At 40.7% G+C, this 144,179-nt stretch overlaps 1 protein-coding gene and 1 long non-coding RNA gene across 4 annotated transcripts; one reads left to right on the top strand and one right to left on the bottom strand.

The window, feature by feature from the left end:
* Window positions 1–23,581: 23,581 nt before the first annotated feature.
* LOC103885335 lies at window positions 23,582–40,875 on the bottom strand. The gene is made up of 2 exons (XR_002522693.2): window positions 40,410–40,875; window positions 23,582–23,834 (listed from the first exon to the last, which is right to left on the bottom strand). It is a non-coding gene; the product is annotated as an uncharacterized LOC103885335 (long non-coding RNA).
* On the top strand, window positions 30,144–84,782 carry TRIM36 (tripartite motif containing 36). Of its 3 annotated transcripts, none has more exons than XM_003900005.5 (10): window positions 30,202–30,716; window positions 47,299–47,533; window positions 64,403–64,728; window positions 67,135–67,281; window positions 70,138–70,233; window positions 73,899–74,152; window positions 74,392–74,516; window positions 77,075–77,362; window positions 80,292–80,589; window positions 84,039–84,782. In XM_003900005.5, the coding sequence occupies exons 1-10, from the start codon at window positions 30,654–30,656 to the stop codon at window positions 84,391–84,393; spliced, it is 2,187 nt and encodes a 728-aa protein (XP_003900054.2). In that variant the 5' UTR covers window positions 30,202–30,653; the 3' UTR covers window positions 84,394–84,782. The 3 variants fall into 3 exon arrangements, with proteins under 3 accessions (XP_009207172.1, XP_003900054.2, XP_003900053.2); XM_003900004.4 differs by lacking the exon at window positions 30,202–30,716 and adding an exon at window positions 40,953–41,312 and having other exon boundaries at window positions 84,039–84,544; XM_009208908.3 differs by lacking the exons at window positions 47,299–47,533; window positions 64,403–64,728; window positions 67,135–67,281; ... (4 more) ...; window positions 80,292–80,589; window positions 84,039–84,782 and adding an exon at window positions 39,694–39,814 and having other exon boundaries at window positions 30,144–30,716.
* The last annotated feature ends 59,397 nt before the right edge of the window (window positions 84,783–144,179 follow it).

Here is a 144,179-nt window from a genome sequence, read left to right as displayed (position 1 = left end):
GTTCTCCCATTATTATTGTGTGGGAGTCTAAGTCTGTTTGTAGGTCTTTGAGGACTTGCTTTGTGAATCTGGGTGCTCCTGTATTGGGTACACATATATTTAGGATAGTTAGCTCTTCTTCTTGAATTGATCCCTTTACCATTATGTAATAGCCTTCTTTGACTCTTTTGATCTTTGTTGGTTTAGAGTCTGTTTTATCAGAGGCTAGGATTGCAAACACTGCTTTTTTTTTGTTTGTTTTCCATTTGCTTGCTAGACCTTCCTCCATCCCTTTATTTTGAGCCTATGTGTGTCTCTGCACATGAGATGGGTCTCCTGAATACAGCACAATGATGGATTTTGACTCTTTATCCAATTTGCCAGTCTGTGTCTTTTAATTGGAGCATTTAGCCTGTTTGCATTTAAAGTTAATATTTTTTTATGTGTGAGTTTGATCCTGTCATTATGATGCTAGTTTGTTATTTTGCCTGTTAACTGATGCAGTTTCTTCCTAGCATTGATGGTCTTTACATTTTGGCATGTTTTTGCAGTGGCTGGTACTGGTTGTTCCTTTCCATGTTTAGTGCTTCCTTCAGGAGCTCTTGTAAGGCAGGCCTGGTGGTGACAGAATCTCTCAGCATTTGCTTGTCTGTAAAGGATTTTATTTCTCCTCACTTATGAAGCTTAGTCTGGCTGGATATGAAATTCTGGGTTTAAAATTCTTTTCTTTAAGAATGTTGAATATTGGCCCCCACTCTTTTCTGGCTTGGAGAGTTTCTGCCGAGAGATCTGCTGTTAGTCTGATGGCTTCCCTTTGTGGGTAACCCGACCTTTCTCTCTGACTGCCCTTAACATTTTTTCCTTCATTTCAACGTTGGTGAATCTGACAATTATGTGTCTTGGAGTTGCTCTTCTCGAGGAATATCTTTGTGGTGTTCTCTGTATTTCCTGAATTTGAATGTTGACCTGCCTTGCTAGGTTGGGGAAGTTCTCCTGGATAATACCCTGCAGAGTGTTTTCCAACTTGGTTCCATTCTCCGTGTCACTTTCAGGTATACCAATCAGATGTAGATTTGGTCTTTTCACATGGTCCCATATTTCTTGGAGGCTTCGTTCGTTTCTTTTTGCTGTTTTTTCTCTAAACTTCTCTTCTCACTTCATTTTATTCATTTGGTCTTCAATTACTGATACCCTTTCTTCCACTTGATCGAATTGGCTACTGAAGCTCGTGCATGCGTCACGTAGTTCTCCTGCCATGGTTTTCAGCTCCATCAGGTCATTTAAGGTCTCCTCTATGCTGTTTATTCTAGTTAGCCATTCATCTAATCTTTTTTCAAGGTTTTTAACTTCTTTGCAATGGGTTCGAACATCCTCCTTTAGCTCAGAGAAGTTTGTTATTACCGATCGTGTGAAGCCTTCTTTTCTCAACTCGTCAAAGTCATTCTCAGTCCAGCTTTGTTCCGTTTCTGGCAAGGAGCTGTGTTCCTTTGGAGGAGAAGCAGCACTCTGATTTTTAGAATTTTCAGCTTTTCTGCTCTGTTTTCTCCCCCTCTTTGTGGTTTTATCTACCTTTGGTCTTTGATGATGGTGACATACAGATGGGGTTTTGGTGTGAATGTCCTTTCTGTTTGTTTGTTTTACTTCTAACAGGACCCTCAGCTGTAGGTCTGTTAGAGTTTTCTGGAGGTCCATTCTGGACCCTATTTGCCTGGGTATCACCAGTGGAGGCTGCAGAACAGCAAATATTGCAGAACGCAAATGTTGCTGTCTGATCGTTCCTCTGGAAGCTTCGTCTCAGAGGGGCACCCGGCCGTATGAGGTGTCAGTCGGCCCCTACTGGGAGGTGCTTCCCAGTTTGCCTACTCAGGGGTCAGGGACCAACTTAAGGAGGCAGTCTGTCCATTCTCAGATCTCAAACTCTGTGCTAGGAGAACCATTACTCTCTTCAAAGCTGTGAGACAGGGACGACAGGGACGTTTAAGTCTGCATGAGTTTCTGCTGCCTTTTGTTCAGCTATGTCCTGCTCCCAGAGGTGGAGTCTACAGAGGTAAGCAGACCTCCTTGAGCTGCAGTGGGCTCCACCCAGTTCGAGCTTCCCAGCCGCTTTCTTTACCTACTAAACCTCAGCAATGGTGAACGCCCCTCCCCCAGCCTCACTGCTGTCTTGCAGTTCCATATCAGACTGCTGTGCTAGCAATGAGCAAGCCTTCGTGAGCATGGGACCCTCCGAGCCAGGTGTGGGATATAATCTCCTGGTGTCCTATTTGCTAAGACTGTTGGAAAAGCACAGTATTAGGGTGGGAGTGACCCGATTTTCCCAGTGCCCTCTGTCACGGGCTCCCTTGGCTAGGAAAGGGTATTTCCTGATCCCTTGTGCTTCCCGGGTGAGGCGATGCCTCTCACTGCTTCGGCTTATGCTCCATGGGCTCCACCCACTGTCCTGCACCCACTGTCCAACAAGCCCCAGTGAGATGAACCCGGTATCTCAGTTGGAAATGCAGAAATCACCCGTCTTCTGTGTTGCTCACACTGGGAGCTGAAGGCTGCTTCCTGTTTGGCCATCTTGGAACCACCTCAATAATAATAATTTTAAAAGCAAACTCTTGTTTATTGGTATGTCTCTGGCAGTGTTCTAAGTTTACATAAATTAATAAATTTACCTGAGATTTCAAAACTTTTATTTTCATTACAATTAGTTTCCATTTATGATGACTCTCAATTCTTATAAATGGAGCAAAAAGATGGACAGAAATCAAAGTGATTGACACACAATCAAATGTGGAATGAGAACAGTAATATAGCTGTGACCTGTAAGGGGGTGTTGTGGTCAGGGCTTTCCAGAGAAACAAGAAAAATAGACATATTAAGACAGAAACAGATTTATGTTTCTGTTAAGAAATTTATGTTTATGTTAAGAAATTGACTTACACCATTATAACGGCTGAGAAGTCCAATGATCTTCACCTAGTAAGCTACAGACCCAGGAGAGCTGATCTAGGCACCCCATGGCCCAGTCATGTTGATGCATAAAGTTAACCATCACAAGGAGAAAGAGCTTTGAACCTGTCCTGAATTCTAATTCAGGTTCCATCACTAAGTAGCTATGTGATCTTGGCAAAGTTAGTTAACCATTCTAAACCTAGAAACCTGCCATCTGTCATCTGGTGTTGGGAGGTTTGTAAGATGGTATATACAAAGTGCCTAGCATTGCTAGGCCCATACTGGACAGTTATGGAAACCTGGCTCCTAATTAAATGTGCCTTCTCTAGCCACTCTAAAGCTTAATTCTGTATGACTGTCTTGAGTCCTTCAGGTATGGTGGTAGCTGAGAAGAAAGTATGAGAGGAAAACTACGGTAACCCTTTTGATGTGATCCAAATGGCAGAGTGCATTTTCAGTTCAAGTGAATTCCCACTGTATCTCCTAACTTCTTTTAAAACTAAGTAGCTATTCAAAGAATTTTCTCAAGAGATAAGAAAGTAGGTATTTATATTTAAAAATATTGTAAGGAGTTAATAGCACTTTGAGTTACTGATTTAATGGCACCTTATTTAATTAAGGAGTAGAGAAACCCATTGAGAGAGTCACAGATTAGAGCTTATAATTAAAGGATAGCTCCAGGCAAGAATTGCCTTTTTGCCCTTTTATCTCTGCCATACTCCTTGAAATTTATACTTAAACATTATGAAAATGTGTATACCTAGGAAAAAATGAAAGATCAATATCAAAGTTCTTAGTTTAAATAGAGAGACCAAATTCACTCAGGATCTCAGATGTGGTGTTCTTAGACCATGTGGAGACAAGAAAGAGAATAATCAAAATGTAAATAGTTTAGGCCAGAAGGGTAACCTACATCTGCTGACTAGTCATTACAAACAAAGCTATCATGGCCATAATGTAATTTAGTGACCTGAGTCTCTGCAATGAGGTTGTTGCCTGGAAACAATGGGGTTTCACAGCTGGGGGCGACCATAGAAGCTGAGATCTAGTAGTCCCCCCATCTAACAAATGAATTGAAATAACAAAGATCAAATTCAAAGTCACATGGAAACGGCAGAAATTGGGGACAGAAAAATATCCAGATGTCTGATGCCATATGCATTTCAATATTCAGAAAAAAAGCTCTAAAAAGTGGAAAGAGGCTGGGCGTGGTGGCTCGAGCTTATAATCCCAGCACTTTGGGAGGCCGAGGTAGGTGGATTTTAGGCTACAACAATCAATGGATACTGAAACCATCAGGAGAAAGGTTGATGGAGAACTTAAAAGTGGAAGGCTCAAGCTGCTACCACCTGAATGCACTGATCAATCCTAACATCTCTAAAAGTGACTCAAGATATTGCATGCCTCCTGCTATAATGCAATGTGAGGTACATCTATAAATATCCTTATCAAAAAAGTTGAGACTGAACCTAGTCAGTCTGATAGATCTAACATCTAAATCAGGGGTGTCCAATCTTTGGCTTGCCAGGGCAACATTGGAAGAACTGTCTTGGGCCACACATAAAATATACTGACACTAATGATAGCTTTCTTGGGTTTTGCACAGGGATGCCTCTCACACTTCTGTTAACTCGCTGGCCCCTGAAGGCATTTAAGTTAATGTAACAGCTAAATTTTTGAACTGATTATTTCTAAATATCAGCACAATGAAAGGTTAGTTTCATTAGAATCACCTAGTAAATTTATAAAACATACAGATTCCAAGGTCTCACCTCTGAAGCTTTTTATTCAGAAGGCTATGGTGGAGAAAAAATTATTTTTAAGCTCCACAGTTAATAGTGATAAGAAGCCAAGTTTAGGAATCACTATATTAAGAGAAGATGTTTTTATTGAAAACAATTATGAAGTGGGGTTGGTTCAATGTTAGTTATATTGAAAACGTTTGTTTGTTTGTTTGTTTGTTTGTTTTTTGAGACAGGGTCTTGCTCTGTTGCCCAGGCTGGAGTGCAGTGGTGCAGTCTCATCTCACTGCAACTTTGACCTCCCAGGGTCAAGCAATGCTCTTGCCTCAGCTTCTTAAGCTGGGACCACAGGCACATGCCACAACACTGGCTAAGTTTTTGTATTTTTTGTGGAGACAGAGTTTTGCCATGTTGCCCAGGCTGGTCTCAAACTCCTGGGCTCAAGCAATTCACCCACCTCAGCTTCCCAAAGTGCTTGGATTACAGGCATGAGCTACTATGCCTGGCCAAACATTTATATTTTATCTCTACCTTCCTTATAGATGAAACCTTAAAAAGTAATTTCTAAATGAGAGGATTATAGTATATACGTAGAAAAATGAATTTCAGGAAACACTGCTTTTAAGTCTTTTCAAACAACTTTGGATGTGAGGTAACATTGAATTCATCCTGCTCTTCGTTGCCTGTGTATCTTTGTTTTTTTTGTTGTTGCTGTTATTTGTTTTTGCTTTTTAAGTTTATTTTTATTTTATAGGTCCTGTGTGATTTATGCTTTAAAGAGATTCTCTTTTGATGTGTTTGCAGGATTCGTTTCAAGATTTAGAGCTCCTTTTAGCAGTTCTTTTAGTGGTGGCTTGGTAGTGGCGAATTCTCTTAGCATTTGTTTGTCTGAAAAAGACTATTTTTCCTTCACATATGATGTTTAGTTCAGTTTTGCTGGATACAAAATTCTTGGCTGATAATTGTTTTGCTTGAGGAGGCTGAAGATAGAGCCCCAATCCCTTTTAGCTTGTAGGGTTTCTGCTGAGAAATCTGCTGTTAATCTGATAGGTTTTCCTTTACAGGTTAGCTGATGCTTTTGTCTCACAGCTCTTAAGATTCTTTCCTTCATCTTAACTTCAGATAACTTGATGACAACGTGCGTAGGCAATGATCTTTTGCAATGAATTTCCCAGGTCTTCTTTGTGGTTCCTGTATTTGGACATCGAGGACTCTAGCAAGGCTGGGGAAGTTTTCCTCAATTATTCCCCCAAATATGTTTTCCCAACTTATAGATTTCTCTTCTTCAGGAACACCAATTATTCTTAGGTTTGGTCATTTAACATAATCCCAGACTTCTTAGAGGCCTTGTTCATATTTTCTTATTCTTTCTTCTTCGTCTGTGTTGATTGGGTTAATTCTAAGCTCTTTTCTTCGAGCTCTGAATTTCTTTCTTCTACTTGTTCAATTCTATTGCTGAGACGTTTTAGAGCATTTTGCATTTTTTTGTGTGTCCAACATTTCCTACAGTTTTTGTTATATTTTTCTTCATGCTAAGTATCTCCTTGAACATTTCTTCCTTCACTTCTTATATCATTTTTTGGATTTCCTTGCATTGGGCTTTGCCTTTCTTTTTTTATTATTATTATTATACTTTAAGTTCTAGGGTACATGTGCATAACGTGCAGGTTTGTTACATATGTGTACTTGTGCCATGTTGGTGTGCTGCACCCATCAACTCGTCAGCACCCATCAACTCGTCATTTACATCAGGTATAACTCCCAATGCAATCCCTCCCCGCTCCCCCGTCCCCGTGATAGGCCCCGGTGTGTGATGTTCCCCTTCCTGAGTCCAAGTGATCTCATTGTTCAGTTCCCACCTATGAGTGAGAACATGTGGTGTTTGGTTTTCTGTTCTTGCGATAGTTTGCTGAGAATGATGGTTTCCAGCTGCATCCATGTCCCTACAAAGGACACAAACTCATCCTTTTTTATGGCTGCATAGTATTCCATGGTGTATATGTGCCACATTTTCTTAATCCAGTCTGTCACTGATGGACATTTGGGTTGATTCCAAGTCTTTGCTATTGTGAATAGTGCCACTATAAACATACGTGTGCATGTGTCTTTATAGCAGCATGATTTATAATCCTTTGGGTATATACCCAGTAATGGGATGGCTGGGTCATATGGTACTTCTAGTTCTAGATCCTTGAGGAATCGCCATACTGTTTTCCATAATGGTGGAACTAGTTTATAGTCCCACCAACAGTGTAAAAGTGTTCCTATTTCTCCACATCCTCTCCAGCACCTGTTGTTTCCTGACTTTTTAATGATCGCCATTCTGACTGATGTGAGATGGTATCTCATTGTGGTTTTGATTTGCATTTCTCTGATGACCAGTGATGATGAGCATTTTTTCATGTGTCTGTTGGCTGTATGAATGTCCTCTTTTGAGAAATGTCTGTTCATATCCTTTGCCCACTTTTTGATGGGGTTGTTTGTTTTTTCTTGTAAATTTGTTTGAATTCTTTGTAGGTTCTGGATATTAGCCCTTTGTCTGATGAGTAGATTGCAAAAATTTTCTCCCATTCTGTAGGTTGCCTGTTCACTCTGATGGTAGTTTCTTTTGCTGTGCAGAAGCTCTTTAGTTTAATGAGATCCCATTTATCAATTTTGGCTTTTGTTGCTGTTGCTTTTGGTGTTTTAGACATGAAGTCCTTGCCCATGCCTATGTCCTGAATGGTATTACCTAGGTTTTCTTCTAGGGTTTTTATGGGATTAGGTCTAACATTTAAGTCTCTAATCCATCTTGAATTAATTTTCGTATAAGGAGTAAGGAAAGGATCTAGTTTCAGTTTTCAGTAGAAAAGGATTTTCTACTTATGGCTAGCCAATTTTCCCAGCACCATTTATTAAATAGGGAATCCTTTCCCCATTTCTTGTTTTTCTCAGGTTTATCAAAGATCAGATGGCTGTAGATGTGTGGTATTATTTCTGAGGACTCTGTTCTGTTCCATTGGTCTATATCTCTGTTTTAGTACCAGTACCATGCTGTTTTGGTTACTATAACCTTGTAGTATAGTTTGAAGTCAGGTAGCGTGATGCCTCCAGCTTTGTTCTTTTGACTTAGGATTGTCTTGGAGATGCGGGCTCTTTTTTGGTTCCATATGAACGTTAAAGCAGTTTTTTCCAATTCTGTGAAGAAACTCACTGGTAGCTTGATGGAGATGGCATTGAATCTATAAATTACCTTGGGCAGTGTGGCCATTTTCACGATATTGATTCTTCCTATCCATGAGCATGGTATGTTCTTCCATTTGTTTATGTCCTCTTTGATTTCACTGAGCAGTGGTTTGTAGTTCTCCTTGAAGAGGTCCTTTACATCCCTTGTAAGTTGGATTCCTAGGTATTTTATTCTCTTTGAAGCAATTGTGAATGGAAGTTCATTCATGATTTGGCTCTCTGTTTGTCTGTTACTGGTGTATAAGAATGCTTGTGATTTTTGCACATTAATTTTGTATCCTGAGACTTTGCTGAAGTTGCTTATCAGCTTAAGGAGATTTTGGGCTGAGTTCATGGGGTTTCCTAAATATACAATCATGTCATCTGCAAACAGGGACAATTTGACTTCTTCTTTTCCTAACTGAATACCCTTGATTTCTTTCTCTTGCCTGATTGCCCTAGCCAGAACTTCCAATACTATGTTGAATAGGAGTGGTGAGAGAGGGCATCCCTGTCTTGTGCCAGTTTTCAAAGGGAATTTTTCTAGTTTTTGCCCATTCAGTATGATATTGGCTGTTGGTTTGTCATAAATAGCTCTTATGATTTTGAGATACGTTCTATCAATACCGAATTTATTGAGAGTTTTTAGCATGAAGGGCTGTTGAATTTTGTCAGAGGCCTTTTCTCCATCTATTGAGATAATCATGTGGTTTTTGTCTTTGGTTCTGTTTATATGCTGGATTACGTTTATTGATTTGCGTATATTGAACCAGCCTTGCATCCCAGGGATGAAGACAACTTGATCATGGTGGATAAGCTTTTTGATGTGCTGCTGGATCCGGTTTGCCAGTATTTTATTGAGGATTTTTGTATCAGTGTTCATCAGGGATATTGGTCTAAAATTCTTTTTTTGTTGTGTCTCTGCCAGGCTTTGGTATCAGGATGATGTTGGCCTCATAAAATGAGTTAGGGAGGATTCCCTCTTTTTCTATTGATTGGAATAGTTTCAGAAGGGATGGTACCACCTCCTCCTTGTACCTCTGGTAGAATTCAGCTGTGAATCCATCTGGTCCTGGACTTTTTTTGGTTGGTAAGCTATTAATTATTGCCTCAATTTCAGAGCCTGCTATTGGTCTATTCAGGGATTCAGCTTCTTCCTGGTTTAGTCTTGGGAGAGTGTAAGTGTCCAGGAAATTATCCATTTCTTTTAGATTTTCTAGTTTATTTGCATAGAGGTGTTTATAGTGTTCTCTGATGGTAGTTTGTATTTCTGTGGGGTCGGTGGTGATATCCCCTTTATCATTTTTTATTACGTCTCTTTGATTCTTCTCTCTTTTCTTCTTTATTAGTCTTGCTAGTGGTTTATCAATTTTGTTGATCTTTTCAAAAAACCAACTCCTGGGTTCATTGATTTTTTGGAGGGTTTTTTATGTCTCTATCTCCTTCAGTTCTGCTCTGATCTTAGTTATTTCTTGCCTTCTGCTAGCTTTTGAATGTGTTTGCTCTTGCTTCTCTAGTTCTTTTAATTGTGATGTTAGAGTGTCAATTTTAGATCTTTCCAGCTTTCTCTTGTGGGCATTTAGTGCTATAAATTTCCCTCTAGACACTGCTTTAAATGTGTCCCAGAGATTCTGGTATGTTGTATCTTTGTTCTCATTGGTTTCAAAGAACAGCTTTATTTCTGCCTTCATTTCGTTGTGTACCCAGTAGTCATTCAGGAGCAGGTTATTCAGTTTCCATGTAGTTGAGTGGTTTTGATTGAGTTTCTTAGTCCTGAGTTCTAGTTTGATTGCACTGTGGTCTGAGAGACAGTTTGTTATAATTTCTGTTCTTGTACATTTGCTGAGGAGTGCTTTACTTCCAATTATGTGGTCAATTTTGGAATAAGTGTGATGTGGTGCTGAGAAGAATGTATATTCTGTTGATTTGGGGTGGAGAGTTCTGTAGATGTCTATTAGGTCTGCTTGCTGCAGAGATGAGTTCAATTCCTGGATATCCTTGTTTACTTTCTGTCTCGTTGATCTGTCTAATGTTGACAGTGGGGTGTTGAAGTCTCCCATTATTATTGTATGGGAGTCTAAGTCTCTTTGTAAGTCTCTAAGGACTTGCTTTATGAATCTGGGTGCTCCTGTATTGGGTGCATATATATTTAGGATAGTTAGCTCTTCCTGTTGAATTGATCCCTTTACCATTATGTAATGGCCTTCTTTGTCTCTTTTGATCTTTGATGGTTTAAAGTCTGTTTTATCAGAGACTGGTATTGCATCCCCTGCTTTTTTTTGTTCTCCATTTGCTTGGTAGATCTTCCTCCATCCCTTTATTTTGAGCCTATGTATGTTTCTGCATGTGAGATGGGTCTCCTGAATACAGCAGACTGATGGGTCTTGACTCTTTATCCAGTTTGCCAGTCTGTGCCTTTTAGTTGGAGCATTTCGTCCATTTACATTTAAGGATAATATTGTTATGTGTGACCTTGATCCTGCCATTATGATATTAACTGGTTATTTTGCTCGTTAGTTGATACAATTTCTTCCTAGCCTCGATGGTCTTTACATTTTGGCATGTTTTTGCAATGGCTGGTACCTGTTGTTCCTTTCCATGTTTAGTGCTTCCTTCAGGGTCTCTTGTAAGGCAGGCCTGGTGGTGACAAAATCTCTAAGCATTTGCTTATCTGTAAAGGATTTTATTTCTCCTTCACTGATGAAACTTAGTTTGGCTGGATATGAAATTCTGGGCTGAAAATTCTTTTCTTTAAGAATGTTGAATATTGGCCCCCACTCTCTTCTGGCTTGTAGAGTTTCTGCCGAGAGATCTGCTGTTAGTCTGATGGGCTTCCCTTTGTGGGTAACCCGACCTTTCTCTCTGGCTGCCCTTAAGATTTCTTCTTTCATTTCAAATTTGGTGAATCTGGCAATTATGTGTCTTGGAGTTGCTCTTCTCGAGGAGTATCTTTGTGGCGTTCTCTGTATTTCCTGGATTTGAATGTTGGCCTGCCCTACTAGGTTGGGGAAGTTCTCCTGGATGATATCCTGAAGAGTGTTTTCCAACTTGGTTCCATTTTCTCCCTCACTTTCAGGCACCCCAATCAGACGTAGATTTGGTCTTTTTACATAACCCCATACTTCTTGCAGGCTTTGTTCATTTCTTTTTCTTCTTTTTTCTTTAGATTTCTCTTCTCACTTCATTTCATTCATTTGATCCTCAATCGCTGATACTCTTTCTTCCAGTTGATCGAGTCTGTTACTGAAGCTTGTGCATTTGTCACGTATTTCTCGTGTCATGGTTTTCATCTCTGTCCATTCGTTTATGGCCTTCTCTGCATTAATTATTCTGGTTATCAATTCTTCCACTCTTTTTTCAAGATTTTTAGTTTCTTTGCACTGGGTACATAATTCCTCCTTTAGCTCTGAGAAGTCTGATGGACTGAAGCCTTCTTCTCTCATCTCGTCAAAGTCATTCTCCATCCAGCTTTGATCCGTTGCTGGCAATGAGCTGCGTTCCTTTGGAGGGGGAGATGCGCTCTTATTTTTTGAATTTCCAGCTTTTCTGCCCTGCTTTTTCTCCATCTTTGTGGTTTTATCTGCCTCTGGTCTTTGATGATGGTGACGTACTGATGGGGTTTTGGTGTGGGTGTCCTTCCTGTTTGTTAGTTTTCCTTCTAACAGTCAGGACCCTCAGCTGTAGGTCTGTTGGAGATTGCCTGAGGTCCACTCCAGACCCTGTTTGCCTGGGTGTCAGCAGCAGAGGCTGCAGAAGATAGAATACTGCTGAACAGCGAGTGTACCTGTCTGATTCTTGCTTTGGAAGCTTCCTCTCAGGGGTGTACTCCACCGTGTGAGGTGTGGGGTGTCGGTCTGCCCCTAGTGGAGGATGTCTCCCAGTTAGGCTACTCAGGGGTCAGGGACCCACTTGAGCAGGCAGTCTGTCCGTTCTCAGATCTCAACCTCCGTGTTGGGAGATCCACTGCTTTCTTCAAAGCTGTCAGACAGAGTCGCTTGCATTCTGCAGAGGTTTCTGCTGCTTTTTGTTGTTGTTGTTGTTGTTGTTGTTTAGCTGTGCCCTGTCCCCAGAGGTGGAGTCTACAGAGACAGGCAGGCCTCCTTGAACTGCTGTGAGCTCCACCCAGTTCGATCTTCCCAGGGCTTTGTTTACCTACTTAAGCCTCAGCAATGGCGGGCGCCCCTCCCCCAGCCTTGCTGCTGCTTTGCCGTTAGATCGCAGACTGCTGTGCTAGCAATGAGGAAGGCTCCATGGGCGTGGGACCCTCCTGGCCAGGTGTGGGATATAATCTCCTGGTGTGCCCCTTTGCTTAAAGCGCAGTATTGGGGTGGGAGTTACCTGATTTTCCAGGTGTTGTGTGTCTCAGTTCCCCTGGCTAGGAAAAGGGATTCCCTTCCCCCTTCTGCTTCCCAGGTGAGGTGATGACTCCCCCTGCTTCAGCTCTGGCTGGTCGGGCTGCAACAGCTGACCAGCCCCGATTGTCCGGCACTCCCCAGTGAGATGAACCCAATACCTCAGTTGATAATGCAGAAATCACCTGTCTTCTGTGTCGCTCGCGCTGGGAGCTGGAGACTGGAGCTGTTCCTATTCGGCCATCTTGCTCCGCCCCTGGGCTTTGCCTTTCTCTGATGACTCCCTGATTAGCTTGATAACTAACCTCCTGAATTCTTTTTCAGGTAAACCAGGTACATTTTTGGTTTGGATCCATTGCTGATGAGCTAGTGTGATTTTGGGGGGATATTAAAGAGTCATATTAGCAGAGATGTTTTGCCATATTACCAGAGTTGTTTTTCTGGTTCCTCCTTATTTGGGTAGGCTTTGTCAGAGGGAAAGTCTAGAACTGAAGGCTGTTGTTCAGATTCTTTTGTCCCATGAGGTATTCCCTTAATGTAGTACTCTTCCCCTTTTCCTGTGGATGTGGCTTCCTGTGAGCTGAGCTGCAGTGATTGTTATCTCTCTTCCAGGTCTAGCCATGCAGCAAGTCTACCCAGCTGCAGGCTGGTACTTGGGGTTGTCTTCACAGAGTCCTGCAATGTGAACTGTCAATAGATCTCTCAGCCATGGATGCCAGCACATTATTTGGATGTCTCCTGGGTCCTGCAGGAGCAGTCTATTTTCTTCAGAGGTTCTATGGGTCCTCTCTGGATTTCTGGTTTGTTCTTACAGTCATTCTGAGCTAAAATTCACTGTGAGAGCCTCTGCATGCTGCTCTGAGTCAGAACTGCAATCCAGTCCTACCCTCCCGTCTGCCATCTATTTTCACTGCAATTTATTGAGATGAAATTTTATGTAAGTCGTAGGAGATTGCAAACTGGGTTATGACTGTTGAATGTTTAATACTCATAGTATTTATGGAAGATAATAATGCTTCTTCTAGGCTTATAAATTTATAATAGCATAATGTAAGTTATCCATTAAATGTTGCTAGTCTATACAGCATGTATCTGGAATGTGCTTCCCTTCAGTATTCTATGATATTATAGTTGGGGGAGAGAGAAGGTGCAGAGAGGGGAATCAATGAAGATACTTGACTGCATTAAAAACAAAAGTTTTTCCCTCCAATTCTTTTCATTTTGTAATGCTGCATCTCATTTTATGTTTCACTGTTGTCTGAAGAGAGGGCAAAAATCATCAACTGAGGAAACAATTGAAAAAAATTCTTACGGGGAATTTTTTTATTTCAAAAATTGATTTCTTTACTAACCAACTGTAGGTAATTTAGCAACCTGGGCTTAAACTTCAGGAGACCTAAAGCCATTAATCTTTTCCCCTTAAACACAGTACAAAAAGAGTCTCAATACTAGATGACCCAGAGGAAAGGGATTATATTACCCAAACCTGCAAGTATTATCATACTTTTCAGTCATTGAGACAGTTCTTTTTTTTTTTGTATTTTTTAAGTTAAGCCATCGTATTAGAAAAAAAATTTAAAACAGAATGAAAGAAGTACTATTGCCTAGAAGATCTCGCAGAACTGACCCTTCTTCCATTCCCCACTTCTCTCCAGAGGCAACACCTGTGAGCAGTTTCTTTTCTAGAAATTGACCTGCAGGTACAATCTCATATGTGTGACTATGTTCCTACACACATACTTATATACAATGTTAACCTAAAGACCAACTGACTCCACAGAAATTCAAATGTCTTTCATTTGATACAGTCTGACATTTTTCTATTCCAAATATCTATTATAGGTTATTAGGAAAAGAGACCAAGTTAATAATCATTGTCATATTTTGAAAAAGGGCTAAGGAGTGACTTGGCAAAATGACTTATAATGTCATAAAAATAATTAAACAGTAATAGCTGAAAGGTCATAGAACAAGAGTTTTATGTTTTAATTCTGCTCCTCCTTTGTTGCCACAGCATGAGAGAATCTTTGGACTTTGAGCCTCGGCAGAGTTGGACTGCTACAGAAACCACCACAGTCTGGCATGAATTAAGTCCCACTGCAGAGGTGAACTGGAGCCAAGATTTCAACCTCCAAATGATTACTGCTGGGGGAAAAAGGCTCTGGGCCATGCTGACAATGAGTATCAGCTGCTCTGGGTAACTGGGACTGTTTGCACTCCTCTCCCCGCAGCCAAAAAAGCCAAATTGTGGTTCGTATAGTACTGACTGGATTATTTGTGTTACATTGCTTCCCCACTGTCTTCACATCATAGAACATGTAGAAAAAAATTACTGCATTTGTAGGGCACCCACAGTAAACCCAGGAGGCAACTTATGGGCAGAATTCACCTAGCTCTAGTTGAATCATGTCCCAGTTCCTCTCAAGGGCTGAAGGTATGTCTTAGTACATAGAATTCATTCCAGGTAATGGAATTTGTAATTTGTAAATATTTGCTACTTATCACACGGTCTGTAGACCAACTTTATTGTAGCAGCACATCATCTGGGGCATTTTAGAAAAGCTGACACTCAGGCCCCACGTGAGACCTATCTGTGCTGCCCAGGCTGGAGTGCAGTGGCTGTTTATAGGCATGATCATAGTGTAATAAAGCCTTGAACTCCTGGGCTCAAGCGCTCCTCCTGCCTCAGCCTCCTGAGTAGCTGGGACTACAGGTGCAAGCCACTGTGCCCAGCTAGCATCTATATTTTAACAAGTCCCCAAATGAGTCGTATGAACATTAAAATTTAAGAAGTGTTGGTGTACAGGGTAATGTCTACCTCCGTGGCATGCTTTAAAAGACCCTTGGAGATCTATGCCCTACCTACTCTTCCAGCCTCATCTTTGGTAACTGCCTCTCTCCAACCCAATGATAGTAAAGTATCTAACACCTGAAGGCACTGTACTCGCTACCCTACTGCCTTTGCACAGGTGGTTCTTAGCCTAGAATTAATTCTCTTTACCTGCCCTTTTGAACTCTTATTTATCATTCAACTCTCAATTTAAAAGTCAAGCTTCACCTGCCCCAGCAGATCTAGGCAGAAGGAGCGGCCAGCCCATTATAAAGCCTGCCTTCCTCTTACTTCCTAGTTCTGACTGTGTGCCTTTATTACAGTACTTACCACATTGTACCATAATTCTGTTTGTTCTCTATTTTCCCAAGCAGTCTGTGAGCTCTTGGTGTCAGTATCTTTGATTTACTCATTTTTTAATTTCTAGGAGGTAAACACAGTACATGGTAGATACGCAATTCATGCTTCTTGGAGAAATCAGATAATCTTGTTGGCCATTTCTGCTGGAAAATTACTTCCTCTTAAAAACAATAATGTATATAATATTTATAAGTCATTTCAAAATAATTCTGTTTGTACTCCTCTGATTTGTGGCCAGTTTCACAAAATGCAGAAGAGCATATAAATCCATTTCTTATCACTCAGACCAGATATAAAATCAAGGTCCATCTTTTCAAGATTTAATGTAATTTAATGGTCATTTATATAATAAAGTGATAGCAATGAGACACTAAACCATGTCAAAATAAGTTATGGAAGAAAACATCTTCTGATATAAACACTGTCTAATAAATCGTTGTTCAGTGCTTTTTACCCACCAAAAATGTAGATATTGGGCAGTTGTAGATATTGGTCAGTTACTGTCTTTTTTTTTTTTTTTTAAGATACTAAGAAGTTCTTCCTAATTCCTAGCTAGTCTATGTCCACTTTAAAGATCATGTTCTTGGCCAGGCATGGTGGCTCATGCCTGTAACCCAACACTTTGGGAGGCTGCAGCAGGCAGATCACCTGAGGTCAGGAGTTCAAGACTAGGCTGACCAACATGGAGAAACCCCGTCTCTACTAAAAATACAAAAAAATTAACTGGGCGTGGTGGCACATGCCTGTAATCCCAGCTACTCAGGAGTCTGAGGCAGGAGAATCACCTGATCCCAGGATGCAGAGGTTACGTTGAGCCGAGATCGCGCCATTGCACTCCAGCCTGGGCAATGAGAGCGAAACTCCGTATGAAGAAAAAAAAATCATGTTCTTGCATTGTATCCTTTTTATTTTTTTGGACACAGGTACAGGGTCTTGCTCTGTTGCCCCAAGTTGGAATGCAATGGCATGATCATAGCTCACTGTAACCTCAAACTCCTGGGCTCAAGTACCCCTCCTGGCTTAGCTTTCTCAGTCGTGGAGTATCCTTTTTCTTCCCCAAGCATTGTAAACTTACCCCCCAGACTCCACTTTTTAAATCCTTGTCTGGACACTAGGGCCTTTTCATTGTGTTAGGGAGACTCAGAAAAGGAAAATGTTATAAAAGACCAGTTTTCCCTGATGGCTAAACAATTAGTGGTGTAATTTACCAAAGAATTGCAGCCTGTGAGACACAAGGTGCTGAATAAAGCCAAGCAAATAGTTTCTTTACTCTTCTTAGCTTAGGAAAGTAGATATGAAGGGAAGGATGTTAACTGTCTCAGAATATGTTGTGGGCATTTGCCTTTGACAGATGGACCTCCTAGGATGAAGGAAGGGGAAGTGGTGCTGACAGCAAGCAGGAGAAGAGGACCCAACAGCTGGCTGCTCTTCATCCCTCAGAGAATGGCATGGAAAGAGAGCAAATAATTTCAAAATATCTGGAAAAACATTTAGACAGCACAGACAATTTATTTGGAACCTCCATATCAGGAAATTGCTTCTCTAATGCAGTGACTTACTACTGAAAAGAAAGAAAAAAGTCTCTTACGTTTGCAAAATGCACTTTGCACAGTGCCTCAAACTTAGACCTAGAGGTCTAATGAGAATGTGGCTCATTAAATTTCTCACAGGGAGGAAAGGGACCCAGGAAGTGTCCCCCAGATCGGGTTCACAGCCTAAGGAAAAAACGCCTATGCCTTACTATCAAAGGGTATAAGAAAATAGCATTAATCTCCATTGTCCTGATTAATCACTCCTAAAGGTATAAACAGGAAATTCAGGCCCGTTACCACCCTCCTAGGAGTGCCAGCATATTTTACAGTCCACAAAATCCTGCACAAATCTCCCTTCCCCGTTCACACCTCAGAGACACAAGAGTAAGCCAAGTTATTTGAACCATGATTTTGCTATTCATATATATCGAAGCGCTTTCATGTTCTCACAAAACTTGAGGCCCTGAAAGTAAGATTTATGCCCTGCCAGGAAAACTGGCTTTAATGTAGTCCCACTACTGCTATTGAGTAAACTCTTCAGAGGAGCCATCAAGTCTTAAGAAATCAGACATAGCAGAGCCCCTACAGAAGTAAAACACATTTCCCCCTAACCAGGATTCACCTGCACTTCAGGCTGAGACTTTTTTCCTAGGGCTCAATACCCACCTCCTGCCTGGTGAGGTATCTTTCCTCCCAAGCGCCCTCAACACCTTTTACACATCTGCCATGATATGTAACTTCTTTTTTTTTTTTTTTTTTTTTTTTTTTGAGACGGAGTCTTGCTCTGTCGCCCAGGCTGGAGTGCTGTGGCCGGATCTCAGCTCACTGCAAGCTCCGCCTCCCGGGTTCCCGCCATTCTCCTGCCTCAGCCTCCCGAGTAGCTGGGACTACAGGCGCCCGCCACCTCGCCCGGCTAGTTTTTTGTATTTTTTAGTAGAGACGGGGTTTCACCGTGTTAGCCAGGATGGTCTCGATCTCCTGACCTCGTGATCCGCCCGTCTCGGCCTCCCAAAGTGCTGGGATTACAGGCTTGAGCCACCGCGCCCGGCCGATATGTAACTTCTTGTACTGAAATTGTCTAATGATATATTTGTCTCTCCCCAATTACACCACACTGTCCTTGAGCAGGAAACAGAATCTTTTTCGGTTTTATTAGGTTGGTGCAAAAGTAATTGCGGTTGTGCACTGCAATTACTTTTGCACCAACATAATAGTTTCCCAGTGCTTACAATACATAGTAGGTGCTAATTAATATTTGTTGAATGGAATTGAATTCATCTGAGCCAGTTTCCTGCACAGCCTGGAATGGCACTGGGACAGGTGTCATACAAGGCTCCACACCCAGCTATGGTGCCATTCTGGTGACCTTTAGTAAGCCATTCCCTATGGCGGATATCATTACTGTACAACCCAGGAATCATAAAAGCTGCCACCTGGATCAGTAGAAACAATAAAAACATATATCCCTTTCTATAAAGTACCCTAAGCTCTTCAGAGGAGAGAAGGATGTGTTTGGTTCAAGGATTTTACAAAGAAGATGGTATATTAGCCAGCCCACTAGAATCTCACAAATAGGACAGGACTTTACTACATGGCATATACTTTTTTTAAAAAATAAACTTTTTAATTTAGAAAAGTTTTAGATTTACAGAAAAATTGCAAATATAGTACAGCGAGTTCCCAACTGTTCTGCACCAGTTTCCCTTTCATTGACATCTTACATTAGCATGGTTCATTTGCCACAATTAATGAGCCAATACTGATGCATTATGATTAACTATATTCAGATTTCCTTAGGTTTTACCTGGTGTCCTTTTTCTGTTCCAGGATCCCATCCAGGATACTATGTTACAAATAATTCTCATGTCTCTTCTTGGTGGTGACACTTTCACAGGTTTTCCTTGTTCTTGATGACTGTGACAGTTTTAAGGAGTGCTGGTCAGGTATTTTGTAGGATGCCCCTCAATTGGGATTTGTTTGAAGCTTTTCTTACATTAGACTACTTTATGGGCTTAAGGGAGGAAGATTACGGAAGTAAAAGTCCTGGAGAACTGGCCTTGGAGTCACGAGCCAGAGGCTCTCCTGGGCGTTTGATAGTGAGCTGAGATGAAGGAAGGACCAACCAAAAGCAACAAGCCTCTGGCATGGAAGACAGAACAACCTGGGTAGCTGATGCAGTGGAAGACATCACCTAAGGGATTTTATTATCTTTTGTGAGTAATGAAAGACTGGCATGTGGAATAACAAGATTGAAATATGACCACAATCAAAGGCACCTGAGCAAAGAAACACACCCAGGCCCTTCTGAGTGGTTGAGCCTTGAAAAGTAAAGGCAGATAGTGGACAGTTTTTAAATATGAGACAAGAGTAGTGGGTGGTGGCTAGGACCATGGAGTCACCTGGCTCTGCCACCTTCCCTCCTAATGACTTTGAGTAGGTCACTCCACCAATGACTTTGAGTAGGTCACTCCACCAATGACTTTGAGTAGGTCACTCCACCATTTGTGCCTCAGGGTGATTATCTCTAAAAGGCAAATACAACAGTACCTTGCAAAGTTCTGTGAGGATTAAGTAGGATAATATCAGTAAGCACTTAAAATGGTGCCTTGCCTATAATGAGTGCTTAAAAAATATTAGCTGTTATTATTAAATTAAGATGTGAGCAGAGCTCACTGAGGAGTCATCCTAAAGTTAAGACCCAAAGGCTCAGAGGCTTTTAAATAAATTAGCTGGGGGAAAAATAGATTTCTCAAAAAAATTCAGGAAATTTCCCTTTAAAAAACAAAAAGACTTAGTTACAACCCCCACACACCTGCTGGCAGGTGGAGCCAATCACAGCAGGAGAGGGCAGATGCCTGGAGTTTCTCAGGAGCATGGCTCAGACCTCCTCATGTCTTATCCCACACGATTTAAATTTAGAATCCTATTCAGAGGACAATTAACCAAAACTAAGTATACTGTACTGTCTAGGGTCATGAACTAGAACCAAGCCAACTTGGCCTTTATTGGAACAGTGAACTTGGGACTCCAGCTCTTGAACCAGCCAGCAAATGACCTGTTAACTCAAGCAAGTTTCGACTTGCACTCTCATCTCAGAGCTCTGGTAAGGATTAGAACAACTCAAGTATCCTTACAGAATGACTTGTAATCTGCAAAGTGCTTTTAATTGAGAAGTATGATGTGTTATGCGTTTCGTTATGCTCTTTACCCAGGTCTTTCATCTCTGAAGAAGATAATGGGAAACAAATGTGATTTCTCCTCTTCATACTCCTTTTCTCATTTATTCTGCGGGTGTTATATTATAGGTGGTACAAGTGAATAATAACAATAGAGGATTCACTGAGCCTTTAGTCTGTGTTGGCTACAATTCTAAGCTCTTTACATATATTAACTCATTTAATCCTTGTAGCAGGTCTCTGAGTCAATACTGTTATCGGGTCCATTTTTACAGATGAGTAAACTGAGGTATAGAGAAATGAGTTGCTAAAAGTCTCATAGCTATAACATGGTTATATTAGTTGTGACTAGGCTTGGTTGTATGAAAACTCAAATAACATGGTTTAATCAATTAATCAAGTTATAGTTTATGGAGTAAACTCTAGTAAACTGGAGTAAATGAAGATAGAAGGTAGGTGGTCAACAGTTGGAATGGAAGCTCCACCATCCTTAGATTCAGGCTCCTCCCTCTTTCCTCTCCAGCCATTTTAGTGAATGACTTCTATCCTCAGGTTCTCCTCAGTAGTCCAAGATGGTGGTTGGATGTCAGGTATCAGAACGGTATTTCAGTTAGAAGGAAAGGAAAGAGAGGGCAATATGGCTCTCCCAGAAGCTGGACATAAAAACTTCCATTGATACCTCATTGGTCAACCCTTTCTGCAAAGAAAGCTGCAAAACGGCTTTTCCTTTTTTTTTTTAAGTTGGGCACATTTCTCAAAGTTCTGTTACAAAGAAGGAGGAAGCATAAATATTGAACCCATGTACCATAAAATAGAGTTTCTTGGACTATAACTGTGGTGTTGGTTGGCAGGTGAAGACATAACTGTGTCACTGTATTTATTTCCCACTAGGAATAGTCATTTAGAAAATATAAATAAGGTGGTGCACATAATTTTAAAAATTAGAACCTTAGTAAAGCTTCCAGGTTTCCCTTAAGCACAATAGATTTATAATTTAGAAAATTCTTTAACTTCATAGTATTTAAATGGTTATTTGAGACTCTTGAATTTAAGAGTAAAGGAAAGGCAAAGTGGTGTTTGAGTAAAATTATTTTTCTCCTTATTTTTATTCTGAAATTTTAATTTGAAGCTTTTCTCCACACAAGGCATTATTCTCAGGTTTCTCTTTCAAAATATTCAGTACTAAAGCTTTCATTTGTCTTCTAAATAAAACAAGGGAAAACGACATTTGAATTAGATGGTTAGATAGTTTTTAGTTGGATTATAGTATACCAGATTGTGGCTAACACTTTTGACCTCAGTTTCTCCCATTGTAAAGTAAGTATATTTATTCATTTGTTCATTTATTCGTTGAGTAAACACTTTTTGGGCTCAATATGTGTTAGATATTAATACTTTATATTTGATAGTCACTTTTGTTTCATTGTTAACCAAAAAATGGGATAATATGTAACAAATTATTTAAAGCTTGTTACTCTTACTCAATGAGTAGTTTTACAGTTAAATAAAAAGTGTTTCTTTTCATAAGGGTAAACCAAATTTGTCTTAAGAGAATACTGAAAAAGAAAGGTAAAATTCCATTTGGAATCACATGAAATTCAAATAGTTCAAATAAGTACGTATCACACTGAGAATATTTTATATTATAAATCTTTAAAGATAAGCATATTGGAAGGAAAACGTCAACAGTTTTCCTTTTCAAGAGTAAACAAATGCCTTGTGAAACACAAAGTTCTCCCCTAGCAAGCTGGTGAAATGCTAAAATAGATATATTTGCAGAAAATATGCTTATCACTTATATTAATGTATCCATATTGTTTCTCTAAGGGAATATTTATAAATATTGCTACTGCATTCCAGAAATGTGTTGAGAAGAAAATCATAGTAGAAGATTCTTCTGCAACGGAAAATATAATAAAAATATTTTCCCTGATAGCATTCAAAACCATGCATGTCACAGTAAATGAAGAGGTATAAATTCAGAAAAAGAACCTCAGGCTGTGGCTGGGCTGTCGTGGGTTATATTTGGTCTGTTATTAATTCTAATTACCTTCTGACCCTAGACAAGCCTTTCAAACTATTGAGCTCTTCATCTTTGTTTGCCAGAGTGCACAGCCAACAGAGCCGTGGGAGGAACTTCAGAACACCTAGGAGCTGCAGAGCACCAGTCAGAGATGTGCTTAAATGTTGTGGGCATTGGGGAAAGGAGCCACAAAAGTGGTTTGAGTCCTTAAAATAGAGTATATTCACTTCAAATCACAAAAGACACAGAAGCCTCCATTTCAAATATGGATTCAGAAAAGAAGTTAATGAAGAAAAGCAGAGTCCATGAGAAGGGAAGCATCAAGAACACCAAGACTTGGAAAAAGATAGCTCTCTAGGAGAAGAATATGGTAGTTATTTTTTTTTTAGGCAGAAAATCAGTTAACAAATACAATTCTCAACATACTTTCCCCTTTGTGGCCTTGATTTTACTCAGAAAAAGGTGATTTAAAAACAAATGACCAGGCGCAGTGCCTCACATCTGTAATCCCAGCACTTTGGGAGGCTGAGGCGGGGGGATCACGAGGTCAGGAGTTTGAGACCAACCTGACCAACATGGTGAAACCCCGTCTCTACTAAAAATACAAAAATTAGCCGGGAGTAGTGGCAGCCATCTGTAATCCCAGCTACTCAGGAGGCTGAGGCAGGAGAACCGCTTGAACCCGGGAGGCAGAGGTTGCAGTGAGCCAAGATCATGCCACTGCACTCCAGCCTGGGTGACACAGTGAGACTCCATCTCAAATAAATAAATAAATGAATAAATAAACAAACAAACAAATCACAGCTCCCCTCCTTGCATTGGCTGATCAGTGTGTAATTTAGGGACAGATGAAAAGATGCCGGCCTCTCTGCCAAGAACTTGTTCTTCCTGCTCCTCAAAGTCAATGTTATTTGTGTGTGTGTGTGTGTATATGTGTGATGTGTATAGACTCCTTTCTTAGCACCTTTTTTCTACTTTGTGAATTTCTTCCCAGATATTTTCCTCTTTTTGGTAGAGCTAGAACAACAGTGCTCAAGCTCTACCAAATAGTTTAATCAATAAGTCAGTAGCATATATTGGTGTTATTAACATTTTAAATTTCAATTTAATAGAGATAAGAGCTATGTCTTTTATTGAGGAACCCTGGCACAGCAAGACGATTTTTAAAATATGTGTTAGTGGCAAAATAGAAAAATGGACCTGATTTATCATTTTGCTAGAGCCAATGAACTCCATGTTTGATCATCAGACAGTAGCCAACCCTATACTAATTACTACCTCCTAATATACCCTATCTCCTCACTCACTGCCCCTAAAAGTAATACTCGAACTGAATCTGAGATGCTATAAAGTATCCCTCTTCCTCTCTCTAGCTTGCCTCCCTCTATACCCACAAAATAAGCAATCTTCTAAAATAAATAAAGAACAACAGGATGATAGCTCTTAGGGTGAGCCTAATAAGAAACTTCATTTATTTCTGGTTTAGAACATTTCAAAGCAGCAACCAGGAACCTTCAGGATGGTAAAAAACGTTGATGCTTAGCTATGAGGCATTAGGCAGGAGGAGTAATACAAAGTGGATCTTTGCCCCAGGATGATTACTGAGGTATGACTAGAAGGTTCTTCATCCTCTCAAAGAGCAAACTTTTATGGCAGTAACACAACCAGGCATGATGAGAGAAGCAGATCAAAGAAACTAAAAACAGAGAAAGTGATTAAATTATTTATGATGATGATACAGCTGTATTCATCAGAGGTAGATTTCTCTTTCAACCCTACCTTCCTTGTACCTATAGAAGCTGTCATCACCCTAACAATTTTTCACCTAATGTGAAAGTGTGGGGGTTGATGGAGAGAGAAGTGGGGAGAGGGAGTGGGTGAATAGCTAGTCAGGACCTTAGTTAAGAAAACACTGGTTATCCAATATAGTTCTACCATATCTAATGACAAACAAGCTGATGATCTCCACATATCTCATTTCCTAGGAGAGAAATGGTGTATCATTTCACTGTGTACCCTGCAGGGAAATAAAGGTTCTGCCCTACCTACCAAGATCATATTGCCTTAGCATCAAAAAGCCCAATACGAAATAAAAGCTTTCAAAACACAGCATGGTATTAAAAGGACATTTATATTTTAAAAGTCTTGTTTGTTTACTGTTGAATCTCCATTGCCTGACACTGCCAGGCACACAGTAGGTGGTCACTTATATTTAATGGACTATTTAATGAATGAATACTACTGGCATATTGAGATTCCATAGATCTAGTTGAGATTCAGGCACAGAGGACCATGAAGCCATGTACTCAACAGCCTGACTTAGGAGGCCACTGGCTCCTGTGATAGCCTGGGCTGGCCATCCTAGGCTTCTTCCTGGGCAAAGTCTTGCTTGCTAGAGAAATATCATCCCCTGCGAATGAGGATGGACTTAGGATATGTGCACACTGTTCTAATTCTACCATTTGAGCAACTCTAAGACAAAGAGTGATCCATTGTTGTGGCACGAACAATCCCAAAGAATTTTGTTGCTCTCTTTGGGCCAAAGATTGTGTGTAATAAATTTCTTTTTTTTTTTTTTTTTTTTTTGAGATGGAGTCTCGCTCTGTCGCCCAGGCTGGAGTGCAGTAGCCTAATCTCAGCTCACTGCAAGCTCCGCCTCCCGGGTTCACGCCATTCTCCTGCCTCAGCCTCCCGAGTAGCTGGGACTACAGGCGCCCGCCACCTCGCCCGGCTAGTTTTTTGTATTTTTTAGTAGAGACGGGGTTTCACCGTGTTAGCCAGGATGGTCTCGATCTCCTGACCTCGTGATCCGCCCGTCTCGGCCTCCCAAAGTGCTGGGATTACAGGCTTGAGCCACCGCGCCCGGCCTGTGTGTAATAAATTTCTGGAGAACACACACTGTTAAGGCTGGGCATGGAGGCTCATGCCTGTGATCCCAGCACTTTGGGAGGCCAAGGCTGGAGGAACCAAGGCTCCTGTTTGAGCCCAGGAGTTCAAGACCGGCCTAAGCAACATAGTGAGACCCTTATGTCTACAAAAAAAAGGAAAACTAGCTGGGTGTGGTGGCATGCACCTCTAGTCCCAGCTACTCAGGAAGCTGAGGTGGGAGGACGGCTTGAGCCCAGGAAGTGGAGGTTGCAGTGAGCTATTACTGCACCACTGCACTCAACCTGGGCAATAGAGCAAGACCTTGTCACAAAAAAAAAAAAAAAAAAAAAAAAGAGAGAGAGAGCAATAATCAACTTTAACTGACATTTGTAGAATACCTCACCCAACAACAGCAGAATATACACTCTTTTTAAGCACACATGGAATATCATCCAAAATAGGTAATATTCTAGGCCATGGGTTAGTAAATTAGAGCCCAAGGGTCAGCTGCCTAGTTTTTTTTTTAAACCATTTTTAAGTGTTCAGTATATTTTGTTTATCCATCTATTGACAGACACTTGAGTTGTTTCTACCTTTTGATTATTGTGAAAAATGCAGCAATGGATTACAAGTATCTGTTTGAGTCCCTGTTATCAAGTTGTTTGTGTATATAACTAGGAGTGGAATTGCTGAGTCATATGGTAATTCAAAATTCTAAGAATTCTAAGAGGGTTCCAATTTCTCCATATTGTCATTAATACTTGTTATTCTCTCTGTTTTTGATTCTAGCCATTCTAGTGAGTATGAGGTAGTATCTTATTGTGGTTTTGATTTGCATTTTCCTAATGACTAATAACGTCGAGCATCTTTTCATGTGCTTATTCAGCTGCCTATTTTCATATATAAATGTTTATTGAAACATGTCCACATTCATTTCTGTACCTATGGTCAATAGTTCCTTTCATCCTGTAACAGCAGAGTTGAGTAGTGATATAGTTTGGATATATGTCCCCTCCTGTTAAAATTTGATCCCCAGTGTTGGAGATGAGGTCTAGTTGGAGCTATTTTGGTAATGGAGATGGATCCTTCATGAATATCTTGGTGCTGTCCTCGTGGTAATGAGTTAAGTTCTTGCTCTATTAGTTCTCATGAGAACGGACTGTTAAAACGAGCATGACATCCCTCTCCTTTCTTTCTTGCTCCCTCTTGCCATGTGACATGCCAGCTTCCCTTCACCTTCTGCCATAAGTGAAATCTTCTTGAAGCCTTACTGGAAGCATATGCTGGCACCATGCTTCCTGTAAAGTCTGCAGAACCATGAACCAAATAAACCTCTTTTCCTTATAAATTATCTAGCCCCGGGTGATCTTTTGTAGCAACACAGACTAAGACAAGTAGCAACAGAAATTATATGGCTTCAAGTCTACAATGTTCATTAATATCTTACCCTTTAAGAAAAAGTTGCTGACTTCCACATTAGACCATTGAAAAGCTGAATATATTTAAAAACATTAAAATCATTCAAAGGATGATCTTTGCTCAAAACAGAATTGGATTAGAAATCAATTCTAATTCAAAAATCAATTCTAATAACAAAAATAGAAAATCTAAACGATTTGGAAATTTGAAATAATTTGGAAATTAAACAACACATTTGTAAATAACCCATGGGTCAAAGAAAAAAATCACAATAGGAAATTTTAAAAATATTTCTAACTTAATTTAAAAACATATCAAAAGTCATGGAATATAGCAAACCAATCAGTACTTAATGGTGAAAGAATGAATGCTTTTTCCCCAAGATTGGGAATAAGGCAAGGATGCCCACACTTGCTGCATGCATTCAATGGAGGTTCTACTGGAGGTTCTAACCAGAGCAATAAGGCAAGAAAAATAAAGGCATACAGATTGGAAAGGAAGAAATAAAATTGTCTTTAATTACAGATGATATTATAAGGAATCTGAAAATAAAATCTGGAATTGATAAGTGAATTTTGCCCCATTGTAAAACACAACCTTATGCAAAAATCAGTTGTGTTTCTATATAACAGTAATTAACAATCCAAAAAATGACATTAAGAAGTCAATTTTATTCACAATAATATTAAAAGGAGTACCTTGCAATATGTAATACAATAAGTACAATATCTGAACACTAAAAGTGATAGAACATTGCTAGAAAAAATTAAAGAAAATCTCAATAAATGAATATTCTAATATTGTAAAACCGGATTATGAGATGATTTTACAAATCCATAATTTAATAAAAGTAACTAAGCAGTACACTGACAATTAGTGAATTTTATGGTATATAAATTGTACCTCAATAAAGCTTATTCAAAAAATAAGATTTTTTTTTAAATGACCTTTTTGAGTACAGTATCAGTCAAATTTTAGGTTTACGTTTTTGAAATAAAAAACTAAGAAAATGTGAGATTTTATTAAAAGTAAGATATTTTAGGTTTCTTCAGTCTCTGCCTCTTAAAAAGCTGAACATTCATCATCATAGATTTTTAAATTCAAAACCTTCAAAAATACAATTTATGTGTCACCATTAAAAAGAAAACTTGGATTGTGTATTTTGTTGATGTTATTTGTTAAAGCTATTATGTATTATGCTGGTTACCATCAGAAGGAGAAAATAGAATGTTGTGAATCTCTCTAAGTTATACTTATTTCAATAATTGGCATGGCAATAGAGCAGTTGAAGAATTTTCTCCATTTGATGAAAGTTGGCAATTAGCAGATTTTCCACAGCAAGGGACCCTTTAATATTGCTGGTCTTCTCAGTGTGAAAAATTCACACATCACATAATCCCTCTATTAAATAGCTTCCTCTTAGGTGGGGAAGTCCCCTGTGAAGCAGCACCTGTCATGTTTATTTTTAGAGAAATATGAATTAACATTTTTCTTAATTTTGGTTCTTTTAGGGAATGAAGTTTTAAATTTGCATGATTTTAATCTTTTTTTTTAGAAGAAAGGGAAATAATAAAGCAACTTTTGACATAGGTACTTTTGTACCTATTGATAGTCTGATCCTCTGTCTTTGAAGTGCGTGCATAGAATTTCAGAAGAAATTTAAATGTTGTCTTCATTTTTGTATGCCTATCTTCTTTGAAAGATCTTTAATGCTCCAGAGTGCTCTTCACACAATGACAATAAAGAGTGGTAAATACCACCAGGTATTGGAGTAAATAAATGCTCAGGACCCAACTTACATTTTCTAAAACTCTTGCCCCCACCACTTTCTTGGTCTTGAGTAGGAATCTAGGCAACTGATAAGGATATTTTGCCTGGAATATTTTCTAGTAGCAAGTGATCAGGTGGACAGCCCTTTTTTAACAGCAGTTTTTTCAGGGAGGATAATGGCAGCTAATGCTGCCAGATGGCAAAGGGATCCTCAGATCAGAGATCTTAGGGTTAAGAACAGGAAGGGGTTAGAGACCATTTAGTCAAAAGCAGTCATTTTATAGAAGAGAAAACTGAAACTCTGGAAGTTGAATGGACTCACTCAAGGTTAGTAGAAACTAACAACTTTCTACCTGGTATCTGTCCCCTCTTCTTCCTTACGAACAAATCCTTGATTTTGTTTAGAGTGGCAATGTTCCCAGAACAAAATAATCACCTCCCCAGCCTTCCTTGGAGCTAGGGGTGCATATTACCCATTTCTCACAAAGGTGTAAGTGGAGGTCACTGGATGGGGTTGGGGGAAGCTTTCTAAGGGGTAACAAATGCCTTGTGTGCTCTTTTGTCTCTCTCCCTCCTGCTTGTAATGCAGACATAAGATCTGTTGTTCAGCTCGAACACTGTGGTTTTTAATCAGGTGCCAGAATCCATTCTGGGTGTGAAAAAATGTTCACATTTAGAGCAATATCTCTTTCTGGTAATCCATCAAGTGTTGCTAACAGTAGGCAAGGACTCATTTATGGATGCTACACACCTTAATTGAATTCTACTAGTTTTCCTGTGGATGCAAAGAGTATACACGAAGTTCTACAGAACTTAAGAGGGACAAGAAGCTTCCAGCTGTATATCCAAGAAGGATTATGATTGTGTCTTGCCTCCTACAGAGCCCTAACTGTGAACATCAGCATGTTAACTTTTGCTGCTTGTTCTAAGAGGTTTTCAGCACCAGCTCGTAAAGGAAAGTAACACACTGAAGAAGCAAAGTTCTGGTAGAACAACAGTTACAGAGCAACACTATTGGAGCTTTACGAAGAGGTGTGTTGAAAAAAGAAATGTGTATACTTCTGGATTTCTGGACCAGAGTGGAGAAGTTAGAAAATGAGAAAAGGAAGAGGCAAAGAAGAAAAATCCCCATGTCTCTTTAAGCCTGCAAAACTCTTACACACTTACCTGTAAAATAGGTCATTTCGACACACCTGCCCACTGTTGCTGAGTGCAACGCAGACTCTGCCAACTTGCTTAAGGAAAGTGGTTTCACAAACCTTGTAGTAAATCTTATTCGTGTCTAATCTAATTATTGCTGGCAGCGTTTTTCTTTTCTTTTTTTTTAAAGAAAAAAAATCAAGCCTTTAATCGCAAAGACTGCCTAGAGCAGAGTGATAGACTGGGACTGACTTTGTTCAGCCAAGTTTTCTTTTGAAGAGAAGCAAAGATATGGTACGGTCTGAGGCCATTTCGGCTGCAGCCTCCTAGGGAAGCTGCTGTTATAAAAAGAAGTACAGAAATATAAGAAGCATGCACTGAACGCTTTAACTCAACCAACGAAACAAATAATTTAAAAAGTGGGCTTGTGGTAACTAAGGGTGAGAGTGTCCAGGAACCTGGCTGACAATTTTTTTTCCTTTTCTTTTCTTTCCTCTTCTTCTTCTTTCTTCTTTTTATTCTTTTTTCTTTTCTTTTTTGTTATTGTTAAGGGAAAGCTGAGTATCAAAAGGATATGGAGATACAATTGGCCTTACACACTTAAGTGTTTAAAATACAGTCCCTGTATTTGTTCTCATCTCAGAAGCGCGGGGCTTGGTCTTTATTACCTATTGGATTTCAGGAAGGCTGACTTGAGATGCGCCGTTGCCATTTCCTGGCCTTCACTTATGTATTTATTTATTTTCCGGCGCTGGCAGTCAGCCCCTTTGTTGCGCCTCCTCTGCATTTATTTCTGCCTGCCCTCGCACCTCCAGACAGTGCGATGGGGCTTTTTTCCAGATCTTCGCGCCGAGAGCCCGGGACGGCCAACCTCCAGGCATGCGATAAAGGCCGGGGAATGTCGACCTGGGGCCGCGCTGGGCACCCGCTTTGTGTGCGCGTTTATTTGTCTCCGCTGCGGTCCGACCGCGGCCGCGACCCCCGAGGAGGCGGGGCCTCCGCGCGCCCGGCTCCGCCTGGTGAGGGTTTCACGGCCGCCACCGCCGCCGCCGCCCTCGTTTGTTCCGTTAGATCGCGCAGCCCCGATCGCTACACCCAGATCCTAGCACGCCGGGCGAGACTGCCCAGGAGCCCTCGATGGCTTTCATTCCACCCAAGCCCGCTTCTTACTTTCCCCGGCGCTTTCTCACTTTTCCCGGTTAACAGCTTATGGGCGGGGAGCTCGGCAAAACTCAGACTAAAAACAGAAAAAGAGAAAAGAAAAGACAATTTCGATATACCCGCGTCGGTCCTCCAGAGTTTGTGAAGGGGCGTAAACATGTCGCAGTCTGGGGAGATGAGTGAATTTGGCTACATCATGGAATTGCTAGCTAAAGGCAAGGTAAGTGATGGGACGCGGGGCGCCGCGGCCTGGGCCCCGGACTCCGGCACTACCTGGCCTGCCACTGTGGGCGTCCGTGTTCATTCCAGCGCCTGGGAAGGGCGGGAGGCTGGAATCCAGGGGCCGCGCTCGCAGCCCGGGTGTCCCAGCAGCTGCGGAATGCAAAGTAGCCGCCTTTTCTTTATTGCGTGGCATCTCTGAAATAAGCCAAGAGGGGACTTTCGGGCGCTTTAGGGGCCAGCTGGGCAGCAGTAGGGGCTCCCGGACGCCGAAGGGCGAGAGCCCAGCGTCAGAAGATGGAAAGGAGGGCGGGGCGTTGGCCAAGGGGGCGCTCCCCCACGCAACCAGGGCTCCTCAAGCGTGGTGACTTCGAGTGGGTGACCTCGCCTGTCTGGGCGCGGAGCGTGGAGGGAGGGTCCGCCCAGCGAGTGAATAGGCTCGGAGTGTGGGATCGGGGTCAGCCCGCAGTCAGAGCGTGTGGCCGGTAAATAGGGACAGCACCTTCGTTCGCCCTGCCCTGGCCTTTTCAGGCCTCCTTCCAGGTCCATAGCTGCTGCTGCTCCAGGCCGGGAATATTTAAAGCAGCCTTCTTTTGGTAGGGAGGGGAAGATGCTGGAGGAGCGGGATTTCAGCCCCTCACCTGTCCTGGAGCCTTTAGGAACCCAGGCTGGCGCCGTCGGTGGCGCCCGCGACCACGCCCTCAGCGGGCGGGGTGGTGCGGGGCCTGAGCCCGTGCGGGAGGCTGGGCTCCGCGCTGCGTCCCAGAAATTGCCGGCAGAAGCTCCTAAGTGGTTTGCAGGCGGAACGTGTCGGGAAATACGGAGGCTGCACAGAGCACTGCCCTCCGGGACTCGCAGGCGGAGAGAAGGCGGGAAAGGGCGTCAGCGTTTGCTCTCTGCGCCTGGAGCTTCGAGAAGAGGTGATGGCACAAAGGAGCACTCGACTCCCTGCGCACGGTTAACAGAAAGGAGGATGATTCTGTAGCTCTGATGTGAGCACCTGAAACCCTGCAGTCCCACACCCCACTAACTCCAACGCCGCCTATATAGCATATGGAGTAGTTTTAGCTTCATGCCGGACAGTCCTACGGCCCCAGGGCTGGTGAGCTGGTTTAATGCACTCTCAGCCTAAAAAGTCCCAAATGAACCCTACGCCTCTCTGAATTCTCTTGTTCTACAGGCACTGAATACGTTCATCAGAAACAGAATATTCATTAACATTTCGAAAGTGGAGCTGTGTCTTGGGCCTCCCCTACCATTTACAACCCCGGGTCAGAAGTACCAATGGAGAACCCTCGTTCCACTTTTCTTCCAAGCCCAGGCTCCGTCCTGTACCTCAAGGGGCATTCAGCACACACTGACCAGTGTATCCGAGCTCTTTGTCGCCCCAGCAGCAGCCCCTTGACCACCCTTCGGGCCTAGGGTGCATATTGCGGCCCACCCCTCCCTCTGAAGAATGGACCGTGGGGAGAGAAATCCCCGAGAAAGAGCTAGCTCTGAGCAAAGAGGCAGGCAGCCAGAGGAGGGCCAGAACCAGGGCCTCTAAAGAGCGAGAGGTGCAGCAGGGCCCCGACTGCCCAGGTCTAGGAGAATGCCTAACAGGGACATCTATTTGGGAATGATGAGGGGCTGGGGGGCAGGGAGGAAAAATGCCTTTGGTTGAACAAAATAAATGGACTACTCTTGATAGGGTGGAGAATAAGATGATAGGTGAATTTTGTCCTATGGTGCTCAGACATTCTTCAAAGTAAGCCAGAATTGTATTAGTTGGCTATGCTTTCCTTCAATGACAGACAAATCCTGAAATTCTGAGAGAATAATTTCGGGGTGGGACCCAGGGATTTGCATGTTAAGAACAGCCCAGGTGACCATGAAGCCGACTGATGGATGTCCCATGAACACGAAATGGGGAAGTAGGGCAGAACCATTAAAACTGCTTATAATCAAGTCAGGTAAACAAAAACAAAACCCTCTCAGAATAGCAATGGGTTCATCACAGTATGTTCACTATAATGAAAAAACACTAACTTTCTGGCTTCATTTACTGGATTTCTCTGCTCTCTCTCTCTGCCTCTGTCTTCACTAGGCTTCAGCAATGGGCCTGCAGCAAACACATGAGCATTACCGGTTGACTTCTAAAGGTGGAAAGGCCCGGCGGGTGTCCCTTTGAAATCTCTGAGGTTGGAAAGCAGTCTCTCCCAAGAAGAACTTAGGACAGTTCCTCTGTCTATTTTGTGGGGGTTGGAGGGGGAGAGTTGGTCAGGAGTAGCCAGCTTATTTCCTACCCATGCTCCTCAGGCTCAAATCCTGCCCCACCCTGCAGCCCCAGTCCTAGCCCATTTAAGACCCCTGTTTTGTGTGTGGTTATACAGGATTTGAACACTGAATATTAACCATGGAATAGCAGACCGTTGAGACTGACTTGCTTTATTTTCCTCTGCGGAGTTAGGTTCCACTTTGTAGTTGGGGTTTGTAATGTAACGAATAATGGGAAACTGGTCTAGTTATGGGAGTTAAAGGAGAGCAGAGGCCTGTAGTTGGCCTGCCCCCCCGCCCCACCATCCCTCAAAGTTGAGACCACTGAGCTGACCATCCTCTTAATTTCTCTCACTTTTCCCCCAGATTTGTTTCATCCTGTACTGGACTTCTCAAACTGTACATAATTAAAAATACATAGCTTTACATTTTTACAAACTTAATACCTGAATATATGCTTGTTGTCAAATACTCAAACTTCACAGAAAGTTTTACAGAGTAAAAAGTGGAAGTTCATGCCCACATCCAATCTCATTCCTTCCCCAGTGGCAGCAGTTTGTGTGTCTATTTCAAATTAAATTAGCATACCATATGTTCTCTGAAATGTGGGAAGTGAGCCTTTTTTCTTAGGGTAACCTAAAACCTACAGGACAAACTGGATCAGCTTATTTACTCTATTGTGATGGCTACGTTAATATTTAAAGTACATAGTGATATGTGCCATTGTGACCTTTCTGCTCATCAAACAATACTGCATAAGTGTAGTTAATACTTACGATCATTCTCAAGAGGCTTAAAAATGTAAATGTATTTCCTTATATTTCACTAACAGTGAAACTTTTACCATTTCTGAAAGCTGTCTTTCTGTTTATTTTGCAGCTAATCTCTTTGGATTAAAAGAGGTTTCCAAATCTGTGGTCAATATCTAAGGTTACTCAAAGCAGTATTTTTAAACTGTTTTGGTCTCTTGAAAGATTGGTCTCACTAATTTTTTTATCACCATCATACACTCTTCTGGAATCATATAATGAAGATTTGATGACAAGGAATATAGAATTCAAATTTTAGTATATCTGTTTGTATTTTGTGTATTTAGCATATTTACATTTATGTGTAAATAAACAGATGGTACATTCGGTTCCCATAATTTAATAATTACTGTTCAGGCATATCTAAGGAGTAAAATAGTTTCAGCAAAATAAGAGAGGCTTTGTAAATCTTATATTTAATTTCGATAGGGAAATAGGCAATGATACCATTACTTGGTGAATTATTATTTTAACTTTGAACATCTTTGAGGCACAAAAAATTCAAGAATGTTTACAAACACAAACTTTAAAAAAAGAAGACACACTCTGAAGGAATTAGGCTTGGAAAGTCCTCAAATCTAGACTAATAAAAGGTTGTAAATATCTCCTGGGATCAAAACAAAAATACCACCAAATGATCTGTTTCAGAAGGATGAATAGTTGCTCACACAACTAAAATCTAAACCAGGGTGATAGTGGTAAGGTTGTGCCCACTGTGTAAGTATTTTCATTTATTTATTTTTGAGAGACAGTTTCACTCTGTTGCCCAGGCTGGCATGCAGTGGTGCAATCTCGGGCTCACTGTAACCTTCACTTCTAGGTTCAAGCAATTCTCCTGCCTCAGCCTCCCTAGTAGCTGGGACTACAGGCACACGCCACCATGCCCAGCTAATTTTTTGTATTACTAGCAGAGACAGGGTTTCGCCATGTTGGCCAGGCTGGTCTCGAGCTCTGACCTCAAGTGATCTTAGCTTCCCAAAGTGCTGGGATTACAGGGGTGAGCCAATGCGTCAGGCCTACAAAGTATTTTTTAAAGGTTTTTAAAATATATATATTGAAATTGGGCAAAATGTATGTGCTGTGGAGAGTAGGGAAGGCAGGCAGAAGATTTAGATTTTTACAATATTATTTGAAAAGAGCTAATTTCATAAATATAATTTTCCTCTTTTTTTTTTTACTATATTGCGCTAAAGATAATTTGGAAAAAAGGTGTCTCCTAAACTACTTTGTAAAAGGATGTTTAAATCCGATTTTTAGTGAAATCGTAAATTCTGTGTTGTATACTTACCTGTGGGCAGCGCAATAAGGATGCTGGACTGAGACCCAGGTTTGAATCCTGGCTTTTTAGTGTATAGCCATGTAATCTTAAGCATATTACTTAATCTATGGGTGGAGGTGGAGAGGAATTTTACTTGTTACATGTCTTCTCTGAAAAGAATTATACCTATTTCACAGGGTTACTACAAGAGTTAAATGAATATTGTATGCAAGTTTCCTAATACCGTTATTGACACATCATAGGCCCTCAATAAATGAAAGCTATTACTTCTAGTTTTTTTTTTTTTTTTTTTTTTTTTTTGAGACAGAGTCTCGCTTAGTCGCCCAGGCTGGAGTGCAATGGCGCCATCTCGGCTCACTGCAAGCTCCGCCTCCCGGGTTCCTGCCATTCTCCTGCCTCAGCCTCCCGAGTAGCTGGGACTACAGGCGCCCGCCGCCCGGCTAATTTTTTGCATTTTTAGTAGAGACGGGGTTTCACCGTGTTAGCCAGGATGATCTCGATCTCCTGACCTTGTGATCCGCCCGCCTCGGCCTCCCAAAGTGCTGGGATTACAGGCGTGAGCCACCGCGCCCGGCCTAGCTTTTATGACAACAGGGTTGGGCCTTGAGACACCTTATATGCACACTGTGATCATTAAGAAGTGGAGGTAGGGTTGACAGAAAAAATACAGGATGTGTAGAGTTGAATTTGAATTTAAGATACTTTTTTTTTTTTTTTTAGAATATGTGCAATGTGATATTTGGAACATATACTAAAAAATTATGTATCTGAAATTCCAATTTAACTGGGCGTATTATGTTCTTATTTACTAAATCTAGTAACCCTGAGGGGAAGAATAATGAGATGTGGTCAACAGAGAGGGACCTGCTAGATTGCCTCAAAATACTACCAATTTTGTTTACCTCAAGTTGGCCAAAAAACGTCTTTGCCCACTAGTTATTCAGCCAATACACTCATCATTAATGGAAAAGAGTCTGTGAGAGCAGCACTGGGTTCCTCTCATCTTCCTAATTGCAAATTGTTGCTCTGGTGCTACTGTTTAGTAGATAAACGCTTACTAGATTTTGTCTTAAATAAAAGTTTAAATGGTCGAGAAGACAAAACATCAGACATCAGTGTACAAAGAGTAGGTAGTTGTGTTAAACTGAGTGCTGAAAGAGTTCAGAATAAAGGGAGATAATCAATGAAATCAAAACTAATAAAGGAGGCTCCAGAAGTGCAACTTGAAAGATGAGGAGGATTTGGCCAGGTAGTGGAAATCTGAACTCGCTGGCTCTCTGGACTCCTCTCCCCTGACTTTGTTCCCATAGAAACACTTTATGACTGGTAAGCTTGGCCTGTCAGAAGCTTGAGTCAATAATTGATAGACAATGCCATTCATTATCCCTTCACTGGTAACCTCCTGATACCCAGTAGTACAGGTGGTCTGTGTGCCAATCTACTCTAAAACCCTGTAATTTACTTTATTTCCATACTTCTTATTTTCTATACGTCCAGGGTCTCTCTTGATTCTATATCTGTGGCTGCTTAATGATTAGGGGTTCCCAAAAGGGGGCAGGGTTTAGGGAATATATGGCCATATTACCTTGTTTCTATTTCTTGTTTAGTATATACTAATAGAATGGTGATACCCTGCCTGTCTGATCTCAGATCAAACCAATTAATACGCACCATGGTCATTAGGTCCTGACCCAGCCAGAAATTTAATCTCTTGTTGGGTATTAGGAATCAATATGGAAAGAGACCAAGTCAGCTTATGGAGTAGAATATGGTTTATAGGGTAAGGGGTTTATATTTTAAATATCAAGCAATGAACATTGATTGAGGCTCTGTTTTATCAAAGACTGAATTGTGTGTGTTTGGAGAGGGGAGACTGTTGACCTTTTGGACTTCATGAAGTAGATGGATGTGAGACAGCTCATGCCCCTGTGATAGAAGAGCAATTAAGTGATACCAGAAGTGGAAAATAAGATATCACAATGAAGGCAAGAGTATTGAAGGTCTGTGAACTTAGGGGGATAAGAATGGAATAGGTTTTCTTGTTTTGCATTTTTAACCCAGATTTTAAAATAAACTATTGAAAAAGGAGGTGCTAGGATACTCCAAACTGGGGAGGAGTAGGCACCAAGGGATAGCATATACAATGGAAAATAGGGGAATAATGATTTTTTTAAAGTTCAGATATTTCATGCCATTCCTGCTAAAAAGCCTTCCAAAGCTGCTCAACATCTACAAAAGCATAGAGGCCTTCCATACTTTACCAGACTTACTTTGTCACCACAAGTTTATCACCCTTTCTCTAACTCCTGCTCCCCAACTCATGTGCATGCACACACACACATACACACACACACACTCTCAAATACACGTGTCCACACACCCCCTCACCCCATTATGTTCCAATACCAAGCTGCCTGTGATCCAGGACTGTAGCTTACTCTGCTCCTTGTGCAAATAGAGGCATGAGGACAGGGTTACACATATGGAACGTCATCTGTAAATACTGAATTGATAGGCTGCTAGGCATGTGGAGAGGGGGCTTAGAGTGGGCATGGGAATCAGTTGTGAGGATGAGAAAGAACAGAATCTGACAACAACCTATGATTTAAGGCTGACCAGAGATAGGGAAGAAGAAAGGAAGATAAAAAGCAAGCAAACAAAACCCACCAGGATTTTAACTTGAGGAACTGGGAAGGGTCTTGGTATCCTGGGAGGCTGGGATGTTTGGATGTTGCAACAGAGAAGTTGATGACTTGACACAGAGCACGGCAGCCCAGGGAGACAGAAATGATCAGGGAACTGGGAAAGCAGTGGTTTAAAATGGCAGTTTTCGTATTTGTCTTCTTCCCCCCACCTTTTGTTTTTAAAAGTGTATGGATAGAACGGATTAACATTAAAAAGTTTTAGAAGTATAACATGTACATATAAGATGCAAAGATAATACATGTGAGTGAAGAGTAAGTCTTGTATACCTGACTCCATCCCTTACTTCTCCACAATGGTTATCATTTTTTGTGCTCTATTCCAGATGCTTATTTTTGTTTGCCTATAATTTTAGTTTGCCTCGTCTTTTGGCCAGAGTGGCAGCATATAGAATCCATATGGTTTTGTACTTTTTTTTTTTTTTTTTTTTTTTGGAGACAGAGTCGCGCTCTGTCACCAAGGCTGGAGTGCAGTGGCATAATCTTGGCTCACTGCAACCTCTGCCTCCCGGTTTCAAGTGATTCTTCTGCCTCAGCCTCCTGAGTAGCTGGGATTACAGGTGTGTGCCACCACGCCAGGCTAATTTTTGTATTTTTAGTAGAGAAGGGGTTTCACCATGTTGGCCAGGCTGGTCTCGAACTCCCAACCTCAGGTGATCCCCCGCCTCAGCCTCCCAAAGTGCTGGGATTACAGGTGTGGACCACCACGCCCATCATATTTTAGAAATCCTTTGTCATCAGTACATTGATTTTAACTGCTGCACAGTATTCTGTGGTATGAATGTACATTATGGATGATGTTTAGTTATAAATAAGGTCTCAATAAGCTCTTTGCACATGCTTTTGTGCACATATGCAAGTATTACAGTAGAAACATTCTTAGATGTGGAATTGCTTAGTCAAAAGGTACAAATACTTAAAATTTTTGATAGGATTTGTAAAATGTCCCTTCAGATAAGCTGTACCAACATATGCTACCACAAAAAGGTTTGAGCAAAATAAGAGAGGCTTTGTAAATCTTATATTTAATTTTGATAGAGAAATACGCAATGATACCATTACTTGGTGAATTATTTTAACATCTTTGAGGCACAAAAATATTCAAAAAATTAACAAACACAAAATTTACTTTAAAACAAGAAGACGCTTATACTTTGAAAGAATTAGACTTAGAAAGTCCTCAAATCTACACTAATATAAGGTCTTAAACATCTCATGGGACCAAAACAAAAATACCACCAAATGATCTGTTTCAGAAGGATGAATAGATAGTTGCTCACACAACTAAAACCTATACTGGGGTGATAATGGTAAGGTTGTGCCCACTGCCTAAGTATTTTTTATTTTATTTTTTTTTGAGACACAGTTTTGCCAAGTGTAATTAACATCATGTTTGAATTTTGTGGATCAAGTAGAAAATGATAGCTCAGTGAAGTCTGATTTGCAAAAATGGAAGGCCATAGCAATGTATTTTCACCAAAATATTGTCTATACAGGTTTTATCTTTAATTCCTGTTAATGGAGCCTACTAATCACTTTTACTGTGTCAACTAATAAGTTTTGGATCAAAGCAGGTGTGCTGATGTGAAATTACAGCCCGAGGGGAATTATTTCGCTCAAAGGCCAGTGTGAGAAAGACTTATAATGCTTTCTAACGATTGAGCCTTTAAAAATATATATAGGCACCTAATTCACGCAGGCATTTGTTATTCTCCTCCTGATTAGCACTTTTCAGAACCTGTGGGAAGGAAGCCTTCTCAAGTCTAGCACCTGCGGCCACGGAACAGGCATTAATCCGGATCAGAACAGCCCAGGCATTATTACCTGGCAAAGCTTTCATCCTCTGTTCACCTCATCTGTAAATGGAGGGTGTTCCATTAGAGAAAATTGCTACAGTCTCTCAATGTTCTTAATTCTACACTCCTTATTCAGATGCCGGATTGGAGACAAGGCTACCGCTGCAGACAGGGCTGTGGGAAGACGGCGGAACTTGCCACAGCGAGAGACTTCTCCCAAACAGGAAATAAAAGTGGGAAGCATTTTAAAACCTAAACGAGATGTCTCGCTACAGCTCTGTAGTCCCTACTTACCCAGAAGTTTAGGGCATCTGTTCTTAAAGCCTAATACATAGGAATGAATTATTTAGCTAGCCAGGAAGGCAGTGGCGTGATCTAATAATCCTAAGTTAATTTGTTCTCCGTGTGTCCTGAAAACAACACAAGAAACACACTTGGGCTGTGGCAGGTGAAATGTGCACAGCCAGTCCCTGAGGTGGTGCGCGCCTTAAGCGGGGGTGCCGGAGCCACTCAGGACCCTCTGTCCTGGTCCTCAGGAGGGAAAGCCTAGGCCCGGGTGGCGGGGGGTCGCTCCCTTTCCGCGGCCTTTTAAATTCAGTCCCTGGCCAGCATCCGGGAGAGGAATCCCCACCCTGCAGGCGGTTCCCGCGCCACTGGGCAAGAACTTGCCGTGACATCGCGACTTGGGGTATAGAAGCAAAAAGCGGGAGACGAGTGTTCAGTGCCAAGTTAGGGACTATGAAGTTCACCCAACGAGTGAAGCCAGGAGAGAACGGGAATGAGCCGGGAGGGGACAGGGAACCCCAGGCTGCGCCTGGCTGGGGACGGCGGAGGGGGCGGGCGGGGTCTCACTCTGGTCGCCTCGCGCAGCTCTGCCGTCCTCGCCGCGGCCATTCAGGGAAGGTGGCTTAGGCTCGCCCTCGCCCGCACCGTCCTGTGTTGAGTCTGGAAGCGGGGCTTCGAACCGCGAAGGAAGAAAGCGCAGTGGGAGCAAACTGAAGGGCGGAGGGGCAGCGCGGGGCCAGGGGCCCAGGCTGCAGCCGGCTGCTCTGCCGCAGCGGGGCCTGCCCGCCCAGGCGCCGCCCTCGGCAACCGCCCACCGCTCCCGGCTGCCCTCACTTCCGCTCCTCAGAGGCCCCCCAGCCTGGCATCGGGCGACGGGCGGCAGCCCGGGTGGGAGTGAGGGGCTGCTGCGTAGGGAAGAGGTGGCGGCAGAAGGCGCCGATCCCTAACCGCGTGCACACCCGCGCCGAGCCGAGTCCCGCAGAGCCCAACGCTCAGACACCCATCCTACCAGCCCCAGGCGGCCCCGCCTCTTTTGTGCGGCTGGCGCTGTTGCCTGGGCAACGGCCCGGCCACGCCCTGGCCACGCCCCGGCCACGCCCCGGCCACGCCCTGTCCACGCCCCACCGTGCCCCGCCCAGGTCTCTGCGCGGCGCCCCTCCCAGCCGCAGTCCGCAGGAGCCGCTGCCGCAGCCGGACGCTGGGCGGGATTCCCGGGGCCGTCGCTGGGAGCGAAGCTTGCTTCTCCCGCGCCTGTGTTTTCGCTGGCCCCGGCTTACTTCTCCCCGCGTCGGTCCGCTGGCCAGGTCCGCCTGACCAGCTCGTCTTCCAGCTTCGGACCGAGGCTCCACGGCCGCCGCAGGGACCCGCCCACCAGACCCTGCTCGGGGTGGCTGGTGTGCCTAAGTGGAGCGTGCTGCTGATGACACCTGGCAGAAGGCAGCCATGGAGGGCGATGGCTCAGACTCGCCGGTGAGTGCGGAGGGGGCCGCCGCCCCCCACCTCGAGGGCGGTGTGCCGGCTGCGGCTCTTTCTCTTTCCTCCGCAGGGAGCCTCCTCCCGGGAGAGCAGGGGCAGTCGTGTGGGGATCCTGCTTCCTCTTCGCCTTCCCCCGCCCGGGGCTAGGTTCTGCAACCCGGGGCGTCCCCTTTCTATCCGCGAGAGCCGGACGTGGGGTCCCCAGGGCCAGAGAAGAGCCCAAATCCGGTAGTTGCCCACCTGAGCACCTCGGGGAATCATGGAGGGTCTCTCTAATAGAGCTCAGGCTGCAGAATTAATTAGCGTTAGGGAGTCTGGTGCGGGCAGAAAGCTGGGGCGCGTGCCTTGCGCTTGCGGGACCGCCCTTTGTCTAGGCGTCGTGACCCCCGCGGGCCCGGCCGGCTGCCGCCGCCTGGGGCAGAGGCTCCTCCCCGGCTTCGCCCGCCCGCGCGGGGCGGGCCGGGGCCCGGGCAGCTGTCAGCCTACAAGTGTTTTTGTTTAAAGGCGTCGAATGTGCAATTCTTCCGAAGTTTCCCGAGGAACCGCTTAATTGAGGGAGCCGCCACGTTACACTTAATCAGTTTGTTTCTCCCTCGACTGATGAACTAAATTTTCCTTTGGCACTTTATGTCCATTGTGATTAAAACGTCAGATTCAAGACACTGCTTCATGTACGAGAAACATGGAAATGATTTTAGATCCTCCCCCAGTGAGAAGTAAACCGTAACTGACCATATTGATACATAAAATAGAATGTAAGAACCTATTTTGGACATCCTGGATTTTCTTTTTGAATTAGGTGCCAAACCCTTTGTGAAATGAGATAGGATGTGAATATTCTGTATTCTTTGATGTGAATTGTGAGATTTGGTTATCTTATTTCCAAATCTATAAACAATTGGGAGGTGATATGGCTCTTCATCACATATTTGAGTGATGCAGCAAGAGATTGCATTGAAACACCCACTAACAATGATAAAACCAGTTGGCTCTAATGCGATTAAATTGTCAGAGATTATTAGGGAGAATAAGCTAGCATACATTTTTAAATTTCATTACATTAAGTCAATTTTAATTTTCTTTGTGTTTCTAGTAGTTGAAACGATTGTGCAAGGTTATAAGTGCTTTGAAGTTGGGCTGTCTTTAAAATTGCAGGGATGCTGACTGTAGGATTCGTATATTTGAAGTCTGGGATACATGGAAAAAACTACATAGAGAAATGATGGCGAAACTGTAGGAGGTCATCAAACTTTTTTAGTTGTGATGAATCTAAAATGCTTCTCACTTAAAATAATGAAAGCCTGTAGTATTGAGAGCATTAGTAGTGGTGCTTATACACCTTTTTAAAGGGTCCTCTACACTCTTTTAATATTCTGTTATGGTTAGGCTTTGTGTCTACACCCAAATCTCATATTGAATTGTAATCCCCAGGTGTTGAGGGAGAAACCTGGTGGGAGGTGATTGGATCATAGGACTGGTTTCCCCCATGCTGTTTTTGTGATAGTGAATTCTCCCAAGATCTGATGGTTTTATAAGGCAGTGTTGTCTGTTCTTACTCTCTCTCCCCTGCTGCCATGTAAAACGTGCTTGCTTCCCTTTCTGCCATGATTGTAAGTTTCCTGAGGCCTCTCCAGCCATGCAGAATTGTGAGTCAATTAAATCTCTTTTCTTTATAAATTAGCCATTCTTGGGTATTTCTTTGTAACACTGTGAAAATGGGTTAACACAGAGAATTGGTATCAAGGTAGTGGGCACTGCTGTAAAGATACCCAAAAATGTGGAAGCGACTTTGGAACTGGGTAACGGGCAGAAGCTGGAACAGTTTGGAGGACTCAGAAGAAGACAGGAGGATGTGGGAAAGTTTGGAATTTCCTAGAGACTTGTTGAATGGTTTTGACTAAAAGTGCTAGTGATATAGACAAAGAAGTCTAGACCAAGGTGGTCTCAGATGGAGGTGAGGAACTTGTTGGAAACTGGAGTAAAAGTGACTCTTGCTGTGCTTTAGCAAAGAGACTGCCAGTGTTTTGCCCCTGTCCTAGAGATGTGTGAAGCTTTGAACTTGAGAGAGACAATCTGAAATTGCAACTTACGTTTAAAAGGGAAGGGGAGCGTAAAAGTTTGGAAGATTTGCAGCCTTACCATGGAGTAGAAAAGAAAAACTTATTTTCTGGGGAGGGATTCAAGCTAACTGCAGAAATTTGCTTAAGTAAAAAAGACTCAAATGTTAATCACCAAGGCTATGGGTACAATGTCTCCAGGGCATGTCAGAGATCTTGGCAGCAGTCCCTCCCATCACAGGCCTGGAGGCCTAGGAGAGAAAAATGGTTTAGTGGAGTGGGCCCAGGGCCCTGCTGCTGTGTGCAGCCTCGGTATCACAGGATCCTTAGGGTGTCGTTTTGCCAGCCAGAAACGTCTGTGGCAAGTGTTGCCTTTGCCCAAGTTTTGCTCAGGCCCACTGGACTTGTTCTGCCCACTTGGCCTGACAGACTGTGCTTGGCTTTCACTACTGGCCCAGACCCCATGCCTGCCAAGGGCAAGCCCAGGTGCAGAGAAGCAAGGGGTGCATGAGTGAGCGAGCCCAGGGTACAGTGTGCGCAGCCAGGCATGCTGGCCATGGCGGGGCAGTCAGGTCCAGGTGCCAGCATGGGTGCTGGCTCCTTGCTGTGGCAGGAACAAAGGTGTACCACAAATGGCTTCCACTACAAGCACTGTGGAACACGGTGACACCCAGAAACTTGGAGATGCCAGGAACTGCAGAGCCACAAAGAGGGTGTCACAGCCCTGGCTTGGAGAGCTCGTAAGTCCAGGCTCCCTAAAGGGCTGCAGCTCTTCTCTCCTCTCTTGTCTCCTCCTCGTCACCCACAACATGGCGAGCAGTGGGATATATTTTAGCCCTGTTTGTGTTACAGCTTGTTTAGTCCTGCTATTTGGCAGGTCCAGAGTTCCTGTACTGTGTCCAGGAAGAATGAGCTACATGAGCAACTGGAGGGTAAACAAGGTGAAGAGGTGCTTTATTGAGCAAAAGAATAGCTCTCAGGAGACCCGTAGTGGGTAGCTGCTTTCCGCAGGCAGTTCCTCTCAACATCTGCAATTCTCAACAGAGAGGAGACCCGGAGTGGATATCTCCTCTCTGCAGGCAGGTCCTTTTGTTGAGTGTGCAGCCCTCAGTGGACAGGAGACCCAAGCGGGTAGCTCTTACCTTCAGGCAAGTCGTCCTATCATCTGCCAGAGTCTGGCTGAGTTTGTGGTTTATATGGGCTTCAGAGGGGAGGAAGTGTGTGCTGATTGGCCAATGGGTGGCCATGGGTGGGCCTGGAAAATTCACTGTAAGTTCTCACTCCAGTCAGTGGAACTGGCAGCCTGGACCCTAGGCTTCAGGCTATCCCTTGCTTTAAAGTGGGGTTTCAGCAGGGATCTGTCCCTTTCCTCCCAGGAACCTGTTTGCCTCCCACTGCCATTCGTGGTGCCCAGACTATTTTAGCTGAGGGATGCATGCAGTACCATATTGAGTCACCCTCAGCCCTGCACTTGGCCTCTCTCCCATGTTCATCAGCGCCCAAAGTCCAGAGGGGACTGAGGTGGCAGGGGGCTAGTGTGTCAGCATCTCCTCAAGTACCCACACACCTGGCCAGGTCATGACAGTGCCCGGGCTTGGCCACAGCTTTTCTCCAAAATCAGAGTGGGCACTGGGAATGGGGAGAGGCCAAGCAGCAGGAGCAGGCATTTCTGAGCATGCAGGGGAAGAGGGGCATCCTGGGCCACCAAGAGCATAGGAATGCCCTAGTCCACAGCTGGGTGGCTGCAGTGGTACCCAGGAGCATGGGGCTCCCTCCCCACCAACTCGGAATGGGGAAGGGCTCCTGCCTGTTCCTGGATCCTGCTGGCTCTGCAGAGTAAGCAGGTCCGGCTGTGCCTTCCCAGCTGCAGCCAGCATCTTTGCAGCAGCTGTTCCAGATGGGCTGCAGCTGCCATCACTGGGACTTGGTGCCCTGTGTCCCAGCTGTTCCAGTACCGGTTGTGGCTAAAAGGGGCCAAGGTACAGTTCAGACCATTGCCTCAGAGGGTGCAAGCCCAAAGCCTTGGTGGCTTACACATGGTGTTGGGCCTACCAGTGCACCAAAGTCAAGAGTTGAGGTTTGGAAACCTCTGCCTAGATTTCAGAGAATGTACGGAAACACCTGGATGTCCAGGCAGAGGTCTGCTGCAGGGGCGAAGCTCTCATGGAGAACCTCTGCTGGGGCAGTGCAAAGGGGAAATGTGAGGTATAAGCTGCCACACAGACTCCCCACTGGGGCGCTCCCTAGTGGAGCTCTGAGAAGAGGGCCATGGTCCTCCAGACCCCAGAATGGTAGATCCACCAACAGCTTCATTCACGTGTCTGGGAAACCTGCAGACACTCAACGCCAGCCATGAAAGCAGGTGGCATGGGGGGCTGTACCCTGCAAAGCCACAGGGGTGGAGCTGCCCCAAGGCCATGGCAACCCACCCTTTGGATCAGTATACCCTGAATGAGAGACATGAAGTCAAAGGAGATCTCACTTGGGAGCTTTATGACTTAATAACTGCAGTTTTGGGTTTCAGACTTTCATGGGTCCTATAGCCCCTTTGTTTTGGCTAATTTCTCCCATTTGGAATGGGAGCATTTATCCAATGCCTGTACCCCCATTGTATCCTGGAAGTAACTAACTTGCTTTTGATTCTCCAGGCTCCTAGGCAGAAGGGACTTGCCTCGTCTCAGATAAGACTTTGGACTTGGACTTTTGAGTTAATGCTGAAATGAGTTGACTTTGGGGAACTGTTTAGAAGGCATGATTGGTTTTGAAATGTAAGGACATGAGATTTGGGAGGGGCCAGGGCCAGAATGATATGGTTAGGCTCAAATCTCATCTTAAATTGTAATCCCAAGGTGTTGAGGCAGAGACTTGGTGGGAGGCGATTGGATCACAGGTAGATTTTCCCCATGCTGTTCTTGTGATAGTGAATTCTCACAAGGTCTGATGGTTTTATAAGGCAGTTTCCCTGCTCTTGCTCTCTCTCACCTGCCTCCACGTAACACAGACCTGCTTCCCCTACTGCCATGATTGTAAGTTTCTTGAGGCCTCCCTAGCCAAGTGGAACTGTGAGTCAATTAAATCTCTTCTCTTTATAAATTATAAATTATATAGAAATAAATTTCTATATAAATAAATATATAAAATTCTTTATATGTAAAGAAATTAAATATCTTTTCTTTATAAATTTCTTTATAAATTGGTAATTTATATAGAAATATCTTTATGTAAAGAAATATCTTTATATAAAGAAATACAAAGGTATTTATAGCAGTGTGAAAATGGACTAATACATATTCATGAAGTGCTTTTAAGATAATTGCTTTGATATACAGCATTAGAACCTCAGGCATTTTGGCTGCATTACAGTTGCAGCATATGAAAAATGGTCGCATTTAATATAGAAAATTGCTGATAATTCGGCTTGTAAATAGATACCAACTGGGGTTCCATGAACATACTGACTCAGCTAGTGTTTAATAGCTCCTGTTATTTGCCAGTTACAGCGTTAATTCACTAAATAGGAATATAGTCTTACTGTTAGTGCTGTATTCAAAATTTTTATTGACATGATCTACTTCTGGGATTTCACTGAAGTCCTAAATCAGTGCACTGGTGATGGAGATTCGAATGATGGCTTTGTAATTTTTGATAGAATATCATGATCCTCTAATATTTTACATAATTTTTCTCATTTTTTCATTTTTGCCCTTTACTATCTCATGTTCCTTCAGTTCTGGGTTATGGGTGTTGAGAGCAGTTGATGGTATCAAATTTTATTGGGGAAAAGAAATTTAAAATTAAAAAAAATCATTTTCTTAATTGTTTTTGGAAAAGTAAACATATGTATTTATTCAAGAGGTATAAGAATGTTAATATATTTACCCACTAAGAGCCTTTAACTTGGATTGTTTTACTCTCAATTTAAGGTTACCATTAAGAATATCGAAAGGGAGCTCATTTGCCCAGCATGCAAGGAGCTGTTTACCCACCCATTGATTCTCCCTTGCCAACATAGTATCTGTCATAAATGTGTAAAAGAACTCCTGCTGACTCTTGATGATTCATTCAACGATGTGGGATCAGACAACTCCAATCAAAGCAGTCCTCGACTTCGGCTCCCCTCCCCTAGTATGGATAAAATTGACCGAATTAATAGACCAGGTATGTGTTAGAACTGTGGGCTGGGGTGGTGCTGGGGGTAAGCTTATAGATATAAATTCAGTGGTAACTGGAAGGAAAATTATTTTTGTCATCTTGAGGGTTAATTTTTCCAGATGAATAAATTAAAACTATAGTTATAAATGGTCCTCCCCCACTGTTGAAATGTCAAAATGAACTCTTGGCTTTTGATTCATACTTAAAGTAGATATTGGATATTGAATATGAACTTTGTGTTAAACTCCTTATTAACTGTGTTTGTAAGGCTGAGCACGGTGGCTCACACGTATAATCCCAGCACTTTGGGAGGCCAAGGTGGGTGGATCACCTGAGGTCAGGAGTTCGAGACCAGCTGGACCAACATGGAGAAACCCCATCTCTACTAAAAATACAAAAATAGCTGTGCATGGTGGTGCATGCCTGTAATCCCAGCTACTTGGGAGGCTGAGTCAGGAGAATCGCTTGAACCTGGGAGGTGGAGGTTGCGGTAAGCCGAGATCGCGCCATTGCACTCTAGCCTGGGCAACAAGAATGAAAGTCTGTCTCAAGAAAAAAAAAATCCTATGCTTGTCTTTAGGAATTTTTCTGACTATGTGATGTCCTTGATACATAAAATAATGGACTACTGAAATACCAACTAGGAAAACATTGATAATTCATATATGGTAATAGGTAAATAAAAACTGCAGAGTTAAGGAGTGGGACTACCTAATGGCTAGTCCTAGATAACTTTTAAGGGAATTATTTTTTGTCATTTTGTCCCTTCTGGTCCCATTTGGGGGTTTTATTTTCTTTATCCCTCATCCGTTTTTTTTTTGTTTTGTTTTGTTTTGTTTTTGTTTTTTGAGACAGTGTCTTCCCTGTCTCTCAGGCTGAAGTGCAGTGGCACAATCTCGGCTCACTGCAGCCTCCCTCTCCTGGGCTCAAGTGCTCCTCCCACCTCAGCCTCCTGAGTAGCTGGGACTACAAGCGGGTGCCACCATGCCCAGTTAATTTTTATATATTTTTGTTTCACCGTGTTGCCCAGGCTCGTCTCAAACTTCTAGGCTCAAGCAGTCTGCCCACCTTGGCCCCCTAAAGTACTGGGATTATGGGCATGAGCAACTTATTCCAGCCTCTCCATCCATTTTTGTCTGTTTTTAAAAGAAGGATTTTGAATGTCATAAATAGTAGTAGAATTCTGTAGTAATGTATAGAAAATGAAATTGATGTACAGCACGTATATCTTTATTACATGGCCAATGTTTAAATTGTTTCTTGTTGGGATAATGTTACTTTTTCTCTGGACGGATGTTGCAGGATTAATGTAGATCAAAATTAACTTGAAATCATTGGAGACACTGAAATTCAGGGCCAAATACTAGTACAGAAGTCAGCTGCGAGGACCAAAATGAGTGGAAATAGTACAGGCTCATGTTAGGCATGTCCTTATGGAGGAGAGTCAGTAGCGGTCCTAAGTATCAGACTTTCAGAGCAGCGCTTCCTATTTTGGGCTTTGAAGTTTCAAGTTTAATCTTTTTGTCCACTGTGTCAGTTTCTCCCTCTTAAAGTACAGGAGTCACTTTTTAATCTTGTAAAAAAAAAAAAAACTTTGCAGAAAAGAGTCTAAGTTACATTTTAGAGAACGTTATCTTCTTTTGGTCTCTCTGTGATAGGGAGTCTCCTTGGGTGATAGTTATGTGTGCTCCATCAGAGAGAGTGGAGAAGAGTAGATATACTGCTATTAAAACATATATTTTTTTAAAAAGATGGCAATCACTAGTTACATGGATGATATTTTGCACATATGAAAGTTGTATGTATATACAAAAAAACAAGCAGCGTCACATCAGGCAAACAGAAAATTCAGAGAGTATGAAGTTATAAAGGGTCATGATCCTTGTGAGGTCATCACCTTTATGTTTCCTCCCTTGCTACCAATCTGGCATACTGAGGAGGGAAAGACAGCATCGCTTGAAATCAGTCCTACCAGCTTAACAACTTGATATTCTGTTGGTACATCTTCATTGGCTGATTGAGAACCCCTGCTTGATTGACCAAAGAAAACTTTTTGTATATTAATATTTAGCACAAACAACATTTTAGTTATGTACTAGATAGTTCTACTTATAATTAGTTTGCGCTTATATACATATTTCACAAAATTCTGTAGGCTTTTAATATTAAGATTTGGCTAGTTTTTTGTGTGATTCATAGGAAGAACTAGACGAATGATTTTCTGTTTTCAGGAATTTACCTAGTGTGGTACTCTAGATGCTTAATAAACATTTGTTAAATGGATGTTGAATGAGAAACCTCTGCCACAGGGTTTGTACAGAGCATGCCACAATGGCTTATATTCAGTAATAATGACTTTTGTCTTTTGGAATATGAGCTCCATTACACCATACATTTCACTGTCTAGATACGAAATAGAATTACTGAGATGTTTCTCCCTCTTCTTTAGGAAGAACCCTGTGAAGTTAGATTATGTCCTGAGAGGGGTAAAGAGCAATTACAGGAGATGAGAAGGGATGACTGCAGAATATGATAGCTTTCTTACGGATAGAACGAGTATGCTGGGTATCTCTGGCAGAGGTCCCAGGTCAATGAGTAGATGGAATAGGAAAGCACATTTAACTTAGCATGAAAGAAGACACACACACACACACACCACCCCACTACTAAGGCTGTCCCCAGAAGTGAAATGGGCTGAGTATATCAGACTCCTGCCACTAAAAGTGTTTACGTCCGGTGTCAAATTTAGATGCTGCAGGGCCAAACAGGTGCATCAATGAAGAGAGCCCCAGGCATAATAAATATAGGACTCTCCTTCATTTTAGTTTTTTTGCTGTAAATATGGAGACCATAAATATTGGATTTTCCCTTTATCTCAACTACTATAAGAAAACCATCAGCCCAAAGGGACAGCAGCCAACTGATTTTAGGACTCCCTGTTGGAGAAGTAGGGTGTGGTTTGGGACTGTGGAGTCTAAAGCAGATGCCTTGTTAAAGGGGGCAGTAACCACTTGGCACTATCAGGGTTGAAGATGCCAGATTGTCAGATTTATTGATTTTTCACAAAAACTTTATAGTGGTTTCCATGTGAAATCTGGTTTTTAAATATTTTCAATTCAGATTATTTAAAAACACCACACCAGCTCAGTAGGGCAGGACAGCCAAAATGTATCTTTTGGCTGTGACCCAGACAGCATTTGGGCCATCAGTATTTGAAGACTTTGTTTAAAACAATGGGTGGGTGGCCATTGTCTGCAATATTGTGGAGGGTATTTCTGCTGTGGGTGGTAGGTTGGGCCAGTTGTTCTGTCGCATGCCGTATCTCCAGCACTGAAGTTCTATGCCTTATTGAATACCAGTGGAATTCATTCATTCAACAAATATTTGAGTACCTGTTGGTTACCAGATATGGCTAAATGGTTAAGAACAATGAACAAGATAGACCCACCTTCTTTTTTTTTTTAAAGACACGTACCCCTTAGCATTGCACAAAGTTTTATAACAGATTTATTACTAGAACATAGTCCTTTATCAACAACACATACAGAGCAAGTTAATAAAGAGAGGGCAGCCAAAGGGTGAGAATGGTGTAAGTATGGAAATCATTCCTGGAGGTTTTAATGCAAATTTTAGGATTGTCTTTTACCAGTTTTAAACTAGTAGAAGTCATTGCAGTACAAATGTGATGTTACTTGCCCTCTATGTATTGGGCATTTGCCTATAATCCTTTTTCTGATAGATTCATGAGTAATATTCCTTTTTTTCTGACAGCTTTCTTTTTAAATTTTTATCCTTTAGACATTTATTTGAGACAGGGTCTCACTCTGTTTGTTACCTGGGCTGGAGTGCAATGGCTTGATCATAGCTCACTGTAACCTCTAACTCTGAGGCTCAAGTGATCCTCCTGCCTCAGCCTCCTAAGTACCTGAGACTAGAGGTGCATGCCACTCACTCTCTCCCTGCTAATTTTAAAATTTTTTTGTAGAGATGAGGGTCCCACTTTGTTGCCTAGGCTGGTTTCAGACTCCTGGCTTCAAGCGCTCTTTGTGCCTTGGCCTTCCAAAGTGCTGGGATTACAGGTGTTAGTCACTGCACCCAGTCTAGTTTTGTCACTGGTCTAATAAAGGGATTAATTAAACCTGGATTTTCCAGTATGGTAGTCACTAGCTACATGTGGCTATTGAGTGGTTGAAATGTGGCTAGTCTGAATTGAAATATGCTGTGAGTTAAAATACACAGAATAAAAAAGACTGTGAAATGATCTTTAATCATTGTTATATTGTTTACATTTTAAAATCATAGTATTTTGGACATAGTGGGTTAAATAATGTTATTAAAATTATTTTCAATTGTTTTTTAATATATTGGAAAATTTAATATATACTGGAAAATTTAAACATAGTATATTGTAGTTTTGGCTCGTATATTTCTTTTGGATAATGTTGCATTAGACTTTTGACAGTTTTTTTTTTAAAGGGTACCTTTAAAGGAGAGTGAGATTTTGTGCATAACACAGTAGCATATTAAATTATGTACAAATAAACGCCATATTACTGTATACTTTTGATCATACATATGTAAGCTTCCCCCCCATTTTGTATTTTCCCATTGTCTAAACTGATATATTCAGTTTTAGTTTTTTTTTTGTTTTTTTTGTTTGTTTAACAGTTTTTAGGTCAGTAAAAAGTCAAAGGATGTTTGATTTCATTTTGTATTTGCAGCATTTACTGTAAGTATGATTGTTTAAAAATACAAATCTATATAGGACAAAGTATTGTCTTTTAAGTGCTATATCACAATGATTCTAATAAGATTGCTTGATGGATGTTTTATACTACTGGCTTCATAAATACCGTGTGTACCAGGAAAAACACATTTTTACTGTTAATTCAATAATTGTATTATTTTCAGGACACAATTACCGCTTTCTCTTTTGTTAACAAGTTGTGAATCTTCTCTTTGAAATTAAATTCTAAATCCAGCTTTCTGTTCATTGTTCACAGCATCACAACGGAGATCTGTGGGGTGGAGAGGTAGAAAATGTTTTATTGCTTTTGTGGCCGCAGGCAGTATGGTGTTAGATTTAAATTAAATAATCTTGTGTAAGGTTCTTAAACATCAGTGGTCAAGTCTTCAAAATTGTGTAGAGAGTGAACAAATTGGGCTGAAATGACTTAAAGGTCAACAGGACTAAATTTCCAAGCAAGTTCTGATGTGTTTAAAGAGAACACTTATTATTGGTGCTTGCATTTTGTCAATATACATGACAAAATATTTTTGAAGAAAATGATTTATACCGCTTTTGTATGTTTTTTTGTATATGGTATCTTAAAAATCCTTTAATTTGCTTAGTGGAGCAAAGCTTGATATTGCTATATGTAAAAGGTTAAATAAGCTAATGCGTTCTTATGTATTGAAAAATGTGATTAAAGATATTGATTATTTTTCTATTTAATGATATCTTTGCTCATTTTATACATATAGAGTCTTTGTTGATGTTTTAAAGTACTTGGCATCAGAGTTTTAGCATTGAGGTCTTACCCACTTGTGGGTAAATGTACACTCCTTTTTTAGACTTTTGAAATATTTGATTCTGTGTAAAAGATGGGGCAACCTATCTTATTAAAATTTATTTTTACTCCAGTTGACCTTTAAAAATAACATTGACTGCTTTTTTATGGGATGCTGGTGATACCACCCTCTATTTCATGGGAGAATAATTAACACCTGAAATTTATCCCCTTTCTGTCTTTTTCTCTTTCTTCTGCATTTCTTGACTTAAAGATCTTGTAACCACGATTAGAAGTCATGTATAATTCTTTCTTTTACAGGCTTTTGAGAATATAAATTTTAAGTGTTGAAATTTAGTAATTAGAAGGAGAGATAGGAGCAGTTTGCTTTAAAAAAGCTACTACCCATTTTTGATTCAGAGGGTAGCTGAGAAAAATAATTTTTACAGGGTGAAGAATGCCGATATAATACCCAAAAGGTAAATGTAACTCATAGGCATCAAATAGAATGTGCCAAAAGAAGCATTAAGGTGGCAGCATAAGATATCCAGCCACTGCCAAACACCAAAAGCCCAACAGTAGTGTCCACCATTGGGAGAGGTAGTTCATGAACTGTCGGGGATAGCGATGGGGAAGTCGCAGCCAGAATATGGGAGAGGATGCAACTGGCAGAAGTTTGCAACCTGTTGGTTATGAACTGACTCTCTTCTCTTTGTTTTGAAATACTTTATTTTCTCTTTGATATTTAAACGGTTAAATGAACGACTGAAAGCTGACTTTTTTAGGGGATTTGCTATAAACCAATTTGAAAATTTTTGGAGTCTTTATTTTAAAATTATGCTGACTTTAATCTATCTTTGAAGGAAAGATTTGTGGGAAAAAGAATAGATTCTGCAAGTTGCTAGTATTCACATAATTTACAAATATCAGATTCAATTTGACATATAAAGTTGCATTTCTTGCTCTACATTACTTCCTTACCTTTCCAAGCCATCATTATTTTTCTTTCTTTATTTTATTTAAAAAAATTTTTAATTTCCATATGTTATTGGAGTACACATGGTGTTTGGCTACAGGAGTAAGTTCTTCAGTGGTGATTTGTGAGATTTTGGTGCACCCATCACCCGAGCAGTGTCCACTGTACCCTATTGGTAGTCTTTTGTCCCTCACCCCCTTCCTACCCTTTCTGCCTGAGTCCCCAGAGTCCATTGTGTTATTCTTATGCCTTTGCATCCTCATAGCTTAGCTCCCACTTATGAGTGAGACCATATGATGTTTGGTTTTCCAATCCTGAGTTACTTCACTAAGAATAATAGTCTCCAGTCTCATCCAGGTCACTGTGAATGCCATTAATTCATTTCTTTTTATAGCTGAGTAGTATTCCATCGTGTATATATAACACCACAGTTTCTTTATCCACTCAATTGATAGGAATTTGGGTTTTTTCCACGTTTTTGCAACTGCTAATTGTGCTGCCATAAACATATATGTGCAAGTATATTTTTTGTATAATGACTTATTTTCCTCTGGGTAGATACCCACTAGTGGGATTGCTGGATCAAATGGTAGTTCCACTTTCAGTCCTTTTTTTTTTTTTTGAGATAGAGTTTCACTGTTGTCCCTCAGACTGGAGTGCAATGGCGTGATCTTGACTCACTGCAACCTCCGCCCACCAGGTTCAAGCGATTCTCCTGCCTCAGCCACCTAAGTAACTGGGATTATAGGCAAGCATCACCACACCTGGCTAATTTTTCTATTTTTAGTAGAGACGGGGTTTTGCCATGGCAGCCAGGCTGGTCTCGAACTCCTGACCTCAGGTGATCCACCCACCTTGGCCTGCCAAAGTGTTGGGATTACAGGTGTGAGCCACCACGCCTGGCCTCTGCTTTTAGTTCTTTAAGGAATCTCCACACTCTTTTCTGTAGTGCTTGTACTAGTTTGCATTCCCACTAGCAGTGTAGAAGTGTACCCTGTTCACTGCATCTATGCCAACATCTGTTTTTTTTTATTATGGCCATTCTTGCAGGAGTAAGGTGGTATCACTTTGTGGTTTTGATTTGCATCTTCTTGATCATACAGTGCTATTGAGCATTTTGAAATACGTTTGTTGACCATTTGTGTATCTTCTTTTAAGAATTGTCTATTCATGTCGTTAGCCCACTTTTTGATGGGATTGTTTTTTTCTTATTTATTTGTTTGAGTTCATTGTGATTCTGGATATTAGTCCTTTGTCAGATGTATAGATTTTGAAAATTTTTTTTCCACTCTATGGGTTGTCTGTTTACTCTGCTGACTATTCCTTTTGCCATGGAAAAGCTCTTTAGTTTAATTAAGTTCCAGCAATTTATCTTTGTTTTTATTGCATTTGCTTTTGACTTCTTGGTCATGAACTCCTTGCGTAAGCCAAAGTCTAGAATGGTTTTTTCAATGTTATCTTCTAGAATTTTTATAGTTTCAGGTCTTAGGTTTAAGTCTTTAATCCATCTTGAGTTGATTTTTGTATGAGGTGAGAGATGAGGATCCAGTTTCATTCTCCTACATGTGGCTAGCCGATTATCCCAGCACCATTTGTTGAAAAGGATGTCCTTTCCCCACTTTTATGTTTTACTTTGCTTTGTTGAAGATCAGTTGGCTGTAAGTATTTGGGCTTATTTCTGGGTTCTCTATTCTGTTCCATTGGTCTATGTGCCTATTTTTATACCAGTACCATACTGTTTTGATGACTATGGCCTTACAGTATAATTTGAAATTAGGTGATGTGATACCTTCAGATGTGTTCTTTCTGCTTATTAGTTTTGCTTTGGCTATGCAGGCTCTTTTTTGGTTCCATATGAATTTTAGAATTTTTTTTTTTAAGTCTGTGATGAATGATGGTGATATTTTGATGGGGATTGCATTGGATTTGTAGATTACTCATGGCAGTATGGTCATTTTCACAATATTTGATTCTACCCATCCATGAGCATGGGATGTGTTTCCATTTTTTTGTGTCTTCTATGATTCCTTTAGCAGCATTTTGTAGTTTTCCTTGTAGAGGTCCTTCACTTCCTTGGTTGAGTATATTCCTGTTTTTTTATTTATTTATTTTTTTTATTTTTTTGCAGCTATTGTAAAAGGGGTTGAGGTCTTGATTTGATTCTTAACTTGGTCACTGTTGTTGTATAGAAGAGCTACTGATTTGTGTACATTAGTGTATCCTGAAACTTTGCTGAATTTTTTTATCCGTTTTAGGAGCCTTCTGGAGGAGTCTTTAGGGTTTTCGAGGCAATCATATCATCAGCAAACAGTGACAGTTTGACTTCCTCTTTACCGATTTGGTTGCCCTTCATTTCTTTTTCTTGTCTGATTGCTGTGGCTAGGACTTCCAGTACTATGTTGAAGAAGAGTGGTGAGAGTGGGCATCCTTGTCTTGTTCCAGTTCTCAGAGGGAATGCTTTCAACTCTTCCCCATTCGGTATTATCTTGGCTGTGGGTTTGTCATAGATGGGTTTTATTATATTGAGGTATGTTCCTTGTATGCTGATTTTGCTGAGAGTCTTAATCATAAAGGAATGCTAGATTTTGTCAAATACCTTTTTTGCATCTATTGAGATGATCATGTGATTTTTGTTTTTAATTCTGTTTATGTGGTGTATCACATTTATTGACTTGCATATGTTAAACCATCCCTGCATCCTGGTATGAAACCCACTTGATCATGGTGAATTATCTTTTTGATATGTTGTTGGATTTAGTTAGCTAGTATTTTGTTAAGGATTTAACGTCTATGTTCATCAGGGATATTGGTCTGTAGTTTATTTTTATTTTTGTTTTTGAGACGGAATTTCGCTCTTTGTCGCCCAGGCTGGAGTGCAGTGGTGCGATCTCGGCTCACCACAACCTCTGCCTCCCCGGTTCAAGCAATTCTCCTGTCTCAGTCTCCTGAGTAGCTGAGATTACAGGTCCCTGCCACCATACCCAGCTAATTATTTTTGTAAGCAGTGTTTTGCTCTTGATGCCCAGGCTGAAGTGCAATGGTGTGATCTTGGCTCACTGCAACCTCCGCCTTCTGGGTTCAAGTGATTCTCCTGCCTCAGCCTCCAGAGTAGCTGGGCTTACAGGCATGCGCCACCACACCTGGCGAATTTTTTTGTATTTTTAGTAGAGATGAGGTTTCTTCCATATTGGTCAGGCTGGTGTCAAACTCCTGACCTCAGGTGATCTGCTCGCCTCAGCCTTCCAAAGTGCTGGGATTACAATCGTGAGCCACCATGCCCAGCCTGGTCTGTAGTTTTCTTTTGTTGTGTCCTTTCCTGGTTTTGGTATTAGGGTGATACTGGCTTCATAGAATGAGTTAGAGAGGGTTCCCTCTTTCTGTATCTCCTGGAATAGTGTCAGTAGGATTAGTACAAATTGTTCTTTGAATACCTGGTCGAATTCTGCTGTGAATCCGTCTGATCCTGGACTTTTTTAGTTGGTAATTTTAAAATTACCATTTCAATCTTGGTGCTTGTTACTGGTCTGTTCAGGGTCTCTAATTCTTCCTGATTTAAGCTAAGAAGGTTGTATCTTTCCAATAATTTATCTGTCTCTTTTAAGTTTTCTAGTTTATGCATGTAAAAGTGGTCATAGCAGCCTTGAATGATCTTTTGTATTTCTGTGGTGTCAATTGTAATATCTCCTGATTCATTCCTTATTGAGCTTATTTGGATTTTCTTCTTTTCTTGGTTAATTTTTCTAATGGTATATCAATTTTATTTATCTTCGAAGAACCAGCTTTTTGTTTGATTTATCTTTTGTGGTTTTTTTTTTTTTTTCATTTGTTTCAATTTCATTTAGTTCTGCTCTGATCTTGGTTATTTCCTTTCTTTTGCTAGGTTTGGGTTTGGTTTGTTCTTGTTTTTCCGGTTCCTAGAGGTGTATCCTTAGATTGTCTCTTGCTGCTCTTTCAGACTTTTGGATATAGGCGTTTAGGGCTGTGAGCTTTCCTTTTAGCACTGCCTTTGCCATGTCCCAGAGGTTTTGATAGGTTGTGTCACTATTGTCATGCAGTTTGAAGAATATTTAAATTTCATCTTGATTTCATTTTTTTTTTTTTTGACCCAGTGCTCATTCAGGAGCAGGTTATTTAATTTCCATGTATTTGCATGGTTTTGAAGGTTCCTTGTGGAGTTGATTTCCAGTTTTATTCCACTGTGGTCTGAGAGAGTGCTTGATATAATTTCAGTATTTTCAAATTTATTGAGGCTCATTTTGTAGCCTCTCATACAGTCTATCTTGGAGAAAGTTCCATGTGCTGTTGAATAGAATGTATATTCTGTGGTTGTTGGATGGAATGTTGTGCATATAACTGTTAGGTCCATTTGTTCCAAGGAATAGTTTAAATCCATTGTTTCTGGCCAGGTATGGTGGTTCACGCATGTAATCTGGCACTTTGGGAGGCCAGGGCGGGAGGATCACCTGAGGTCAGGACTTCGAGACCAGCCTGGACAACATGGTGAAACCCTGTCTCTACTAAAAGTACAAAAATTAGCCGGGCCTGGTGGCACGCATCTGTAATCCCAGCTACTCGGGAGGCTGAGGCAGGAGAATCTCTTGAACCTGAGAGGTGGAGATTGCAGTGAGCTGAGATTGTGCCACTGCACTCCAGCCTTGGTAACAGAGCATGACTCCATCTCAAAGAAAAAAAAAAATCATTGTTTCTTTGTTGTCTTTCTGTCTTGACCTGTCTAGGGCTGTCAGTGGTGTATTGACACCTCCCACTATTACTGTGTTGCTGTCTATCTCATTTCTTAGATCTGTTAGTAATTCTTTTATAAATGTGGAAGCCCCTGTGTTAGGTGTATATATGTTTAGGATTGTGATATTTTCCTGTTGGATAAGGCTTTTATCATTATATAATGTCCTTCTTTGTCTTTTTAAACTGGTTTCCTTTAAAGTTTGTTTTGTCTGGTTTACGAATAGCTACTCCTGCTGGCTTTTGGTGTCCATTCACATGAAATGTCTTTTTCCACCCCTTTAGCTTAAGTTTTTGTGAGTCCTTATGTGTTAGGTGAGTCTCTTGAAGGCAGCAGATGGTTGGTGAATTCTTACTTATTCTGCAATTCTTTATCTTTTTTTAAGTGGAGCATTTAGGCCATTTACATTCAGTTGGTATTGAGATATGAGGTACCATTCCATTCATTGTGCTATTTTTTGCCTGTATACCTTGTTTTCTTTGTTTTTTTAAATCTTATTTTTGTTTTATAGGTCCTGTGTGATTTATGCTTTAAAGAGGTTCTGTTTTGATGTGTTTCCAGGATTTGTTTCAAGATTTAGAACTCCTTTTAGCAGTTCTTTTAGAGGAGGCTTCGTAGTGGCGAATTCTCTCAGCATTTGTTTGAAAAAGACTCTTATCTTTCCTTCATAAATGAAGCTTCGTTTTGCTGCATATAAAATTCTTGGCAGATAATTTTTTTTTTAGGAGGCTGAAGATAGGGCCCCAATCCCTTCTAGCTTGTAGGGTTTCTGCTGAGAAATCTGCTGTTAATCTGATAGATTTTCCCCTATGGTTACCTGGTGCTTTTGTCTCACAGCTCTTAAGATTCTTTCCTTTGTCTTAACTGATAACCTGATGACAATGTTCCTAGGCAATGATCTTTTTGCCATGAATTTCCCAGGTGTTCTTTGTGCTTTTTGTATTTGGATGTCTAGGTCTCTAGCAAGGCTGGGGAAGTTTTCCTCGATTATTCTCCCAAATACGTTTTCCAAATTTTAGATTTCTCTTCTTCCTTAGGAATGCTGATTATTCTTAGGGTGGGTCATTTAACGTAATCCCAGGCTTCTTGGAGGCTTTGTTCATATTTTCTTATTCTTTCTTCGTCTTGTTGGATTGAATTAGTTCGAAGACTTTGTCTTCGAGCTCTGAATTTCTTTCTTATACTTGTTCAATTCTGTTACTAAGACTTTCCAGAGCATTTTGCATTTCTATTAGTGTGTCCATTGTTTCCTGAAGTTTTCATTGTTTTTTATGTATGCTATCTATTTCCTTGGACATTTCTTCCTTCACTTCTTGTATCATTTTTTGGATTTCCTTACATTGGGCGTTGCCTTTCTCTGGTGTCAATTAGTTTAATAACTAACCTCCTGGATTCTTTTTCAGGTAAATGAGGGATTTCTTCTTGGTTTGGGTCCCTTGCTGGTGAGCTAGTGTGATTTTTGTTGGTGTTAACCTTGTTTTGTCATATTACCAGAGTTGGTTTCCTGGTTCCTTCTCATTTGGGTAGGCTCTGTCAGAGGAGAGGTTAGGGCTCAGGGTTGCTGTTCAGTTGCTTTTGTCCCATGGGTTGTTTTTGATGTAGTACTCTTCCGCATTTCCTATGGATGTGCCTTCCTGGGAGCCGAGTTGTAGTGATTGTTCTCTCTTCTGGATCTATCCACCCAGTAAGCATACCAGGCTCTGGGCCAGTATTGGGTGTTGTGTGCCCAGAGTCCTGTGATGTGAACCATCTTTGGGTCTTTCAGCCATGGGTACCACCAGCACCTGTTCTGATGGAAGTGGCAGGCAGTGAAATGGACTCTTTGAAGCTTCTTAGCTTTGGTGGTTTAATGCACTATTTTTGTGCTGGTTGGCCTCCTGCCAGGAGGTGGAACTTTCCAAAGGGCATCAACTGTGGTAGTAGGAGGAGGAACAAGCGGTGGGCAGGGCCCTAGAACTCCCAAGATTATGTGTCCTTTGTCTTCAGTTACCAGGGTAGGTAGGGAAAGACCATTGGGTGGGGGCAGGGCTAGGCATGTCTGAGTTCAGACTCTCCTTGAGCAGCTCTTGCTGCAGCTGCTGCGGGGATTGGGGTTGAGCTTTCCAGGTCAATGGAGTTATGTTCCTAGGAGGATTATGGCCACCTCTGCTGTGTCACACAGGTTGTCAGCGAAGTGGGGGAAAGCCGGCAGTCACAGGCATCACCCAGCTCCCACACAATCTGAAGGGCCAGTCTCACTTCCACTGTGCCCCTGACAACATTATTAAGTTTGTTTCCAGGCAGTGGATGAGCAGGACTGAGAACTTGCCCTAGTCTACCCACCTCCCAGCTGCAAAAGCAAGTATGGTTTTCCTTCTCTCGCCTGTGGAGTCTGCACACTGGATTTACACGCTCCCCCAAGTTCTGGCCAGAAGGCTTCTCCATCAGTTCAAATTGTATCAAACTTCAGCTGGAGATTTCCTTCTCCCTGTGGCCTTTTCCCAGAGCCTCTGGCTGTTCTCCAGAAGGATCCCTGCCTGTGAGACCAGACAAAAACAACTTAGTGGGGGCCCAGTGAGCTTCCAGGGGTTTTCCCGCTGCTTCCTCTACCCTTGTATTTCACTCAGCTCTCTAAATTGACTCAGCTCCAGGTAAGGTCAAAATCTTCTCCCGTTATCCAGGCCTTCAGTTTCCCCAGTGGAGGTGTGTTTGGGGGCACACAATCTCCCTTTCCCACTTCCACAGTCTGGGCCCTTGCAGTATTTAGGGTGTCTCCCAGGTCCTGTAGGAGCAATCTGCTTCCTTCAGGGGCTCTGTGGGTCCTCTCAGCTTTCCTAGTTTATTTTTGTAGTCATTCTGGAGCAAAATTTCACAATGCTAGCCTCCACATGCTGCTCTGTCAGAGCTGCAATCTAGTCCTTCCTCTAGTTATAGTCCTTCAATCTAGTTTGCAATGATCCCTCTATTTTTCTTTTTCATTGTCTAATGCAATTGAGCAATACTATGCAATATAACTTCCTATTATAATGGAAATGTTCAACCCTGTATCATATAATATGGTAGCCATTAGCTACATGTGTCTCTTGAGAATTTTAAATATGGCTATGGTAACCAAATAAGTGAATATTAAATTTTATTTAATTTTAATTAAATTTTAAAAGTCACATGTAGCTAATGGCTACTGTATCAGATAGCACAGCCATGGAAAGTAGAAAGTTGACGCTTCCATTTTGTTCTTAGTTCCATTGCCTTGATTTTTTCATTAGGTTTACTTCCCAGAATATCCTAAGATTCTCATTTTGTTTATTGCTCTGAACATCTACTGTTTGTTTTTATGAACACAATGAAAGAAGTATAAGACATGAAATAAAAGTTCTTTAGCATTTGTAAGAAATATTTGAGAACTTTCAAGATCAGTTCAGAAAGATAACCAAGGTATCTATTTGAATGAGTTGTGAAAAATTACGTCTTAATATAATGTCTGATTTAAGAAGTTTAGTGTTTCACACTTTTTTTTACTGTAAAAATACATTAGCAGAGGTATACAGAAAAGGGATGAAACTTCTTTGTTTTTGTTTTTGTTTTCAAATTTCTGAGGACCCAAGTCTGGGTGTCACCAGCATACATGTTAAAGCTTGATTTTGTTGTCATTATTTACTTTTCATTATCCCATTACTTTAATTGGTCATAATCTTCATAAAACCAAAAATAACTCATTTTTTAACATTTTTGATATTAGTTTTCTATTTATCTAAATTTTCATCACCTAGTTCATGTATGGAAACCTGCAATTAAATATGAATTTCCATTTTTTTAAACTTGACCACTGCACCATACCATTTCCAGAATTGTTTGGCTTGTTTTATTTCCTAAATGAAATTTTCATTGGCATGTGATTTCAAAGTAGCTTTGCTGCTTATTTCATTATATGCCTGCTGTGGTGTGAAAGATTTTGGATTGTATTGCATGTTTTTAGAATTATTATCTGGATATATTTTAGGATTTTCAAATTTTTATTGGGCAGCTTTTTTGTATGCATTAATGTTTAAAAATGTAAAGGTTAAAATATCTTTAAATGAAGATACTAAAATATTCTGCATGTTTGTTGTATGAGTAGATTTTGGGGCCCAGTGCCATATAGCATGCTATAACATCACTTCCAATAAGTAATATTGTGGGCTGATTGCTAAATTTTACCTGAACTGATATCATGTCAGACATCTTTTAAGACATTCTTTTGAGTGATGACAGTTATGTGGTATACCAAATTCAGCCATTCATTTTTGATATTGGTTACATGGTAGTATGAAAGAATGTAGGTTAAGAAGTTTGTGTTTATGTTAAGGGACTTATTTTGTGGGCAAGTAAGACTACATACTCTTAAGAACAGATTTACAGCCGGGCGCGGTGGCTCACGCCTGTAATCCCAGCACTTTGGGTGGCTGAGGTGGGTGGGTCACAAGGTCAGGGGTTCAAGACCAGCCTGGCCAGATGGTGAAATGCCATCTCTACTAAAAATATAAAAATTAGCCAGGCGTGGTGGTGGGCACCTGTAATCCCAGCTACTCAGGAGGCTGAGGCAGAGAATTGCTTGAACCCGGGAGGTGGAAGTTGCAGTGAGCTGAGATCACACTCCAGGCTGGGCGACAGAGTGAGACTCCGTCTTTAAAAAAAAAAAAAAAAAAAAGAACAGATTTACAAATGGGGTAATATGGTATGCATGCACCTGTGGTAAATGGACAACCCTGGAGTCCTGTGAACCAGTGAGTAAGGACTGTCATACATTGGTTTCTTGATTTATTAAAATTGGAAAGTGTGATGTTTAAGGTCATTCATTGTTTTATATATGTTGTAAAAGTATTGGCAGTATTTTTGGAGCAACTTTTGGCTTACTGAATTAAGTAATCTTAATGATTCTTTGTTTCAGGTCATAAGAAGATATTAAATGGTTGGTCCCTCTTAAAAATCACTGAATTATAGGTCTATGAATGCATTTTTCACTCTTCTGTAGATTGCACTCGGTTAACTAATGATCTTCCCTACTGAATTTTTCCAGATAAAACAATACTACAGTGGGAAACCCTCTATTGTAGTGTTTTTAAAAATTCTGGGGTCACGTCACATACTCTTTTGGAAATCTGATAAAAGCTGTGGGGTTTTACCAGAAAATATGCATATGTATATAGATGAAAGATTTCCAATAGTTCATGGATCTGCCTGGCGCGTCTTCACAGGCCTTGTGCTAGGGACCCCTGCTCTTTTATGTATCGACTCATTTCCTGTCAGTCAGCAAAGACTGTTCATTTCAATGCCTTTGGATATAGTGTATAAAAGTAACTATAAATGCTAATTATATAATTTTAAAAGATCTTGACCCCATGTAGTATTGTATTATATGTTTTATCTTTATGATTTAATATGGGTTTGATGTGGGTTTACTATAGAATATTTTCCTTTTTGATTTGATAACTAATAACTTGGGCTTGTCTTTTGTATACTAAGGAAAAATTTTTAAAAACATTTTCACAATACAAATTTCATGTGGAGCCACTTCGGATACTGTTTTTGTGATATATTTGTAGATATGTCTGTAAGACAGGACTCCTCTTTCCTTCATTCTAATCATTTTCCTACAGCTGTAACTAAACAAAGACTTACTAATTACACAGGGTGGAAGCGCAATTCATTGACCCCGAGGACAACTATTTTTCCTTGCCCTGGCTGTGAGCATGATGTGGATCTTGGAGAACGAGGAATCAATGGTCTGTTTCGAAACTTCACTTTGGAAACTATTGTGGAAAGATATCGGCAGGCAGCTAGGGCAGCCACAGCCATTATGTGTGACCTTTGTAAACCACCACCTCAGGAATCCACAAAAAGCTGCATGGACTGTAGTGCAAGTTACTGCAATGAATGCTTCAAAATTCATCATCCTTGGGGTACAATAAAAGCTCAACATGAGTATGTTGGTCCAACTACTAACTTTAGACCCAAGGTAAGTGAAGTTTTTATTAGAGTGTTATTTTAACTTAATGTTGTGAAACGTTTATGTAACTTAATGTTATGAAATAAATATATTGAATCTAGAACTTGACAGAAAGGAAATAACTTTTAAAGCAGGTGTGAGAACTTAAGGCCTAGTTGGCTGGAGTTACTTACTATGGGGCTAAACATCCCCACCAATAGAGGGCAATATTGTGGTTTATTCTATTATAATCCAGTGTGATACACTACAATAAATGAATGTTTGTAATGATAACTCTGATTAAAGGTTATCTCAGATATACTCTTTAAGATGGAAATGGTTAAAGTTAAAAAGCCTTTTTGTGCTTTAGTGTGATAAATCCATAATTGCTTAAAAAGTTTGACTGCGAAACGTATTTTTGTTTTTAGTTAGCTAGAATTGTACAATGAATAAAAGTAACTACAGCCTAATATTTTGTAGCTTGTAGCTTGTGATATAATGGTTATATGTTATCTAAAGTAGAATTTGCATTTCTTAAACATTCTGAGTAATTTTTTTAATATTGCTCAAAAGAAGTTTATGTATTGTTTGCCCTGCTATGTGCCTGGAAATAAACTGATCTTTTGATATCTTCACTTCTTTCTGATTTATATCAATTTTTAAAACCTGTGGTTGAGTTTTTCAAAGTTCTTATTCCTTATAACGTAGTAACCTGTGTATGAAAATCTATTTGCATTCTTAAGTGTAAAACCTTTAATTTGTAATAAAAAATGGGAAAAACTCAAAAGTTTTTTTGAAACTATGAGCTATTTCTTATATTAAATAGTGAAGGATTGGTAGATTAAGGCAAAAACCATCTGTGCTGTCACATTTTGAATGACCTTTCTCAAACTGTGTCAGTCTGGCAGTAGATTCATCAGATAGCTTTTAATCCTCTATTATATTCCTCATTTTAAATGCTCAAGGCCATCAATTTTTAAAAATTTGTAACTTCAACCTGATGTTTTAATGTTTCTTTTAAATTATTTCTACCATGAAATAACCTTTGATTAAATGACTTTTATTAAGGTTGGGTCTTTGTGAATTAAAGATTTAAGGAAATTTTAAGTATAGCCTTACAGTTTCTGTTTACAAATATAATAAAACATTGATAAGACCAAAAGAAATACAGATAGATTATACTGAGAAACATTTCATTTGTCAAGTAGTTAGTGCTACTCAATATAGTAAAATTCTAAAACGGTGTCCAAAATATGGTGTTCCTTACTGCTATGGAATATTTGCCTATAACGTTGAGTTCTTTTGATCATTTCTTGCAGATAGACAAACTTTTTATTTTATTTTAAATGTAATGGCTTTGGGGATGTGGAAGCTTGGACATGCTGAAAAACTTGAAACATTTTCCAATTGTTTTTCTCCTGAGCCTATATATTGGTATTAGGACTTTCTATATTGTACTTTTTGTTTGTTCCTTTTAAATGTAAGTTACAAAATTAGCTGGGCATGGTGGCACATGCCTGTAATCCCAGCTACTTGGGAGGCTGAGGCAGGAAAATTGCTTGAACCCAGGAGGTGAAGGTTGCAGTGAGCAGAGGTTGCGGTGAGCCGAGATCGCACCATTGCACTCCAGCCCGGGTGACAGAGCGAGACTCCGTCTCGTAAATAAATAAATAAATGTCTATAAGTTATCAGACAAGTTACAGTTGCTTGAAATGTAATCTGTTGGAATCTTTAACAACTTTTGATTTTATTAACATACTAAAAGGAATTTCCCCTTTCAAATGAAAACAGTTATTTTACATAAAATTTCATATGTTATTTATCAGATAGCTTTTAGTCCTCTACGATAATAGTTTACAGAGTAAAAAGGTAGACAAATCAGAAAAACAGTTCCAAATTTGGTCAGTGCATTTGTAATTAATTTGTAAAAGGAAACACATCTAGAAGCTTATAAAGTTTTCTGAGACTCTTTTAGTAACAGATTTCTGTTACTGAGGCCTTGAGTCTCATAAATTGTTATGGTACTTCATTAAAAATATTGACAATGATAGTTAAGAATTGCCTCATCAGTGTGGTCAGATGGCCTTTCTAACTTGGCTAAGTGTTCATTCCATTTGAATCTGATAGGAATGAAACTCTAACTGAACAAGTTTTGGAGAAATAACATTTACATATTAGGAAGAGATTGGGCACGTTCAGAGGGGTATGGCTGTAGACAACATCTACACATTAATCATTTGAACCCTCAAATTGAAAAATAGTAATTCCGATATACAGAATTTTCATGCGACGTATCGACCATTTTTCTTTTTACATTCATGTTCATTTAAATGGCTTTATTTAGTGATTTTGTAAAGGAAATATTTGTATTTTGGTAGTTTGTCAGGTTACTTGAAACCTAGATCCTTAATCACACTTTTATTCTTTACTCAATAGATTTTAATGTGCCCAGAACATGAAACAGAGAGAATAAACATGTACTGTGAATTATGTCGGAGGCCAGTTTGCCATCTGTGTAAGTTGGGTGGTAATCATGCCAACCACCGTGTAACCACCATGAGCAGTGCCTACAAAACCTTAAAGGTAGGACTTATTTTTGGAACAGAATTTTGAGTCTTCGTAACTTTACTTTATGCCTTTAACTTTTAATTTTTAAAATCATGGTGGTTACATGACCTTTTTTGTACTAAACTGAGTTAAAGTGTTACTTAATGATCTACTAATATTAGGTTGTTAGTATTTCTGATGAACAGTTATTTGTGGTACTGATAAGGCCTGGCATATATTGTCACCTATATTGCATTAGCTCTGAATTCTGAGGGAAGAGAGAAGGATGAAGGACACTTCATCATGATACCCAAATGAGCCCAATGTCTATAATAATGGATGTCTACATAGGATTGACATACTTTAAAGGGTTGTGGCTGTTTTAAGACACTTGATTCTTATTTCTTGCCTATAGAATCAGTATTTTGTTCATTCTGATGGCACCTTTACGATTTAAAACTGAATTACTTCCTTTCTGTTAGCTTTATTGATGATGTTTAAAACTTTCAAATTTGATAATCAACAGCAAAGCAGGCAGTGGTAGAAAACTTTTTGTTTTATTCTTTTTCCCTTTAAACAATATTTTTAAAAGAAATCGTCTGTATACCTAACTACCCATTTTGTTTCCTTCCTCTCTAACAATACGTGTATGCATTTTTTGCCTCTATCTAATTGCATATATGCAAACTGTTTTGTTTTACATTTTATATTTATGTTGTGCTCTATCTTCTCTGCACATATGGAATACAGGTATAATTGTATAATTGTTCTTGCCTACTAATTCTCTCATCCGTTTCACTAGGTCAATTTTGATTGATTTTTTTTTTAATTAGAGTTTATATTCCTGTGCTACCTTGCGTGCCTGCTAATTTTTGATTGGCTGCCAGTTATTGGATATTTTTGTATTCCTACAAATGCTGTTTTCTTTGAGTATGTGATTAAGTTACTTGGAAACGTTTGGATCTTACTTTGTGAGGCAGGACAGAACAGCATTTGGTTCTAAGGGCTAATGTTACCTGACTATCGAAGTAAAAGCTTTTGATTACTTTTTTCAATGCCCTGTGAATTTTGAGGTTGTTTTTTTTTTGTTTGTTTGTTTGTTTAATCTGACTGGTGGGGAACAGACACTCTTCCCAGCCTTGTGTAAGCTCCTGGCATTGTTTCCTCAGGGCCTGTAGGATAATTCTTTGCCTAGGCTTGGGCAGTTTCCTCACACACAAGAGTTGATGAGGACTGCTGAATATATAAGGGGGACTGTTTGTGTCTCTGGAGTTCTTTCTCTTTACAACAGTCTCTTCTTAGGTACATGCCTTACAACGTATGGCCTCCTTGGACTCAGCTGCATCTCCTCAGGGTTCTTAGTTTGCCCTCAGGAGACTGATATACACTGGTGTTTGAGAACGACCGATCCAGAGGAAAGCTTCTGAGCAATTTTGAATTCCCTGAGAAATTAGCCTCTGATTAGTGCCTAAAGAACTGGGGTCCTGATTTATCTAAAGGAGTTAGTGGTAGCCTTGTCTTTTTACATTTTAATCTTCAGTGCCTATTTTCTGTGTGGTGCATATACTTTTTGGAGACAAAACTAATCTAGCCTTTTAAAACAAACTGGCTATATTTGAGGGGACTATTAAGACTGGAGCTGTCTCAGATAAAAGCTGTTCTCAGATAAACATGTAGTTGGCCAGATACTTTGAGCATTAAAACTCAGAGAGTGTAGTGCTTTTAGATCATGCGTCTGAATTCTGCCCTGTATCCTTCTCTGGTCCTTACCTCTTTGAGTCAATTAACTTACCTTTTCCTATCTTGTAGTTCTAATGTAAGCTGCTATCATAGAACTAAGCCTTACTTAAATTTAAATGGCCAAATTTGTCTCATTGCTACCGTAGTTAAAAAGGGTACCACCACTTGCACCTAGTACTTCTGATTTCCACATGGGCCTGTTAGGGATGGTATTGTCAGAATTGCCATTTTACTTTCAGCTTGGTGGTAAGAAGTACCTCTCAGCCTGCGGAATAGTGTTTAGTGTTTAATAGTGCCTTCTTCTTGAACACCCTTTTCCTTTCAAGTCATTGGTGGAAACTGAGCCTGAAATGCTCAGATCGGCCTGTAAGGGCTACAGCTTGAAAGGCATTTTCTGGATGTTCTTGTTCTTATTTAGACTCTGAATACATTTTTCTGTTACAACTTTTTACCCCATGGTGTTTCGGGGCTTTTGTGTTTTGTTTTTTGTGTATTTCAGAGTAGGTTTTCTGGGCAAGACCAGAGATCTCACCAAAACCTATGACGGCATTTCTGTGGGAAAGAAACTATACTTCAAAATGTCTGCCTTACAGACAGATCACTCAATGAGCTCTGGAAATTGCCTGTTTTTATAAAACTATTTTCATTATTGTGTAATTATTTCATAGACTGGGATGGACTGTGAATATTATTTTGGAAGGCTCTTTGTTGCTATTCCTATTGTGTATAGGGGTGTGTGTGTGTGTGTGCACGTGGGTGTTTGTGAGAGTAAATTGTAAAATCTGAAGACAAAACTATTTGAATTGCTGCTCTTCCATTTACTTAGAAGCCTTAGGAGCAGGAGCTCTAGGAATGACAATGAAACAATAAAAATGTATTATTTTTATATTCAGAAGTTTTGACTAACCATTATTACCTTGTTCTTTTTTTCCAACTGATTCTAATATTTCATACATCCTTTGGCCTTCTTTGCCTAAGGCCATTAATTGTTTACTCTGGGTTAATAATGATAATTGCCATAGTTGATTTTATTATCTGTTTATCAGAGGCTGTAGAAGAGGATGAGTCCTGTGTAATTAAAAAAAAAAAACTCTGCAAGGTCTTTGTTAAACTCCCGTTTTGTCCATTTGTGTTATGAATGTGTTTCAACAGGAAAAGCTTTCAAAGGATATTGATTACCTTATTGGTAAGGAAAGCCAAGTGAAGAGTCAAATATCTGAACTAAACTTGTTAATGAAAGAAACAGAGGTAAGTGATAAACTATCTTACATATTTTAAATTATTGTTATTTTATCTAGACATTCACTCATTTGTTCATAAAATCCTGAGAGTATTATATGAGCTGGGAATACAAAGTTGTGTTAGATTTCACCCCTGCTTTTCTGGGGCTCTGGAAACAAATATAAAAAATGAATTACAATGTTGTGCGGTCACTTCTGTGATAAAGCTGGTGATTAAATGATACTGGAACACAGAGGGAAAAATGACTATTTGTGTGGCAACTAACAAGATCTCAAAAATATGCAATAGTAATATAAGGGAACTGATAGGTTTTACTTATTTTTATTATATTTTTTAAAATTAATAGATCACTTTTGGAAAATGTGCTATATGCAGATTAGACCAGGTTTATTTTAAATTTCAGGTATTCCTGAGTGTATACCCTATATATGTTCCCCAAAAGACATATATTAGAATGTTGGTGGCTGCCTTGTTTGTAGTTGTCACAAAGTGGGATCTACCCACATGCCCATTAACAGTAGAATAAAAACAGCAATAAGAATGAATGATGTGCAGCTGCACACAGCAGTGTCGATTAATCTTGCAATAATGTTGAAAGGAAGGGGCCAGACACAAAGGAATACATACCATGTGATTACATTTATAAAAAGTACCAAAAAAGGTGAAACTAGATGACGTTGTTAGAGTTGAGGAGGGGTGGATCAGTGTCTGGAAAGGTTATATGGAGGCTTCTGGAATACTTGTAATGTTCTTTTATGTAAGCTGGATTTTCTGTTGGATGCTGGTTATATTGAGTGTGTGGGTAAAGATTCATTAGTCTTTATACTTACATGTACATTTTTCCATTTGTGTATTATGTTTTAATAAAAAATTGGAAAAGATAACTTTAAAAATATAGTAAAAGGGGATTGGGTTGGGTTATTTTAAAAGTCCAGATATTCTTCATTGACTTTGTTGTACACTTGTTTTTCTTCTCCATTTGAAACAAAGTTGAGCCATTACTCCTGATTTTTGGTAATTAAATATAAAAATATCCCAGCTAGTATGACTCTGTTACTTGAAGAAATTTTTTTCCAATATAGGGTGAAATTATTGAGAAATCATGTAAATTAACACCCTTACCAGTAGTGCTTTTGTTTTTAATATTATTTTCCTGATCTTTACTGCCTGTCAGTTGTTTTTCCATGCAGTTTGGGGTTTTCTTTTTCATATTTTTGTTGGATTAAATGACAGACTGTCTCAACACAAAGCAGATGATCACCTCAGTAGTTTGCTTCAAGTGTTGCATCTTTGGTCATTTTATTAGTAGCCTTGTTTGTTGGTCCTCTCGGTCCTGCTGCCCTTCACTTCTGAAATAAAGACCGAGAGTCTGTTTTGGGATTTGTCATCAATAGGTTAAAAATTGCAGAACTTAGGTGTCAAGTATTCATGTAGACACCGATTCCTTGTGATCGTGGGGACATTATTGAGTTGTTTTGTATCATTTGCCTAAGCTGTATCTGCAGGCTTATCAATAAGGATTTTTTTTATGGTAGATAACTTGCCTCCATTCTTGACCTTTACTCAGTGATGGTGGTGATACTGTCTTTTTATCTGTAATTATACTTAGCTGGAAAAAAATCTCTCTATAATAATATTTCTGAGTTTAATGTTGTGATTTGTCAGTGAAATACTATCAAAATATCACTACCTTCTACTCCCTCTCTTTTAAAAATATGTGGTTTTCAGTGTTAGGAAACAGGAGATCTGGAAAAAATTTCCTTTCATTATGTTGGTGTTGGCTGGAAGCCATTGGAAAATGCACAGTACACTTCTGCCATATATTATCAGCTTTTAAGAATGTTCTTGGCCAGGTGCAGTGGCTAACGCCTATAATCCCAGCACTTTGGGAGGCCGAGGCAGGTGAATCACGAGGTCAGGAGTTCGAGACCAGTCTGGCCACAGGTTTCACATAGTGAAACCCTGTCTCTACTAAAGATACAAAAAAATTAGCTAGGCATGGTGGCACGTGCCTGTAATCCCAGTTACTCGGGAGGCTGAGGCAGGAGAATTGCTTGAACCCAGGAGGCGGAGGTTGCAGTGAGCCGAGATCACACCATTGCACTCTGGCCTGGGCAACAGGGCGAGACTCCGTCTCAAAAAAAAAAAAAAAAAAAAAAAAAGCCGGGTGTGGTGGCTCACACCTGTAATCCCAGCACTTTGGGAGACCGAGGCAGGCAGATCATGAGGTCAGGAGATCCAGACCATCCTAGCTAACACGGTGAAACCTCATCTCTACTAAAAATGCAAAAAATAATTAAATGGGCATAGTGGCAGGTGCCTGCAGTCCCAGCTACTCAGGAGGCTGAGGCAGGAGAATGGCGTGAACCCAGGAGGCGGAGCTTGCAGTGAGCCGAGATCACGCCACTGTGCTATAGCCTGGGCAACACAGCGAGATTCCGTCTCAAAAAAAAAAAAAGTGTTCTCGAAGACTTTTTTCTGTTGCCTGCTGTGAGTCTGTTATAATAACTGCTTAGGAGTGTTTTGCCAGTCTTCTGAAATCATGAGCTCTGATTTTATAGGAATTCAGAATGTTTAACCAATACTAGGATCATTTTCTGACAGTTTGTATGAATGTTTATTTACAGTATGTGACATTGTGGTATGTACTTTATGTAAATAACCTTTTAAAGTCTCTTCACAAAAACCTAAATGGTTTTTCTTATCCCCTGTTTTCAGAAGAGAAAAACAGAAAGAGAAGTGAAATGATTAGCATATGGTCACACAGCTAAGTCAGGATTTAATTATAATTAAATTATATTAATGTGAAGAGGATACTTTTATTTTTATATCTTAGTAAAGAATGTCATATTTTAGAGTTTTGTGGCTAAAAACTTTTTTAGGCCAGGTGCGGTGGCTCATGCCTGTAATCCCAACACTTTGGGAGGCCAAGGAGGGTTGATCACAAATGAGGTCAGGAGATCGAGACCATCCTGGCTAACACTGCGAAACCCCATCTCTACTAAAAATATGAAAATAAAATAGCCGGGCATGGTGGCACGTGCCTGTAGTCCCAGCTACTTGGGAGGCTGGGGCGGGAGAATCACTTGAACCGGGGAGGCAGAGGTTACAGTGAGCCGAGATCGCGCCACTGCACTCCAGCTTGGGTGACAGAGAGAGACTCCATCTCAAAAAAACAAAAACAAAAACAACTTTTTAAAAAGTTGGAGTAGCGTAGAAAGGGTTAAAACATTTCTGAATTTGAAATGAATTCAAAGCTCTGGACTTGTGTCTTCCTGTTTTTGGTTAAATCAGTTCATTTCTCCTTCAAATTCCTTTATATACCACTGAAAGATTGTTCTCTTATTTAATTGACTAAATTGTCTATACTGGACTTTGGAGACGAAAAGCTTAAGGAAGTACAATATTATAAAATTACAAAGTAAATCTGAATAAAAGTTGTCATTTGTTCTTTGCTGAATGTATTTGATGCCAAAATATTGTTCTGAAAATTTCAGAGTCAGATAAAACTTTTTTTCTTTATAATATCTAGGTTGGTTTTATTGAACTTTGATAATGTTGTCATCACATAGATGAAATATAATTATGTAGAACTTTGTGGAAAGCCATTTGGGTTTGACAGAAGAGGCAATGCTTTATCTTAGTGTAATGGAGATACTGTTTTTTCATAGTGTAATGGAGAGAGGGCTAAAGAAGAAGCAATTACACATTTTGAAAAGCTCTTTGAAATTCTGGAAGAGAGGAAATCATCTGTTTTGAAGGCAATTGACTCCTCCAAGAAACTAAGATTAGACAAATTTCAGACTCAAATGGAGGAGTACCAGGGACTTCTAGAGAACAATGGACTTGTGGGATATGCTCAAGAAGTGCTAAAGGAGACGGATCAGTCTTGCTTTGTGCAAACAGCAAAGCAGCTCCACCTCAGGTATTCTCTTTTACTTCTAACTTCAGAACCTCTTGAGCAATTTTATTAAATGCTGCTGTGTATTCTCACTGTAGCTCTGAGTGGTCCATAATGCTGTGTTAATGTGAGGTACATCTTGCCTCATTCTTAACTTTAATTTTGAATGAAGTGTGGGTGTTATTTTGTTAATCATGTTGCAGATATTTTGTTTGATTTGCCTTCTTGAAGAATCATTTTTTGTATAAAATATCTGTCTGCAGAATACAGAAAGCCACAGAATCTTTGAAGAGCTTTAGACCTGCAGCTCAGACTTCTTTTGAAGACTATGTTGTTAATACCTCTAAGCAAACAGAACTTCTTGGAGAATTATCCTTTTTCTCTAGTGGTAAGTCTTAATGAAGGCAAAAACCTCATTCTTTTTGTCTGAATTTATATAGTGTGGAAGAAAACACAAGTTCTCTTAAATTTGACATTATAAAGCAGCATATCACTTGCCCAGGACTATCGTAGCATCCTGAAATCATATCCTATTTATGTTTTTATAACTGTATTTTTATGCACAAAAACTATGTTCCATTAGTTTGTGTGTTTTTAAACACTGCATAAATAACATTATGTTGTATGTATTCTTTTTGTAAATTCCTTTTTAGAAAATTAACGTAAATATTTGTTATGTGAAATTTTGATTTAAAGTGATATTTTAACTGTTTACAGTATTTCATAAATAAATAAATCATTTTCCTACTAAGATACTTTTTTTTCTATTTTTTTCCTCTTTTATAAAGCAATGCTGTATTGCACATCCTTGTCAGAATTTTTGGGGCAAGTGTATGTGACTTTCTCGAACAGAAGCCTAGAGATGGAATCTGCAGGCTGTTTACATTGCTGTATTAGTTTGCTTGGGCTGCAGTGACAAAAGTACCATAGACTGAGTGGCTCAAACAAATTCATTTTCTTACATTTCTGGAGACTAGAAGTCGGAGATCAGGGTGTTGACAGGGTTGGTTTCTTCTGAATCTCTCCTCTTGGTTGATAAATGGCTGTCTTCTCCCTGTGTCTTCACATGGTCCTCTGTTTGTGTTTGTGTGTAATCTAATCTTCTCTTTTTATAAGGACACTGGTCATATTGGAGTAGGGCCCATTCTAATGACCTGATTTTGATTTAATTTCCTCTTTAAAGACCGTATTTTAAAATACAGTCACATTCTGAGGTATGTACTGGGGTTTAGGACTTCAACTTGTGAATTTCCAGGGGCGAGGGTGGGATCTGGGGGACTGGGGAAGGATGCAGTTCAGCCCATAACACTTGCTTATGTTTCTATTTTGCTACTCCCTAGCAGGGAGGTCTTCCTTGCCTGTTTTTCTTCTGCTCACCTCATTCCTCTCCCTAAGGTTTCTCTTCTAGTGATGGTGAACAATTACAGTCCTTAGAAAGATATGCTTATAGTGTGATTACTTTATAGGTACAGATTTGTAAATTTGTATGTTAATGAAAGGAAATTTGTCTTGTTAAAAGTTTAAAACTCTGAAGGATTAGCTGCAACCCCTTTTTCAAATCTGTACCTGAATCTGATATTTATTTATTATGACTACCTTATTTTTTCAAAGATATTTGTCGTCACTTAAAATGCTGTTTGTATTTCATACACTATACTGTGTTTCCAAAATGTATACTTGAAGAGTATATATATACAAATATATTTTTGCTTACTTGTGAGTCCTAGGTCCTCCCTCCCTTTGGATCCCAAAGTGGTTGCTGGAAAGGTGAGGTTGAGGGTGGGTGATCCTGGGTTATACCATTGTATAGCAAGGAAACAGATGGATGAGAATGGGATAGTAGTCACCTAGCTTCTGGCTGATGGATCTTCCCCTTGCTTTTTGCTACATGCATTTTTTTTTTTTTTTGAAAGCTGTCTTTCAAAAAAAGAAAGAAAAAGGATATGGGGTAGGGGATATACTATTTGTGTTATTTTGTAACTTTTTTTTTTAATTTTAAAATGTATTTAGGATAACTTTCCAGAACGCATTATGGCTGCATAACGTTCAGTTGTATAAATGCAGCATACGCAGACATGCTTATCCATTGGGGAATAAGGAGAGGAGAGAGACTTCTGATTCTTATTCATGTCCTTCTCTGTGATTTGACATAAAAGTGTGTGTGTAGCTTTTATAGCATATTGTTCTTAGCATATCATTCCAGCAGTTAAGCTTAGGAATTGGCTCTATAGAAAGGACTATGCATATGAACAAAGATTTAGCTTTTAATCATTTATTTTTAGTGAAAAACCAGAAACCTGTTTCCAAAACTCAACAGTTAAATGTTGATATATCCATGTAGTAGTATGCCATTGAGGGGGAAAATACTGGCAGGTTCTTTAGTAAAATCTTTTAATGTGTATTTTTTAGTTTCTGATTTCCTTACAAAAATATGTATCATGATTGTATTCAGAAAAATTAATTTGCTTTGCAACTCTACAGAATAAAATATGAAAAGAAATGATATACTATTCATTGAGAGGCCGGGCACCAGTGGCTTACGCCTGTAATCCCAGTACTTTGGGAGGCCAAGGTGGGCAGATCACGAGGTCAGGAGATCGAGACCATCCTGGCTAACGTGGTGAAACCCCGTCTGTACTAAAAACTCAAAAAGTGAAACCCCGTCTCTACTAAAAATACAAAAAATTAGCTGGGCGTGGTGGCGGGAGCCTGTAGTCCCACCTACTCGGGAGGCTGAGGCAGGAGAATGGCATGAACCCGGGAGGTGGAGCTTGCCATGAGCCGAGATCGTGCCACTGCATTTCTGCCTGGGAGATAGTGAGACTCCGTCTGAAAAAAAAAAAAAAAAAATCAGTAAATATTGTTTATATGTTATTTTTTGAGGAAAAACACTGGTTTTCAAATGTCACTATTTTAATGTTGTTTTCTATTTCATAATTCTTTCAGGCATCGATGTGCCAGAGATCAATGAGGAACAGAGCAAAGTTTATAACAATGCCTTGGTAAATTGGCACCATCCAGAAAAGGATAAAGCTGATAGCTATGTTCTTGAATATCGGAAAATCAATAGAGAAGATGAAATGTCATGGAATGAGATAGAAGTGTGTGGAACAAGTAAAATAATTCCAGACTTGGAAAACAGTAGTACCTATGCTTTCAGAGTAAGAGCTTACAAGGGTTCAATCTGTAGTCCTTGTAGCAGAGAATTGATTCTTCATACTCCTCCAGCTCCAGGTATGGTGAATATCAGGAATAAAAGAAGCATAGAGTTGCACGAGACCTTGATGAAATAAACTAGTCAATATCTCCATGTAGACCTGCATTGAAACCAGCTCTTGTTTTTAAAAGACTCCAGAAAAGTAGCTTCTGTCCCAACTGGGATTTAGAAATGAACTGAGTACTCGAATTTTACCTTGTAGGCTGAGAACGGGATTAGGTTTTAACTGATATCAGATAGAGAAAAACATGGAAGAAATTCGGGTGAGCAGAGCTGTTAAGTTGGGATTAAAATAACATAAATGGTACTTTGAAAGTTTTAAATACATAATTCTGTATTTTTGGTTAGTTTATGGAAATCTCTAAAGCACAAGATCTAGGTAGGTATTTTTAAAATTTATTGGTGTAATATCCTAAAATATAATTTTGATTTAACCTAATTCTGATTTGTCTGGATTTTTTATCTAACTTGGCAATTCTCAGCTAATAGGGATGGAAGCCGTATATTAGAACCACATGAATAGCTTTTCCTCCCGCGCTAAAAGCTCCTCATGCCCAGTCTTCGCCCCCTCCCTTCCCAAGTTAAAAACCACTGATACTACATATAGAGCGCCTAAAGATTTTTATAGAATGAGAATGACTTTAAAGGTTCATTGATGTTCACTATGATGTCTCCATGAACAAGGGATATTTAGAACCAAAGTTGTGCTCAGCCTGGTTAGCAGGAACACATTTTCCGCTTTCAGTCGCTGCCTTACAGATACCTTTAATTGGATTTTAGGTCCACTGCTCCCTGCCTGTTTTTAGTGTCTTATGTACCCATATTTTCTGCACTCTCCCCTTTCTTCCTTTTTTCTTCAAAATAGAAAAGCACAATTTGTTTTTCATGCACTTTGTGGCTTTTGAAAAACTGGAATACAAACTTATATAAGATTGGCTAAAATTATATTTCTTAAATTTTAATAAAATCCGATAGAGAGTTTTGGGATGAATTCGCAAGTATTAAGTATTTTATGGTTTATGCTATTTCTGCTTCCTTTTCTAGTCTTTCTGCCTGAAAGTGGTAGAAAAACCTGGACATAATCGCTGTTTTCAGTCACATAGTGGAGGGGGAGGGAGGAGAGGAAGTGTTAAGGGTTGTCTTCCTTTTTATGAGAGAAGATACATGACTAGGGTGACCCTTTAAATTTATTTTGCAAACTGGGAGACTTTTGAGATTGAGAGCAAGCACAAATAAGCATGCCAGGAAAATAGGCATTAGCAGGAAGAATGGTCGGCTCACATCTTGGTAATGGTTGTAGTTTTCTAGCAGCCTTTTTTTTTTTTTGGAGGTGGAGTCTGGTGGCTCTGTCACCCAAGCTGGAGTGCAGTGGCACCATCTCAGCTCACTAGCTCACTGCAACCTCTGTCTCCTGGGTTCAAGCTATTCTTCCGCCTCAGCCTCCTGAGTAGTAGCTGGCGTTACAGACGCAGGCCAGCATGCTTGGCTAATTTTTGTATTTTTAGTAAAGCCAGGTTTCACCATGTTGGCCAGGCTGGTCTCAAACTCCTAACCTCAAGTGATCCGCCCACCTCGACCTCCCAAAGTACTGGCATTGTAGGTGTGAGCCACTACGCCCAGCTGCTAGTAGCCTGTTTAAAAAATATATATAGAGAGAGAGAGAGATGGGGTCTCACTGTGTTGTCTATACTGGCCTCAAACTCCTGAACTCAAGCAATCCTCCTGCCTCCCATGTAGCTAGGACTAAAGGTGTGCACAATGATGCCTGGAAGTCATTTTTTAAAATTGGGATGTAATAAAGATAAAATGTATCATCTTAACAGTTTTTAAGTATACAGCTCATTGGCATTAAGTACATTTACAGTATTGTTCAACTATCACCACTTGTATCTCCTTACTTCATTATTCTAAACTGAAACCCTGTACCCATTAAACAGTTACTCCTGTTTCCCCTCTCCCCAGAGGCTGGTAACTTCGATTCTAATTTCTGTCTCTATGAATGTGCCTATTCTAGGTATCTCATATAACTGGAATAATGCAATATTTGTCCTTTTACATCTGGCTTATTTGTCCATGTTATAGCATGTATCCAAATTCATCCATGTTGTAGCACATATCTAAATTTATCCATACATGTTGTAGCATGTATCCAAATGTATGTATCCACATTTATCCATGTTGTAGCATGTATCCAAATCTTTCCTTTTTAAGGCTGGATAATATTCCATTGTATGTATATACCACATTTTCTTTATTCATCTGTTGATGGACTTTTGGTTGTTTCCCCATTGGCTAGCAGCCAATGTTATGCTTAATATATTTGAGTCGACATAGACTTATGGAAGTAGTATCCTCATTCTGTAGATGAAGAAATTAAAGTTTGGATCAAACTCTAGTAAATGCTTGAGCAGGATTCAAACCCAGGTCTCTCTCAACCCAAAGGCTATGTTTTTGTTTTTGGTTTTTTTTACACTCTCCCATGTTTCTTATGTCTGCCATGTTGGTTGATACAGAAAAAGCTTTATTAAAATAGCTAAAGTGTCCCAAATTAACAAAACTTATGATAAGAAAATATAGAGTTATTTATGAAAATATACAACTCTTTATTTTTTATCTTTAATAAATATAAAAGAACAAATTCAGTAGTGTGAAATACCTGATAGATTTGCTATCTCTATTCCAAAGAGCTGTTTTAATAAATTTTCACATGTATTTAAAATATTTTCATCTGCTTTTTGAGATTTCTGAAGATTTTTAGGTAGAGAATATACTGGGTAGGATATATGGCGAAGTTGGGTTTGGTTTGTCATAGTTGTCTGGTGTAGTGTGACACCTCCTTCCCGCTTCCTGTCTCTCTTCAGTAATTTCTGTAAGAAAACCTATCAGATTTAACAAACTAGAGCAATGATAATTTTTAGCCTGATATTAATTTTAAGCTCTATTTAGTTTTCAGCTTCCTCTTTGATGAAAAATGTGGCTATAATAATGAACATCTCCTGCTGAACTTGAAGAGAGACCGTGTAGAGAGTAGAGCTGGATTTAATCTTCTGCTTGCTGCAGAACGCATCCAAGTGGGTTATTACACAAGCTTAGACTACATCATTGGAGATACTGGCATTACAAAAGGAAAACACTTCTGGGCCTTCCGTGTGGAACCGTATTCATACCTGGTAAAAGTGGGAGTTGCTTCTAGCGATAAACTACAAGAATGGCTCCGTTCTCCCCGGGATGCAGTTAGTCCAAGGTAGGTTTTTCTATTGATCTAGAACTTGATAATTTTTTGAAAGTAAGCCTGAAAATAGATTTGGCTTTATTACATTTGGAGTATACATTTCTTATTTCTTAGATTCTAGTATTTTGGCTGTGGCTTGATTGAGAAAAGGAGCCGGGTGTTCTTGTAATCACACATTGAATAAAGAGAGTTAGCAGTTACAGTTTAATATCATGAGGAAATCTGTTTTGGATAGCTCTTGATTGTGATATAGCTTCACAGTTTTAAATTTTGAAAGTCTTTTGCATTTTACCTAAATTATGTGATAAAAATTACCCAGGTGTATAATACAATGCCTCTAATTGTCATACTTCACAATTAAGTTGTTCTTTTCTTATGGGACACAGTGTCTTTAAACTTTCCCTTAAGTCCTTTTCAAAACTGGGTCGTGGTAGACATATTTCCACAGCAAAGACTTCCAGTTTCTTAAGAGATTGACTAATGAAGATTGTGCAGTTTAGTTCTTTTAGACGGAGTAAGGTCAACTAGCTTTGAAAAATAATTTTTGACCACTCATGTGAACAGTATCCCAGCTTAACAATCCTAATGATAGGAAAAGCTTTTTGCAGAAAGGTGAAACATTTATATAATGCTGAAAATTGTAACAGTAAAACATAGTGGCATGTCCACTTGATAGAAAATTCGTATTAACGTTTAAAAAGTTCATAACATGAGAAAGATTAGAAGTGGAGAAACCTTATAAACATTGTTGATGCAGTATTATCCAAAATATATAAAAAGCAGCATAGGCATATTGAAAAAAATGGGGAACATGTTTCAAAATATTCTATAAGTTTTTATTGTTTTATGATAAAGGCGAAAAAGCTTCATAATCTTCGTTCGCCTCATACATCCATGTTGAAATTCCAACCAGGAAATAGAGTTCTTGGGACGAGAATGAAACATGCTTTTTTCTCTTGCATTGTTTTACAGTGCTCGTATATTTCACTTAGCCTGGTAATTCCTTGGTTTAGGGCATACATCTTATCTTTGTATTTTGTTTTTTTTCTTTTCTTTTCTTTTCTTTTTTCTTTTGAGACGGAGTTTTGCTCTTGTTGCCCAGGCTGGAGTGCAATGGCGCGATCTTAGCTCACTGCAACCTCTGCCTCTTGGGTTCAAGTGATTTTCCTGCCTCAGCCTCCCAAATAGCTGGGATTATAGGCATGCACCACCACACCCAGCTAATTTTTTGTATTTTTAGTAGAGACAGGATTTCTCCATGTTGGTCAGGCTAGTCTTGAACTCCCAACCTTAGGTGATCCACCTGCCTCGGCCTCCCAAAGTGCTGGGATTACAGGCATGAGCCACCGTGCCCAGCCTGTATTTTCTTATACAGTTATGTGTTAGCTTAGCAACAGGAATATGTTCTGAGAAATATAATGCAAGGCAATTTCATTGTTGCGAGAACATCATAGAGTTCTCGCAAACTTAGATGGAATGGTCTGCTACACACTTAGGCTATATGGAACAGTCTTTTGGTCCTGGAATATAAACCTATACAGCATGTACTGTAATACTGTAGGCAATTTTAATACAACGGTAAGTATTTGTATATCTAAACGTAGAAAAGGTACAGTAAAAATAAGTTATAAAAGATAAAAAATTGTATGCTTGTGTAGGGCACTTACCATGAATGGAGCTTGCAGGACTGGAAGTTCTCTGGGTGCATCCATGAGTGAATTTGAAGGCCTAGGACATTGCTGCACACTACCGTAAACTTTATAAACACACTATACACTTAGGCTGCACTAAATTTATTTAAATATATTCTTCTTTAAGAAATTAACCTTAGCTTTATAAACTTTCAATTAACAAAAATTTTTTAACTCTCTTGTAGGCACACTTAGCTTAAAACACACATTGTACATCTATATACATTTTTTATACATCTATATACATTTTTTTTTTTTTTTTGAGATGGAGTTTTGCTTTTGTTGCCCAGACTGGAGTGCAATGGTGTGATCTCAGCTCACCACAACCTCCACCTCCCGGGTTCAAGCAATTCTCCTGCCTCAGCCTCCCGACTAGCTGGGATTACAGGCATGCACCAACACGCCCAGCTAATTTTGTATTTTTAGTAGAGATGAGGTTTCCCTATGTCAGTCAGGCTGGTCCTGACCTCAGGTGATCACCCTCCTCAGCCTCCCAAAGTGCTGGATTACAGATGTGAGCTACCACGCCTGGCCCCCAAAAATTTTTTATAGCCTTGTTCTACAAGGTTTTTTTTAAATTTTTTAAATTTTTAACATTTTAAGCATTTTTGTTAAAAATGAAGACACAAACATAATAGCCTATCCAGGGTCAAGATCATCAATATTGCTGTCTTCCACTTCTACGTCTTGTCCCACTGGAAGGTCTTCAGGGGCAGTAACATGCATGGAGCTGTCATTCCTAAAAGAAGAGTGCTGCCTTCTGGAAAACCTCCTAAAGGGCCTGCCTGAGGCTGTTTTACAGTTAACATGTTTTTTAATAAATAGAAGGAGTAAATCTACAATAACAATAAAAACATTGTATAATAAATACATGAGCCAGTAACAGTCACTTATTAAATATTGCATAATGTACATAATTGTATGTGTTACACTTTTGGTTAACAACTGGAAGCACAGGTTTGTTTATAACAGTATCACCACAAACATGTAACGGGCTATACTACAGCCTTACAGTGGCTACCACGTCACTAAGCTATAGGAATTTATTTATTTATTTATTTGTTTATTTATTTATTTAAGACAAGGTCTTGCTGTGTCGCCAGGACTGCAGTGCAGTGGCGCTATCTCGATCCACTGCAGCTTCCACTTCCTGGGTTCAAGTGATTCTTGTGCCTCAGCCTCCCGAGTAGCAAGCATACACCACTATGCCTGGCTAATTTTTGTATTTTTAGTAGAGATAGGGTTTTGCCATGTTGGCCAGGTTGGTCTCGAACTCCTGGCCTCAAGTGGTGCACCTGCCTTGGCCTCCCAGAGTGCTGGGATTACAGGCATGAGCCACTGCGCCCAACTGAAATATTTTAGTTTCATTACAATCTTATGGGACCACTGTGGTATATGAGGTCTGTTGTTGACTGAAATGTTATGTGGTGCATGATTGTATATGATTCTGTGCTATAAAAATTTAACATTTGACCAGTTCCTTGACTGCCCGCTGCTCCCTCACTTTTTGGAAGGCTAAATGATTTTCTAGGGTTTCACTTGTGTATGTAACTAAAGCAGTGTTTAATGACAGGGAATTTGGGGCTGAGTCTGTGGTATAATTCTAAATTGCAATGTGTCATTTTTATGTTTTCAATTTTGTTTCAATAGAAAGCTTTTGATGTAAAAATTATTTTAACTTTATATCAGTGTATATTATCCTGTGAAAATGTTTTGAAGATACTTAGATCTATGGTTGAAGATACAGATACTTTGTGTATTGTGTTTCAGATATGAGCAAGACAGTGGGCATGACAGTGGAAGTGAGGATGCCTGTTTTGATTCTTCACAACCGTTTACCTTAGTTACTATAGGCATGAAGAAATTTTTTATACCCAAGTCACCTACTTCTTCTAATGAACCTGAAAATAGAGTTCTTCCTATGCCAACAAGTATTGGGATTTTCCTTGACTATGATAAAGGCAAAGTAAGTTTCTATGATATGGATCACATGAAATGCCTTTATGAGCGCCAAGTGGACTGTTCACATACACTGTATCCAGCATTTGCATTAATGGGCAGTGGAGGAATTCAGCTTGAAGAACCCATCACAGCAAAATATTTGGAATACCAAGAGGACATGTAGTTGAAACATCTGATGTGACTCAGGACAAAAACTGTGAACAAAGCAATGCCTTAGTGTTAACCTTCGTAACTAATTACATATCACTGAGTGTTCTGTCACCACACTTGTGTTTGAGTATGATTCTTCTTGAAATACAGAAAATCTAAACAGTCTTGTGTCTTCCATGTCATTGTTCTGCCTTTCACAAATGATGAAAGTGAAGATGTTCTTTCCAAGTTAATACTGAAATGGTTAGCTTTTACTTTATGTACAGGATATCTAATTTATTTCTGTCAGCTGGTGTTGCTGACACTTTCCTGATGGTGGGGGGGATACAAAAGTATTTATTATGCTTCTCTTGTGTTTGATTTTTCATTTTTATATCATGTTTATGTCCTAAGAGAAGATATTTTTTAAATGCCTTATGGATAGGAATTAGTACTAAGCAATGTGTCTTGCATTTGTTTTCAATAGGAAAACAAAGCTCTAGATAGGTAAAAAGAAAAACACCATAAAAATGGTAGTATATTTAAGTGGAAAATTATGTATTTTAAAGTGTGTAACTATTAAAAGTATATTGCCTGGAAAAGGAATACTACTGTTTTGTTAAGACCACAAACTGTATTGTTAAGGACACTTTAAGAGTCTGCTTAGCTGTAACACTCATTTACCAGCATGGGTAGTAAGCATGGTTTCTTGCAGAAAACACAAAGTTCTCACCTAACACATTAAACTTCTCACTTTATATACTTTTCTCAAAGTAATTTATCTTCAGTTTTTCTTCTGTGAAAATATTTGTTCTTATATCAAAGAATTATTTTTCAGATATATTGGTAAAGATGGACTGATATTAAAGTCATATTTATTCTTTTACCCCCTTACTGTGTTTTGTGATTTTCATTTTTGGCCCAATTATTACATATCAGGTTTTCCTGGTTTATATTTACATGTTTGAAAAGTTCATTATATATTTTAGTAGCATTACATATATTATAAATTTTTATAACATTGTTCACTTATGTGGCATTTTCTGTTTCTCATTGGTAATAAGCATTTCTAATATAAGCCAGTAAAAATACAAATTTAATTACTTAGAAATGATAACTAAGATCACAATGACTGTGTACCCTTTGAAATATCTTTTAATTTGAGGAATTACATTCTATCTAAATTGTGTGTTTTTGAAAGGCGTTCTTACAAGTAGGTGGTTTTTATTTAAACTACTTATTTTTTTGAAGTTAAAATGTTCAGAAACTACTGTTATGCATTGTAGCAGTAATCATTTATGGAATGCTTTTGACATGTTTTAGCAGAGTAACCAAAACTTTTGGGCCTGTTTTTTTTGGTTGTCCTTGTTGTTATATTTTTAATGAAAATCTGTTACTCAGGCTGGTAGCATTAAATTAGCTTTTTACCCTCAACTCAAGTAGAAAATATCATGGAGAATTTCAGTGTTTAGCAGGCTGTTAATTTCCCATCTATGAATAGCACTTTATGACGTAGGCTAAACTAAGCAAATAATGCAGTGTTATGTGGATCATTGTGCAATAAAGCTGCTAAAGTCACATTTGTGGTTAAGTTTGATACTCAAGCCTTGTACAAGCACATATCATGTAGACATTTTTAAATATGAAGCTTTAACAGGAATAGGATAGCCGTTTCAAACATTGTACAATTGTAAATAAATTGTTGTGTTTCTTTCATTTTTAATAAAAAATTAAAAAGAATTCCAGTGTAATTATTCAAATCTGCATTCCAGGAATTTTTAGTATGTTTACATGAAAAGTTGAAAGAAATTGATTATGGAAACATGATTAGCTGTACATGATAACTCAGAGCTACAGTTTTATATGAAATCATTTTGAACATTTAATAGCTTAATTTCTGTGGAAGTGATTATTAGAGAAGCTTAGCTTAAAACTTCAATTGTTGCATATATTAAATTGTTTAATATTTCTTTTCTGATACATAATAGATCAGGTTTTGACCAGATGAGCGGTCCTTTGTTCACATTCATACTCTTTGATCTGCGACTCTGGTAGTTTTGGTGGGTTGTGAATCACAATGAATCGTTACTAATGCTTGATGGGTCTTAAAGTTTTTTCTTTCAAGGCTGTCCCTATGATTCTCAATAATTTAATTGTCATGTGCACAGTTGCTCTCTTGAAAATAGTAGGAGTCAGAGCTATCTCCTTTTGGGGACTGAACATAATCTGGGCCTGTTAAATCTTTTGCCACAGCCCATAATCTGATAAGGCCCTGGAAGTGTGTCTCATGTGGAAATATAATCAATTGTATTGCTACAGTATTATAGGCAAAAATACTCTTAAGAAAGAAATTATGTTCTACCAGACAAGATTTGCATTCATTTTAAAGGAGTTTTATATGCTTGTTTATGGGAATATCCTAAAATTAGAGTTTTTCTTGAGACTCTTCTGCTTTAAAAATAAACTTTAAGAAATTTCTTTTTGTTAAGTTTGATTTGGAACTATTTCATTCATTTCACAAAAAGTTTTTAACTCCTGCTGTCTGTAAAGCATAGTGCTGTGCAGTGGGCATAAAGTGAACAAGACAGCCTGCTAGGTGCCTGTTTTCATGGAGCTTACCTGCTAGCAAGGAGAGATGATAAAAACTGGGAAGGGGCTACAGACTGCTGGAGGTGGGAATTGGCATTTAATTTGGTGGTTAGGGTAACCCCTCTAAGGAGGATGTAAATTTGACACCTGATGGCTAAGGAACTGCCTTGCAAAGATAGGTGTGAAAAAGGCTTTAGGCTGGTGAATTGTTCAGAGTTCTGGCAGGAAATAGAATTCACCGGCTATGGTTCAAAGGAAAAGTTCATGAAAGAATTGCCTAACAATATGGGCAGCTGTAAAGAAGCACAAGCACTGCTGAGGCACTTAAGACTAGCAACAGCCTGGAGCCATTATTGCCTCTAGCAGTGATGCGAGAATAAGGACAAGAGGAAAAAATCGTGTTTCTTGGATCTCAGAAGATTAAGGAAAGATTTCCTAGCAGGAGCTGAGGTCGCCATGAAAGGCAGCTATTGTCAGAGATGTGGTGTCATCCTCCACCTATTCTCCTGGTGCTGTTTATTGGCCAAACCCAACTGGTAGCCAGCCAAAAAGGGCTCTCTAGGGATGCAGACAGCAGGATTTATCTTCCTGGGGGAGAGAAGGGGAAGAATAGATATGGTGGTGGCTGAGGGGTACTGTAAATGGGAAAATGGACATTGTGCTGACTGTTTAAATAAAGGTATTTATAATGTTCCAAGATGTTAGAACAACTCAAAAGAAACTGTTTTGAAGACTTGGAAAGCTATTGCAGCTTTTTGTTTCAACTTTCTGGTATTTCTGTTCCTAGTTGGCCATTCCATGCTGAGATAATCTGAGACTATAGGAGTTGCTGCTTCTCTTGAGTTTATACCTCTTATTTGAGTTCTTCCCTTTGTAATAGAGAAGAATAATTGTTACAATTAAAAAAGAGTAAACTTAAAGTTCTGGCAAGACTCTGACCTGAAAGATTGTACAATATTGTCAAAATACAAATAAATTGAAATATGCCATACATGAATTATAGACTATAGTTTGAATACCTATGGATAACTTTAAAATGCTTCAAAATAAAATTCTTTTTCCCTAGATTCCTTTTTGTAACCTATCTGAACTCAGTAGTTGGCTTCTTTTTATTTATTTTTGTAATTTCAACTTTTATTTTCAAGTTGGGGGTAGGTGTGACAGATTTTTACATGGCTATGTTGTGTGATGCTAAGGTTTGTGATAAGATCTCGTCACCCAGGCAGTGAGCATAGTACCCAACAGTTTTTCATCCCTTGTCCCCTCCGTCTCTTCTTTATTAGTCCCCAGTGTCTGTTGTTGCTATCTTTATGTCCATGAGTACCCAATATTTAACTCCCACTTGTGAGAACGTGCAGTTTTCCGTTCTTGGGTTATTTCACTTATGATAATGGCTTCCAGCTGCATCCCTGTTGCTGCAAAGGAATGATTTTGTTCTTTTTTATGATTGTATAGTATTCCATGGTGTATATGTACCATATTTTCTTTATCCAATCCACTGTTGATTGGCATCTATGTTGATTCCATGTCTTTGCTGTTGTGAACAGTGCTGTGATCAACATATGTGTGCATGTGTCTTTTTAATAGAATCATATATTTTCATTTGGCTATATATCCAGTAATGAGATTGCTGAGTCAAATGTAGCTAATCTCTTTGAGAAATCCCCAAACTATTTTCTTCAGTGGCTGTACTAATTTACATTCCTACCAACAGTGTTTAAGCATTTCCTTTGCAGCCTCACCAGCATCTGTTATTTTTGGACTTTTTAATAACCATTCTGGGGCCGGGCATGGTGGCTCACACCTGTAATCTCAGCACTTTGGGAGGCTGAGGAGGGTGGATCACGAGGTCAGGGGTTCGAGACCAGCCTGACCAACATGGTGAAACCCCATCTCTACTAAAAATACAAAAATTAGTTTGGCGTGGTGGTGGGCGCCTGTAATCCCAGCTACTCAACAGGCTGACGCACGAGAATTGCTTGAACCCGGGAGGCGGAGGTTGCAGTTAGCCAAGATTACGCCACTGCACTCCAGCCTGGGCAAAAGAGTGAGACTCCATCTGTAATAATAATAATAATAATAATAATAATTGACATTCTGACTGCTGTGAAATAGTATCTCATTGTGGTTTTTGATTTGCATTTCTCTGATGAATAGTGATGTTGAGCCTTTTTTCATATGTTTGTTGGCTGCTTGTATGTCTTCTTTTGAGAAGTATCTGTTCATGTCCTTTGCCCGTGTTTTCAATGAGGTTATTTGTTTTTTGTTTGTTCAATTACGTTTCTTATAGATTCTGGATATTAGAACTTTATCAGATGCATAGTTTGCAGATATTTTCTTCCACCCTGTAGGTTTTCTGTTGACTCTGTTGATAGTTTCTCTTGCTGTGCAGAAGCTCCTTTTTAGGTCCTATGTTTCAACTTTTGTTTTTGTTGCAATTGCTTTTGAGAATGCAGTAATAAATTTTTTTCCCAAGGCCAGTATCCAGAGTGGTGTTTCCTAGGTTTTCTTCTGTAGTTCTTACTGTTTGAGGTCTTACATTTAAATCTTTAATCCATCTTGAGTTAATTTTTATATATGGTAAAAGGTAGGGGTCCAGTTTAATTCTTTGCATATAGCTAGTTATCCCAGCACCATTTATTTAATAGGGAGTCCTTTCCCCATTGATCATTTCTGTAAACTCTGTCAAAGATCAGATGGCTGTAGGTGTGTGGCTTCATTTCTGGAATCTCTATTCTTTTCCATTGGCCTATGTGTCTAGTTTTGTACCAATACCATGCTGTTTTGGTTACTGAAGGTTTATAGTATAGTAAGAGGTCAGGTAATGTGATGCCTCTGGCTTTGTTATTTTTGCCTAGGATTGCTTTGGCTATCTGGGCTCTTTTTGGTTCCATGTGAATTTTAAATGCCACCAGTGCATGCTTTGGGAGGACCTTAAAAAGTTCCTCAGTGGTTATGTTGACATGTGGTTCAAATGCAGTCTGACTTTATGCTGATCGGGCAGATTATATGACTGCTTATGGATATCTGCATGCTTTTCCTTTTAATCTTTCAAGTCTTGATATCCTAAGACAAGAATCTTCTAAGTGCAAAGATAATATCCTTCAGAATAGTATGCCTGTCTTATGATCTTAAGACAATTGAAGTGATTCTGTTTTTCCTTCCTTGTAGGGTGATGAACAATGTTAGCCACTATAAAAGTATTTTATAATCTCTTAAAAATAATAATATGTACATATATCTGCAAATCTCCAAGAAAATAAATGCAAGAGTTTATAAAGTCAAATAAGAAACATAAAAACAGATTTCCAGTCCCCCATCTCTGCCTCCAACAAGCTCCTCAGTCAGCAACATTGTTCTCCTGCATTGACATCTGTATTAATACTATTCATTTTTTGCTAAATATTAGGCATTATTTATCAACATTATGTAATGTTAAATGAGGATTTTAGCATCTAAGTATTGTCTGATATTCAGCCAGGTAGGTGTATTTATGATTACATTTCTTTCTATCTTTTTTTTCTTCTTTCTTGGAGTTAATGAATACCTATTTCTCTTACTTAGTTTTCTTTGAATCTCTAAGTGGTTCTGTGCTTTCCAAAAGCTCTGTAAATGCCTCTATTAAGGCATTTCTACAGGGTCAAACATATTTCTATTTGTTTTTCCTGGGGAATCTCTCTTATAACTGTCATCCTACTTCAGTATGACTGGTTGGTTCCCGGGCCTGCTACATAGCTCTTGGGGCTTTCTTTTGCCTTTATTCTAGGAATAACCTTTCCTTCTCTTCCAAATTAAATATTTCCTGGATCCTATGTCTGTGTTTTAGTTAGTTTATGTCCTTGTCTTAGTAAAGTATATTCTCCAGTTCTGAGAGAAGATTGAGAGAAGGTAGAATTTTTGAAATTTCGCATGCTCTAAGATTTCTTTGCTCTAGCTTCCACTTAACAGTTCAAAATTGTTTTCTTATTTTTCAAGGCATTGTTCTGTTATCTATTAGCAGCCAGTCTTGCTAGTGAAGTCTGATGCCATTTTAATTACTGATTCTTTAGACATGAACTGTATTCTTCTCTGGAAAGTTTTAGCTTCTATTTTTATCTCTGGTGTTTTGAAATTTTATAATATTTCTTAGTGTGAGTTATTTTTCTGCATTCTGTGTTTTGGGCATTTGGTCCTTCCCTTCAGTTCCAGGAAGTTTTCTTATTTCTTTGGTGATTTCTTTCCCTCAAGTCCACTACCTTTTTGAAACTCTCCTACTAGTTAGATATTAGACTGCTTCATGTTCTTACCATTTTGAAGCATGCTGTTTTTGTTTCATTGATGCTGCATTTTTTCTTACCACTCCTAGACTTTATTATATTTCTTTGATTTTTTTTTCTCCTTACATTTCCTTTAAGTATTCCTGTAGGATTTCCATTGTTTTGTTTTTGCCTTTGATGTTAGAGAATTTTCTCAAGTGCTTAGTCTGTTTTTTAAAAAAGATATTTTATTTTTTAAGAGAAGGTTTAGGTTCACACCAAAGTTGAGCAGAAAGTGCAGAGATTTCTCATATATCTCCTAGCCCCATTCATACCTCCCCCATTATCAACATCCCTTACCAGAGTAATATATTTGTCACAGTGACCTATCATTATCTCTCAGAGTCCATAGTTTACATTAGAGTTCACTCTTGTACATTTTATGAGTTTGGACAAATGCATATGCACACATGCATTCACAGTAGTACCTCACAGTAGTTTCACTGCCCTAAAAATCCTCTGTTCTCACACTGCTAATAAAGACATACCAGAGACTGGATAATTTATAAAGGAAAGAGGTTTAATTGATTCATGGTTCCACATGGCTGGGGAGGCCTCACAATAATGTCAGAAGGCAGATGAGGAGCCAAGTCATGTCTTACATGGGTGGCAGGCAAGAGAGCTTGTGCAGGGGAACTCCCATTTATAAAACTATCAGATCTCATGAGACTAATTCACTACCATGAGAACAGTGTGGAGGAAACTGCTCCCATGATTCAATTATCTTGACCTGGCCCCACTCTTGACATGTGGGGATTATTACAATTCAAGGTAAGATTTGGGGGGGGACACAGCCAAACCATATCATTCCACCCCGGCCCCTCCCGAATCTCATGTCCTCACATTTCAAAACCAATCATGCTTTCTCAACAGTCCCCCAAAATCTTAACTCATTTTAGCATTAACTCAAAAGTCCACAGTCCAAAGTCTCATCTGAGACAAGACAAGTCCCTTCTGCCAATGAGCCTATAAAATGAAAAGAATGTTACTGCCTAGATACAATGGGAGTACAGGCATTGGGTAAATACACCCATTCCAAATGGGAGACATTGGCCAAAACGAAAGGGCTACAGGCCCCATGCAAGTCCAAAATCCAGTGGGGGAGTCAAATCTTTTTTTTTTTTTTTTTTTGAGACGGAGTCTCGCGCTGTCGCCCAGGCTGGAGTGCAGTGGCCGGATCTCAGCTCACTGCAAGCTCCGCCTCCCGGGTTTGCGCCATTCTCCTGCCTCAGCCTCCCGAGTAGCTGGGACTACAGGCGCCCGCCACTTCGCCCAGCTATTTTTTTGTATTTTTAGTAGAGACGGGGTTTCACTGTGTTAGCCAGGATGGTCTCGATCTCCTGACCTCGTGATCCGCCCGTCTCGGCCTCCCAAAGTGCTGGGATTACAGGCTTGAGCCACCGCGCCCAGCCCGGGAGTCAAATCTTAAAGCTCCAAAATGACCTCCTTTGACTCCGTGTCTCACAGGTCATGCTGATACAAGAAGTGGGCTCCTACAGCCTTGGGCAGCTCCGCCCCTGTGGCTTTGCAGGGTACAGCTCCCTGCCCCAGCTGCTTTCATGGCTGGCATTGTCTGTGGCTCTTCCAGGCACATGATGTAAGCTGTCAGTGGATCTACCATTCTGGGGTCTGGAGGACAGTAGCCCTCTTCCCACAGCTCCACTAGGCAGTGCCCCTCTGGGGGCTCTAATCTCACATTTCCCTTCCACACTGCTCTAGCAGGGGTTCTTCATGAGGGCACTGCCACTGTAGAAAACTTTTGCCTGGACATCCAGGTGTTTTCATACATCCTCTGAAATCTAGGCAGAGGTACCCAAACCTTGATTCTTGTCTTCCATGCACCCTGCAGGCCCAACACCATGTGTAAACTGCCAAGGCTTGGGGATTGCACCCTCTGAAGCAATTGTACTTTGGCCCCTTTTAGCCACAGCTGGAGCAGAAGCAGTTGGGACACAAGGCCCAATGTTCCGAGGCTGCATAGAGCAGGGGTCCCCGGGCCTGGCCCATGAAACCTTTTTTCCCTCCTAGGCCTCCAGGCCTGTGATGGGAGGGGCTACTGTGAAGGTCTCTGACATGCCCTGGAGACATTTTCCCTATTGTCCTGGTGATTAACATTTGGTACTTGTTACCCACGCAAATTTCTGCAGTCAGTTTGAATTTCTCCCCAGAAAATGGGTTTTTCTTTTCTATCACATCATCAGGCTGCGCATTTTCCAAACTTTTATGTTCTGCTTCCTTTTGAATGCTTTGCCACTTAGAAATTTCTTCCACCAGATACCCTAAATCATCTATCTCAAGTTCAAAGTTCCACAAATCTCGCCGGGCGTGGTGGCTCAAGCCTGTAATCCCAGCACTTTGGGAGGCCAAGACGGGCGGATCACGAGGTCAGGAGATCGAGACCATCCTGGCTAACACGGTGAAACCCCGTCTCTACTAAAAAAATACAAAAAACTAGCCGGGCGAGGTGGCGGGCGCCTGTAGTCCCAGCTACTCGGGAGGCTGAGGCAGGAGAATGGCGTGAACCTGGGAGGCGGAGCTTGCAGTGAGCTGAGATCCGGCCACTGCACTCCAGCCTGGGCGACAGAGTGAGACTCCGTCTCAAAAAAAACAAAGTTCCACAAATCTCTAGGACAGGGGCAAAATGCTGCCAGTCTCCTTATTCTAGTTCCCAGCAAGTTCCTCATCTCCATCTGAGACCATCTCAGCCTGGACTTTATTGTCCACAGTCACTATCAGCATTTTGGTCAAAGCCATTCAACAAGTCTCTAGGAAGTTCCAAACTTTCCCATCTTCTTCTCAGCCCTCCAAGCTGTTTCAACCTCTGCCTTTCACCCAGTTCCAAAGTCGCTTCCACATTTTCAGGTATCTTTACAGCAGTACCCCACTACCTGGTACCAATTTAATGTATGAGTCTGTTCTCATGCTGCTAATAAAGACATACCTGAGACTGGGTGATTTATAAAGGAAAGAGGTTTAATTAACTCACAGTTCCACATGGTTGGGGAGGCCTCACAATCATGGTGGAAGGTGAATGAGGAGCCAAGTTACATCTTACATGGTGGCAGGCAAGAGAGCTTATGCAGGGAAACTCCCCTTTATAAAACCATAAGATCTTGTGAGATTTATTCACTATCATGAGAACAGTATGGGGGAAAGCACGCCCATGACTCAATTATCTCCACCTGGCTCTGCCCTTGACATGTGGGAATTATTATAATTCAAGATGAGATTTGGGTGAGGACACAGCCAAACGCTATCAGTGTGCTCCCTATTTATCCTGCCTCCCCCAACCTCTGGCAACCACTGATCTTTTACTGTCCACATACAGATGTAGCCTTTTCAGATTGGATTTTGTGTTAGTCTTTTCTCATACTGCTATAAGGAACTACCTGAGAGTGGGTAATTTATGAAGAAAAGAGGTTTAATTGACTCACAGTTCTGCAGGTGTACAGGAAGCCTGGCTGGGAGACCTCAGGAAACTAACAATCATGGCAGAAGGGTGAGGGGGAAGCATGCACCCTCACATGGCAGCAGCAGAGAGAGAGCAAAGGGGGCAGTGCTATCCACTTTTAAACAACCAGATCTTGTGATAATTCACTATCATGAGAACAGCAAAGGGGAAATCCACCCCCATGATCCAATCACCTCCTACCAGGTCCCTCCCCCAAAACTGGGGATCACAACTCAACATGAGGTTTCAGTGGGGACACAGAGCCTAACCATATCAGATTCTTTCATGTAGTAACATGCATTTAAATTCTGTCTTTTATGGCTTGATAGCTCATTTCTTTTTAGCACTGAGTAATATTCCATTGTCTGAGTGTACCAGTTTATCCATTCACCTACTGAAGGACATGTTGGTTGCTTCTGGGTTTTGGCAATTATGAATAAAGCTGCTGGAAACATCCATATGCATGTTTTTGTGTGGATGTAAGGTTTCAACTCCTTTGGGTACAGTACCAAAGAGCTCAACGGGTGGTGGATTGTATAGTATTTGTTTTTTGCCAAATTGTCTTCCAAAGTGACTGTACTATTTTGTGTTCCCTTTCTAGGCTTTTCGTTTGTTTGCCATTTCTATTAAAGATTAAAGCACTAAGTGCTGGTTAATAGCTTTATGTGTAAGTAGGGCTTATTGACTATTGGACTTCACCATGGCATAATAAAGGGATAAATGGTTTTTGTTGGATCCTCCCCACAAGTCAGTGTCTAGTCTTTTCTCTGGAGATACTTATTTTCTCTAAAGGAAGATGCTTCAATCTTCTGTCTGTGTAGTGGTCCTCAGAAATTTGACTGGGAACTAGGCTGGTATTTCTCCATTCAGTAAGTAAACTTTTCTTATTCTACTGATTTCCTCTATGTACTTAGTGTCCCTGAATGAGAAACTTTTCCAGTTTTCTTCAGAAACTCCACCTCCTATCTTGTTTGGAAGTTATTGGTGGTGGTGGTAGTAATGAGTCAGATGGAGAGGAGAGGTGGGAGAGAGGGTAATCACCTGATAATGTGGGGTGGGTGGAGCTGGGAAACTGGAGAGGTGGGATTTTACTGCTCCTTATCAAACTGTCTCTTTCGGCTCTATTTTCAGAATATATCCAGAGTTCAGCTTCTCCCACCTGTGATGTTATCACCAACATTCCAATATCATCATTGTAATAGCTTCCTAACAAGTCTCCTTTCTTCTTCCCTGTATTAGCTGTATAGCTAAGTTCTGTTAACAGACCCTGAAACCTGTGGACATAACCAAAATGTACTTCTTACTCTCACAAAATTTACTGTAGATCAATAAATGCTGCTCCACCAGGGATGAAGGGATCCAGACTCCCCACATTTTGTGACGGCACCTTAGTACATGGTTTTTAAAGTTACTACAACAGAAAAAGTACAGAGGAGTCCCAACAGCTGTTAATACCTATTAGTGCCTCAGCACATCTCTTCTATCCACATTTCATTGGCTAAGACTAATCACCTGAGGCTAACTCACAGGCATCAGAATGTTACCTTGTGAGTACCCAGGAAGAAGAGAACTAGATATGACTGAACACTAATGATTGCTACCTCAAACCCTTGCACTATTAATTTCCATTTTCAATTTGAAAGCCAGAGTGATCCTTCTGTAAATATGTAAGTCACTTCATATTGCCCCTACTATTCCAGATATCCACATAATCCCTTACCACCTTTGTGTTTTTTTAGATGGCACTTTCTCAATGAGAACCATCTAACTACTGTGTGTGTGTGTTTTTTTTGTTTTGTTTTGTTTTTTGAGATGGAGCCTCCCTCTGTCACCCAGGCTGGAATGCAGTGGCACGACCTCAGTTCACTGCAACCTCTGCCTCCCAGGCTCAAATGATTCTCCGCGCTCAGCCTCCCAAGTAGCTGGGACTACAGGCACTGACTACCATGCCCAGCTAATTTTTGTATTTTTAGTAGAAACGGGGTTTCACCATGTTGGACAGGCTGGTCTCGAACTCCTGACCTCAAGTAATCCACCCGCCTTGGCCTCCCAAAGTGCTAGGATTACAGGCGTGAGCCACTGCGCTGCCCAGCCCTAACTACTGTATTTAAATTACACCTCCCTGCCACAAACATACTCTCCATTTCCTGCTTCGTTTTCCATAGGACTTCTAAATTTCACTGTCGTCTGCATCCTATAAAATGTAAGCTCTACAACAGCAGAATTTTTACCTAGTTTTTATCACTGCTGGATCCCAACATCTTGAATCTCCCTTGGTTACTAGCCTGTGACTTACCTCTGCCTTTGGTGGTACTTGAGTACCTGCAGTTCCTGAGCCTGACAGAGGATCTGCGTTGGTAAATTGACTTGCTTCTCCTGGGTTTCTCCCTCTGCAAGCTTTTGGACTTGACTTTTCCTTACTAAGTCTTTTGCCATTCCCGCATATGCTCTCCTTTCATTATAGTTTACTGTTATAAATGTCTCCTAGTTGCATTTTAGTTGGAGTTTACTTTTGGTTTCTTGTTCAATTTGTTTTAGGATGATTTTTAAAAGGAAGAAAAAGTTGGATAGAATTTTGCCATCTTGAAACTGAATGAAGTAGTTTTGGAATGATGATTTTAGCTAGAAGAAATGACATTTAGTATTTATTCATTGGATTCATAATTAGTATCTTTTCTAGATCTTCATTTTATAACACCCTAGGAAATACTTCCTTGACTCTTCAAAAGCAATATCAATGGTTTTTTTGTTGTTATTTTTTAAATGATGGATACAGTACAGGGTGTAGATGTCACAGCAGACATATTTTCTTGGAAAATCAATTATAAAATTATTTGTGAAAATAAATAAAATTGAAAAGCTGCTGAAACAACCTCAAACACTTTAAACATTGTGATTGTGATCTGAGTCACATATGGTTACAACTTTGTTCTCAGATTACAGATTAACTTGTCTTCTTATTTTTCTTGTTCTGTACAATGACCAGAGAGAATTAAGCGATGTCAGGGACAAAAACTTCCTGTCTTTTTAATGACTGTTATAGATCCCCTTTATTGTCCTTTGTTTAGACCAGATGACAGAAATCTCGTGACTGTTACACCCTCTCTAAAAAATGTTAAGTGTACCCTTCCCGAAAAGAAACACTGCCTGTAACCAAATATTCCTATAACTATGCACCAACCTTGTGTAAATAATGTAATCATCCTGCTAAAAACTCCTCTGTCTCTGCCTACATAAATGAACCGTAACTTCTCTACTTCAGATCTCTGATTCTATTCCTTTGGAGTTGGTGTTTCCAGATGAGTCATCCTCTCACATTTTGCTTGAATAAACCTTTAAATTAGATTCTCACCCTTTTGATTATTTTAGGTTAACATATTTGGTGAGGGGATTTAGTATTTGATAACATTTGAGAGTTTCAAGGTGCTGCATAACACTGTTATTTGTATTATCTGTACCCTAGATTGTCCTTGCATTTCTTAAGCAAAGCATGTCTGTACTATGGAAATATTTATAGTCCAGAAATTATTTTCCTAGTAAAATTTCTTGTGTTACCAATTCTGCCTGTAGCTTTTACATACAAGTATTTAAATTCCTTTTTGGAGTACATCGTAAGTGCCTTAAAGTCATTGGGTGACAGGGAATTCTAAAAACTTCTTAAAAAATTGTGAAGGTGGCCGGGCATGGTGGCTCACACCTGTAATCTCAGCACTTTAAGAGGCCGAGGTGGGTGGATCACTTGAGGTCAGGAGTTCGAGACTAGCCTGGCCAACATGGTGAAACCCTATCTCTACTAAAAATACAAAAATTAGCCAGGTGTGGTGGTGCGTGCCTGTAATCCCAGCTACTTGGGAGGCTGAGGCAGGAGAATTGCCTGAACCTGGGAGGCAGAAATTGCAGTGAGCTGAGATCACGCCACAGCACTCCAGCCTAAGCAACAGAGGGAGGCTCTGTCTCAAAAAAAAAAAAAAAAAAAAAAAAAAGTTGTGAAGATTAGTACATTGTGGTACATGTCTAAAAGGTTGATCTCAGTATTATACAGGTTTTGAGAAAGGGAGAGGATTCCATGAGCAAATAAATTTGGGATGATACTCAGCTAGGCAAATTAGGTATTTCTTTTAGTTTTGACTGCAGGAATTCTTACAGCATTTAGTGCCCATTTGGCTTTAAATCTAACAGAACAGTCCATGGAACACATTGTAGAAATATAACAGTAGTAGTGGTTAATACACTGGGAGTTAGGCATCCAAGACCCCAGTGGATGCTTGAAACTGTGAATAGCACTGCCATCGACTGGAAAACATTCAAATGATATGTTTGAATGTCAGACATGAGTTCATACCTAAGTGTTTTGAATTTATATCTGAACTTTGTTTCTTAATAGTTGTGGGAACTTATACACGTTATTAGCCTCTGAGCTCCATCTTAACCGAAAAATAGTTCTACTGCTATATACTTTAGGTAAATTAGATAATGTGTACAAAGCATTGTGTCGTGGATACTAAGTAGTCACTACACGGTGGCTTCACATAAATATTCTGTTTTCAAATAGCATTTCTGGATCTGGGTGCAATAGTACCCGACTGTAATCCTCGCTGCTCAGGAGGCTAAGGTGGGAGGATTGCTTGAGCCCAGGAGTTTGAGACCAGCCTAGGCAACATAGAAAGACCCTGTTTCAAAAATAAATAGCATTTCTGAAAATGGGATGTAATCCCCATAAGATAGCTTTTTGCAAATGATTTTATATTTGAATAGAAAGTTGGGCTAGGGAAATCGTTAGTATATTCAACAACTATTTTTAAGTTTATCATGACCAAAAAAAAAACGGAGCTATATGAATAATTACTTTGAGGTGTAATTTAATCCATCAGGTAAAATTTAAATCCTGTTTTCTGAGAGATCAAGATACTATGATCCAGGTGTGTTTTTAGGATTACATAACAGTGAACGAGACCTCATAAAATGCAAAAGAAAAGAATTTACGGAATCTGTGTCAAGTATTAGTATTTAAAGTAAACTTAGTTCATGACAGATTTCTCTAGTGGCTCCTAGAAACTGCTGATATTCTTGTTAAAAAGCACCATGTACTACAGAGCAGCGCTTTTCAAACATTAACATGCATAGAGATCATCTGGGATTCTTGTTAAAATGCAAATACGATTCAGTTGGCCTGAGGCAGGCTCGAGAGTCTGCATTTCTAACAAGCTCTATCCAGGTGAAGCTGGGCTTTATAGACCAGAAATGTTGCTCTGCGCATGTGTGGAGGGAGAGCCAGAATAGGAGGTATACGAGCATACACGTTAGTTTACTCGGAATATTTTTCTTTTTTTGAGACGGAGTATAGCTCTTGTTGCCCAGGCTACAGTGCAATGGTGAGATCTCTGCTCACTGCAACCTCTGCCTCACGGGTTCAAGCGATTCTCCTGCCTCAGCCTCCCAAGTAGCTGGGATTACAGCCAAGCACCACCACGCCCGACTAATTTTTGTATTTTTAGTAGAGATAGTGTTTCTCCATGTTGGTCAGGCTGATCTTGAACTCCCGACCTCAGGTGATCCGCCTGCCTCTGCCTCCCAGAGTGCTGGGATTACAGGCGTGAGCCACCACGCCTGGCCTACTCGGAAAATTAAGTGGATCAACTGAAATGAAAACTGTCATCTGAGGTAGCCCTTGTGATATTTATAGGTAAGGCCAAAGTTGTTTCTTAAGCTTTGAATCGGCTTGGATTTTTGGGCAAACATTTAATTGACTCTCTTAAGATACTATGTCATACAGCATAAAGGAGAGAGTGTGGACTTCTCAAATCCCTTCTCTTCAGGGATTATAAGTCACCTCAACTGTGTGAAACAAACCAAGCAATCTCGGTATGGATCTTTCAGAATGTGTCTGAATAGAATTTAAGTGATTCTGACCCTTTGTCTTTGATAATATTAGAATGAGTTAATTGTGGAATACATCCACAATTAGCTGAAAGATTTGTTAGGGGTTTGTTGTTGTTGTTGTTGTTGTTGTTGTTGTTGTTTAAAGGCAGGGAGTTAAAAAAACTCTTTGCCCAAGCTGGAGTGCAATGGCTATTCACAAGTGCTATCATAGCATCCTTCAGTCTCAAACTTCTGGGCTTAAGCGATCCTCCTCGGTCAGTCTGTAGCTGGGATTATAGGCCTGTGCCATTGTGCCTAGTTTAGGATTTATTATGTCAAAAGTTTACTATTTGTTGAGTGCCGTATTCCAGGAACTATGCAAATTGCTTTATGTAGATCTTATTTTAATTCTCGTATCTTAAGTGTATCATTTTACCCATTTTACAGGTGAGGAGACTGAGGATCAAAGGGGTTAATAACCTGTCTAGGGTCTCGAAGCTTATAAGTAGGATTTGAATCCAAAATGTATCCCAAAATCTAAACTTTAAACAATTATCCAACCTTCCTTTTAAAACCATTTAAATATTGAGGAATGTTTGCCAAATATAACAGTAATAATAATTGGAAAAATTGTTTCTAAGATTAACTCTTAGAAGAAAAGATTTAAATTACTGCATGGGATTTCGTTGTTGGATAGTAAGGTTTTTTAGAATTTGTTTTTATAAATAATACTTTAAAGAGTGTCCTTGGTATAGGAATTTCAAAGTGGCTACTCTAGGAGGAATATATCTGTATATGTTTTGTTTCCTCACCTGTAAATGGAAAAAATACTTACCCTGTTAAAAAAAAAAAAAAAAAAAAAAGCTTGAATTTGAATGCCTTTCTACTTTCCGGCAGGACATGCCCTCTTCAGCATCAGGCTCACGTCATGCCTTTTTTTGCTTGCCCTGCCTCTGAAAGCCTGAGTTTCAAACTCACATAGAGTTTGAAGAGATGTTCCGTAGTTCCCCCTTATCCTCAGGACTGCGGTCAGAGACTCCCAGTGGTTGCCTGAAACTACGAATAGCACTGCCATCAGTTGGAAAACATTTCTGTTCACATCCTCCACAAACTTACTGCCTTTTTCATGTTAACTAAGCACTTATTGCTCACTGTGGCTGTAACTTCTGCAGTTTGAACTGCAACAGCAAAACTAGCATGATTTTCTTTTTCCTTCTTCACAGTGTCATACATTTGTTCTTATTGTAGATCTTAGCAACCTCAGCATACAGTTTTTTTCTTTCCTTATAAAATCGAGAGCTGTCACCTTTTTACTTAAGGGAAGGACTTTACAACTTTTCTTTGGCATATCAGCCAGCATCACTAATCTTGCTCTTTGGAACCATTATTATGTAAAATAAGGGTTACTTGAATATAAGCACTGTAATACCTCAGCAGTTGATCTGATTACAGAGATGGCTCCTAAGTGACTAAGGATGTGTAGCGTCTACAGAGTGGAAATGCTGGACAAAGGGATGATTCAGTCCTGGACAGGACAAAGAGGAATGACACAAGATTTCATCTCACTACTCAGAATGGCAAGCAGTTTAAAACGTATGAATTTTTTATTTCTGGATTTTTCCACTTATATTTTCAGACTGAAGTTGACCGTGAGTAACTATAGTTGTGGAAAGTGAAACCACAGATAACAGGGACTACTCTATAGCTAGCTGAGAAAACGAGAAATTCTCCATCTTTTCAGTAGCTTTAGTAGACTTAAGCATTTTCAAAGGAAACTTGTAAAGTGGTAATGCAGATGAATTGACAAGGAACCTGGTGATCAGAAGTCATCTTCATGGGCCATTTTCAGATTTAGATGATTCATTCTAAAATGGGTAGAGTTACTGGATTCTAGCTAGGAAAAAACCCATTATCTACAAGGTTCTCAGTAGCACCTTGTCCACCATTAGTAGAGATGTGTGGCACTTTGGTGACAGTGCCCCCAAATCTGTCATAATTATCAGCTTAGTTTATTACACTCTTCACTGTTTTCCTTTGTGCTAACATAGAAATTAATTAAGAATGGATTTTACTGTGTGAATAGTCTCATTTGAAGTCTGTTTGAGATAATTTTCCTAAGTTCTCCAAAGATATTTTGCTTTATCTGTTTTTTTTGTTTTGTTCTGTTTGGAAACAAGATCTCACTTTGTCACCCAGGCTGGAGTGCAGTGGCACGATCTCAGTTCACTGCAGCCTTGACCTCATGGGCTCAAGTGATCCTAACACCCTAGTCCTCCAAGTAGCTGGGGCTACAGGCATGTACCACCATGTTCAGCTAGTATTTTTGTATTTTTGTAGAGATGGGGTTTCGCCGTGTTGCCCAGGCTGGTCTGGAACTCTTGAGGTCAAGTAATCTGCACACCTTGGCCTCCCAAAGTGCTGGGATTAAAGGTGTGAGCCACCATGCCTGGCCTGCTTTGTCGGTGTTAATTTAACCAAGAGCCACAATAATCTCTCTCCAGAATTATTATTTAGTTTACTTCAGAACCCAGGTAAGAAAGAGAGAATTAAGTAGACATAAAAGCCTTCAAGGCTGATTTGAGCCTGTCCACAATTTGTGTGTAGTTTGAGAACTAAAATTATGTAATGCTTTAAAAGGTTGTTTATGAAACTACAAAGGTTTTCAGTCTATATTGACCTGCTTATTTCTGTATCCCAGCATTCCACCTCATTCTATTTCTATTGATTTAGGGTCAATAGAAATGTAAGAAGTGTTGATTTCAAAGAAGTAATCACACTGAACATGGTCCAAACTATTTTGTTAATGCAGATACATGAAATAAAGTTTAATTATGTAAATGAATTATGTTAGTTCCTAAATTAATCTAGAAATTAAATTCACTCATTTAGACTCAATTATGACTTTTTACCATTCTTACATTATGATAATCAATTACTTGGTCCTTTTCCCCCAATTGACGATTTTACTAAAGATATTTCTAAGTATTTGCAATCTAGAACACCTATGAATAAGGTCATTAGATGACCTTTGACATTTGGATAGTTGTTATCTTGGATCTAGACATCTGAGGAATCTAAAATAGCATTAATAGAAAAGATGGATGCAGTATGACAGAGTGTGACTCAGAAGGATTAGGTTCCTACATGTGCTGTTAACATATTAACTGAAATTAGCTGTCTATCCTCATCTCCTTTACTAAGAGATTAGATTGCAAATATGAGGAAACTTGATATTTAAAGATCAGATCTCTTATAAACAGATGAGTTAAGTCTTTAGAGGAAGATTAGAGAATCTGAATCATTGCATTTTTCTCATCTTGACATTCTGTGAGAGAATTTTAAGTCATTTCACACCATCTGTGTTTGCTTTTGGAGTTTTAGGATTTCATAATTCCAGTATATTAACTAACGCTACCAACAGTGTAGAGCCCTCACTCTTGGATGATCCCAGTCCCTTGGATGCTTCTATCCTTGCACATGCCTTCACCTATTTGCCAATTGCTCTACAATTTAATGTTTCCAGCCTCGACTTCTCCTCTGAGCCCCAAACGCATTTATGTAACCACCAACTTTGCATGGACACTTGGACGTCTCAATGGTGCGTCAAAATGAAACTTATTTCCCAGGGCTCTTGACCTTTCCTCTCAGCCAGGCAATTCATTTAAAATAAAATTTTATTTCAGTAGCTTTTGGAGTACAAGTGGTTTCTGGTTACATGGATGACTTACATAGTGATACATTCTAAGATTTTAGTGTACCTGTCACCTGAGTTGTGTATGTTGTACCCAATATGTAGTTTTTATTTCACACCCCACTCCCACTCTTCTCCTTCTGAGTCTCCAAAGTCCATTGTATCACTGTGTACCATTGCATATTCAAAGCTTAGCTGCCATTTGTAAGTGAGAATACATGCTATATGGTTTTCCATTTCTAAGTTATTTCACTTAGAACAATGGCCTCCAGCTCCATCCAAACTGCTTTAAAAGATATTATTTCATTCCTTTTTATGACTGAGTGATATTCCATTGTGTATATGTTATATGTGTGTGTGTATTGTATATAACACACATTTTCTTTATCTACTTATTGGTTGATTGGTACTTAGGTTGGTTCCATATCTTTGCAATTGTGAATTGGGCTGCAATAAACATAAGTGTACATGTGTAATTTTAACATAATGACACTTTTGCTTTGGGTTGATACCCAGCGGTGAAGTTGCTGGATCGAATGGTAGATCTACTTTTAGTTCTTTAAGAAATCTTTAGATGGTTTTTCATAAAGTTTGTACTAATTTGCATTCTCCCTAGCAGTGTGTTCTTCCCTTTCACCACATTCATGCCAATGTTTTTTGACTTTTTAATGCCATTCTTGCAGGAGTAAGGTGGTATCGAATGGTAGTTTTAATTTTCAAACAATTCATTGTTAAAAGAAGAGCTATTAAAAATCTTGTAAGAGTTGGAATAGTGGGTTGAAAAGATAATTTTGATAGAGGGTCATTTTGGTATCCTCAGTTGCTCATCAAAGTATATCAGAAAATTGTGTCAGCAATTTGCCATAGCATTTCTGAAAGTAAAGAATAACAGCATCTGTGGTAGATTCTCTCCCCTCCCCCACCTCATAAGTGTCATTTAAATTCTGGCTTAATTGTTCCCCTGGATTTTGCCAACTTTGCATTTGGCACTCTTTTTGAATCCACTGTCTAGGGATTGTGGTGCAACATAGAGAACTTTGACACAAGCTAGACTTGAGCTCAAATTGCAGCGCCACTATTTATTAAGGAATAACCTTGACAGCTTCGTAACCCCTCAGAGCCTTGGTTTCCTCATCTGTAAAATGGGAAAAATACCTTTCTTGTGGGATTTCTGAAGATTAGATTAATAATGTATGCCTGGCATATAAGTACTCAGTGAAAGTTAATTCCCTCCCACCTTTTCTTTTTTCTTATTTATTTATTTATTTTTTGAGTCAGAGTCTCGCACTCTCACCCAGGCTGGAATGCAGTGGTACAATCTTGGCTCACTGCAACCTCCACCTCCTGGGTTCAAGCAATTCTTGTGCCTCAGCCTCTCTAGTAGCTGGGACTACAGGAGTGTACCACCACGCCCAGCTAATTTTTTTGTATTTTAGTAGAGACGGGATTTCACCATGTTGCCCAGGCTGGTCTTGCACTCCTGAGCTGAGGCAATCCATCCACCTTGGCCTCCCAAAGTGCTAGGATTACAGGCATAAGCCACGGCACCCAGCCCCCCTCCCACCTTTTCAGACTGAGAATAAACTTCACAAAGCTGCGATTCCTCTAGAAGCCTTTGAGTTTCTTTACAATTCTCTCACAGGATGGAATTTATTTGTTGGTGCCTACCAATAATATGAAGATTTCCTTTGACCTTGTTAGATTTGAAGAGTGTTTTTCTGTTTTTTGTTTTTTTGTTCTCTGGTGGTAAGTGTCCTGTTAATATGGATTATGCCCAAAGCAACAAAAAAAATACATTTTTCTAGTAAAAATGTATTTTTTTAACTACACCAATTTTATCTTTTGAATGACACCAATATATTGGATTAGATGATTAAAAAGTTGCCCTTAGGTTGTTGTGTTGCTTCTATTGACAATTACCTTGGAGCTGGTTTTTAAAGTACATGCTCTTGTTAGCTTGTTTGGCATGGTTTCTGGTATATAATAATTGCTCACCAAATACCAGGTCTGATTAGCCTATGGTACAACTATCATCATGTCAATATTAATGACTAAATTATAATGACTCTTTGTTTTTTTTTTTTTGAGACAGAGTCTCACTCTGTGAGTCTCACTGGAGTGCAGTGGTCCAATCTCGGCTCATGCAAGCTCCGCCTCCCAGGTTGACGCCATTCTCCTGCCTCAGCTTCCCAAGTAGCTGGGACTACAGGTGCCTGCCACCATGCCTGGCTAATTTTTTGTATTTTTAGTAGAGACGGAGTTTCACCATGTTAGCCAGGATGGTCTCGATCTCCTGACCTCGTGATCTGCCTGCCTTGGCCTTCCAAAGGGCTGGGATTACAGGCGTGAGCCACCGCGCCCAGCCTATAATGACTCTTAACCATAGACTGGGAGTCCCCAGAAGTATCAGACACATCCTCAGGATTGAATTTGCTTGTGTCCTTGCACTATCACCCCTGACCACCTTTGTTGTCAGTGACACCAGAAAAATGCTGCGTTCCTTGCTGGGCTCAGCTACTCTGCACTGTAGCTTTTAGCAGAGTGCAGCCAGTCCTCTGTCCACCTTTTGTCATATTTGAGTATGTGGGTATTGAATCATTGCTGCTTGTGTCCAGGCTTAAGACAATCCTTCAGTTGGGGTTAGCAGGGAAGGAAATAGAAGAAATATATCACATATCCCTCTTTCTCCTCCCCCTGCCCTCAAGCCAACCATCCGTTTACTTCCCTCCTTATACTTTCAAAAGTCTAAAACCCTCTGTATTTGTTTCCTAGGGCTACTATAATGAAGTACCACAAATTGGGTGGCTTAAAATGACAGAAATTTGTCAAAATCAGGGTGTCAGCAGGGCTATATTCTCTCTGAAATCTGTAGGGGAAGGATTCTTTTGTGCTTCTAGCTTCTGGTAGCCCCAGGTGTTCTTTAGCTTGCGGCAGCATCACTCCAGTCACATGGCACTCTTCTCTCTGTGTCTCTACATCATCTTCCCTCTGTGTACGTCTGTATCTGTGTCCATATTCCCCCCCCTCCTTTTTTTTTTTATAAGGACACCAGTCCGTGGATTAGGGCCCACTCTAATGAACTCATTTAACTTGTTTACCTTGGTAAAGGTCCTATTCCTAAATAAGGTCACATTCTCTGGTACTAGGGGTTAGCACCTCGTCATATTTTTTGTGGGGATCCATTATTCAATCCACAAGAGTCCTCTATCTTTTAACTCAGGGGCTCCTGACAACCACATTCTCTAACATCTATATTTGGGATCTTGAGCTCTGTAGGGATATTTGTGTGGACAGGTAGAAGACTAAAACAATGATAAAGTGTTAACAGATTTTTTAAAATGGTGACTCTCATTAAGACTTAGGCAGCTTAACAGCGGGGCTTGCTTATGCTTGTAATCCCAGCACTTTGGGAGGACGAGGTGGGCAGATCACTTGAAGTCAGGAGTTCGAGACCAACCTGGCTAACATGGTAAAATCCCATTTCTACTAAAAGAACAAAAAATTAGCCAAGTGTGGTGGCACACGCCTGTAATCCCAGCTACTCGGAAGGCTGAGGCAGGAGAATCGCTTAAACCCGAGAGGCGGAGGTTGCAGTGAGCCGAGATGACGCCATTGCACTCCAGCTCAGGCGACAAGAGTGAAACTCCATCTCAAAAAAAAAAAAAAAAAAAAAAAAGACTTAAGGCGGCTTAAATTTTTCTCTTAAAATTTTCTAGTAATCTATCTTCCTCCAGAAGTCTCGTAAGAATCCCAAAATGAGTTACTTTGGCTTGAAAACCAATACTAGTTCACTCATGTAAATGCCACTGCATTTAACAGACTAAAAGAGTACACAGAATTTACATGTGTAAATCATCTCGGAACATACCATGGCTTTCTGATCAAAGCTCTTATTACCAGGTAAGTTTCAAATGTCTCTAAAGTCATAAATAGGAATACACTATCTCGAAACACATTGTCATGCTCCATGACTAGAATGCGAGGAGGTCACCCCAAATCCTTATTCCTTCAGTGTAGATGATTCGTCCTAGTAGTAGTTTGTATCTAGAGTGGTGAGGGTCCAAACAACCATGCCTTCGCAGTTGTTACTATGTGAGGAAGTGGAAATCTCAGCATTAACTACCCTTTGAAATCTTGAGAAGGATTTTGTTTTCAAATAAAATAGCTGAACATTCTTTCAAAATGATATCAAGTTTAGAGTGGCTTCACCTCACTTCATCCAACTCAGTGGAGAAACCTGAGCCTAGTGGAAAAATTGCAGCACAAAAATATACATTAAATCGATTTGTAGGGAAAAAGTCACACTGAAGAGGTAGAGCATTTCTTTTGGCTGGTACACATATTTTGTATACCATGTATCAAAGCTGTAAACATAGTAAGACAACCCATACAATAAAGAACAAAAGACTTGAGTATATCACAAAAGAGGAAATTCAAAAGACCAATAAACATTCAGAAATATGCAAAATAAGATTACATTGAGATATCAACACACCAGATTGGCGAACATTTTAAAGTCGGACATTGCCAAGTGTTTGGAAGAATTTGGATCAATAGGAACTCATACATTGCTGGTAGGAGTATAGATTGATACAGCCATTTTTGGAAAATAGTTTATCCCTGTAAATTTGAAGATTTGCATACCCAGTGTGATGGTTAATACTAAATGTCAACTTGATTGGATTGAAGGATGCAAAGTATTGATCCTGGGTGTGTCTGTGAGGGTGTTGCCAGAGGAGATTAACATTTGAGTCAGTGAGCTGGGAAAGGCAGACCCACCCTTAATCTGGGTGGGCACCATCTAATCAACTGCCAGCAAATCTAATAAGGCAGGCAGAAAAATGGGAAAAGGCTAGACTGGCCTAGCCTCCCAGCCTACACCTTTCTCCTGTGCTGGATACTTCCTGCCCTCAAATATGGAACTCCAAGTTCTTCAGTTTTGGTACTCGAACTGGCTTCTTTGCTCCTCAGCTTGCAGATGGCCTACTGTGGGACCTCATGATCCTGTTAGTTAATACTATGTAATAAACTTCCCTTTGTATCTATATATCTATCTTATTAGTTTTGTCCCTATAGAGAACCCTGACTAATACACCCAGTGACCCAACAATTCTACTCATATGTATTTGTCCCAGGGAATTTCATACTATATTATTTAGAAATGTATTTGTGGCCGGGCGCGGTGGCTCAGGCCTGTAATCCCAGCACTTTGGGAGGCCAAGACGGGCGGATCACGAGGTCAGGAGATCGAGACCATCCTGGCTAACACAGTGAAACCCCGTCTCTACTAAAAAAATACAAAAAACTAGCCGGGCGAGGTGGTGGGCGCCTGTAGTCCCAGTTACTCGGGAGGCTGAGGCAGGACAATGGCGTAAACCCGGGAGGCGGAGTTTGCAGTGAGCTGAGATCCGGCCACTGCACTCCAGCGCGGGCGACAGACCAAGACTCCGTCTCAAAAAAAAAAAAAAAAAAAAAAAAAGAAATGTATTTGTAGGTACAAAAAATATTTGAAAAGCCCCATTACCATAAAAGTCAAAATAGTGTGGCTGGGCGTGGTGGTGCATGCCTGTAATCCCAACTACTCTGGAGGCTGAGGCAGGAGAATCGCTTGAACCTGGGAGGCAAAGGTTGCGGTGAGCTGAGATGGCGCCATTGCACTCCAGCCAGGGCAACAAGAGCAAAACTCCATCTCAAAAAAAAAAAAAAAAAGAAAGAAAAGAAAAGTCAAAATAGTGTTAGTGTTTTTTCTAGGGATGAGAAAGAAAGCTGTGTCTGGGAAGCAACTACCTGGGGAGTATCTTCTGAGATGCTGGTAATTTCTTAATCTGGGTAATGATTATAGGAGTGTTCACTGTAATTTATTCCTTAAAGTATGTATTTGTTTTTGTGTGTTTTCCTCTGTGTAATATTTCATAAAAAACAGCGAATGAAATAGATTTTTATTTTATTTTATTTTTTTCTGAGGTGGAGTCTTGCTCTGTCGCCCAGGCTGGAGTGCAATGGTAGGATCTTAGCTCACGGCAAACTCCGCCTCCCAGGTTGAAGCAATTCTCCTGCCTCAGCCTCCTGTGTAGCTGGGATACAGGTGCCTGCCACCAAGCCCAGCTAATTTTTGTAGTTTTAGGAGAGACGGGCTTTCACCATGTTGGCCAGGCTGGTCTCGAATCCTGACCTCAGGTGATCTGCCCACCTCGGCCTCACAAAGTGCTGGGATTACGGGCGTAAGACACCGTGCCTGGCCACTTGATTTTATTTTTATATGCTTATTCTGGAGCATAAGTGAGAGGAAGGTGCCTATGGGACTTTGGAAAGATTACATGGCAACTGTTCTCACTGGGACTCTATGTGCACATGTGACATTGGTGACCACAGGGCTGTCCATTGTACCAAGACGTCCTGGTAGTGGCTTAGGCAATAAAGACACCTGGGTTCAATTTCTCCTTTTTTTCCCTTTACTACCATATAACATGGGAAGCCTGGAATTAGGCAATTTCCCCAACTGTGAAATAGGGCTCAGATGAGCCACTTCACAGGACTGTAGTGATTAAATGAGGACCAAAATAAGATAACGCATGAAAGGCATTTTCACCACCAGGGCCTCAGTCTGCACCTGTAGTGCTTTTGTGTGAATTAGAGAGGCACCTCCTCCTGCAAGACACTGTTGGTCTTGAGGGCACACAGCTTGGAGAACAGACAAAGCCACTGTCAATTTAAAAAGGTACACCTTCCAGGTAGAGGCAAGAGCTGAGTTTTAGGTCCCTGTCTCATTCTGCTGAGATGAGTACTGCTGTGTGGTAAATTGCAGAACCATGCAGCAGCCTTGACATTAGGCATATAGTAAATGTTTAATGTAATTGCCATGATATGGATCCAAATTCCTATCCACTCAAAAGATGAGCTATGTACTAGGAAGCAGATGAGCTTCCAAGGTGAAAATATACAGAGCTTCCATTTTTCCTGTTGGAGAAGTTTAACTTTTTCTACCAGCCTGAGGAATCATTTTCTGTTGATTCTATTGTGTTTTTAAATACAACATGACTGGAAAAGAGCAGTTTCCTCATCTTCAAAACAGAAGTTGAGCTGAAACTACACTTTATGTAACTTGCTGGCAAGAAGCCCAGGGATGCTTCAGGGTTAGCAGAACAAAATGATTAGGAAGGGGGAGGTGGGGCTGCTGCTGAATGGGTGAGGCCAGGGGTCTCCTCCCTCGCCCACTCCAGCTAAGAACATTACCTTTTAATTTTTTTTTTTCATTTGAGATTCTGCACGAGAGTTCACTTGAAGACAAAATTTCGCTAGACCCTGCTTTCAGAAGTCCCTCTGCTCTACCATTCTCTGTCTCTTAAGACTTCTGGATGACAGCATAATACAGAGATTAATATGTGAGTTTTGGTGTCAGACTGTGTTCTACTCACTTATCCATTCAACTGAAATGACCTTGAGCAAGTTATTGCCTCATGGAATTTACATTGCTCTGAAGGTAAAATGAGTAACATGTTTAGCAGAAAAATAAGTGCTCTGGTATTGATGCAAAAACAGACACATAAACCGATGGAACAAATAGAGAGCCCAGAAATAAAGCTGCATCCCTTCCACCAACTAATCTTCAACAAAGTCAACAAAACAAGTAATGAGAAAAAGACTCCCTATTCTATAAATGGTGCTGGGGTAACTGGCTAGCCATGTGCGGAAGATTGAAGCTGGACTCCTTCCTTACACCATATACAAAAATCCACTCAAGATGGATTAAATACTTAAATGTAAAACCAAAAACTATAAAAACCCTGGATGATAACCTGGGAAATAGCATTCCGGTCAAAGGCCCTGGCAAAGAATTCATGACAAAGGTGACAGAAGCAATTGCAACAAAACCAAAAATTGACAAATGGGACCTAATTAAACTAAAGAGTTTCTGCACAGCAAAGGAAACTATTAACAGAGTAAATAAACAGAAAATCTACAGAATGGGAGAAAGCATTTGTGAAATATGCATCTGACAAAGGTCTAATATCCAGAGTCTATGTGAAACTTAAACAAATTAAGAAGAAAACCCATAAAAAGTGGACAAAGGACATGAACAAAAGACATACGTGGCCAATAAGCATATGAAAAAAATACTCAAAATACTAATCATTAGGGAAATGCAAATTAAAACTACAATGAGATACCATCTCATACCAACCATTTTTAATAATGGTTATTATTAAAAAGTCAAAAAAAAAAAAAAAAAACAGATGCTAGTAAGGTTACAGAGAAAAATTACTTACATACTGCTGGTGGGAATGTAAATTAGTTCAACCATTGTGGAAAGCAATGTGGGTTATTCTTCAAAGTACTTGGAATTACCATTTACTGCTAATGGAATTACCATTAGCAGTTCCCTGACTGGGTATATACCCAAAGGAATACAAATTGTTCTACCATAAAGACACACGCACACGTATGTTCATCATAGCACTATTCACAATAGCAAAGACATGGAATCAACCTGAATGCCTATCAATGATAGAATGCTGAAAGAAATTGTAGTACATATATGTCATGGAATACTGCACAGCCATAGAAAACAATAAGATCATGTCCTTTGCAGCAACATGGATGGAGCTGGACGCAATTATCATAAGTGAATTTAGGAACAGAAAACCAAATACTATATGTTCTCATTTATAAGTGGGAGCTAAACATTGAGTACACATGGACACAAAGAAGGGACAACAGGCACCAGGGCCTACTTGAGGGTGGAGGGTTGGAGGAGAGAGGATAAAAAAACTACCACTGGGTCCTGTGCCTACTACCTGGGTGACTAAATAATCTGTGCACCAAATCTCCATGACACACAATTTATATAACAAACCTGCACGTGTACCCCGAACCTATAATAAAAGTTTTAAAAAAAGGAAAACAAATGCTCAAAAAATGTTAATTTTGAGAAGTGGACAAATCCCTTTATCATAAACTATGACTTTCCATAAACTCATAATTATTCTCCCAAGACAGTTTTTCCAAAGAGCAATCTGACTTTGTTCAGTTGTTTGTTAGGTAACCTGTATATGTGCAATTTTAGCTATGAGAGAGGGCCTTTAACTCTAAAAAAATATACAATCTTTCCCAAGCATTTGGGAGGTAGACTGTTTTCATGCTTTTCCCTAATGAAGCTTAATTAACAAATTCTCCATCCTCCCTCATTCCCCACCCCTGAATGAGTGTATGTTTAATCAAGTCTAGAAATGTCAAGGAAATTACCTCTCCCTTTTTAAATTCAGCATCTGGGTGAAATTAACTCTTGAAAAAAATAGTTTTGATTTGATGGCTGGTTGATAGGCAGTGACAACAGAGGCTATGAGAGTTATGGGCTCTGCTTACAGAATCATTCACATGGAAAATGACAAGCTCTAACTGCCCAGGTAAAAATTAGAATTCAGCAACTACTGTTGAGAGTTTTCAAAAATAATTGGAGAGCAAGTTTTCCACAGCCCCCAAGTGAATTTCAGATGGCATTTTATTTTATGTCTTATTTGGATTCTTTAATTGAGAAATCCCCTAGTTGGGAGGAAAAAAGCAACAACAGAAATGTGTTAGGCATGTGCAAGTGGAGAGTAGATTCTAAGTGAGGATATTGCCCCCTAGTGTTGAAATGTAACTTAACCAAGAGCACCCCACAAAGCACAGCTGAATACGGTTATGCAAAAGACTCAAACTATTGATCTGATTTGACGTATTTGTGGATGCTCAAAATAATTAACATATTAGACAGTGTTAGGCAATCTGCAGCTAACGATAACTCTTGCCCTTTTGAGTGCCAGTTGGAAAACTTCCAGGGACCGTGATCTTATGTAAGTATAAGGTAGAAGTGATGACACCTTTAGAAGTAGCAGCTCATTTTAGTGAAGAGTTTTGGTTCATGAAAATTTTCTTTCACATTTGTGGCAAGTGGTTAATAATTTTACTGTTTGAATCTTGCCAATAGGATATACAGCCAATTGTCTTTCATGAAAGATAAGCTTGTTATACTTTTTATATAACTTGTATTAAGTATTGCTAGTATTAAATTCTGTATACAACATCAGGATATTGAATTCAGTTTTTCAAATTTGGCCAACATGTGAGTTTGTCCTACGTATCAGACAAAAGGCTTATGTGGGTTTTGTTATCAGGGAGAGAAAGTTAAAATGGCTTCTTCATCTGGTCAGGGGCCAACCAGGAGGCAAAAACCACACAGTAATTTGAAAAGGAAAAGCTAAAGTGTTAACTATGACCAAGGATTCGAATAACAGGGAATTGGCTGGTAAGAAGTAAAGAGAATGTTAAAGAATACAGAAATAGCAGTTACAGGGAACAGCCACTGTCCCTCGCACTGAGAGAGAGCACCAACAAAGGTGCAAATTTCAAAAAAACATCCCCAAACCCCACCACCTCTACTGCCTGTCAGGTCTCCAGGCTGAGATCCAGACCTCAATGGAGATGGTGTGGGTGTGGCCATGGTGTTGAGATGCCAGGATGGTGGCGCTCCTTAGAAATGCTAAGGGAGGCTGGATGCTGTGTCTCATGCCTGTAATCCCAGCACTTTCGGAGGCCAAGGAGGGTGGACCACTTGAGGTAAGGAGTTCAAGACTAGCCGGGCCAACGTGGCAAAACCTTGTCTCTACTAAGAGTACAAAAATTAGGCTGGGCATAGTGGCTCACACCTGTAATCCCAGCACTTTGGAGGCCAAGACAGGCAGATCATGAGGTCAGGAGTTCGAGACCAGCTTGACCAACATGGTGAAACCCCATCTCTACTAAAAAAATACAAAAATTAATGAGCATGGTGGCATGCGCCTGTAATCACAGCTGTTCAGGAGGCTGAGGCAGGCTCATGGAACCTGCTTGGGGAAGGGTGCGTGTGAGCTGAGATTGTGGGCACTCCAGCCTGGGCGACAGAGTGTGACTCCATCTCAAAGAAAAAAAAAAAGAACTAAAAGTACAAAAATTAGCTGAGTGTGTTGGCAGGCGCCTGTGATTCCAGCTACTCAGGAGGCGGAGGCAGGAGAGTTGCTTGAACCTGGGAGGTGAAGTTTGCAGTTAGCTGAAATTGTGCCACTTCACTCCAGCCGGAGTGATAGAGAGAGGCTCCATCTCAAAAAAAAAAAAAAAAAAAAAAGAGGAAAGAAATGCTAAGAGAGCTGTTCAGAGGGAGGTATTGTGCCTTAGGGCCAAAGTGGGTGTCAGAGAAAGCTGCCTACAGGGAACTGCTATAGACTGTGGGCTGCCAGTTGCCTGCTGCCACATGCTGCATGAGCCAAGAATGGTGGAAATTGCGTGCTTCAGAAGCCTGCTGAGAGGAGCACACCATAATCTGAAAAGCCATGCTGTCTCCTCCTCCTGTGTTCCTTCCATGTGCTCTACTGACAAAGCTTAACAGTGCACCAGCTGGCAAAAGGAAGATACAGGTTCTTTCTCTTTTATTATGGAGCAGGCAATGAAGAGTGGATTTGGACCCCATTCAATAAATGAATAACTGTACAGGATATTTTTAATATTATTCAGTATTGGAAACATGCATTTTTTTGTTGTTGTTTTGTTTTTTGAGACAGAGGCTTGCTCTGTTGCCCAGGCTAGAGTGCAGTGGCATGATCATGACTCACTGCAGCCTCCATCTCCTAGGCTCAAGCCATTCTCCCACTTAAGCCTTCTGAGTAGCTGGGGCTACAGGGATGCACCACCATGCCTAACTAATTTTTGTAGTTTTTGTAGAGATGGGGTTGTGCCATTTTGCCCAGGCTATTCTTTTCTAATGTAAGCACTTAACACTATAAATTTCTCTAGGCACTGCTTTAGCTACATCCCACACATTTGAACATGTTGAGTTTGATTTTCACTCAGTTAAAAATGTTTTGTAATTTTCCTTGTAATTTCTTTTCACCCAGGTACTATTTAGAAGTGATTTCCTTAATTATCAACTACTTGAAGATTTTCCAGTATCTTTCTTTTATTGTTTCTAGTTTATTTCTGTTGTGGTAAGAGAATAGACTCTGTATGACTTTACTCTTAAGTATACTGAGACTTGTTTTATCATTCTGAATATGATGTGTCTTAATGAATGTTTCATGTTCATTTAAAAAGAATGTTGTTGCGTGAAGTATACCACAAATTTCAACTAGGTCAGGTTAGTTGATGATGGTGTTCACGTCCTTATATCCTTGCTGATTTTTTATCTACTTATTCTGTGATTTACTGAGAGGGGAGCGTTGAAATCTTCAGGTTATAATTTGGATTAGTTTATTTTTCATTTCAATATTCTCACTACTATGCAACCTCAGAAAATGCAAGTTCTGACTCAGGAGGTTTAGGGTAGAGTCTAATAGTCTGCATTTCCAACAAGCTCCTTGGTAGTGCTGCTGCTGTTGCTGATTCCCTGATTACATTTTGAGTAGCAACATTCAAATCTACTATTTTATAATTTCCTTGATGAGAATAACTGCTTGGTTATTAAAATACAAATTATTGGGCCTCATTGCAGGCATGTCAAATCTGCATTTCCAGGGAAGGGCTCTGGAAAGCTGGATGTCCGATCAATATTCGTCAATTTATATCAGGTAAGTTTTGGGTGGGTGGGAGAATTGAACATGTAGGGGGATAACTATCAGCTTAGTTCTTATAAGCACCTATCTTCCATTAGTTATTTTCTTGATCATTCAGCTACCAGGTTTCCTTTGGCACAGAAATATTCTCAGTTAATCACACATTTTTTTTGTTTGCTTTGGATATTCTAAAATTTGTCTATTTTTCTGTGAGGTATTTGTGTAGATCATGAAGGTAGGTAGGCAAGGCCAAACTTAACTTAGGTTTAGTCTGCCCATCTGAAATTTGGAGTCCAAACAATTCTCCTTTTGCTCTAATAGTGTATGTAACTGTGATGCAAGTCAGAAATCAAATGCACACACTCAGCAGTTTCCCATCCAAGTGATGCCTGTAGTCGCGGGGCTGGGGTCAGCTACTGGGGAACCAGGATGCATGAGGCCCAATTGACTTTAAAACTGCTTCTGTTTCTGACAAATAATGAGTGATCCTGTAAGATTTTATTTGAATAGTCTCTTGTATTAAAACCAGATACCAACAAAAATAACAATGGGTAAAACTTTTAAAATCTATGCCCTAGCTGATTAAAATACAATTTCTGATGAACCTCCCTTTCTCTCTCATGTCCACACGAGATTAGAATGTAAGGCAGGCACCAGGAGAAATTGTTGAGATACAGAGTCTTTGGTGACACTTAGTGGCATTTGGTCTCTTTTCCAAGCTCCCATCTCCCTTACTATAAATCATGGAAAACTCCAGAAGATGTGATAACCAACGATCTCACATTCCAGAACAACTGATAATAACTATTCTATATGAAAGTGACCATGAATCATATAATATACCCTGTTGAACACAAAATAAATGTATCCCCAACTCAACTTGCCCTTAGCCAGATTCCAAAAGTGCCCTTGGCCACATCAGTGCCTTTTGACAGAAGGGAAGTCAAAGTGAAAAGAGAAATTTAATAGAAGTCTTAGTTTTACGTTTGCAAATTTTACAAAAACATATGAACTTGTGAATATCTTGCTAGTGCCCTTTCTGGGAATTTTAATGCTCCTGTGTAAGTGAGGGGCCTTGAAATTAAGCTTCATTAGCCTTATGGTAAATCCAGCTCTGGCCACTAATTCACCAAATGATTCCAGGTGCAGGTTGCCAACTCCAGTGGTCACATCTTGGTCCTCCTCTTACTCTATCAGCATTGGGTTATGACCTTCTTATGGAAACACCTTTTCTCTTGGTTTCCACAGCTTTTATTCTCCTGGGTTTTTCCTATTTTATAGGCTGTTCCTTCTCTGTCTACTCTGTGTGCCTCAGGGCTCAGTATTTGGGCCATGAGAGTGAGTATTTACACTCACTCTCTCATGAGCTCATCCAGCCCTATTATTATACATATTGGTTATAAAAATATACCTTTCAAGTTTGTACCTCTGTCCTGGACATCTCCCAAGGCTTGAGACATGTAAGTTATCTGCCCACTCACTACCCCACTTGGATGTCTAATGTGAATCTCAAAATAATTGTGTTCAAAATGAAATCCAATCCCAAACCTATCTTCCCATTTCAGCAAATGCTTCCACTCAGTAGGTCAGTCTACAACCTAGGACTTACCTCTTGATTTCTCTTTGCCTCTCATGTCACATCAGTCCATGAGCAAGTACATCAGTACTACCTTCAGAGTGTCTGAGTCCGACCATTTCCCCACTTTCCAGCACAGCTGCTTTCATTCTAGACCATCACTATTTCTTGCCTGAACTCTTGTAATGGCTTCCATTCTGGTTCCATGTTTCTACCCTTGCCCCATTATAATTTTTCTTCATCCTCTGCTCAGAATCTGCCAATGCTTCCAGTCACATTTAGAACAAAATTCAAAGTCTTATCAGGACTTGGAAAGCTCCCATAGTGTGGTCCCCAGGTCAGCAGGATCAGTATCACTTGGAAACTTGTTAGAAATGCAAATTCCCAGGCCCCACCTATTGAGGCAGAAACTCTGGGGGTAGCCAGCAAAATGAGTTTTCACACACAGTGTATGCTAGTGAGACCGAGACAGGCTAAATTTTGAGAAGCACAGTGCATATTACCTGTCCCATAGCTGGTTCTCTGGCCTCCTCTCCTACCAGTCTTCCTCACTCATGGAACTCCAGGCTTACTGGCCTGGCTGTTCCTGGAACAGGTCCGATCAACTCCTCAGAGTTTTTGCACTTATGGCGCCTCAGCCTAAACACTTCCCTCAGCGCTGTGAATGACTGAATCCTTTGCTTCAGGTAGGGCTCTTGCTCAAGTGTCATCTGTTTGGAGAGGCTTTCTCTGGTCACTCTTTCCAAAATCACACCACTTTTCCTTGTTTTTCTTCATAGCCCATGCTTCTGTTACCGGGGGTCCTTGTTCTTAGAGCTCCCAAGATGGTGGCAGACTGCTTCCAAGATGGTGGCAAGCCTCTTGTTCTCTGACCTGGGGTTCTTGGCCTCAACGGTTCAAGGGAATGGAATCTTGGGCCATGTGGTGAGTGTTATAGCTCTGTTCAGCTTGATTAGGATGAACCCCGGGTACTTAGCCCATGCAGGAACAATGGCAAGCCTCTAGCCTGATTGGGAGTGGCAATGGGTGCCACCTCACTGGATCAGAAGTGCAGTGGACACCCTGCCATATCTGGAGGGGTGGAAGTCGGTGGCGGCATCTGCAACAATGGCAATCAGCAGCAGTGGATGACGAACAAAAGCTCAGTTCAAACTGGAACAAACACGGACCAGAGAGTGTGCAGTTGCAAGATTTCGCAGAGTGAAAACAGAACTCCCATACAGCAGAAGGGGACCCAAAAGGGGTTGCCATTGATAGCTAGAATGCCTGGGTTTATATCCTGATCATTGTCCCTCCCCCTGCGCTCTCAGACAATAGATGATTGGCTATTTCTTTACCTCCTGTTTTAGCCTAATTAGCATTTTAGTGAGCTCTCTTTACTACCTTATTGGTTGGGTGTGAGCTAAGTTGCAAGACCCATGTTTAAATGTGGATGCGGTCACCTTCCCAGCTAGGCTTAGGGATTCTTAGTTGGCCTAGGAAATCCAGCTAGTCCTGTCTCTCAGTTCTCCCTCTCAACAGGAAAACCCAAGTGCTGTTGGGGAGGTTGGCTGATGACCGCTCTAAATGCTTCCTGCTGAAATGGGGCTTAGTAGGGGTCGTGCAGTTGAGATTTCCTTGGGAGGGGTGCCTTTGATGTCATCAACATCAGAGCATGGGCTAGCAGGCCGGTCCAGGGGTCCGCGGTAGATTTTAGTCAGGGACTCATCTGGGGTTCCATTTGAAGAACTATTTGTAGCTTTACAGCTTCAATTGTGGAAGAGACAAACTTAACAAGGAGGTTAAAGATGCAGGGTCCAAAGTGAAGCAGCAATCTTATAGCTGCTAAAGGCCCTAAGAAGGGGAGAATCCAGGACATCCATTGGCTGAGGAGGCCTCAGGGTCCAGTCTTTTGAAGCTCCTCTGCTCTACATTGTATTCGATCTTTAATTTCTTTAAGTTTCTCAGTGACAATTCCAGATTGATTAACATAATAACAGCATTCTTCCCCTAAAAATAAACAGGTTTCCCCTCTTTTGGCCATTAGCAAGTCTAAAGCTCTTCAATTTTGAAGGACTTCTGCTGCTAGGGAGTTAAGTTATTCTTACAAGGTGATCAGTGAGTCGGTGACCCATTCCATGTCACCATTTAGTTCTTGAGATAGTTTATAGTAGAACTGAGTAGAGGTTGTGATACCGCCAATGCCACCAATGCCAGTACCTAGTCTGCCTAGCACTCCTGCTCCAATAACAGAAGGAAGGATGGGTACTCTTTTGTTGTGGGGCTTAGGTACGACATAATTGTATAAATGTTGTTCAGTGTAGATGGTCACAGGGGCACTAAGAATGAGAGGAAGCACATAGATTCTGAAGGGCCATTTAAACAATGATAGGCTGAGGTACTACAAACAAAAAATTATTCCTGAGGGTAGGCAGACCATTCCTGTGGGAGGAGTTACCCAACTGATGCATTGGGAGTTGGTTGTTTCTATATTATTACTAAAATTTACACAGGTGAGGTTTGAGGTATGGGTTATCTCCAGATTGGAAACAAGAAATCCTACTAAAATGGAAGCTGTGTTTATTTCTGTGCTGAAGTTGTTCCATTGTTCAGGTACAGGGATTGATATGTATGGCCTGAAGTGCAGGGGGAGACACATCCAACAGTTAGTATGGTTTTGGATGAGGATAAGCCAGTGTAGGCTGGATAAATTCCTCACTGAGGGCCTTCGTGCCTTTGGATAATTTCAGCCCTAAGTATTTAACCTGCTGTGAGCAGAGCTGAGCCTTTGGTTTGGAAACCTTGTAGCCAAAGGTGGCGAGGAAGTTTAAGAGCACGTGGGTGGTTTGATGGCACAAGGTTTCTGAATGGGCAGCTAAAAGTAAATCATTCATGTACTGAAGGACAATAGTGTCCAGGTATAAGAACTGGTTCAAATCTTGGGCTAATGCCTGGCCAAATAGATGGGGGCTATCCCTGAGCCCTTGGGGTAAAATGGTCCTGGTGAGTTGAGATGTTGGGTTTGAAGGATCTTCAAAAGCAAACAAGAATTGAGAGTCAGGATGTACAGGGATGCAGAAAAAGGCATCCTTAAGGTCCAGGACTGTAAACCACTCTGCTTCCTCTGGTATTTGGGAAAGCAGAATATAAGGGTTAGGTACAGCTGGGTATAGAGGGACAATGGCCTCACTGATAATCCTGAGATCTTGCACTAACCTCCACTGTCTGTTGGGTTTCTGTCCTCCTAAAATTGGAGTATTGCAGGGATTATTGCATGGTTCCACTAGGCCTTGGGCTTTTAGGTCCTTAACAATCTTTTGGAGTCCTTGCTGGGCCTCGGTCTAAGGGGTTACTGCCTTTGGTAGGGAAAAGAGGCAGAATTCTTTAGTTTAACTTGAACAAGATGGGCACTCTTTGCTTGTCCATATTGTCCTTCTGTTGCCCAGACTTAATTCCTTCCTCAAGCAGGGGGCAACAAATGGGTGTTCCTTCTCCTACGTTCAAGTGTATTATTGTCCCTGCTTTTGCTAGAATGTCTCTCCCTAACAAAGGAGTGGGGCTTTCAGGCATAATTAGAAAAGCAGGTAGAAACAGTAAAGTTCCCCAGTCACAACTTAGTGGCTGGGAGAAGTATCTAGTGACTGGCTGTCCTAGGACCCCTCAGATAGTGACAGATCTGGAGGACAGTTGTCTGGGACAGGAGAGTAAGACTGAGAAGTCTGGGCCAGTGTCCAGGAGACAGTTAACCTCCTGGCCCTCAATGGTCAAGCATACCCGGGGCTCTGTGAGGGCAATGGCATGGGCTGGTGCTTGCCCCGAGCACCCTCAGTCCTGTTGCTGGATCACTAGGTTAGTGGCTTCAGACTCAGAGGACCTTTGTCCCCTGGGACAGTGGGACTTCCAGTGATTCCCTTGACGTAAGGGGCATGGATGAGGGGGCAGCTTATTTCTATTTGGACAATCTTTTTTAAAGTGTCCTTGTAAAACATCAATATAGCCATTGAAAAACATCAATATAGCCATCAGGGTTATATGAGAATTTACCTAGATCTATTTTAATTTGCTTCAAGTCTGAGAGAGAAAAAGGTACATGCACTCTGGCTGGGCCAAATTCTCCTCCTCCCACCACTTGGAGGTGGCATAATCGGGGAAGATTGGCAGTCTTTGGTTCATTGTTTACGCCTTTGTCTATCTCCTTTTGGACTATTTGGGTTGAAGGGGGGTCCTTATTAGTTGGGGAAGGAGTCGGGGGATGCTGGGGTAGGAAGGTAGACTCTGAGGGCTTCCTGTAGGGCATAAATCACACTTTTTACATAACTGTGAGTTGTCCTCTTAATGAAAAGAAAGTTTGTACATATGGCACTTCACTCCATTTGCCTTCTTTTCTACAAAAGGGTTCTAGATGTAAGATGGTGTTATAATTTATACTTCCCTCAGAAAGCCAGATTTCTCCTCCTTGAAGAGGATATTGTGGCCAGGCGGTACTGCAGAAGAATATAAGTCATTGCTTTCTTAGCGTCTGTGGGTCAAATTGGTCCCAATTCTCCAGAATACATCTTGGGGCGTTTTTGCCTTGGGGGAAACATTCCCCATCTGAAAAAGAACATAGGGATGACAGCACCCCTAGTCACTTTCTGATGAGCATTAGTCCTAGAGCATCCTCTATGGTCCTAATGCTTATTTCTTTTCAGCATGTGTAACCACCCATGGACCTCTGCTTATCAGATTAGTTACACTCACTGATGTAGCAGTCCTGCACCACTTTTCCCACCTTTCTTGACCACAAAGAAAGGGGTCTAGACTGCTGGATTCTAGTGGTCCTTTACCAGCATGCCCAACGTTGCCTTTGTGCTTACGGGTGAGTTTTAGACCTGGGCTGGGTTCCTGAATATTTCATAACAACCCAGTTACCCCATCAAGATGCATTCCCACAAACAACAGTTCTTATGCAAATTCATTTCAGAGAGGGTGTGGGTAACCTTTTGAGTCAGAATTGAGATAGTTTTTTGATTCTGTAAGTACTTTAAGGATTGGCTGAGTGCAAACATCTCTCATGTTTGAGCAGACCAATTGTTAGGCAGTTTTCCTAACTCTGCTTCTACAAGAGTTTCCCTCAATTACTGAATGCCCATTGTGTGTGTGTGTGTGTGTGTGTGTGTGTGTGTGTGTGTGTGTTTCAATCACCTGGGAGGAACCATCTATCATTCTGTCCTGAAGGGGGTTCCTTCTAGGTCGGGTTGGACCTTTGTATGGTAATCAAGATATAAATCTCCTGTTAGGAAATCTGCTGGGTTAAGGAAATTTTCAGTGATTAATGTTAAATTATCTTTTTTTTTTTTTTTTTTTAACAGAATAGCCCTGTAGTTTAAGGTATTTGAGTTAGTAAGCTACCCCCTTTTTCTTTTTTTTGACTTAGGATAGTTCTGAACTGTGAAATATGCTCACAATGAGGTTTCCGCTAAAGACTAATTTTCTACTTTCTTCTGTTAGCAAAGCAGTTGCTACTACTGGGATCTCTCTCTTTCTCTCTTTGACTTTCTATCTCTCTCTCTCTCTCTCTCTCTCCGACTCCCTCTTTTTCTCTCTCTCTCTCCTCTCTGTCTCTCTCTTTCTCCTTCCCTTTTCTTTGTAGATGGATTTTAGGAACACAGCGGAAGGACATTCACTTGTTTCCCCCATTTGCCACTATAGGAATATGTGCCTCCCTTTTAATTTACTCAATTCGCTTTCATCTTGATCTATTATGTTTTTGTAGACCCAGTTCCAGTTGTTAGAGTACTGGGTTGTCAGTTCCAAGGCCCTGGCCAAGAAGCCAAGGGTTGGAGATTGTATTGTGTGGCTGGGAGTCGGGGGGTAAGCTGGGTAGAAAATGGGGGAGGAGAGCATCTACACAAAGGGAGAGCAATCCTACTAGCCATTTACAAACTTGGGGCCCTGGCAAGGGTGGTAAGGGACGGGTGTCACATAACTGTCCATGTCAAGAGCTGTATACCTAAATTGGGAGGGGCACCAGGGACAAGACTCCCTGGGTTCATAGCCTAGATACCTAAGGATGCAGCATCGAGCTTCCCTAGATCCCTTTGGAGATACAACTTGTTCTAATGCTTGGGAGAGGAAGTGAAAGTCTGAAGCATTAGTACCTAGGAGGCAGGGGTTGAAGGAAGTAGATTCAGAGGTAAGGAGAATTTTGGAGCTACACTTTCAAGAAAGTCGTTGTTGGGACCCAGGAGGTATGGGTCAGAAGGAGAGGTAGCAGCACACGCATGGGCAACTGTTGAGTAGAAACTTCTGGCTGCACCATTGATCTCAACTGGCTAATGCCAGGAGTTTTGGATGACAGCTTTCTGCCTCTAGTCGGCCCTCTGCTTCCCCAGGAAAACTGAAAGCAGAAACTGGTTCCAGGCAGATCAATGCTCCCAACACTGAAGGGTTGGGAGTTGTTAGAAAGCCCTTTCCCAGACAGCCTCACACCTAAGTTTTAAGTTCGGGGCCACACTAATCATTTTTTTAACTGGCCAACAGGTGCCTGGTATTTTCCTCCATTCTAAGGAAGGACAGAAAGAATAGCAAGTGAAAGTGGTCCAGTATTACTCATCACTTTGGAGAGTTCCTTTGTGGTCACCAAAATGTTACCAAGGGATCCTTGCTTCTAGAGCTCCAAAGAAGGTGGCAGGCCACTTCCAAGATGGTGGCGAGTCTCTTGTTCTCTGACCTGGGGTTCTTGGCCTCACAGATTCCAAGGAATGGAATCTTGGGCCATGCGGTGAGTGTTTTAGCTCTATTCAGCTTGATTAGGACAAACCCCAGGCACTTAGCCAGTGCAGGACGAATGGCAAGCCTCTAGCCTCATTGGGAGCGGCAATGGGTGCTGCTTTGCTGGATCAGAAGTGCAGTGGACACCCTGCCAGATAGGGAGGGGTGGAAGTCAGTGGCGGCGTCTGCAAAGACGGCAATCAGCAGCGGTGGATGGTGAGCGAAAGCTCAATTCAAATTGGAACAAACATGGACCAGAGAGTGTGTAGTTGGCAAGATTTAATAGAGTGAAAACAGAGCTCCCATACAATGGGAGGGGACCCAAAGGGGGTTGCCAGGCTAGAATGCCTGGGTTTATATCCCAATCATTGTTCCTCCCCCTGTGCTCTCAGGCGATAGATGATTGGCTATTTCTTTACATCCTGTTTTAGCCTAATTAGCATTTTAGTGAGCTCTCTTTACTACCTTATTGATCGAGTGTAAGCTAAGTCGCAAGCCCTATGTTTAAATGTGGATGCAGTCCTCTTCCCAGTTAGGCTTAGGGATTCTTAGTTGGCCTAGGAAATTCAGCTAGTCCTGTCTCTCACTGCCAGCTGCCATGTTGTATGTCTTCATTATCAATCTAAACTCTATGAGGTTAGGGTTTGGTTTGTCCCCTTCTAGTCCATCTTTCATGCTCAGAACACTGTTTAGCACATAGCAGGAGCTCAATAAGTACTTGCTGCATGAATTACTGCACTGATGATATTTAAGTAGTGGAGGAGCCACTTCTTACCTCCCTTTCCACTTTCCCCAGTAAAGCTTGCCCAAGTATTTCTAGCTCCTTTGTTCAATTGACCTTTGTAGATCTTGGCCGAGTTTAGGTGCACTTTTTCCCCATATTTGTGAATCTGAGAGTAGAGTGCGGAAGGGCAAGGGCTCCAGCTGTTGTGTCAGCAGGCTTTTCTTTTTACTTTGCTGTCTGGCTCTGCCCCAGTTGCTGACTTTGGGCAGAGGTTTGAGCTCTGTAAGTACCAGCTCCTACATTTGCAAAACAGGGATAATAATCCTCATACCCAAAATAGAGGTGAGTTGAAGATTAAATGCATGACAGTCACTTTTATCGTGCCTGACATTGGTAAGTGCTAAAGAAATGTTAGATTTCTTTGGAATTTAGTGACCTTATGACTAGGCATGGGGGCTCATGCCTGTAATCTCAGCACTTTGGGAGGCCGATATAGGAGGATCTCTTGAGTCCAAGAGTTTGAGACCAGCATGGGCAACATAGGGAGAGTCCCATCTCTATTAAAAAAAAAAAAAAAATTAGGTGGGCAAGGTAGCATGCCTGTAGTCTCAGCTTCTCAGGGGGGTGAGGTGGAAGAATCGCTTGAGCCTGGGAGCCTGAGGCTGCAGTGAGTGGTGATCCTGCCACTGTTCTCTAGCCTGGGCAACAGAGCTCCCTGTCTCAGGAAAAAAAAAAAAAAAAAAAAAAATTGTGATCTTGCTTTCTAAACGATGGAGATATCCCCAGAAGGTAATGAGAATGACCTGAATATCTGGTTTGCTGGGAGGTGGTTTACAACGAAGGAGAACCTCATCTGCTTAGGAAGCTCATTTCAAAGCAAAATCCAGCAAGATATGCAAATACAGAGAAGGCAGACACTGACTGCAGGGAAGTTGGAAGCCCACCACTGGGGCAGTTATTCATCTTGGGGGAAACTTCTTTGAAATGGTTCATTTGTGGCCAGGTGCAGTGGCTCAAGCCTGTAATACCAGCACTTTGGGAGGCTGAGGCAGGTGGATAACCTGAGGTCAGGAGTTCCAGACCAGCCTGGTCAATATGGTGAAACCCTGTTCCTACTAAAAATACAAAAATTAGCCAGGTGTGGTGGTGGGCCCCTGTAATCCTGGCTACTTGGGAGGCTGAGACAGGAGAATCGCTTTAACCTGTGAGGCATAGGTTGCAGGGAGCTGACCCAGCGCCATTGCACTCCACCCTGGGCAACAGAGTGAAACTCCATAACAACAACAACAACAACAACAACAAACAACAACAGGTGCAGTTGTGAAATTCTGAAGAAGCCCCAAAGGCTGAGGTGATGAGTGGGAGGAGATCTGCTAAGAAGTTGATGTCTGTAACCCTGTGTCTTTGCCAGTGCTTTCTAAGCCAGCAGGTTACACCTTAGCGAGCACCTGCTCTAGAATCTATGCAGGTTTCCTTGTCAGTTCTCTCCCTTTCAGATATGCCTGTGTGATGTGTGTGCCTGGGACATATGCTGACCTTGGTAGAAACAGAATGGTTAGAAATGTGTATTTGCCTCCTCCCAGGTTTCCCCTTTTTAGGGTTCTCACCTCACTTTCTAGTCTCAATTCTCTTTCCACTGGGGCCTTGAAAAAGATCCTCCCCAAAGGGTGATAGTTGGAAATGACTTTAGGTTGATATCCTTGTCCTTATTTGCATAAGAAACCAAAGGCATTGGAGATCTTAACGAATTAAATTTCAAAGGCTGAATTTCAGTGGAGGAAATGAGAGGAATTATCTCCACTGGAGCCTTTCTAGGGCCCCTCAAATTACAGTATTGGTAGCTATCTCCTTCTGTGTGGCTATCAGTCCTTGAGAAATGCAAGGTATTGAATTGATTTCCTTTGCTCTTAGTTCAATCTGTTTTTGTTGTTTTTATTTTATTACAATAATGCTTTCATATTATATTTTGTGATTACTTCTGAGCTTACCACAAAACAAAAACCACACAAACCTCATAAAATTGTCAAAATATTAGCTTTATTAAAGACAGAGCTGTTGTTGAATGATTCTCCTATTATTTATTTCCCTTGTAGCTTGCTAGATCTTTGTTAACTTTCAGGAAGCCCCAGATCACAGGGTTTTAAGTTGTTCTATATTTTAAATGTGCCAGTTCAGCCCCAATATAACACTTTCCTTTCCTTGTTTTGCTCAGGGTAAAAACATGGAAATGAAACCATGCTTTTCCTGGATTTCTCTACAGTTTCTAGCAGTTCTACTGCCACTGACAAATGCTGACTTCTTTTCACCAGTAGAGCACTTAAATTTTCCTCCTAAGTCAGTGTAGAGTTCCAGATATCTGCTGAGAGCTGACAGTCCTGTTCAGGGCAAATATGTTGGTGAAGTTGATGAATAAAGATTATTCACCATCTGTCTTCTTTTTTTATTTATTAAGGATATTAACCCTTTACCATAAGATTTTTTCCCCTCAGTTTCTTGTTTAGCTCTTGAATTTTTCTTTTTTTGAGATGAGGGTGTCCCTGTGTTGCCCAGGCTGGTCTCTTATCTCCTGGACTCAAGTGATCCTCCTGCCTTAGCATCCCAAATAGCTGGGATTATAGGAGCACACCACCACACCCAGCTCTGACTTTCTTTTTTGTAGTATACTTTCCCCCCAAATGCTTTATATTTTTATATGGTAAATAACTAAATCTTTTTCATTTATGGTCTGGCCATTGGCATAGGCTAATCTGTTTTTTCTCAGTAAAAAGGAAAATTTCCAATGCCAGAGGCCATATAAGGTCATTCTTGTGGCTTAGTCATGCCCCCTTAGACTCAGAAGACAGGTTATACTTAATTGTAGTTTATGGGGTACAGGGTTTTGCTACTGAATATCCCAACCTGTAAGTCAAGCTTTTCTTCCAAACCAAGGTTAATTTATGAGGATTGCACATTGTTAGTCTGGCTTCTCTAATCTAGGCTTTCTACAGTCACAGCCAGAGACAGCTGAGCTTTCCCATCCTTTGTGAGTAAATGAGCAGCTTTGGGGAAAAGAATTGGCAGTACCCAGGATGGTGGTGATCTTGCTACAACCAGCAGATCTGTGACTGCTGAGAACAATGCTGTGCACAGAAGTCCAAACACAACAGAGAGTAATGTCACGCTTATCTCACTTGAACCCTGGACACTTTAACACTCTAATTTCTCCCTCCTTAAAAAATGTTTTTCCTCGGCCCCAACAAAGTGATGATCATCCCTGGATGTATATTTCCATCCACAAGGATCTGTTTTTACTTATTTGTAGTTGTAATGAGAATAGACAAATTATTGTTTTTCAGTTAACATTGTAATCCACGTGTCTTTCTGTATTTCTATGTACATATTTTCATTGGCCACATATTATTCTATTAATTAGAAAATATGATAATTTTCTTTGTCTTTTTATCTTAGCCTGGGTTTCCCCCCAAAGTAGACTTTAGTCAAGGATTTGGGTGTAAGGAGTTGAATAGGAAGGTGATCCCAGGACGCTATGGGTGAAAGTGGGGAAGTGAGTCAGGAAAAGGAAGAAAGCCATTGAAGCTGCATTAATAATGGGTAACTTTTGAGGGTGACTGGAGCTCAGTCTTACTAATATCCCTCTAAGAAACTGTGGAAAATAATCTGAACATTTCCCATCAAGAGGTGAGAAAGCTGGGTCATTATTAACTCCAACTCTGGTTGACAGTCTCTGAGACATTAACTCCCTGGTACTTCCAGCCTGCCCTGTGTGTGAGCCAAGCACAGTCCTGGGCTGGAGAGTGCCCGTGGACTGAGAGGCACAGGAAGCCAGTGGACAGTAAGGGAGTTATCTTCAGATGACCTCCAGGGTGTGTCAAGTGGATACGGGCAGGGCATGAGTGCATCTTTCACAGCACATCCTTTGTATTGCTTATCAATGTGCCCATGTTAAGTTCACTCTGTCATTAATTTATGGCCTTAATCATACCCCTGATGGAAGGACCTAACAGCAGGGTGGTTGGTGGGATGCTGCTGCAGTTGTTCCCAGGCTGTGGGGATATTCATCCTCTCCTTCACAGAATGTTCATTCTGGAATCCCCTCCGCTTCGGTTAATGCTTCTACTGGTCTAGGTTGCTCACCTAATGGGATGACCAGATCTTCTTCCCTGGTGAGTCTGGCTCCCTGGTGATCTTGCACTTGGAAGGCTATGGAAGCATTAAGGGGCAACCCACTGAACCACTGACATTCTCCCTGCTCCCACTATGTAGCAGCAACCATGTCTCCTTATCACAGTCCTCATCAGTTATGCCTGCTAGTCTATTAGCTTCTTTAAAGGATCCCCAGATGATCAGGAAGCAGTGGTAACTTTAGGTTTAGTAGAACTCTGTTGTGTGTATTCCATGCCCATAGACTAAAATTTCTAATCCTGCAGAACCTAAACTTGTAAGGACAGGAATGCCAAAAAACATAAGTGGTTCACTGGAAGTGATGGTGAGAAGATTTGTCCATTTGGGTTTGGTCCAAATCTTGGTCCATTTGGACTATTATAACAAAATACCACACACTGGGTGGCTTACAGACCACAGAAATTTATTTCTCACAGTTCTGGGGGCTGGAAGTCTGAGATCAGGGTACCAGCATAACTGAGTTCTGGCAAAGGCCTTCTTCTGGTTGCAGACTGCAACTTCTACTGTAAACTTGCATGTTGGAAGAAATGATCTGGCTTTCTTGAGGCTTTTTTATAAGGGCACTGATCCAATTCCTGAAGGTGCCGCTCTCATGACCTAATCACTTTGCAAAGGCCTCACCTCCTAATACCATCAACTTAGGGTTTAAGATTTCAACATAGGAGTTTTTGGGGGACAAAAACATTCAGACTATATCAGGGGTTATTCCTACTCATACCCCTTCATTCCGAGTCCTATGTATTTTAACTACTTAATGTCTGTTGATTCAATGTTCATATCTTATCTTGAAGGGCTATACCTCAACTGGCTGACATTCGCAAGCTGGAACCATAGCTGTGTCTTTAACAGGTCATTCCAATGTTCTATCACATTTGCAACCTTCTGGGTGGAGTGGTAAATGACAGGACCATTGGATCCTGTGAACATGTGCTCATTGTTACATTGCTATAAAGTGGGTCCCTTAGTCCAAGTAGATGTTATATAGGATCTCTTACTGGTAAGTCACATACTGTATGAACCCTCCAATAATCGTGTTGATATAGGCAGTATAGGCAAAGAAGGCAAATCTTACCTGGACAACACATCCATCCCAGTAAAGATGAATCACTGCTTCTCTAGTGTGTAAGGAAATCAACTTGTCACCAAGTGATTTGTTGGCTTCCTTGAGGGAATGAATGCCATATTTAGGCCTCAGTATTAGTTTCTTTTCCCTCCCTCCCTCCCTCCTTCCCTTCCTTCATTCCTGTCTTATTCTGTTGCCCAGGCTGGAAAGCAGTGAAGCAGTGATGCAATCACGACTCATTGCAGCCTCGACCTCCCAGGCTTCCCAGTAGCTGTGACCACAAGTGTGCCACCACATCCAACTAGTTTTTACTTTTTTGTACAGATGGGGATTCCCTATGTTGCCCAGGCTGGTCTTGAACTCATGGGTTCAAGCAGTGCTTCTGCCTTGGCCTCCCAAAGTGCTGGGATTACAGGCATGAGCCATTGTGCCTCTCTGTTTCTTTTTAAAATTTTTATTAAAGAAATTGATTATTCTTGAGACAGGGTCTCACTCTGTTGCCCAGGCTAGAGTGCAGTGTGGCACAATCATAGCTCTCTGTAACCCTGAACTCTTGGGCTCAAGTGATCTTCCTGCCTCAGCCTCCTGAGTAGCTGAGACTACAGGTATGAAACACCATGCCTAATTTTTTTTTTAGAAATGGGGTCTCACTATGTTTCCCAGGCTGGTCTCAAATTCCTAGCATCAAGTGATCCTCCTGCCTTGGCCTCCCAAAGTGCTGGGGTTACAGATGTGAGCCACTGCACCTGGCTAGTATTGGTTTCTGACACTGACATTTAGCAGTGGTGGTAAGTAGAGTATCTTTGATAAGAAGGGCCTGTGCTATCAGGCTTCAGCATAGCTTCCATCCCTGCCACCATGATTACTCTAGTCACAAACTTACCATGAAAACACCGGAGTGCCTGAGAACAGAGGCTGACTACCAGCACAGGATGAGCCTTCCTGTGTAACCCCTCTGTGATGAATGATCTGGTAGGCACTGACCTGAATCACAAACATCAACACATGTACTCCTTCTCCAGACTTCCTTGATCCTATCTTCTAATATTTCTCCCTTTCTCTTTTCAGGCCCTGACCAGCCAACAGAGCTGTTTACCACTTCCCAGGAGTTTTTGAATATCTCTACCTCTGGCCACTTTTTCCTCCCCCCACAGTTAATGACTACATGTGCTGCTCAAAGCTCTTTCTACTGGGAGAGCTTTATGTTTTTCTCTCTCCACCAGCTGATCTTAGGAAATCCCTCACAAGGTCATAGGTAAGAACTAAGGGAGAGGCAAGAGTGCAAGAGTTTGGTAACTTAGCATCTGGGTCACCCTTCTGTGTAACTTAGTTGTGTCTGCCAGACCTCCTTAGGCCTAATCCTAAATGTCGTGGTGCGTTGGTCAGGAAGCAAAGGTACAACATTCATCAGAGTGGTGAGCAGAGGACTGAACTCAAAATCTGTCCTTTCATTCCAAGTTCTTGGCCTTCATTTTAAAATCAAATCAAATTGACCAGGCACAGTGGCTCATGCCTGTAATCCTAGCACTTTGGGAGGCTGAGGTGGGCAGATTGCCTGAGCTCAAGAGTTCAAGAACAACCTGGGCAACATGGTGAAACCCTAACTCTACTAAAAATACACACACAAGAAATTAGCTGGGCATGGTGGTGCACACTTGTAGTCCCAGCTACTTGGGAGGCTGACACATGAGAATTGCTTGAACCCAGAGGGTGGAGGTTACAGTGAACCAAGATCATGCCACTGCACTCCAGCCTGGACGACAGAGCAAGACTCTGTCTCAAAACAAGACAAAAAACCAAATCAATAATGGGCATCTGTCAGCTGTCTAGATATGCTTAGTGTTACAGCCATTCTTAAACACTTGGATGTCAGGCTTTCTGGGGAGAACATGGAGAACCCCCAAATACCCACGGGTCATTGGGAATGTTGGTCATGCTTCAAACCAGCTTCTTTTCACAGGGAACCTTAGCCATTGTGTGAGGCTGGGAAGAGTCCTGAAGTAACTAAGAATTTCTGGCCGGGGCACACCCTGGTGTTATTCAAAGGCTTCTTGACTGGGCTCAGCCTCCAACAGCCTGCCCGGGTGTTGTTAAAGGATCCCCAGATATCCTGTCACAAAACTTTTCTTCTTTTTCTATCTGTAGTTGCTATGTCTCATTCTCTCTGTGTATTGAATATGTGTGAGTTTTTACAGCCTGGGGAAGTAATCCTGTTAGGCAAGATCAGGAAATGCTGTAATAACTGGGGATATAGCTCAGGTGAATGCCACTGTGATCTTCTAGGAACAGAGGTCTTCCCTTTCCCCCATAGTGAGGTCATTTGCTACTAGTCCTCTGGTGAGCACGTGGTATTTCTAAGCCAACAGCGCCACCTAATGGAAATATAAATCTTCTTTATAAGACACATTGCTGGTACTCTGCTGTACACTGCAGCTTCCCAATTTTTCCTTTTTGCATCTTTCTATTGGAAACCAGGCTATATGCTGCTTCTGTGAATGCGAAAGTTCTGGCTTCAACAATTAAGAGTAAAATGTCCTCTGCAGCCAAATTTTAGTCCTGATACTGTCCCATTAGCAGGAAAATCACCATTAGGTCCCTACGTCCCTTTAAGACACCTATTCTGTCTCTGATTAAGACAGTACTTAATTAGTAAGGGGATTTTTAAGGTCCAGAAGTTAAACAACCATTTTTCTAAGGGTAAATGCTTTAGCATGGGCCATAATAGCAGACAATCTATCACATTCCCTCCATTGAAGGAGCCTTGCCTTTTATATAGTCTTTCCCAAGATCCTTTTTGTGAGGGGTGGGGTGGCAAGGAGGCACACAGGTCACACAAGTCTAGGAAGTCAAAGGGAAATCACAAGCAGAGGACTAGAGCTACTTGGGTGAGCATGACTAGCCCAATAGCTTAGTATCTCTGTTGCCATGGCTTGAAGGGTCATTCCTACAACCATGGGTGACACATTTAACAGGGAGCCAGGAACCAAGGAGTCAAAAAACAGTCATGGGGGACACTCCCACTGTCTTCTTCTCTACCCTGGGTCACACACAGAAAGGAAGAAGACCTCAGGGACACCTTTTTCTCACTTCTCTTTCTAGATGGGTAACAAATCATCTTCAGCATGCTCTCCACTGGAGTGCATTCTGAAGCACTGGGACTCCTTTAACCCTGAGACTTTGAATAAAAATCACCTCATATTCTGTTATACAAGGGCATGGCCTTCTTACCTTCTTGGGGACAGACAAACCTGGCCTGCTGGGGGGAGTCTTGATTTTAATATTATCCAACAATTAGATCTTTTCTGTAGACAGAAGGGCAAATGGTCTGAGGTCTCCTATGTACAGGCTTTCTTTGCCCTGCAACACAACACAAACCTTTACAAGTTTTGCATGATCAACCTAGTTCTCTTAGCAACCATGGCAGGCAAACCCACAGGGAATAGTTCCCCAGAGCTAAAGCAGATTCCACAGGAGCAATCTGAGAGAGCTATTGAATGTCCCAACCCTCCTAGTACCCCTCATCCAGAACCTCCAGTCATACCATCAGCTCCTCCAGCTCTACCATCTCCAGTATTACCCACTTTCCCCACTTTTTACCTCTGCAGGAAATGCCTGATGGAAATGGTGCCATGAGGGTTTATGTTGCCCTCTCATTACAGGACCTTAAGCAAATAAGGGGAGACTTAGGCCAATTTTCTGATGACCCCAATAGATATATAGAAACTTTACAAAATTTAACTCAGGTGTTTGACCTCACATGGAGGGATGTTATGTTCCTCCTAGGTCAGACCCTTACTGCAGCTGAGAAGCAGGCAGTTCTGCAGCCAGCAGAAAAATATGGAGATGAGCAACTTGTCTGCTATAGCAGACCAAAGAGAAAAAAGGGGATAGGGAAGGTGAAGAAGTAATGGAAACTCCATTCCCATCAGGAGGAGAAGCAGTTCCAGTAGACAACCCTGATGGAACCCCAATAAATCAGTAGATGAATGGAAAAGGAAGCACTTTTTAATATGCATGTTAGAGGGCTTATGAAAAACCAGGGCCAAACTTCTGAATTAAGCTGTCCATGATAGACTAAAAAGCAGATGAGAATCCCACAACCTTTATGGAAAGGCTGAGAAAGGCACTAATAAAACACACTTCTTTATCCCCCAATTCAGTTGAGGGACAGCTCATCCTGAAGGACAAGTTGATTACATAGGCAGCTCCCAATATTAGAATGAAACTACAGAACCAAATAGCACCCTAGAAAACCTCCTGAGAATAGCCACTTTGGCCTTTTACAGCAGGGATTAGGAGGAGGCCCAGGAAAAGGAGAGGAAACCAAGAGAAGGACAGAGGCTCTAGTAGCAGCATTGCAAGCTTGCAAAGTCCAGGATCCCCAGAGCACATCCACTAGCTGTTATTAATGTCGCAAGTCAGTGCATTTTAAGAAGGAATGCCCAGGCAGCAAGAAGAAGCCACCTCAACCCTGTCCAGTCTGTGGCGGAGACCACTGGAGATCAAACTGCCCCTGGAGATGGAGGTCACTGGGTTCAGAACCAGTCTGATAGTCCAGCAGGACTGACAGGTCCCGGGGCACAAACCCCTGGCTCCAGCAGCCCAGACTGCTATTACAGGAGCCCTGGGTGATTCTGGAAATTGAAGGAAGGGAGGTAGATCTTCTTCTGGATACTGGAGCCAGTCTCTCTCTTCTCCTCTTGATTCCAGGCCTCCCCTTTTCCCATAGCACAACTGTAAGTGGTGTCTCAGGAAAAACTCTAATCTGGTATTTTTCTCAACCCCTTAGCTGCAGATGAGGTGGGACCTATTATTTACACATATCTTTTTAATCATGCCTGAAAGTCCCACTCCTTTATCAGGTAGAGATATTCTATCTCACATGGGGGCCAGCATCTGTATAGCCCCAGGACAAACTCTTTGTCTCTCCCTGATGGAAGCTAATATTAAGAAGTGTGGGCAACTCAAGGAAGAATAGGTTGAGCTATAATCTCTAGGCCAGTACAGATCCATCTTCTTTTCCTAACTAAAGACAATATCCCCTAAGGCCAGAGGCTAGGAAAGGACTAGAAGCCATTATTAACCTAAAGATGCAGAACCTCCTCAAACCCTGTAATAGCCCATGCAACACCCCAACATTAGGAGTGCAGAAACCCAATGGAGAATGGAGACTAGTTCAGGACCTCTGCTTTATTAATGAAGCTGTAGTTCCAATCCACCCAGTAGTCCCTAATCCCTATACCTGTTAACTGAAATACCTGAGGGAACTAAATGGTTTACAGTGTTAGATTTAAAGCATGTCTTTTTCTGCATGCCATTATATCCTGATTTTCAATACCTGTTTGCCTTTGAAAATCCCTCCTGCCAAACTGCCCAGTTAATATGGACGGTGCTGCCTCAGGGAGTTCGAGATAGTTCTTATCTGTTTGGACAAGCATTGTCAAAAATCTCTCTGAGACTTCCCACCCCCAAGTTATGGTCTTGCAGTACATTTACGATATTCTGTTCTGTGCCCCAGCTGAGGAAGCTTCTCATGAAGGCACTGAAGCTCTTCTTAACTTCTTAAATAGCAGAGGATATAAGATTTCAAAATTCAAGGCTCAGCTTTGCAACATCTCAGTGAAATACCAAGGTTTAGTGCTGTCAGAAGGGACCAGAGCATTGGGGGAAGAAAGGATTCAGTCTATTTTCTGCTTCCCCCTCCCCAAAACTCTCAAGCAACTATGAGGATTTTTTGGGATTTTGTAGACTATGGGTACCTGGGTATGGTGAAATAGCTTGTTTGTTATTTAACCTCATAAAAGAAACTCAGGGAGCTAAAACTCATCTTTTAACCTGGGAACCTAACAGTCAAAAGGCCTCTGACCATCTAAAACAAACCTTGCTTAAGACACCAACTCTCAGCCTTCTGAGAGGGAAGGCCTTCAACCTGTACGTATCAGAAAGTAAGGGAATGGCCCTGGGAGTTTTAACACAGGCCTGAGGACCAGGTCAACAACCAGTGGGTTATCTAAGTAAGGAACTTGATTTGGTGGCTAAAGGATGGTCAGCATGCCTCTGAAACATTGCCTCAGTGGCCCCACTGGTCCCAGAAGCCTCCAAATTAACCCTGGAAAATGACTTAACTGTTTATACCCCACATAACATGGCAGGACTACTGTACGCTAGGGGAAGCCTTTGGCCAACAGATAGCTGACGCATTAAATATTAGGCCCTTCTGTTAAAGGATTCCAACATCACATTAAAAACTTATTCTCGCCTAAATCCAGCCACCTTCCTCCCTAAGAAAACTGGGGAACCTGAACATGACTGTGAACAGGTCATAATACAGACCTAAGCAGCCAGGAAAGATCTAGGGAAACTCCCCTAGAGAACCCACTCTGGGCCCTCTTGACAGATGGGAGGTCTTTTGTAGAACAAAGAATCTGCAGGGCAGGATATGCAGTAGTCACTCTAAATGATGTCATTGAAGTGCTTCTCTCTCTCCAGGCATAAGCTCTCAATTAGCTGAGCTAATAACTCTTAAAAGAGCACTTTAATTAAGCAAGGGAAAGGTAGCTAACATTTACACTGACTCCAAGTATGCTTTCCTGGTTCTCCATGCTCCTGTTGCCATTTGGAAGGAAAGATATTTTCTTACCACTAATGGATCTCCTATAAAATATCACCAGGAAATTAACAGATTATTATCCTCAGTCTTCCTTCCATGAGAAACAGCAGTGGTGCATCGCAGGGGACATCAAGAGGGAACAGATAAAGTAGCTGAAAAAAACAGATTAGCTGATCAGGCAACTAAGTCAGTGGCAAGGAAGTCTCAAGACATCAACACACTTCACACCCCTCTAATTTGGGGATGCTCCGTAAGAGAAATTAAACTTCAGTACTCCCCTACAGAAATAGAATGGGCCAGTTCTTGAGGGTATACTTTTCAGCCCTCAGGATGTCTACAGTCAAAGAATGGCAAACTCCACTTGTCAGCCTCTAGCCAATGTAAAGTCCTTAAAATCCTTTACCAAACTTTTAACTTGGTAAAGGATAAAACTTATCAACGTGCCCAGAGATTGTTTTCAGGAGAGAACATACTAGAAACATTCAAACAAGTTGTTAATGCTGGTGAAGTCTTTTTCAAAAATAGTCCCCTGAATAGGACTCCTTCCTCCTCAAACCAAAGAATAGGAAGTTATCCAGGGGAAGACTGGCAGATAGACTTCACCCACATGCCAAAGATGAAGGGCATTCAATACTTTCTGGTGTGGGTAGATACTTTCACTAATTGAGTAGAAGCATTTGCATGCTGCACAGAAAAAGCCTCTGAGGTAATAAAAGTGTTAGTTAATGAAAAAACTCTCTGCTTTGGCCTACCTAAGTACCTTCAAAGTGACAATGGCTCCGTGTTTAAGGCAGCTGTCACACAAGGGGTCTCAATAGCACTAGGCATAGAATATCATGTACATTGTGCTTGGAGACCCCAGTCTACAGGAAACGTAGAGAAAACTAATGATATTATCAAGAGACACCTCAGAAAATTATCCCAAGAAATTCACCTTCCTTGGGCCACTCTTCTTCCCAAGGCCTTAATACAAATAAGAAATACCCCTTCAAAAGTAGGTCTCAGCCCTTTTGAGATGCTATATGGACAGGCTTTCCTCACCAGTGATTTTCTATTAGATCAGGAAACCTCTGAGTTAGTTAAGCATGTCCTCTCTGGCTCACCTCTAACAGGAATTAGCACAATTAGCAAAAGTCCAACCCCAGGAAATAGGACCACCTCTTGTTAACCCAGGAGATTTGGTACTGTTAAAGGCTCTCCCTTCTCTCTCTGCTTCCCTAAGCCCAAACTGGAAAAGGCCTTATGCTGTTCTTCTTTCAACCCCTTCGGCAATAAAATTTACAGGAATAGACTCCTGGATACATTGCACTTGAGTCAAAGCCTGGAGAGCTGAGGGAACGACCCCTGACAGCCCACAGGAATGTCCTGAATATCAATGTGAAGAAATAGGAGACCTTAAGCTAAAAATCATGAAAGAGAAGTCATTGAGTGAGAACTACTCCTCTTACTCATTTCCACCCCTACCTCATCAAATACTTTTTGTCATTTCTGCCTCTCCTTTTGAGATTTACTGCCAAATATTAGAATTTCTTTTTGAGGCATATTTGCAAGGAAATTTTTAATTATCCATGGAGTTACATCTGTAACTTCATAGAACTCTAAAGATAAATTCTATGTATCTTGGCAAATAACAATTTTAGATGGAAATTACTTACCATGCTTCCCTTGTGGGAATTGTTATACTCACTCTATTATTTGCAGTAGGAATATGGTATGGGAGCGCTTTCAGCTGGGCAACTAACTCCTCTGAGAAAAACACTCTGCCCCCAGTGCCAAAGACCACTCATTCCCCAAAATAAGCTTCACAACCTCAGGCTGGGAAAAGTTGGCTGGATAATACAAATGCCTCCCTCTGCTTTAATTTTATTTATTTATTTTATTTTTGAGATGGAGTTTCACTCTTGTTGCCCAGGCTGGAGTGCAGTGGCACAATCTCAGTTCACTGCAACCTCCCCCTCCTGGGTTCAAGCGATTCTCCTGCCCTAGCCTCCCGAATAGCTGAGATTACAAGTGCCCGCCACCACACCAGGCTAATTTTTGTATTTTTAGTAGAGATGAGATTTCAGCATGTTGGCCAGGCTGAGTCTTGAACTCCTGACCTCAGATGACCTGCCCACCTCAGCCTCCCAAAGTGCTGGGATTACTGCTTTAAAAGCAACAGGGAAGGACCATACTTGGGAGATCTCAAACATTGTGAAATCACACTTGTAACTGCTGATAGTTCAAAGATTTGGGGAGGAAAATACAGTAAAGGTGATCTAAAAGGATCAGAAGCCCTACTGGGGGGCTTTCAGAATCTAGCCTCTCTTTCTGGTTGGAAGTTCCAATAGAAATGGCATGCTCTAATTAAGCACTTTGACTATAATGTAAAGAATAACACATGGGCCTTTCCAAACATGCCCCCTCATGGAATTCCAGACCCTTGTATGATGTTCGCTAATAGTAGCAGCCTACAAATTTGTGGGCAAACCGGAGACATTTGGACTGACAGCCCTTGCCACAAGGATCATCGTAGATATTGGACAGGGCATATTATGTCTGTAATTTTTCAAAACTCAATTTATCAGGTTGACCTTCTCACTTGGCATATTTAGTTCCAAATGGCATCATAAATGACTATCCTGAATATTGATATCCTTATCCATATCCAAGGATAACCCTATTATATGTAAAGAGGGGAAACTTTTAATATATGAGAAAAAACTGCTGGTGTCTCTATCAGGCCACAACTTAGAACCATCCCTTCAAAGAACAGGGGTATGTTTTCTTTGTGGTTCCTGACTTCACTTAATCCTCCCAAGGCCTTGGAAGAGAATATGTACTATAGTAACAGTAGTTCCTGAGTTATTTAATTTTATTTTTAAATTACACTTTAAGTTCTGGGATACATGTGCAGAATGTGCAGGTTTGTTACATAGGTATACATGTGCCCTGGTGGTTTGCTGCACCCATCAACCCGTCATCTACATTAAGTATTTCTCCTAATGCTATTTCTCCCCTAGGCCTCCACCCCCAACAGGCCCTGGTGTGTGATGTTCCCCCCCTTGTGTCCATGTGTTCTTATTGTTCAACTCCCACTTATGAGTGGGAACATGTGGTGTTTGGTTTTCTGTTCCTGTTAGTTTGCTGAGAATGATGGTTTCCAGCTTCATCTATGTCCCTTCAAAGGACATGAGCTCATCCTTTTTTATGGCTGCATAGCATTCTATGGTGTATATGTGCCACATTTTCTTTATCCAGTTTATCATTGATGGGCATTTGGGTTGATTCCAAGTCTTTTCTATTGTGAACAGTGCCACAATAAACATATGTGTGCTTGTGTCTTTATAGTAGAATAATTTATAATCCTTAGGGTATTTGGCATTGCTGGGTCAAATGATATTTCTAGTTCTAAATCCTTGAGGAATCACCACACTGTCTTCCACAATGATTGAACTAATTTACACTCCCACCAACAGTGTAAAAGTGTTCCTATTTCTCTACATCCTCTCCAGCATCTGTTGTTTCCTGACTTTCTAATGATATCCATTCTAACCGGCGTGAGATGGTATCTCATTGTAGTTTGGATCTGCAATTCTCTAATGACCAGTGATGATGATATTTTTTTCATATGTTTGTTGGCTGCATAAATGTCTACTTTTGAGAAGTGTCTGTTCATAGCGTCTGCCCAGTTTTTGATGGAGATGCTTTTTTTTTTTTTTTTTTTTTTCTTTTCTTTTCTTGTAAGTTTGTTTAAGTCCTTTGTAGGTTCTGGATATTAGCCCTTTGTCAGATGGATAGATTGCAAAAATTTTCTCCCATTCTGTAGGTTACCTGTTCACTCTGATGATAGTTTCTTTTGCTGTGCAGAAACTCTTTAGTTTAATTAGATCCCATTTGTCAGTTTTGGCTTTGCTTGCTATTACTTTTGGTGTTTTAGTCATGAAGTCTTTGCCCATGCCTATGTCCTGAATGGTACTGCCTAGGTTTTCTTCTAGGGTTTTTATGGTTTTAGGTATTACATTTAAGTCTTTAATCTGTCTCGAGTTAATTTTTGTATAAGGTGTAAGGAAGGGGTCCAGCTTCAGTTTTCTGCATATGGCTAGCCAGTTTTCCAAACACCATTTATTAAACAGGGAATCCTTTTCACATTGCTTGTTTTTGTCAGATTTGTCAAAGATCAGATGGTTGTAAATGTGGGGTGTTATTTCTGAGGACTCTGTTCTGTTCTATTGGTTTATATATCTGTTTTGGTACCAGTACTATGCTGTTTTGGTTACTGTAGCCTTGTAATATAGTTTGAAGTAAGTTAGTGTGATGCCTCCAGCTTTGTTCTTTTTGCTTAGGATTGTCTTGGCTATACAGTCTCTTTTTTTGGTTCCATATGAAATTTAAAGTATTTTTTTCCAGTTCTGTGAAGAAAGTCAATGGTAACTTGATGGGAATAGCATTGAATATATAAATTCCTTTGGGCAGTATGGCCATTTTCACAATATGGATTCTTCCTATCCATGAGCATGGAATATTTTTCCATTTGTTTGTGTCCTCTCTTATTTCCTTGAGCAGTGGTTTGTAGCTCTCCTTGAAGAGGTCCTTCACATCCCTTGTAAGTTGTATTCTTAGGTATTTTATTGTCTTTGCAACAATTGTGAATGTGAGTTCACTCATGATTTGGATCTCTGTTTATTATTAGTGTATAGGAAAGTTTGTGATTTTTACACATTGATTTTTGTATCCTGAGACTTTGCTGAAGTTGCTTATCAGCTTAAGGAAATTTTGGGCTGAGATAATGGGGTTTTCTAAATATACAATCATATCATCTGCAAGCAGAGACAAATTGACTTCCTCTCTTCCTATTTGAATGCCCTTTATTCTTTCTCTTGCCGTAGGAGCCATAGAGTCACAACAGTAATCTATAGATGCTTTAGCTTCAGTAGTAGTACCAAATAGACAATCCTTAGATGTTCTTACAGCCAAAGTGGGAGGTACCTGTGCACTTTTAAATGAAACATGCTGCTTCTGGATTAACACCTCTAGTCAAGTAGAAGAAAACCTACAGGTACTTAAAGATCACATCAAAATCATTGACAGGCTAAGAGAAAATGTGGGCTTCAGCTCTGGGTGGCTACAGTCCCTCTTTAATGAATTTCAGTCTTCCTCATGGAATTGGTTAGCTCCTTTATTAAGTCCCCTCTTGCTTACATGTCTTGTATTAATATTTGGACCTTGTACACTCAAATTTTTTTCTCTTGCCTAGAAGCGATCAAATTCCAAATGGTGCTACAAAGAGAACCACACGTGGAAAAGCCATTCTTCTGAGGACCCTTAGATCGACCCCAGGAGGAACCCTAGCTGTTGTTTCCCACTCAATGCCCCTTTTCAGCAGGAAGTAGCTAGAAAGAGCTGCAGTTCAAAACCCCCTAACAGCAGTTAGGCTGACATCTTCTGAGGGAGGAAATATTACAGGAGTTATTAAGAAATTATTTTAGGCAGCTAGAGAGAGTAAAAGAGTCCTTGGTAAGGCTTTTTGTTTAATAAAAACAGTCCCCAAAACATTTCTTTTCTAACAGAAAGCAGCCTGAAAAACTAGATCTGCAAGCATTGATATGCAAATGCTGGTGGCTAAAAGCCAGATCCACTCAATATGGTGGTTGGTTCCCCCCACTTTTTCTTTGTTGCCACGTATACAGGACATCATGGCGACCAGCCAAGTAGAGGCCACATGTGCAGGACATCATGGTGACCATCCAGGTAGCCACATTTGCATATTAAAATTCCAGGGTGGGAAGGCCAGTCCTCTCACAGGCTACATGAATGACACACCTGGTCAAACCGATCCCCTGAGCCTTATGTAAATCACACACTACTTCCTCTAGCCTCCCAATATAACCGACTGCTTTCTGCCACACATGGAGTTTTTTGTTCAGAGCCCTCCTCCATCTGTATGGGGGTGCTGTTTTCTTCTTTCTTGCCTATTAAACTTTCTGCTCTTTAATCCACTCCATGTGTGTTTGTGTCGCCAAGGACCCTGGGTGTTTCTCTAGACAACGGAGCTGTATCAGTAGCATTTCCCTTGTGCTGGGTATTTATGTTGAGGCTGCCTGACCTTGGCATTTAGTGATCTGGCCCTACCCAGCTTCTGAAGGGGTAGCCCTGGTCACGTGGTCTCGTGATTTTTCTGTGGTCCACCATTTAGTCTCTAGCAACATGTTAGAAGCTGCTTTTCAAATGGTGAATAACTGTTGGTGTTGCTGTGATGTTTTTTCTCCCACTGGACTTTTCCAGAGACTCCATATAACAAGTTGTTTATTTGAGGGGTGGTTGCCAGAAGTACTATGAGAGAATCGGGGAGTAAGGCAAGAGAAACCATTAATGAATGATAGACAACCAGATCTCCATCCTGCTGACACAGTATTTGGAACATAGCTGTAATCGTCCCCATTGAGGGGCAGGAAGCTTAGGGTATTTATCTACCAACTCTCCTCCTTCATTGGAGCATTAACTCCTTG

Source organism: Papio anubis, chromosome 5 (genome assembly GCF_008728515.1).
Source record: "Papio anubis isolate 15944 chromosome 5, Panubis1.0, whole genome shotgun sequence".
NCBI classification, from domain to species: domain Eukaryota; kingdom Metazoa; phylum Chordata; class Mammalia; order Primates; family Cercopithecidae; genus Papio; species Papio anubis.
The sequence above is the reverse complement of the archived record's forward strand: the minus strand, read 5'-3'. Positions and strand labels throughout refer to the sequence as shown.

Bases quoted from the DNA above. Each gene is read 5' to 3' on its own strand.
- TRIM36 (XM_003900005.5), top strand. From the start codon at position 30,654: ATGTCGCAGTCTGGGGAGATGAGTGAATTTGGCTACATCATGGAATTG. The intron at 47,534-64,402 runs GTATGTGTTAGA...CTAATTACACAG, and splicing joins TGACCGAATTAATAGACCAG to GGTGGAAGCGCAATTCATTG. The intron at 70,234-73,898 runs GTAAGTGATAAA...GTTTTTTCATAG, and splicing joins TGTTAATGAAAGAAACAGAG to TGTAATGGAGAGAGGGCTAA.